We start from the raw sequence: 123282 nt of genomic DNA, 5'->3' as shown, positions 1-123282 counted from the left end.
GATGACTCTTGCAGTTGAGGCCACTTTGCCAGTTGCCTCCTTAATTGTGAGCTACACTTGCATGTTAGCTTAAAGTTACTTCTGAATGAGAACAGCCAGGGCCATTTGGCTGTCTGTATTTCTCCATTTTCACAACATCGAGTAAAGCCTCTGATTTTCTACAGACCACAGCAGCTTTTCAAACCTACACTCTTTCTGTCGTGTTCCTTATCATCCTCTTAACCTGTTTCACTCCCTTTGAGTGTACTTTGTATCCTCCTCACATCTCCCATCAGGACAATAGCAACATAGAAGCATAGAACCCCTATGGTGTAGAAGGAGGCCATTTGACCCATTGAGCATGCACTGACCAAAATGCCACCCAGGCCCTATCCCCACGTATTTACCCTGATAATTTCCCTAACACTAAGGGGCAATTTAGCATGGCCAATTCACCTAACCAGTACATCTTTGGACTGCAGGAGGAAACCTGAGCACCTGGAGGAAACCCTCGCAGACAATGTGTAAACTTGACACAGACAGTGACCTAGGGCTGGAATTGAACCCAGGTCGCTGGCGCTGTGAGGCAGCAGTGCGTACCACTGAGCCACCATGCAGCCCCTAACAGCCACAGCAGGAGATGCAATGACTTTTCTGCAGATGCTGCACAGATAGTATTCTCATAGAGATCAGAACCTGTTAAGCTGACACTGATGGCTTGCACGATATGTGCCTGATCTGTACATTCATGAATAATAGCTAACGCTTAATCATCCTCATGTGGGAATGGTCAGTGACTACAATCGTGATGGTGTGAGACAAGTGTCTCGATTGTAAGATATAATCAGAATCTAATAGGGGACAATACTTACCTGGTAGGGGTGAAACCATGATCAGGCAGGAGCCGAGGCTAGCCCATTACACTTGGGATGTGCTGATTTTTGCTATCATGCTTTGCCCAGGCTACGATAGAGTAAAGGATCGGAACAGCCAATGCGGTTAAACCGAGCCTTAACTAACACCATTTTTCAAAGTCACCTCGGCCGTTTAGCCAAGATGAAGTGTTCGAGCAAGCCCAGGAGGGGTGCAATGCTTCATCCTGTCAGCCTGGATCTTATTTTATTGAGCCCAAGATGGGATGCAATGTCTTGTCTTGTCAGCTTGGATCTTCTTTGTCCCTCATGTGGAGAACATGATTGGACTTAATTTCAATTGGTTTGTTTGATTAGAAATAAAATACTACCAAAAATTCCTGTGACAGTGAAGCAACTAGCAACAAAATGGGAATGCAGCAAGCTTCCAAACAGCGAATGAAACATATTTGCAAGTTAGAAAATTTTCCACAGTGGCTGAAAACTGTGTCATCTAAGTACTTTTAAAATGTCCTTATCTTTCTTTTTCCACCGATGAACATTTCCATATCATTAACAGGCCCAGGACTGAAGTCTGCTGGCCTGCTAGCATCCGCCCCTCCCCCCCTCATCCCCTCATCCCCGGCCAGGAATGTTTCCCTCAGCAGGATTTACAACAGCTTTCCACTAATGGGGAATGGGCAGCTTGACCCATTGGAGTGAAGAGAGGCCATTAAGGCCTCCCCAAGAGGTTGGGGGTAAGAGGGGATGGCCTCAGGGCAGTGCCAAGGGGGCAGGGCCAGAGGGAGTGTGGCCAATTAGGAGGGGGGCCATTTGGGGTGAACGGTGGGGATGGGGATGGTCCCGCTGCCACTCTGCCAGAGGGTTGCAGATAAAGAGAGGGAAGATGAGATCGGGGCTAGCCATCTGGGTAGGGGTGGGGTTGGAGCTGCTAGGGCTGCTGTGGGGGAGGGGGTCGGGACTGTGAAGTTGGGGGGAGGTTCGGGACTGTCGCAGGTGGATTAGTGGGCTGGCCAGGTGGAGGGTTGGGGAGATCAGGGCAGGCCAAGGGGGCACAAGAGGCTGGTCCAGAGAGGTCCGGGAGGTCAGCAATTGGGGGGGGCGGGGTGGTGGTATTGGAGAGGTAGCGATAGGGGGTAGTGGGGTTGGCCAGCGATCGGGCTGGCCAGTGATTGGGAGGCCAAAATTGTGGAATCACTGCACATGCATCGATCTCGGCACTGACAGATCAGCGCGTGCGCAATGGCTCGCTCAGCGCTACGCTGCCAGCCTCTCCCCAAGATATTCTGACGGAATCTCACTAGGACACTCTAGAGTGCGGGAGATTCATTCTGAAAATCCCACTGAAAAAGACTGCAGGCGTTACACCTATTTTCACACAAATTGGAGACTTAGAATGTTTGGGGGAAGAATCCCGGCCTGTATATTCCACACGGAAGGCGCGACCCCTTCACGCCACTCTTCCGCTGCAGCGAGATCAGAGAATCTGGCGGCCAGTCAATTCTCCATTCACTGCGGGGAGGGGCGGGAAAATCCCACTGGTGCGAATGATGGTAAAATTCCAGGCACAGGGTTTGGGTTTAGACGGAAGACTGTTAGGGGAAGCATCTCTGCTTTAACGTGACATAAGGAATGCTTCCGTGCATGATAAAAGATCCTGCCCACTTCATCTGAAAGGGAACAGCACCAAATCACAGAACATGTCTTTGAATGATTATCACTCGGCGGAATGTGCCCACAGTGCTTGCCCTTTGCGCTGAGTAATCAGACAATCAGCAGCAACTCACTGTTGGCATGGCAATTCCTTAGCAGCCCCGCCCACAGGGCTCCCTGACTGGTCCTTCAACATAAAAACATCAGGTGCGCAACTGAATATCTGCAGATAATTGGCTATTCCGGCTGTCCATCATCATTGTTACACTTGCATCCCGGCAGCGGAGCCAGAATGAAATTGTTTCTTTAAAAAACCTTTACTGTAAGAAAATGAGATCAACTAAAAAGGGTAAGGAAGGCAACCTTTACAAATTGTTGGAAAATGTGAATTAAAGAATAATAAGCTGCATAATAAAATGCACTAACCGTGGGCGTTATTGCAGGAATTTCATGAATCTCAGAATTCGGATCGGCAGGTTGGATACACATCGCCTAAATTGTTATTTTCACAACTAATAAGTTTGCAGACGAGCCACAATTTCCAGATTCTCACAAGTTAAAATCGCGATATGTTTACCGCCTTAGCTTTAGACTTGCTTCATGTCATCTTTACAGAAGTATAACATTGTTTTGATTTACGTTGACTGATATGTCGCATCAAGCAGTTAACTTTATAAAAGTGTATTTTATGTAATGGCATTCTTTTCCATTAATTCGGGGAAATTTCTTAAAGTGAAAGATTCTTTCAGTCCCACTGGAGTGTCTTATGTGATGTGAAGTACATCAAGTATGTTCTGGGGCTCCATGTTCTTGCAGGAAAGCACCCTTCATGTTTACAGCTCAGAGCTATTGTGTCCGTACCAGCTCTCTGCTAAAATAATTTCTCTTTTGCACCCCGAAGTGTTATATCTTTCTCTGCTAACATATTTATCGAATTTTCCCTTAGAATAAGAAATAGCCTCAGTAACTCCCTGGCAAATTATTCCATGCCCCAGCAAATTTCAATGTAAAGAATGTTTTTAACCTCTCCCTATTCGCTTAGCAACAATTTTAAATTGATGACCCCTCCCTCAACACAGTCCCCTCAAACAATATTCTGCAACTGCACCCCCATTCCACAAACTTGTATCTTCATGAAGTCTTTTACGTTCCTCCTCCCTGTTGCTTAAATCGTGTTGTAATTTAAACATATTGAGATTGTGTTCCATGCACAAGGCCAGAATGTATAATGTAAACAGAAAGAAAGTGGACCTTACACTGTCCCTGAAGTACGCCACTTGCAAGCTATCTCCAGACTGAGCAATACTCGTTTACCCCAACTCTTATTTTTTTCTGTCAATCAAACAACATTTTATTTTTCTATGCTGCTACATTTCTTCACTACAGTTGTAGCAATTTTGAAGTAAAGTTTATTTATTAGTCACAAGTAAGGCTTATATTAACACTGCAATGAAGTTACTGTGAAATTCCTCTAGTCGCCACACAGCAGCACCTGTTCAGGCCAATGCATCTAACCAGCGCGTCTTTCGGACTGTGGGAGGAAACCAGAGCATGCAGAGGAAACCCACACAGACATGGGGAGAATGTGCCATCTCTACAGAGACAGTGATCCAAGCTGGGAATCGAACAGTATTAAGAGATATAGGCCAAAGGCAGGTATATGGAGTTAGGCCACATATCAGCCATAACCTCATTAAATGACAGAACAGGCTTTGTGGGCTGAATAGCCTACTTCTGTTTCTAGGAACTCATAGGTCTGTATAATTTAAGTAAGCACCATTTAAACTAATCACCAATTAACCAAATCCACTTACTTAAATCATCTCAGTTCAGAAACATGTCTTTGAAGTTATAGTCGCAAGTTTAACTTCTTAAAATAAAACTCTTGCACATATATTACATGTGAATGCTGGTACAGTGGCATGATATAATGGTAATTCTGTTCTATTAAATAAGGAAACAATGGTGATGAATTTTTAAAGGGATTCTACTGATTGTCTGCCATAATCATGGCGGAAATGCTGCACAAACCCCAGAAAAAAGCCCATTTGGGGTGATTCTTTGAATTTGTGCTAGGACTTTTACCATGGATGGAATATTGTGGGAAGCTCAATGTACCAAGGCCAGCTTCCCACAGATTGAATGGATCAATTTATCTATTCAAGTCCTAAGAATGTTTGACACAAAGAGAAAATACTTCTGTCATTGCCACCTGCTCCTTTCTGCACAGTTTGTTCTTCAATTTCACAGTAAAATCATACAAGAAACTTAACTGGTAGCTGGGATCTCCACAATTTCCCTGCAATTCAAAATGATTTTAATTTAGTTTGTAGAATAGAATCCTCTTGAAGATAGTTAGGTGTTATATTTCTCATAGGATAAAATCCCCTTCAATGTACTTAAGTGTCCAATAAAAATGCACTGTCTTGATTACATTGTGCGTTGTGTCATGAACTATTGCACATTCATATTTCATTTTTGCATGATTACATTCCTTGTTCAGCCCATTCCAGAGAAGCAGTTCCTTTTCCATTCTAGGAATATGTTTCATCTTTATCTCACCAATAACCCCTTCCAAAAGAAATCTGGAAAAATAAAATGGCAGTCAATACATAACAGAAAACAATTTTTTTTAACTCACTGGCACAGTTTACACATTAATTCATGATTTTCTTTTTAAATTTACCTGCCGTGGTAAGTTTAGAGTATTGATTGGCGAATTAGAATAACAATATAGTACTGTGTTTTTAAGGTGAAAATAAAATTTCAGGTAGTGTGGCCTGACTGACATTTACTTTGAAACAGGCAATCTGAATTCCACTAGTACTGTTCAATTGTCTTAATCAGCTAATTGGAGGCTTGACGCACAGACCTCCTATACCTTACGCACTTGCCCACCATATTAAATTTTGCAATGAGTAATAGGCAAGAGTTCTCCACCTTTTAATCTTCCCCAGTTTTATATTTATTTCAACAATAAGTGACAATGGCCAGTTGCAGACTTACATTTTGGGGGGCCCTGCAACCCCCCACCCCCCGCCGCCCCCCCCCGATGTGACATTCCCATCTCCAGTGATATCACAGCCCATCCTCACCCACAGAATGCAAAGGTGCAAGCTCTCAAAATACACAAACTAATCACTGCTTAACTGCTTTAGTGTTTTTTAACTTATTAAAAACATGGCAGCAATTGCTGAATTGAAATCCAAGCCTACCTGTCCTCAGAATGATGTAAAGATGGTCAGTATTGCGGGTCTGTGTGACTTGAGATGAGCAACCATGGGACTGGCTAATGACCAACAAGGTGGAAAAATCAGCCGATGACATGACTGCAGCATAGACCAGTGCAGTTCAGAATGTGCCAGAAGAAGGCCAGTGCAGGAGAAAATATTCCAATCAAGTGGAGTCAAGTGAGTCCAAGCCCAATATTGGTGGTGTGGCTTTGTCTGGCAGGATTCCATTCTTTGTCATAGAAGAGAACATAATAAGAACATAAGAACATAAGAAATAGGAGCAGGAGTAGGCCATCTAGCCCTTCGAGCCTGCCCCGCCATTCAATAAGATCATGGCTGATCTGTCGCTGCTCAGTTCCACTTTCCCGCCCTCTCCCCATAACCCTTAATCCCCTCTCGTATCAAAAACCCATCAACCCGCGTCTTAAAAATATTTAGTGAGGCAGCCTCCACCACTTCAACGGGCAGAGAATTCCAGAGATTCACCACCCTTTGAGTGAAGAAGTTCCTCCTCAACTCCGTTCTAAACCGCCCCCCTTTTATCTTGAGGCTGTGCCCCCTAGTCCTACTGTCTTTTTTGAGCGGGAAGAGTCTCTCCACCTCTATCCTATCCATCCCATTCATCATCTTATACGTCTCAATGAGATCTGAGCGACGAGGAATTGCAGTTAGCACTATCTGCATGTGACCAGCAGCCATGATATCAGATCAGCAATGGTCCCTTTTGAAAACAGAATTTAAACAAGAAAATGTGAAAGACGGACTTTTATTTAAAGATTTTCTTGCTCCACCTCTCGTTGGCATGGCAACTTAGCTTTTCTTCTACAATCTTTCTTTACAAAATCATCAATTATACATAGTTAAAATCTTGTAAAAGCACACTTTCAATCAGCAACATTGCTGAACTTGTCAAATGTTCCTGATTAATCACACTTTGCAAATAATTTTTTTAACAGTTTTCAATACAGAAAACATTCACTGGAAACATTTGTGACTGATATTGTCAAAACTATTTTCAGAATGGTTCCCACATTTGGAAAGGTTGCCTGCGAATCATCATGTGCTGGTGACCCTGAAGCACAGAGCTAATTATTATTGATGAAATGAGTGAATTGTTTCCCTTCATCTGCAAAAAGATTTGTGTCCATGTCCTCTTGATGGAATTTGGTAATTTCTTGCTGCAGTTGCTTTTAGAATTCTCATCCAAACATCTGTCAAAAAGCACGCTAAATAAATCATCAGTTTTCTTCAGAGATTCATTTCTGCTCTGCAATTGCACTATTATTGTGCCACAAATAACATTGACAGTTTCAACAATGATCTTCTCTTTCCCTTCTAAACTGACCTCATTATCTCTAGTTTCATCAGAAGATAACTTCCTGCATCTTGGATGTGTCTCATTATCAGGGGGACCTATATTTTTTGCTAATGTTAGTGCTTCTACTTCCAATGAGGTATAGTCATTTTGAACTTCCATGACAAAACTTTTAATTGAGGTTAACAATTGAACAGCTTTCAATACATTTGTATCCACATTTTGCAGCATTCTGCTGATGGCGTTAATTCTTTGAAGTAAATGAACATAACATAATAAGAACGTAAGAACTAGGAGCAGAAGTAGGCCATCTGGCCCCTTGAACCTGCTCCGCCATTCAATAAGATCATGGTTAATATTTTCATGGGCTCAGCTGCATTTACTTGTCCGCCCACCATAACCCTTAATTCCTTTACTGTTCAAGAATTTATCTATCTTTGCCTTAAAAACATTCAACGAAGTAGCCTCAACTGCTTCACTTGGCAGATTCATAACCCTTTGGTTCCACAAAAAAGTAAAAACAGCAATATCATAGTTTTCAAATGTCTCTGCTAAGCATTTTGCTTCTCCTTTCACTTGCGTTTTTTCAAAATTTGACGTACCTATGACTGGTAAGGTTTCCTTTATATCAAAACTTTCAATTTTAAAGCTGAAACAGTATCTGCATAAGCGAATCACCTGGTATCACAAATTCTTTTGACTGTCAAATGCTTTCCATTTACCTGCTCCAATCATGATTGCTACATATTGCACCAATACGTAGAAACCAAAAAAAATACACATTTTGAAAAAAGTCAAAAAAATGTACAGACCGTTCACAGGATTCAGCTGCAGCATTGTCGATTAAATTCGAAGAGTGACTGGAATATGGGATGTACAATACACAGTAGGTTGCATTGTTCAGAGTTGCTTATAGAGGTGAATATTTGAGCCTATCAGCAGGCTCTGGTGCCCCCAAAGCCACCAGCCAGCATGGGCCTCCCAGATTGGTCAGGTCCCTGTGTCTAGATGCAATGTGTTTTATTGCAAGTCCATCTCTGCCTGTGGCATCACGTGAAGAAACTCTTTCCTTCAATGAATTGTTCTGGACTACATCTACCATTGTAATTCAACTTCACGATTCTGTCAGGCTAAACCCTTGAAGGTCGTTCACCTCATCCGATTATCAGCCAAAACAAGTACTTCCCAAGCATTTAAAGTGGATGGAGAAGTTAAACATGTTGTTGAAGCTAATCAGGATTCAGAGTAATTCAGATGTATTTGCTCGTGAAACAGCTGGGTATTTTCATCAAAAAAAAGCTCGCCCACATTTACATCTTCATTATTACTGGAACATTTTAACCCAGTTCTGTCAACATGTCTCTAAAATAGAATATACAAATTTTAATAAAATCTATTTCAAGCGTTTTCACTGACAAGCGTTGAGTTGAAGATGAGCGCTGGTTACCATGGAATCATCCAACACAAGAGGAGGCTGTTAAGCCCGTTGTGCCTTTGCCAGCCCTTTAAAAGAGCTTCCTAATTGATTCTACTCCCTTACGATTTCCCAATGTCACACAAATGATTCCTTTTCAAGTATATATGCCGATTCGCTTTTGGAAGTATTACTGAGTCTGCTGTCATCACCCTCGATCAGCCATGATCATATTGAACGTGGTGTAGGCTCAAAGGGCCGAGTGGGCTAGCCCTGCTCCTAAGTCCAATGTTCCTTCTGGGGCAGTATCTTCAACATCAGAGCAACATGCTCTGTAAAGAGACAAGCTGATTTCCCTTCTGATTGTTTTGGAATTAACTTAGATCTGTGCCCTCTGGTTCAAATCGTTCTCCAAATAATTAGTTTCAAAATAAGAACGTAGCATCTTATTAGATGATGTCACGATTTTCCAATAAGTTAATAATCAAAACTTTATTTGAATACCCGTTCTGAATTTCCAAAAGAAAACACTGAGGATTGCAGAAAATTCCAGAATAATGACATTTACAGCAGAAGAGCAGACTATCTGTGCCAATGCTACATCTTCAACTCGAGCAATCTACTCTAACCGCATTTTATAGTCTTTCTTTTCAAATATTAATTTAGTTCTGAATTAAGTGATATCATAGTGTCTGCCTTCATAACCACTTGTGGCAAAGCAATTTATGTTCTAATAATCCTCTTCCTTCATTCAAACCTTTGTTAAATCTAGACCTGAGTATTTTCTTATAACAAGCCCTACATCTTCAAACCTCCATCAGCTTGAATTTAGAATCATAGAATCCTACAGTGCAGAAGGAAGCCATTCAGCCCATTGAGTCTGCACCAACCACAATCCCACCCAAGCCCTATCCCCATAACCCCATGCATTTACTCTAGCTAGTCCTCCTGACATTACAGGCCAATTTAGATGGCCAGTTCACCTCACCCACACATCTTTGGACAGTGGGAGGAAACCGGAGCACTCGGAGAAAATCTACACAGACATGGGGAGAATCTGCAAACTCCACACAGATAGTCACCCAAACCGGGAATCAAACTTGGGTCCCTGGTGCTCTGAGGCAGCAGTGCTAACCACTGTGCCACTGTGCTGCCTATCTTATCCAAAATGCTGCTACCCAGGTCCTAGCTGGCACCAAGTCCCACACACCCATCACCCTTAAGCTCCCTATGGTTTGCTCCTGGTCCAGCAATGCCTCAATTTTAAAATACTCATTTTCCTTTAAAATTTCTCCATTGCCACTCCCCCTCTAGCTATCATGCCCTAAGGTGGTACTGGCAACCATAAACCTCTAGGTGTTGATCCACGATTATTTCTGGCAAGGTACTGCAGTAGTTTGCTGTTGCCTTCTGCAGGTTCTGGCTGACCAGCGAACTCTCCCACTCTTATCACCTGCCGTAGGCAAATTGGAAGGATTTGAGGTTGATAATCAATCTGTTTGGCAATGATATGAATGCACTGTCAATGGCCATCAAATTTGAGAGTGGGATTCAAAGGTGGAGCTTCTTGACGAGAAGTAGGGACACTACCACCCACTGTGCCACAAAACACACCTCCACTGCTTCATCTTTTTGCAATTTCTTCCAGCACTTTGAGAACTCTATGCTGTTCCAAGTCTAACCTTTGTGCATTCCTGATTGTAATCACTGCACTATTGACAGCAAAGTTTTTAGTTGTCTATATCCATGGGTGGGATCTTGTGCCAGTGACAGGTGTCTAGCTGCTGCCTGGAGCCAATGGAAATCATGGGGGCAATCCCGCCACTGGTTGGAGTCATTCCTAACAAAGTAAGTAGTCTTGCAACACCAGGTTAAAGTCCAACAGGTTTATTTGTTAGCACAAAGGAAGATGGTTGTGGTTGTTGGAGGTCAATCATCTCATTCCCAGGACATCGCTACAGGTATTGTTCAGAGTGTTAACCTAGGCCCAAACATTTTTAGTTGCTTCATCAATGGTCTTCTCTCCGTCATGAAGTCTGAAGTGGGGATGCAGCACCATTTCTGATTCCTCAGATCCTGAAAGAGAATGTGTCCAAATGCAGCAAGACGTGGAAAACATTCAGGCATAGGCTGATAAGTAACAAGTAATGGCTTGTATCACAAAGTGCCAGGCGATGACCAACTCAAACAAGAGAAAATCTAACCATCTCTCCTTGACAGTCAACAGCATTACCATCACTGAATCTCCCACTATTAACATCTCAGGCATTTCCATTGATCAGAAACTGAATTGGATCAGCCATTTAAATGCTGTGGCTACAAGAACATCTCAGCGGCTGGGAATTCTTCAGCCTGTCTTGACTTCACAAAGCCTGTCAGCCATCTATAAGACATACGAGTGTGATGGAACACTCTCCATTCACCTCGTTGAATATAGTTCCAAAAGATCTCAAGAAGCTTGACACCACCCAGGACAAAGCACCCCATCCACCACCTTAATCAGGCACTCTCTCCACCAATGGCACATGACACCAGTATGTACCATTTACAAGATGCACTGCAGCAAGAGTCCATCAACAGCACCTTCCAACATGGCAAACCCCAGCACCAGGAAGGACAATGACAGCAGATGCATTGGAGCACCGCCACCTGCAAGTTCCCCTCCAAGCCACACAACATTCTGACATAGCTATATTGCTGTTCCTTCACTGTCGCTGTGTTAAAATCCTGGTACTCTGTTCCACCACATGAATTGCAGTGGTTCCAGATGATAGCCTACCACCACCTTCTTGAGGGCAATTATCGAAGCCTGGCAAACTTCTGCAACCCCCCTCTCTGTGATGGCCCTAGCATACATGCCAATCAGAGATGGAAGTCCTGCCTACTGAGAGTTGCCAGAGAGGTCAGCAGCTCTTTCAGATGACAGTACCATCGGCGAGATGATGGCTGCTGCTGGAATGATACCCACCTGAGGCCCAGGCCACAGGTGATGGCAGGAGGGGGAATCATAAAATGGGGTCAAAGGACATGGGGTTAAGCAAGGGCATGGGGCTTTCAGTGTTCCCATTGCCCCCCCACCCCTCCCCCAGTTCCTGCTAGAGATGCCAGGTCCCTCAGCCAAGCACTGAGTACATTGAATAAGGGACCACCACCCCAGCCAACTCCCAGCCCCAAGCACTGGTAAACAAACACAGATGGGTTTGCTTGTTGTGCACACTGCATAGGGAGCTCCCCCACATTCGCCCCCACCGACCCCACACAACCTGGCACTGGGTTAATGCCAGCAGTGGCAGGATGAAACCCTTAAGTGTTAAAAATTGCGCTTGCGGGAGAGCAGCAAGGCCATTAAATGCCACAGATTTAATCAGAATGGAGAATCTGGGGGAGGTGTTGGGGTCCCCATCCACTACCCTCCCTGGTTAAATTACCCCCCCTTCCACAGGGATGGACACAAGATTCCATCCCCCCTTCCCCCACCATAGCTCTTGAATCCTTGCCTCAATCTCTCCACCTTTCCCTAAAACTTCCCTTTCTGACCAAAGTTTTGCTCACCTGCCCGAATATCTCTGTCTGTGGTTTGTTGTTAAATTTTGATTGATGCTTCTGCACATTAATGAGGTTAAAGTTCTGTATAAACACAAGTTGTGTGAAAGAAATTAAAGATTCCCCCTTTATTTACCTAGTAATAATTACAACTCAACTTAATTTTTCTTCTTTAGAAATGAGCTGTAGTGAATATCACAATAGCATGGGAACTCCAGGGATGATTCCGTCACCACCAATTTCCCAACCTGGAGCAGCAATAGCAGGGCAGCGTATTTTTGAAATTGAAGGATGCATCACAGAAATCCCTCACCCCATCTCATTGCTGCCCTGAAAGTAGCTGAAGTGACAAAATAGAAGAAATCTGGTTGCAGTTGATATAGTTAAAAACTGCAGTGCATAATTAATGAATTATTAAATTATTACTGCTGCAGGAAACAGCTGTAAAACAGACCAACCAATGTATAGTTCCTCATCTGCAATTGAATTGTGGAAGCTTCACCTCACTGCAGCATTGTCCAGTATAAATGGTAAAGTATCACGGCTAGCATACAAGGGTACCTTGATCCAAAAAGGTGCAAAGCTGCTATGACTAAGTAACTTGACAATTTGAACATTTTCAGTCAGTGTGGGAGCTTAGGGTAGAAACTTACTTTAGGTGTTTATTTTGTTCCCTTTCTCTAGCAGATGCCAGGACTGCTTAGTTTGAGTGTAAAATGTGTGTTTGTCACTGATTGCACCCATTATTGTTTTCTCTGTTCCTTAGGATTTCAGTCAGCTATGATTTCTAAGTATTCCCTGATGGGACCATTTAAGGGACATATGTGCACCAAGAGTAGCCGTAAGTATCAGGATGTAGTAAAACTGAAGTTCTCAGGAACCCGAGTTTGCATAATAACAAGTTTTCCCTCCAACGTGTTCTTGTTTTCCTATCACTTTTCAAACGTATCAATATCTGGGTAGCATGGTGGCACAGTGGTTAGCACTACTGCCTCACAGGTGCCAGGGACCCGAGTTCAATTCCAGCCTCAGGTCACTGGCTGTGTGGAGTCTGCATGTTCTCCTCATATCTGCGTGGGATTCCTCCGAGTGCTGTATTTTCCTCTCACAGTCTAAAGCGGGTTAGGTGGATTGGCCATGCTAAATTGACCCTTAGTGTCAGGGGGATTAGCAGGTTAAATATGTGAGGTGACGGTGTTAGGGTCTGGGTGGGATTGCTGTCAGTGCGACTCGATGGGCTAAATAGCCTCCTTCTACACAGCAGGGATTCTATGATTCCCTGATCTGTGCTATAAGTTCTAGAAACCTTGGAAGTGAAATTGGTGCCTGTTTGCCAGGAATCATTTGCGGTTACTGTGACTAAGCAGTAGTAAGTTTTCATTTAAAGTTTGATGTGATACGAAGATGAGCATGGAAAACCTACCATAGGATTTCCAAAGGCTGCTACCAGCCAGTTACCCTCACCTGCCCCTGTTCCCTCCTCCATCAGTGATTAGCACTGCTGCCTCACAGCATCAGGAACCCAGGTTCAATTCTGGCCATGGGTGATTATGTGGAGTTTGTGCATTCTCCCCATGTCAGCGTGGATTTCCTCCAGGTGCTCCGGTTTCTTCCCACATTCCAAAAATGTATGGGTTATTTTAATTGGCAATGATAAATTGTCCCTCAGTGTTGGGAGATTAGCAGGGTAACTATGTGGGGTTACGGAGATATTGTCTGGGTGGGATTGTTGTCAGTGCAGGTTCGATGGGCCAAATGGCTTCCTTCTGCATTGTAGGGATACTATGATTCTTTGATTCTGTGATCTCCCAACAACCTCTACCATTGCTGGTTAGGTACACAGCCTGAAATTCATCCTCTACAAATGGGCAGTCTGCCTCTGGAAGCATGACTGACAAGAACAAATTATTGAAATGAGGTCTAAGACCAAATTTCGTGTTATCCTCAGGTTTTTTACTTGGAGGGCATGCTAGCTGCTGATTGGGAAATAGCAGACAATAGTACCTGATTTTCCATCACTTCAAATTTACAGGGGGTCTGTAAATGGACTGACAATGTTACAGCCTGACTTGGGTGAAAGACTGATTCTCTATCATTTGTTTCAAACCTAACCAGTGAGCTGCAAAAGGACTACAGAAGGCTGCTATAAAAGCCCAGGATGCCAACTGAAAAGGAACGCTGTTTTATTCTTAAATCAACAGTTAAACTACGGCCCTGTGGTGCCCATATACGAGTCTCATTCAGGATGATAGGACACTGGACCCGCTCAGGGACCTGCCTTATCAAGGGCTCGGGACATGAGTTCCACCTGGGTAGACTATCACCTATTAACATGGGAACTAATATTCCAAAAGTTCCACAGGGAGATCAATTAAGGATTCCCCATGTAAGTCTTAGGGGTCATCACAGCTGCTGAGAAATTAGCTCAGGAGTGTTTCACGTTCGTTTTTGCAGAGTCAAAAGGCACTGAAGCGTCCTTCCAGGCTCACAAATGAACAGAGCCATTGCTATTGTATTTGACACCTCCCTTGCATCAGGCCATTCTGCAAATCCACTTTGGCTGGTTCAACATGGGAGCTGGCAGATTTCCTGCCTTATCACCATTGGTAAGCTGCGGTGGCTTGCTTACTTGGTGCTTGGAGCGCAGTGGAAGCAGTCAAATAATGCCAGAAGTGAGAGTCATTTGGGCTCCCGATGCCAGCCGTGGGAAGGCGGCACAGATATACTTTTTGCCTGGTTTGGGTGAAAGTTGAAGATCGGAGCCGGTATTTCAATTACAAAGAACAAAACGGCAGAAAATGATTCTCTCAAAATAGCTTGAATGATTTAACCGGTATGGTATCCTGATTGCTCATTCTGACTTGATTATTTACTCTCTAGTGTCTAATTGCTAAGTTTTATTTTGTTATTGTCTAACTTGATTTGTATATTTCAGTTCAGATGTGCCGATGTTTTGTTTTGAGTCAGTTTACATAATGTGATGATAAAAGCGTGACAGTGAAAGTGTGATAGCAGAAATGTGATGCAGGAAGTAATTGCTTCACAGTAGTGAGTACAGGCTATGATACTTTTATATAAATTTAGACAGACGTTGTTAAAAATGTTTTAATCATGGATGAGTATCACTGAGTTTCCATTTGATTGGGATCTGTAAATACCTGCAAATACTTGGATTTCTAAAACCTGATTCAGATGAGCATGACTGACACATGTACCTCTCTGGATCATTACAGAACATTAATATGTCTGTCTACATGGGAAAATGAAGCCAAGCTATCATGATGGTGAAGAATTAAATGCTTCACCCACTCACGCACACCAGACCACTTGAACACTAAAGAACAAAATAACAATTGTAATTACAGTCTTAGAAATATTTTTGCTGCTGAGGTTCAAGGTATAAATGATTTTCATTCACCTAAAAAGGTATTTTGATGTTGATGCAAGAATTGGTGGATTGGGAGCGGGTGTGCGGTTAAGGTGAGCAAATTCTTGATCAGGACCACAGCCCATCTTCAACATGTTTACATCTGGGCTTAATAGGAATGTGTCCGAATGCTGGCGTGAAACCTACTCAATAACCTCAAGGTTCAATTACTGCATGTAGGTGAGTTAATCTCCTGTGCAAACATTCATGAGGTCTTGGTCCCCTTATTTGCGAAAGGATATATTGGCCTTGGAAGGAGTACAGAGAAGGTTCACCAGGCTGATACTGGAGATGAGGGGGTTAGCTTATAAGGAGAGATTGAGTAGATTGGGCCTGTACTCATTGGAGTTTAGAAGGCTGAGGGGGGATCTTATAGAGACTTACAAGATAATGAAGGGGCTAGATAGGGTAGAGGTAGAGTGATTCTTTCCACTTAGAAAGGAAACCAGAACTAGAGGGCACAGCCTCAAAATAAGGTGGGGGGGGGTGCAGTTTAGAACAGAGTTAAGGAGGAACTTCTTCTCTCAGAGGGTGGTGAATCTCTGGAATTCTCTGCCCAATGAAGTGGTGGAGGATACCTCGTTGAATATGTTTAAGTCACAAGTAGATAGATTTCCAATCGAAAAGGGAATTAAGGGTTATGGGGAGCAGGCGGGTAAGTGGAACTGATCCACTTCAGATCAGCCATGATGTTATTGAATGGCGGGGCAGGCTCGAAGGCCAAGATGGCCTACTCCTGTTCCTATTTCTTATGTTCTTATGTTCTTTGTAAATTGATTTTAAGTTTTCTCTAAATTTAACATGTGCAGTCTGGAACTTGGGAAACAGAGAAGAATCTGATGCCTGCAGCAGTGCAAGAAGGCAGCTCACCACTACCTTCTCAGGGGAGACTGGCAGTAAATGCTGGCCTAGCCAGCAGTGCCCACAACCTATAAATGATTTTTCTTTTAAAAGTAGTGCAGGCAGTTTAAACTTATTATTGCCCCCATCTGAATAAAATCTCACTCATTACAGCTGGTATCTCAGTTCCCTCCGGCAAATATTTAGCAGAGATCTCTGTGTGACAAGATCGGGAAAGGCTGTACATTGGATATGTCGAACAGCATTGAATCATAGAAGCACTACAGTGTACATAAGAACATAAGAAATAGGAGCCATTTGGACCATCGAGTCTGCATCGACCACAATCCCACCCAGGCCCTATCCCTATAACCACACTTACTTATCCTGTTAAGCCCCTGACAGTAAAAGCAATTTAGCATGGCTAATTAACCTAACGTGCACATCTTTGGAGTGTGGGAGGAAATCGGAGCACCCAAGGAAACCCACGCAGATACGGAAAGAATATGCAGACTCCACAATGACAATGACTCAAGGCTGGAATTGAACCCGGGTCCCTGGCGCTGTGAGACAACAGTGCTAACCACTGTGCCACCATGCCACCCAGAAGAGAAAGAGCTTAACCAGTCACGGAAGCAACAGTATCCTGTGGTGGCCCCAGCAAATACACAGCAGAATGGGGCCAGGGTTGCATGAGGCACTATTCCCATCACAGGGTGTGCAGACAGAAGTTCAGCTTCTTAATCATCAGAAGAGCATACTTTCATGAGCTAAGGCTGTCGTGCCAATTGGTGACAGACATCTGCAGCCACTGAAAAGATGACCAGCTGGCACTGCCAGGCATGCAAACAGTGGTTGTAAAAGTCACCATCACTCTAGGTTATATGTTTCTTTGATGTAGAAATGCCGGCGTTGGACTGGGGTAGGCACAGTAAGAAGTCTCGCAACATCAGGGTAAAGTACAACAGGTTTATTTGGTAGCACAAGCTTTTGGAGCGCTGCTCCTTCATCAGATCAGTGAGTCAGTACTCACCTGATGAAGGAGCAACACGTCAAAAGCTCATGCTATCAAATAAACCTGTTGGGCTTTAACCTGGTGTTGTGAGACTTCTTACTGTAAATGTCTCTTTGTTCTTTCTCGGATGTTGCCAGCAACAGGACTGGAAATGAATTTATTAGGCAGGTGAGGATAGATTGTTTGCCTGGCTTGTGTACGGTGTAAACAATAGCCAGAATGAGCAAGCATTCTGATTCACACCCCTGGTTGGATTCCCTCAGGTACGGAATGTAAATGACAGCACACAAGTGGAAATCCAAGCATCACCAGAACAACAAAGCATTTTTGTAAATCAAAAGGGACTTCATCCATTAGTGCATAACTATTGTACAACCACAGTAACCATGACATGAAGGTCCGGCAGACTTGCTCCAAATTCCCAAGGAGCTATTCATACTGTGACTGTCCAACATTAAATTCCTTTTCATTCCAGGAAGTAGACTTAAGGTCCAATGCCTAGGAAATCAGAAATACCCTTTCTATCTTGGATTATGACCTCAGTAGGGGATGAAATGCAGCAGCATTACAATGAGAGCCACATGATCACCAGATCACAGAGCAGGCAATTAGAATGTTGAAGATACGTTTCAGGTGCCTGGTGATGTCTGCTGGAGCACCTCACTACTTGCCAGAATAATATTGACTTGCTGCGTCTTACACAACATTGCACAGCAAAGGGATGCTGATGAGGGAAGATGAAGGGGCTCATCACTCGTTCCTGAGGAGGAGAATATTGTGGAGCAAGATGAAAATGGGACAATCCTCGGCAGAGTAGCTGCTTACATTAAGATAAAAGCAAAATACTGCAGATGCTGGAATCTGAAACAAAAACAGGAAATGCTGGAAAATCTCAGCAGGTCTGACAGCATCTGTGGGGAGAGAATAGAGCCCTATTCCCCACTGGCTCTATTCTGTCCCCACAGATGCTGTTAAACCCGCTGAGATTTTGCAGCATTTTCTGCTCTTGTTGTAGCTGCTTACACTACAGAATCCTGCAGTACTGCAAAGTGTAAGCTAGTGCGAAACATAAGAAAGAACATAAGAACATAAGAAATAGGAGCAGGAGTAGGCCATCTAGCCCTTCGAGCCTGCCCCGCCATTCAATAAGATCATCGCTGATCTGTCGTGGCTCAGTTCCACATTCCCGCCCTCTCCCCATAACCCTTAATCCCCTCTCTTATCAAAAACCCATCAACCCGCGTCTTAAAAATATTTAGCGAGGCAGCCTCCACCACTTCAACGGGCAGAGAATTCCAGAGATTCACCACCCTTTGAGTGAAGAAGTTCCTCCTCAACTCCGTTCTAAACCACCCCCCCTTTATCTTGAGGCTGTGCCCCCTAGTCCTACTGTCCTTTCTGAGCAGGAAGAGCCTCTCCACCTCTATCCTATCCATCCCATTCATCATCTTATACGTCTCAATGAGATCTCCCCTCATTCTTCTAAACTCTAACGAGTACAAGCCTAGTTTATTCAGCCTCTCCTCATAGCTCAACCCCCTCAACTCCGGCATCAGCCTAGTAAACCTCCTCTGCACTCCCTCCAAGGCCAAAATATCCTTGCGTAAGTGTGGCGCCCAAAACTGCGCACACCCACATCACCCCCACCACCCCTGTCCAGCAGCCCTTCACTTGCACTAAACAGTCCTTCATCCACACAATGAGTTCTGCTATCTATTGACATTCATCATGAAATAATGAGTAAGGGCCAGTTTGCAGTCAGGGCACAATAATGTTCAAAATCTAAAATCATTAAAAAAGGAAACTTAACATTTTGTCAAATGCCCATGCGCATAACTTGTTGAATTACAATTTTCTAAATTTACTGTTTCAATGTGGTGCATCCCACATGGCTGCAATAGAGGCAGAGACAGATTTCAGATCTCTACTTTGACTACTGAAGTGTGTTTATACGTACTTTGGGTTTAGGAGTCTCTAAGGGTTCTAACAAAAGGCCTGTGCCATGGCAGAGTAAGCCATCAGTAGGCAAGGCAGTATGTTGGGTATTGGTGGCAAACCAGTCACCTTGTTTTAAGATAGCAGACAAGTTGCCATCTGAAGTCTGCATGGCCATCATCATAGCCTGCATGGACTCATTTGAGAACCATGCTGAATCTCTACAGAGGCAGGTACCCTGTCCATGACAGACATCCTCACAATTACCTCCAGCACAATCTACATGTGTTTGAGTTGGATCCCTCCATCCTTTCATATAATCCCTACAGTACAGAAGGAGGTCATTTGGCCAATGAGTCTGCACAGACTATTCTTGCTTCTCACCCCCTCGATGAGCTCCAATACCTAGGTGAGAACTGAAGATTTCTTCCTCTCATTGGTGGGAATACTTAGGTCCCTCCTGCTCTTATTGCACCTAGCAGTAATTCCACTGATGCATCATTAGGTACTATCCTTGCTCTGTGCCCATCCATCCTGAAAATTTCCAATTTCCAGCTGTTTGTGGTCCCTTTAAGTGAAGCTGAGATTGAAATAGGAAGGAATGCATTATCCCCACTGCACAGCTCGAAGGTGAGAAATCTGGAAGTCAATTTAGGGAGCCAGGATGGAAGCTAAGAGCCAGGACAAAGCATGTTTTCACCTCTGGTTTGTTGCCGGTGCCACGTGCTAGTGGGTTGAGGAACAGAGAGAGAGTGCAGATAAACATGTGGTGGCAGGGATGGTGTAGGAGAGAGGATTTCATTTACATGGGTAATTGGAGCACATTCTGGAGAAGGTGGGACCTGTAGAGACAGAACGGTTTGCACTTGGACCAGAGGGGCACCAACATCCTGGGAGGGAAATTTGGTACAGCTCTTCGGGGAGTCAAACTAATTTATTAGAGGGATAGGAAAATGAGCTGTAATCCAAAACCCAGTGTTGAGGGCCATGAGGTACTGACGAAGGTATTAAGGTCGCAGGCTGACAGGATGGTGGGTTGAAGTGTATCTACTTTAATGCAAGGAGCATCAGGAATAAGGTAGGTGAACTTGGAGTGTGGATTGGTACTTGGGACTATGATGTTGTGGCCATTGCGGAGACATGGTTAGAACAGGGACAGGAATGGTTGTTGACAGTTCCAGGGTATAGATGTCTCAGTAAGAGTAGAGAAGGCAGTAAAAGAGGTGGAGGAGTAGCATTGTTAATCAAGGATAGTTTAACGGCTGCTGAAAGGCATTTCGAGGGGGATCTGCCTACTGAGGTAATATGGGCTGAAGTTAGAAATAAGAAAGGATCAGTCACATAGTTAGGAGTTTTCTATAGGCCCTCAAATAGTAACAGAGATGTGGAGGAGGTAATGGCAAACCAGATTATGGATAGATGTGAAGATCACAGGGTAGTTATCATGGGTGACTTTAACTTTCCAGATATTGATTGGAACCTTTAATAGGTTGAATAGTTGGGATGGGACATTTTTTATACAGTGTGTGCAGGAGGGGTTCCTTATGTGGATAAGCCGACAAGAGGTGGGACCACATTGGGCTTGGTACTGGGTAATGAACCGGGCCAAGTGTTGGATTTGTTTGTGGGAGAGCACTTTGGAGATTGTGACCAGAATTTGGTGTCCTTCATTATTGCAATGGAGAGGGATAGGGTCACACAGGGCAATTATAACTATACAATATAACTATTATAATTAGGACAGGGATAATTATGATACAATTATGCAAGAACTAGGGAGCATAAGATGGGAACAGAAACTGTCAGGTATTGGCACAAACGAAAAGTGGAGCTTGTTCAAGGAACAAATATGCGTGTCCTTGGTAGGTATGTCCCTGTCAGGCAGGGAGGAAATGGCCAAGTGAGGGAGCCATAGTTCATAAAGGAGATTGAATGCCTTGTCAAGAGGGAAAAGGAAGTGTATATAAGGTTGAAAAAACAAGGTTCAATTGGGTCGCATGAGGGTTAGGAGGTAGCTAGGAATGAGTTAAAAAAAAGGGCTTAGGAGAGCTCGGAGGGGGCATAAGAAGTCTTTGGCGGGTCGGATAAAGGAAAACCCCAAAGTTTTTACTGTTATCTGAGAAATAAAAGAATGACCACAGTGAGGTTAGGGCCAGTCAAGGATAGTAGTGGGAACTTGTGCATTCAGTCAGAAGAAATAGGAGAGGCGTTGAGTGAATACTTTTCTTCGTGTTCACTAAGGAGAGGAGCCATGTTTTTGAGGATGAGAGTGTGATACAAGCTGATAGGGTGGAGGAGGTAGATGTTCTGAGGGAAGATGTATTAGCAATTTTGAAAAACCTGAGGGTGGATAAGGCCACATGGGATACATCCGAGGATATTTTGGAGGCAGGGGATGAGATTGTGCTTAGATTTTTGGGTCCTCCACGGAGATTGTGCCAGAGGACTGGAGAGTGGCAAATGTTGTTCCTCTTTTCAAGAAAGGAAATAGGAATGACCCTGGTAATTATAGGCCGGTTAGTCTTACTACTACGGTTGGTAAGTTAATGGGAAGGGTCCTGAGAGATAGGATTTATGACCGTTGGAAAGATGCAGCTTAATCTGGGATAGTCAGCACGGTTTTGTGAGGGGTCAGCCCTGCCTCACAAATTTGTTTGAATTCTTTGAGGAGGTAACTAAGTGTGTCGGCGAAGGTCGAGCAGTTGATGTTGTATACATGGATTTTAGTAAGGCGTTTGATAAGGTTCCCCATGGTAGACTCATGATGAAAGTAAGGATGTGTGGGATAGAAAGAAATTTGGTTGATTGGATAAGTAACTGGCTGTCTCATAGAAGACAGAGGGTGGTGGTGGAGGGAAAATTTTCAGACTGGAGGCCAGATACCAGTGGTGTACCACAGGGATCAGTGCTGGGTCCTCTGCTATTTGTGATTTTTATCAATGACTTGGAAGAGGGGGCTGAAGGGTAGGTTAGTAAATTTGCTGATGACACCAAGATTGGTGGAGTAGTGGATGAGGTGGACGGCTCTTGTAGGCTGCAAAGAGACATTGATAAGATGCAGAGCTGAGTAGAAAAAGGCAGATGGAGTTTAACCCTGATAAGCGTGAGGTGATTCATTTTGGTAGGACAAACTTGAATGCAGATTACAGGGTCAATGGCAGGGTTCTGAGGAATGTGGAGGAACAGAGAGACCTTGGGGTTCATATCCACAGATCTCTGAAGGTTGCCACTCAAGTGGATAGAGCTGCGAAGAAGGCTTATAGTGTGCTAACGTTTATTAACAGGGGGTTTGAGCTTAAGAGCCATGGGGTTATGCTGCAACTATACCGGACCTTGGTGAGACCACATTTGGAATATTGTGTGCAGTTCTGGTCACCTCACTATAAGAAATATTGGAAGTATTGGAGAGAGCGCAGAGGAGATTTATCAGGATGCTACCTGGTTTGGAGGGTAGGTCTTATGAGGAAAGATTGAGGGCGCTGGGGCTTTTCTCTTTAGAGCAGAGGAGGATGAAAGGCGACTTCATAGTGGCTTATAAGATGATGAGGGGGATAGATATTTCCTTGGGTTGATGTAGCTGTTACTAGGGGGCATAACTTTAAAGTTCATGGTGGGAGATATAGGAGGGATGTCCGAGGTGGATTCTTTACTCAGAGTGGTTGGGGTGTGGAATGCACTGCGTGCTATGATAGTGGAGTCAGACACTTTAGAAACTTTCAAGCTGTTATTGGATAGGCACATGGAACACACCAGAATGATAGGGAATGACATAGCTCAGCACAACATCAAGGGCCAAAGGGCCTGTACTGTGCTGTACTGTTCTACATTAATTGGTACAGTTGAGTTGAGGGTCATGGATTTTGATGAGCTTAGTTGGTTTCTGGGTTTCACTGCACACACATATGTGCGCACACGCACACACATACACATGGTAACCACCATTCAAAAACTGCCTATCAGCCTTCATATTAATATTAGGACCTACTATTTATCCAGTTATGTACTTTCCAGTTTATTTGTTACAGCATTCCATGATAAAAGGTAACCAAGCTGGCTGTAAAAGTTCAAAACAATTAACATTCCTAGTGCACTGAATACAATAAGGCACGGTAGCACAGTGGTTAGCACTGCTGCTTCACAGCTCCAGCGACCTGGGTTCGATTCCCAGCTTGGGTCACTGTCTGTGTGGAGTTTGCACATTCTCCTCGTGTCTGTGTGGGTTTCCTCTGGGTGCTCCAGTTTCCTCCCATTGTCCAAAGATGTGCAGGTTAGGTTGATTGGCCACGCTAAAATTGCCCCTTAGTGTCCTGATGGGTCAGATGGTCTCTTTCTGCACTGTAGGGATTCTATGATTCCACACCAAAATGACGCTTCGTAATGTCATATATATACACCACATTAGTGTTACTCAAGTACAGACACTTCTTCTAAGGCACCGAAATTGCTGGAGTGCAAATATTTGTTTGGTATGATGTTGAAATCTATCATGTGTGACTCCAGGCAACTGGGAATGTCAGTCTGATATACATAATGAGCATTCAGTTCCCTTCAAGTGCAGGAATCATATTTGCAATGCACAAATATGAAGTTTAAGAATCCTTTCTTAAACTATTCAGCCTCTGATATTAAATTTCTGAATGTGTTTAAATTAGAAAGAAAATTGCATTTACATAATGCCTTTCATGACCCAAAGCATTTTACAGCCACTGAAGTATTGTGAATGTTGCACAGAACAAACTTTCAATGTAACAGTGACCAGGTAATCGGTTTTGTGATTTTTGAGGAATAAATGTTGACCAAGACACTGGGGATAACTCCCCTGCTGTTATTTGGAATAATCACAGTAAGAAGTCTCACAACACCAGGTTAAAGTCCAACAAGTTTATTTGATAGTAACCCACAAGCTTTCAGGGTTTGCCCCTTCGTCAGGTGAGTGGAGAATTCTTTTGGAATGATGCCATGGGTTTTTTTTTATGGGTACATGGAGGAACAAATGGTTTAACGGTTTCACATCTCATTTGAAAGATGGCACCTCTGACAGTGCAGCAACGTCTCAGTGCTGCGCCGGACTTTCAGCCTAGAGTTTTGTGCTTATTTTGTGGAGTGGGACAATGAACCCACAAATTTCTGACCGAGAGGTGAAAGACTGAGCTCCAATAGTTCCTCAAATTAAAGCAATTGGGGGGAGCCTGTTTTTATTCCCAAGTTCAATTGAGTTATATGAAAAAATCATCAAGATTAAGTGTAGTTTGTTGTTCATACACTTAATAGAAATCAATGAGGTTACTTTGAGGTTTCAATTGAAGCAATTTTTTTAAAACGCCATCTAGGCCTTTTGGCTACAAGAAAGCCTAGATCAAGCCTAAGATGGGGTGTAATGCCTACTCCTACCAGCTTGTATCTTGTTGAACAGGCCCAAGGCAGAAATTGTGGGGCCTGTCCTGTTGCCTTGGATCTGTAATGTCTGTCATGTAGGGACTTTGATTGGACCAATTTGGTTTTTTGATTGGAAATGAATTTAAAAAATGAAAATAAATGTATCTGCTGAGCAAGATGGCGGCAGACATAACTCTATGCTAATATCTGAAACTGAACTTGCAAGCTTCTGCGCACCTTTAAGGTATGTCAATCTGTTTCACGTATTTGCACATTCATTAAAATTGTAATTTAATTTCGGGTTGATTATGTGAGCATTCATTCAAAACGGATTATTTCCATGAGCAGTTTTAACTTATTCAAGGATCTTAATAATCACTGCTGGAGTGAAAGGGGCCAAACTGAAATGAATAATAGATCGGTGTTCAACATTGTGCACATTGACAAATTACTGGCAGCTCTTCCGTTCATTCCCCTGGAAGTGGCAATCCCCCACCCCCCATCCCCCCACCCGGTAGACCACACCCTCATGGCCCGCTTCAATCGCTGCCATCCCCCTAACCCAGAACGATCACCATGCAGAGTGGCAACGGGACTTCCCACCCCCACCGATCATCTCTAAGCCCTACTTACAATAGCCCCCAGCCCCTCTGGCATTGCCTGATGTCGGATGGGCAGTGCCAAGATGCCCCCTAGGCATGGGCATTTTGCTCTTTGGGCAGTGCTGTGGTCACAGGCTGGTATTGCCATTGTGCCCACGCCCAGGGGGCAACCCCACACCGCCCGACCTCCTGGGGGGGGGGGGCCCGATTGCCCCACTTCATTCCGGCAGGATCTCGTGCTAGTTCCCCAAATGTGGGGAGCTACTCTAAACCCCACCGGAATGAAGTGTTCCTGGCTGAGTGGGAGATTCAATCAGGACTGACAAGTTCCTGATAATGACATTTAAAATACATTTAAAATATATTTTAAAAAGATTAAAATTACTTAACTCTCTTCCCATCGCTTTCCAACGTGGTCTGGTCTCTGACTGTTCTCCAGCACTGGGAGATGTGCATGCATTCCCGGCGCATACACAAATCCCGAAACAAGGCCGACGGCCGAATCTCCCACCCCGATCCACCAGAAAAGAGCCTCCATCTCTGCTGCAGTTGTCGGGATGCACCAAGGTGCAGTGGTAAGGTTAAAATCATAGAATCCTACAGCATAGAAGGAGGCCATCCAGCCCATCGAGTCTGCACTGACCACAATCCCACCCAGGCCCTATCCTCATAACTCCATGCCATTATCCTAGCTCGTCTCCCTGACAACTAAGGGGAAATCTAGCATGGCCTAACCACCTAACCCGCACATCTTTTGAATGTGGGAGGAAACTGGAGCACCCAGAGGAAACCCACGTAGACAAGGGGAGAATGTGCAAACTCCCACAGGCAATGACCCAAGCTGGGAATTGAACCCGAGTCTCTGGCGCTGTGAGGCAGCAGTGCTAACCACTGTGAGCTATACTGAGATCACTATGGGGGCATGGATGGATATATAATATATATTCTATATATTTATATAAAATGCACCCTTGCAAATACATCCTGTTCATGACAAGGTTTCATGATTTGAATGTGTTGTTTGTATGCATGTATGTTCCCTCTTATCACAAGAATGGCGTAAGCTCTAGTCTGAGATTGTCTCCCTTTGTGAGCCTCAGATTTATGTGATTTGAGAGGACTGCAGGTAATTACTCGTCCCATGTTTAATATCAGAAAGCTGTGTCAGGCTCTTTTCTGAAAGTGTTTGCACCTTGAATTTGGAACCTTTTGGCCTTAATGTACCATTGAGTTATATATGGTCATGTGTCTTGAAGAGTTGCAAGTTGTATTGTTTAATCAACACTGAGCTTTCTTCATGGTTGGTGTGAAAGCCCAGGTTCAGTAGCCATTATGGTTTCCACAACCATTTGTGCATTTTTGTGGCCATACAAAGTTTCTCATAGAGTTGGCCATGTGCATTTGATGCAGGGTTTCCACTGGCGTGCTGGCATTCACTTTCCACAGCAGCTTTGGCAGCTGCCCTTTCCAAAGATAAGGCTGCTGTGATTCCTGAGGGTTGCAGGTCCAAGGTCGATTGCTTACCCTGCTTGCAATGTCTCTAGTTGTAAAGACCTCACGTAGAAGGTGACCATTTTCGACCACTTCAGCTTTCTGCCCTTCCAGGCCTTCATCATCCAAAGAGTTATCAGTCTCTTCCATGTCTCCATCCAGCAAGTGATCACTTCTGTGAAGTGCCAGGCTATGAAGGGTGCAACAAGCCACATGATGTGGGACACCCTGTGTGGGGAGTACTGCAGAGCCTCATGTGAATGGTCCAAAAATTGTAAGCGCATCTTCAGTATGCCAGTAGTTTGTTCAGTGATGGACCTCATCACAGAGTGCACCATGTTGTATCTCTCCTCTGAGGCACATTGAAGACGAAGCAAGGGTGTCATGAGCAACCTTCAACAGGTATCCATAATCACCCAGCAGCCAACCCTGGAAACGCTAAGCCCTTTGAATATCTGCAGCACTTGGGAGTAACTTGAGACATAGGAGTCATGGGAGCTCCCAGGTTACCTGCCACAAATGCGCATGATGTGCTTCTGATGATTGCACACAAGCTTGTTGAAGGAGTGGAACCGTTTCCTGTTAATGAAGATCAGGAGCTGTTGCCGGAGAGCAGTTAAAGCCACCTGGGCATTTGGAGGCACCCTGGAGCTCACTGCAAACCCCAGAAATCTAGAAGCCTGGCTTGAGTCATCCATTGTGAATTTTCTATAACAATGTACCATACTGCAGAGGGCAGCTGTCATTTTTATACATTTATGTACAGAAGACAGAGAGAGATTTATGTGTGGGGACTGCACAGATGGCATAGTGGTCAGCCTCACAGTGCCAGAGACCTGGGTTCAGTTTCCAGCTTGGGTCACTGTCTATGTGAAGTCTGCACGTTCTCCCCATGTCTGCGTGGCTTTCTCCAGGTGCTCCAGTTTCCATCCACAGCCTGAAAGACGTGCTGGTTAGGTGCATTGGCCATGCTAAATTCTCCCTCAGTGTACCCAAACAGACGCCAGAGTGTGATGACTAGGAGACTTTCACAGTAACTTAATTGCAGTGTTAATGCAAGCCTACTTGTGACACTAATAAATAAATAGATGGCACACAGGTTACCTGTGGATCCCTGGAACATTCCAGTTGCAAAACATTTGATTTGATTTGAATTATTTTTGTCACATGTATTGGGATACAATGAAAAATATTGTTTTTTGTGAGCTGTACAGACAAAATATACCATGCATAGAGTACATAGGAAAGAAGGGAAGGAGAGAGTGCAGAATATAGGGTTACGCTCATAGCTAGGATATAGAGAAAGACCAATTTAATATATGGCAATTCAATATATATATCAATTCAAAAGTCTGATGGCAATAGGGAAGAAGCTATTTTTGAGTCGCTTGTTAAGTGATCTCAGACTTTTATGTCCTTTCCCGATGGAAGAAAGTGGAAGAAAGAATGTCTGGAATGCTTGGGGTTCTTGATTATGCTGAGTTGAGTGCAATAGTGACTTTCAGGGGCATTGTCAGAGTATGGCCCCCTAGTACATGCAGTGTCAGATCCTCATCTGACAAAATATTGCTGCACTGTCTCTTGTTCATATTCAAATAGGAAAAGTGTCTTTAGTAGAACCTTGCTTGTCACAGCCATCTCCATGAGATGGGTCTGATCACCTCAGGCTCAGGCTTTTCCTGGGGCTCCCCCCAGACCCTCAGGTTGCGGATTCTGTCTAAGCTGCGCAAGAAGGAACTGGGCCTTTCTTCTTCCCCTCAATCCCTGAGCACTGACATTAAGTAGGAAGCATTGAGCACACTTTCCGTTCTGAAATCATGCTCCTGTATGTGGACAGATAGATCCAACAGATGAATTTAGATTGACCAATATCTTGGACTTGGACTCTCAGCCAGAAAGCCGCTGTCATGCCGCAGTACTGTGTCTGCACTACTCACTTTCCCCATAGTAACTTTGTGGCTGAGGTACTCCTTCATAGATTATAGGTACCGAAGAAGCCATCCCAACAACCTGACATCTCAGGTCCTTAGAGGATGGCAGAGACTTGAGCACAACTATGTTCTGTAAGGTAAGCCTTCATCTCCATGTTGAAAATTTAATAAGTACGAGGCTGCCGCTTGAAAAGGTCCCTGAGTCCAGTCGTGAGCTCCTCCCACACTGCCTCAGACCCCTCCTACGGAGATTTCTTTGCAGGATTATTATTGAACTGCATCATTGAATCAAAGTCTCAAGATGGTGGTGCATCTCTGCTTCCAGACCAACTTTGACTCTCCCCTGTCTGTGTTCACATCCCTCCAATCATCCTGGAATCCCATGTTGTGCAGGTAGATCTCCCTCCTGTAATTCTCCAGTCTCCCGCATGTAAACCTGGAGCCCATAGTTATTGCTGTGGACATTCCTGCCCTCCCCTCTGAACCCATCACTATGAATGCCCCCATATCCGATGTGAACCTCACACCTTTCCATCTTGAGGCTGTGCGCATGGTCACTTGCAGCGGCATGTACCGACCCTCTGCCGTCCCCTGAGAGTGCTTTGAGAATCCCCGCCTTTATTATGTTTTCCCCATTTACAAACTGCAGATGCTTCCCTGACAATGGCCATCCCAGCTGCAGCCCAATACTGAGACAGCCAACCTCAGCACCACCAAGTTTGTGAGACAATGACCAAGCCCTGCACACTTGCGCCTGACCCTCTTTGAGTACACAGGCCTTGCCCCCTGGAGCAAATCCATGACATGGGTGCCATGTGTCACCCTATAGCATGGCCGGCAGAATTACTTGAATTAGATGAGGGCAGTGTAGTTGATGTAGTTTCAGCAAAGCCTTTGACAAAGTCCCACATGGGAGACGTATTAAGAAGGCTGATGCACATGGGATACAGGGTTATCTGGCAAGATGGATTCATAATTGGCTTAGTGGCAGGAGACAGAGAGTGGTGACAGATGGCTGCTTTAGTGACTGGAGGCCAATGACCAGTGGCGTACCACAGGGATCTGTGCCAGGTCCTCTATTGTTTGCCATTTATATAAATGACATAGATGACTACGTGGGAGGTAGAATCAGCAAGTTTGCCAATGACACACAGATTGGCCATTTGGTTAACATTGAGATTGAGTGTCTTGGTTATGGGAAGAGAAAGATGAGATGGTCAAATGACCAGATAAATGGCAGTTAGAATTTAACCTGAAAAGTGTGAGATGATGCACTTTGGAAGGAGTAATTTGACGAGGAAGTATACTATGAAAGGTCTGATACTGGGAAGTTCCGAAGAACAAAGGGACCTTGGTGTGTTTGTCCATAGATCTCTAAAGGCGGGAAGGCAGGTAAATAGGGTGGTGAAAAAGGCATATGGCACTCAAGCCTTTATCAGTCAGGCTATAGATTACAAAAGCAAAGAGGTCATGATGGAGCATGGGCAGGATGGTAGCACAGTGGTTAGCTCTGCTGCTTCATAGCGCCACGGACCCAGGTTCGATTCCCAGCTTGGGTCACTGTCTGTGTGGAGTTTACACATTCTCCCCACGTCTATGTGGGTTTCCTCCGGGTGCTCCTGTTTCATCTTACAGTCCAAAGATGTATGGGTTAGGTGGATTATCCCTAAGTGTCAGGGGGACCGGCGAGATATAGTTGCATCGAACTATGGTGACGCCACAGCGGGAGTACTGTGCAGTTTGGGTTGCCACGTTATAGGAAGGACGTGAATCTACAGGAGGGATGCAGAGGAGGTCACGAGGATGTTGCCTGGGATGGAACATTTAAGTTATAACGAAAGATTGGATTGGCTTGGGTTGTTTTCTCTGGAGCAGAGAAAACTGAGGGTCGACCAGACAGAGGTGTTCAAGATTATGAGGGGCATGGATAGGGTGGACAGGGAGCAGTTCTTCCCCTTAGTTGAAGGGTCAGTTAGGGAGCATAGGTTAAAAGTGAGGGGTGGGAGGTTTAGGGGGGATTTGGGGAAAAAACGATTTTACTCAGAGAGTGGTGACGGTCTGGAATGCACTGCCTGGGAGGATGGTGGAGGCAGGTTGCCTTACATCCTTTGAAAAGTACCTGGATGAGTACTTGGCACATCATAACATTCAAGCTATGGGCCAAGTGCTGGTAAGTGAAATTAGGTGGGCAGGTCAGGGCCTTTCATGCGTCGATGCAGACCCAATGGGCCAAATGGCCTCTTCTGCATTGTAGGATTTTGTGATTCTGATTATTCTTAATCTCCTAATATGACGATGAAGTCCACAATGTACTAGAACAAACCGCCTCTAATCTTCCAACCCAACCTTTCAGCCTCAGAGCAGGGATGATGACAGTTTGTCATTTGGCTCTCCTGTTCCATCAGGACTGACCACATCATTTCTCTCCTCCTCCTCTATGAGTGTCTGTGCAGCCCTTCCCTCTTATGCAAGCCTTAACTGCACCAACCCCCATCATGAACGTGTGCACAACCCTTTCCTCTTGTCCCACACGAAACCCCGATTTCCTATGGGAAAGTCTATGGCTGGAATTTTACCATCCTGCCCACCACTGGAATCGGAGCGGACAAAGAGTGGACCATGAAAAGGGCTGTTGACCTCAGGGGGAATTTTGTGGTTTCAGGATGAACGAGGCCGTAAAATCACACCCTGTGGACCCAATTTTACCAAAAATTCGCACCCGTTTTCGGGCACGAAATCGCGGTAAATTCGGGCGTCAGTCTGTAATGTGATCTGCACCCGAATCCGATTGCGCCTTTACCGACACCCAATTTGGGTGAGGAGGGGGGCGGGCTCAGATGGATCTCTGGTTCGGAGGGGGATGGGGGGGAAGGATGGCGGGGAGGATGGACTTGGGAGAATCTCCACCACCCCTCCCCCCAGCCAGACATCCATCTGAGCCCGCCCCCCCACTCCTCCAGCTGACGCCAGTGGAAGACCTGGAAGGTGCTGCAGGCTGTCCAACGAGTGCAATAAGAAGTGTCACAACACCAGATTAAAGTGTAACAGGACTTTAACCTGGTGTTGTGAGACTTTTTGCCGTGCTCACCCCAGTCCAAAGCTGGCATCTCCACATCAATGAGTGCAGGTCAGAAGGATGGTGGAGGGAGAACGGCAATCGAGGTAGGTTGGGGTGTGCTCTGCCAAGGGGGGTCTGCCTCCCGGGGGGGGGGGGGGGGGGGAGGGATGGCAGGGACTGCCACCTCCCAGGGGGATCCAATCGCGGCTCATTCCCCCCCCCGCCCGCTGTCTCTGCTGGTTTTGTTTTTCGTGCCTGGGTGTGCTGTTTCAGATTTTTTTTAGAACTGCGCATGCACAGTTCATAGCTCCGATCGTTCTAGCAGCGCTAAGCCCCGCCCACAGCATGGACTGGACTGCAGCCGGCAAGAAGCATCTGGGCGCGCTGGAACGAGGATTCCGAGCTCAGCTCCATTTTACTTTGATTCAAAGAAAACTGTTGGATTAAAAAAAAGTTAGCCAAGGCTCAGCGATTGTATTCATGGGTGGCACAGTGGTTAGCACTGCTGCCTCGCAAGTGCCAGGGACCCAGATTCGATTCCAGCCTTGGGTGACTGTCTGTGTGGAGTTTGAACATTCTCCCCATGTCTGTGTGGGTTTCCTCTGGGTCCGGTTTCCTGCCACAGTCCAAAGATGTGCAGGTTAGGTGGATTGACTATGCTAAATTGAACCTAGTGTCAGCAGGATTATCAAGGTAAATATGGGAATGTGACCTGGGTGGGATTGTGGTCAGTGCAGACTCAATGGGCCGAATGGCTTCTTTCTGCACCATAGGGATTCTATGTTGTGAGTCTAAAAGCTGTGGTTCCACCTAAAACTTGAGTACATAATCTAATTTGACATTTCAATGTGGCACTGAGTGAGATATTAAATGAGATATTAAATTGAGCGCTTGTAAGTATAAAAAATTTAATGACACAATTTGAGAAAGGGCAGGGTGCTCTACCTTGCCCTGGTTAGCATTCACCCTGATACAGCACTTCAAAGAACAGATTGGTCATTTTAATACTGTTGTTTTCCAGACTTTGCGGGGCTCACATTGCTGACTGTGTTTGCCCAGACGTGTTATGCCTCAAAATTAATTCAATGATTGGGAAGCATTTTGAAATGCCCTGCAGGAATAGAAGGCATGAGATGTATTGTTTAATTTTAAAAGATGGAAAACAATAATTACATGAATTATTTTCTTAACTTTGCTAAAGGTTTTCTGGAATGAATGCCAACTACTATTTGGCAAATAACCTGTGAGTGCTTCAATTGATAAGTTAATGCTGTTCTATCTAACAATGGCTCAGCTATATTAATCTCTGCATCAATTCAACTTACAATGTCGCAGCAAACTATAGTATAAAGTAGGTAGTGATTTGATGCTGCCCTTGGGAAAGCAATGTTAAATCCCATAAAGGTACTAATTTGCACCATTTAACAACACGTCAGTAAAGTTCTTTTAAACCCATTTCGTACTCATGAAAGTTGATTATTCCCAACAATGAAAAGCTTCATCATCGGTATTAGAGCATCAGTGAGTGGAGTTCCATGTACGTGAACATTATCTGCATTCATTCATTATGATTTAAATAAGTAATAGTTTTGTGCATATCCTCCACATGCTGTTCTCCCTGTGATGAGTTGCCAATCTGCGCTATGCCATTGCAGTGAGGAGCCAAGTGAGGGTCAAATATGTCTCCCTGGGGAAGGAGGAAAAGTGTCAAGGGGATCAATCACCATAAGGATTTCATGCAAAGCCCTCAGTTGTGAAGGAGAACTTATGGAGGCCTTCAAATAATGTGGCATGTTTAGAATTAGAGCAGGGTTTGAGAAAAAAAGACCATTTAGTCCATCCTGTTTGTGCCATGTCTCGGCAAGAAGATCAGAGATAGCTCTGTTATCCCTGTGCCCTCGTAGCTCTGCATTCTTATTTCAGGTAATTATCCAATTCCCTTTTGAAAGTCACAACTCAATCTGTTTCCACTACACTCTCAGGCAGCATATTCCACTCATTGTGTAAAGAGGTTTTTTCTTATCCACTTCTCACAAGTAGTTTAATTCCTTGCTAATACTTCCTGACCTTTCTGAAAAACATTTAACCTGGCTCTCATGGTGTATAATCTCACTTTGGTGCTTCCATTTATCTATTTCTCTTGTGTTATACGACTTTGGCAAATCGAATGCCATGTGTAACTGAATTTTTACCATGTGTGATGTCAGAGAAATTTGGGTTGTCAACTGTGTCATATTCCTGTAAGTCATCAGAAATTAGTTTAGTGGTTTAGACAATGATCCTTCAATGAATGCTTCATGATCTGAATAAACCTTTCAGCCAGCCCATTTGTGGCAGATAGACAAAAAGTGCACTGGATGAGTTGGATTCCGTGTTCCTTTAGATAATTTGTGAATTCTTGATGATGGCCAACGGTTTTGGGTGAGAAGTGTCCCTGCAATATCTCCTCAGTCTTGTTATAGGTTTCTGAGCCTAGCTTTTCTATATGAGCTCCACCGCTCGGTGGTCCCACGACGCCAAAAACTCCTGCCATTTCTACTATGGGAAGAGCTTGCGGAAGCACAATGTGCTACAAAGATTTTAGCACTAACTTGTTATTTTTTCTTTCAAACAAGGTAACCTTGAACTCAGCCTGTTTCCATCTGAATTTTACAATACCCCAAGCTCTAAATTATTGTAGCAGGGTAGTCTTTTTTTTTACTCACAATGCTCCCTATAGTGCTCCAGATCTATCCAGGCAAAGCACATGGCGAATATCTTTTTGATGTTGCTTTCTTCAAAATCTTCATTTAAATTCAGTAGCTGCTACCGAAATTTGGCACCCCTCCATGACCAGCTTTGGTGAAGCGATGTTTTTATCTTCATAATCCAATCTAGATATCTGTAGCATGGATCAAGGGATTTTCTATTTATTTCACTTGGGAGTCTGCCAGCCTGGTTCCGATCTCTTTGTAGCTGGTTTTCATTATGTTTGGATATAAACATAGACTATCTATGCACTATAAAGGATGTGCAGACCAGGAAGGTATAAACAAATACAAGTTTTATTCGAAAGGTGTTTACCCTACAGGCTGTTAGGATAGACTGCTCATTTGCCCGCGCAAACAGGTGATTACATCATCATTACATCACGGGATTGGACTTTGTAAAGCAACCTTGCTCTAAGCCAGAACAAACAGGATGATAGCTGTCAGTATGCATCTTAAAAAGGAGTAGATAGCATAATGCAAACATTTTTGAGATGAGGGGACTGGAAAGTTGTAAATGCAGCACACTTCTTCAGAACGAGGGAAATAAATCAGTCAGAAAATTGCTGACCGTCTCATTTACCTTGCATGTGGTATGCTCCCTAAGCCCATAATTAGGGATGAAATTAGAGCACACGCCCAGAAAGAATAATAATGGGCTGTCAACTTGATGCATTTAATTGGTTTTTTAGTAAAACGGAATGGACATAGATAAATACAATACGATGGGTTTGTATAGATATTTTCAGAAGATGTTTGGAATGCCTACTACAAATTTTAGATTTTTCATTCGATATTCCTTGTTTGTTGTGTCAGCGGTAGGTAGAATAAATGGAACTCGCATTCTATATGATACAGTGTGTACCATTACTGTCCAATATCAAGGTAAAGGGCAGTGTGACCTAGGGCTGGTAAAAAAGGACATTTGTTGTATATTTCAGCTATTCTAATGTCACAGCAGTCACTTTACGTATTCTCCCATCTTCGATGAAATCAGACTGCAAATAATTCTGTAGGATGAGACACAATTTAAAACCAACAACCTGGTTTATATTTAACAATCTGGCCTATTTTGCATGAAATATGCAAATGAACAAAATATAGATTTCTCTTACCATAAATTAATAGACCAATACTGCTCTTCTATATGAAAGCTCACTTTGGCAGAAGGTGGAATGATTCACAATGGCACATAAAGGCGCAATAGATAATTACTTTACAATTTTGATGACATATTTTAAAATCCTATTTAAACAAAATAGCTTGCACGCATATGAATTTAATTAGTATTCTATAGTTTATAGAAGTGTTCACTCTATGTGAATTTCTTTTGTTAGCTGAGATTGTGTCATGCCAATGACAAGTGCCCATGTCATCAGCTGTGATATAATCTTATCTACAATATAAAGAAAATAAAACACATAAGGACGGCATGGTGGTTAGCACTGCGGACTCACAGCACCAGGGACCTCAATTCGATTCCTGCTTGGATCACTGTCTGGGTGGAGTCTGCATGTTCTCTCCATGTCTGCATGGGTTTCCTCCGGGTACTCCATCCACAGTGTGAAAGGTATGCTGGTTGGGTGCATAGGCCGTGCTAAATTCTCGCTCAGTGTACCCAAACAGATGCCGGAGTATGGCGACTATGGGAATTTTGCAGTAACTTCATTGCAGTGTTAATGTACATCTGCTTGTGACATTAATAAATATTTTTATTTCAACTTGTATTCAATAGGGTTGAAAAATAGATTGCGTAAGATGACTTTCAATCAATAGGTTGATTATCCTGCAGGTGAAGGACAATAATCAACATGTAGAATTCTTTTTTTCAGTATTTTGTTTGGGATCATCTTGCAAGCTATCCACACAATTTATCATTCAAGATCATATGGCAGTGCACTACAAGAATCTATTGTCAACCAAAGGTACCATACATAAAATGCAGATATCTGTGTTTGATTGTCAATCGCGGCTACACATTAGGTTAACAACAGACAAGAATGTCTGGCGTGAAAAATTTGTACATTTTTAATTTTGTTAATATTGTACAGATATCGATTATACTTGATAATGTAAGGCCACAATATTTGCTGAAAAGACACAAAACTTGTTAAAAATTAATTATTTGAGGCATCTCAGGAAGTACTTCTGTAACTCACTAAACTTAATTTAAATTTGTACATGAAAATTTGCAAGAACAGGACTGAATGTAACTTTAATCAATAGTTTAAAACAAGTGCTGGAGGTTAGCAATCTTGTGGCCATGTGGTAATGTCACTGTCTCTAAGCCAGAAGCTTAGAAGTCAGAAGTCCCACTGTGGGATTTGATGGCCATGCAGAATACATTCACAATGTAACCAAACATGGTGATTATCACCCTGCAAATCTTTCCATTAGGCCAATGGCTGTTCAAACTGAAGTTACAGACTGTAACGGCAAACCATCGTCGCCCTTTATCAGCTATACCATGGTTGCCAATGCCCTCTTCAGCCATGATAACTGAGAAGTGAGTGGAGGTTAGCTGTCAATTATGCATCTGGCCCGTTTTTGTTTCCATTGAGAGTGTGTGTAGCAAGGTGGCTATTCTGCCAGTTTCCAGCTGCCACTGAATTTTAAGATCACCCCTGATATTTGTTGTAGAATGACAATCAACCATAATCATGTGTGAGGCAAAAGAGTTACCTTAATGAGACAATCAAAGAAAAAGAGAAAAGGACAGATTTTCTCACTGACAGTTTGGACAGACATGCTGGCTAGATGCATTGACCATGCTAAATTCTCCCTCAGTGTAGCCGAATGGGCACTGAAGTGTGGTGATTGGGATTTTCACAGTAACTTCGTTGCAGTGTTAATGTAAGCCTACTTGTGACCAATAAGTAAACTTAACTTAGTATCATTAAGGATACACTCATAAATAATAAGAATACAGGCAAATTAGAAATTATTTTAAGAACTCAGAGCATCACTATTCGTACGTAGCTCAGTGCTGAATTATGACATTCATTTGAACCTGGAGATACCAAGATTGCTATCAGTATCAGAGCAGCTACTACACCCAGCGTACATGTTTAGTGTAGACTTGTTCCACCCGCATTCTAGCTAGCTAACTATGATATATTTGACTAAAGGATTCATTTCTACCAGTTAAAAGTTATAGAGTATTTCCATGATATTGTGACATTTTTACACTAATTTGATTTACACGCGTCAGATGAACTGTAGCAAGTGTACTGGTCTAATAGACCATTTCTCCAGTTCTGGACCATCCCTTTGGATTGAGTCAACAAAATTAGATTCACCTTTAATGCAATGACCTGTACTTGGACTATTCTGCCATGTTTTGTAGCATTACGAGTTGCTGCTGGTTATTGAATTCTTGAGTGTGAAATGTTTCTCTAGCTCCAAATACATGAATACAATACATCAACATTGGTTTACTCAGGCCTTCCTTTTCCAAATATGTGGAAAATCCTATACTCAAGTTTTTACTTTGAAAAGTCTTTAATACTTTGTGAGGCAGTTGCAAGCTGTTTAGAAATCACTCAAGTTGTGTGCGTGTGCGCTTTCTTTGAACGTTTACTATTATAGACAAAATGCCATCCAGGTAAAGTAATTCATGCAATTTTCATTGTCTTCCTATTCATGCATATTTCAGCCGCTGTTGATTCGTCAATGCCAAGGAGCATGTTTACCAGTATTAAATGTAAGTACTTCATTCATCAGATATCCCAAGATCAATTACAGCAGGCAGAGTTTTTCTTCAGGCATTAGGAAAATAGCAGACCTTGTACCTAACAATCCTGCTGCTATCTTAGATGGCCCTGAAATACATAGAATATACAGCACTGGAACAGGCCATCCAACCCATCTACCCTTCTCTGGTGTCGATTCTCTAAGCGAGCTTCCTCCTATGCCCTCTTCTCATTCTTTTTTCTACCCTTCTATTTTCCTGTTGTTTAGGTTTCTTGTCTTCTGTTTTCCTACCTTCAGTTTCATTTGGTTTCTTCATGTGCTTATCCAGCTTCTCTTTAAACGTGTCTATGCAATCTTTCTTAAAACCCATCTTCAGCCACCAAAGGCATACAGGGTCCATCCGTGGCACTTCAGGGCCTACACCACATCCATGCTGTCATCTTTTTATGCTCTGATGAGAAAATGACAATTAAGTTTTTAAATATAGTACATTTTTGCATAGCTTGTCAGATTGGGATGTGTACAGCCTGTCATTTTATTAAATTATGGTTTGCAATTATAGACTGTGTATTATGGTTAAACAGATATTGATACAATTTTACATGGCTCATGGCAAAATATTAACAGTTCCTCATGGTCATTGATCGGTTTGGTGACTTTTTCCAGGAAAGCCGAAAGGACCCCGCAGACCTCTTCATAGGTCAACCCAAAGATGCGCTTGACACCACCACAACAAGCCAGGTGGCGAATGGCCAGCTTAGTAATGCCCAGCATGTTGTTTCAGAGCCCTTGAGGCACAGCTTGGCTCTGCCTTTTCCCAGTCCCTTACTGCCTTTCTCTCTACCCAACATGATCTGCACTGGAAGCCTCACTGAGTATGCAGAGCAGGCTGGATCTAGAATCCCATTGCTGACTGGACTAGCACTGCTGGGACAGAGAGAGGTTGAAGTTAGTTACAACAGGTTCCTGCCAAGCAGATAAAAAAAGAGAGCGAGATGGAGCTAACTGGAAGGCAAAATAACAATTGTAAAAGAAATTCCTACAATCTTGGTCAGCAACTTCACACTATCTCCATTCTATTGCTCCAGCCTGTAGGTCTTGCCCACATTATTATAAATATAACATCCAAACCAAATCCATACCGGAAAATAATTGATCCAATAACTCAATTCTATCTGCATCAAATATATAAAAGTAATATGTAGATCACCCTCATGATACCATTTTTGCTTCTACTGTGTGTTGTTGTAGTGGTGTAATGGTACGGTCACCAGTTAATCCAGAGATCCAGAGTAATACTCTGGGGACCTGGGTTCAAATCCCACCACAAGTGGTGAAATTTGAATTGAATAAAAATTTAAGTCTAAGGATAATCACGAAACTGTTGTTGATTGTTGTAAAAACCTATCTGGTTCACCAATGTCCTTTAGGGAAGGAAATCTGATGTTCTTACCCGGTCTGGCCCATATGTGACCCTAGACCCACAGCAATGTGGCTAACTATCAGCAGCAGCAATTAGGAATGGGCAATAAATGCTGCACCAGCCAACAAAGCCCACATACTATGACAGTATTTAAAAAAACACTATTTTAGTGCTTCTATGAGGTATATCTCCAGTGACTGCAACTTGGGAGGTGGAAGGCTGTTGAAAAGACTTCAGATGGCCTGGCAGGCATCCTTGAGCAGCTCTGGGTCTCGAGGATCCAACTGCAGATTGCAGCATCTCAGCACTGATCAGGGTAGTTGGCACCGACAAGAGCGCTGGGAGCACGGGTAACAAAGGAGCAGCCTTCCTTCCTCCCGAGAGGAAACAGCAGATGCCTCTCCAAGAAGCCGAGGCTACGGCTACAACTTGTACAAGATCAGAGTGCAGGAGTTATATGATACTCTGGATGTCCCTGCCAATACTGGCCTCTCGAACCAAACAACAGCTGTTTAGGTTTCTATGACAACTGTGCGAGTTTCCATAACAGCTGTTAGCAGAGGTTCCGTCTTACTAAGGTGTTCATGATGCTGACCTTTCTCTCCATATTAAGCAGCATAGATTAAGCTCTGCATAAAGCACTTGTCACAAGTTGGAGCTGGATTGTTCTCCGCTCTGAACAATTACAAGCAAGCTCATTCGTCAGGTCCCAGCATGCATTTTATTACATGCCCATAACCAATCTGTGGAAGCCAGTCCCTTGAAGTCAGCGTTAGAGTTCTTTACCGGAAAACTAGTATGCAATATCGCCTAATGTGATTAGCTCCTGCCTACTTAGATCCCACTCCTTCAATCCTGTGCTAACCTTTCCTCTGGGCCCCTTAGGAAATCCTTCAATTTTCCCTTCCCCAGACTTCTCTCCATGAGGGTGGCACAGTGGCACAGTGTCAGGGACCCCAGGTTCAATTCCCAGCTTGAGTCACTGTCTGTATGAAGTCTGCACCTTCTCCCCAAGTCTGCATGTGTTTCCTTTGGGTGCACCAGTTTCCTGGCACAGTTCTAAAGATGTGCTGGTTAAGTACATTGGCCATGCTAAATTCTCCCTCAGAGTAATCGAAAAGGTGCCGGAGTTCACAGTAACTTCACTGCAGTATTAATTGAGACACTAATAAATAAACATTATACTTCTTTAAAAGTGTTTTCCAAACCAGGAATTTTCTTTATTTATGAGATGCATTCTGATGTTTATTTGGATTAAAGGTTCCACATTATATTAAGATGTTGTTAATATTGCCAGGTTATTGTGCTGACATTTTCATGTTTGCTGGACCTCAGCAGTGCTGATGCTGTTGCTAGTCCCACATAATGCAGTAATGGTTGTTTCATGGCTTAATGTTGAGGCATGGCATGCATTATACTTCAATGAACATACACTATAGTTCCACAGAATGGAATATTTCCACTAACTGGTAAATGAATTACAAATGACTCATGGCAAAACACTAATTTAATGCACATGGAAACTAATTTTTAAGTTATTAAAATTTAGGTTCTAGCTAATCCCACTAGAACTTACACAAATTAGTAAAAAAATTTCCAGAGCTGTTGCTGTAGCCATGGAATTGTTGCCGGTTAAATCCTCACTCAGTGGACAACCACCTCTACCAGAGGTCTCTAGACCTCTACAAGGTCTTTACTTGATTTGATGATTTCAATCAGGAACCATTAAAGTAGCCATTAAATCTACTTCCATCAACATTTTTCAGTAAAGTATTACTGATGTTAATGTCATTCATGTTTCTTGTTAAAGATGTTATCCATGAAGAAGCAGGACGTATGGAAAAGATATTTGAAATGATAGAACATTTGGGCAAAATTTCATTGCCCTTCCCAATAACAAGTTTGGTGATGGAAGGCATTTAATCTCAGGGTGACAGGATCCTGCTGGTTACCTGCCTCCACCCCAATTAAGTGGATTTTCTTTGTGCCCCGCTGCCAATTAAAGCCCTAAGTTGGCAATTAATACTCACCTAAGGGCCTCATCCTGCTGCCACTTGTGTTAATGAGAAACAGAACAAACAAACCAGTGCAGGGTTGCTTGCATGCTCCTGGGTGGGATATCTCATTCAAAGTCACTTGGTGCATGATTGAGGGATCCAGCATTTGGAAGAAGGGAAACCCACTGAGAGCCAGTCCTCTGCCCTTGCTACTGACCTCCCCCACGCATGACCACCACCCTGTGACCCACCTCTCTCCATCACTCTTCTATGGCCTAGGATCCAGAGATGATCCTAAGCCTCAGGTGGGTACCCAGCAGATTTTGGTGGACAGGACATCCACCCTGGGGTGATTGATCCCAGTGAAGACCTGCTCCAATCCAGTTAAATTCCATTCTCTAAAAGCGGTGGTGTGGCTTTTGCCAGCTCTCCAGAAGGCAGGTGTAGGACCCCTGCTGTTTGGAAAACTGCCCTGTGCACTGCTGCTTTTTTGTGTACTGCAGCTTGCCATAGTCATGTGACCTCTGAGCAACCATATGCGCGCAACTGGAGAAGCTGCTTTTTCACAGCAGGCAGCTGATGAGGAAGAGTTGATTTTGCCAACTGAACAAGGAATGGAATAGCGATCAGTCCCAGAGATCAGCTGCTCCCCAACAAATGGAACAGATCAGCAACAACACTGACCACAGCAAAGGCTAGCTTTAAACAGTGCCAGTGCAGGATAGCTTTAAGCAGTGCCAGTGCAGGCTATCTTGAAACACTGGTAGTGCAGGCTAGCTTTAAGCAGTGCAAGTGCAGACAAACTGGTAGTGCAGGCTTGCATTAAGCAGTGCCAGTACAGTGTAGCTTTAAGTAGTGACAGTGCAAGTTAGCTTTAAGCAGTGCCAGTGCAGGCAAGCTTTAAGCAGTGCCAATGCAGGCTAGCTTTAAGCAGTGCCCATGCAGGCTACCTTTAAGCAGTGCCAGTGTAGGCTAGCTTTAAGCAGTGGCAGTGCAGGCTAGTTTTAAGCAGTGCCAGTTCAGGCGAGCTTTAAGCTGTGGCAGTGCAGGCTAGCTTTAAGCAGTGCCAGTGCAGGCTAGCTTTAAGCAGTGTGTCAGTGCAGGTGAGATTTAAGCTGTGCCAGTGCAGGCTAGCTTTAAGCTTTGCCAGTGCAGGCTAGCTTTAAGTAGTGCCTGTGCAGGCGAGCTTTAAGCTGTGGCAGTGCAGGCTAGCTTTAAGCAGTGTGTCAGTGCAGGTGAGATTTAAGCTGTGCCAGTGCAGGCTAGCTTTAAGCTTTGCCAGTGCAGGCTAGCTTTAAGCAGTGCCAGTGCAGGCGAGCTTTAAGCTTTGCCAGTGCAGGCTAGCTTTAAGTGGTACTAGCCATGCCATGTAATGGTCACCTGCTCAGACAGTCAGCCAGTCAACAGCATGCTAAGCAATGGCTGGATGCTGGAAATATTTTAACTGGCAGGCAGCACAGAGTTTGCATGCTCCCCGTGCTGCAATCAATGGACATAGATTGATTCCCCATGCCCGATTTTGGAGTTTAACGTATCCCCACTTTAACTGCAACAAATCAACGTGTCAACAGGCTACATAATAAAAAGGCTTTTTTTTTCGTTTTTATACAGTTCTTAATTGTTTGGTCTCCAGATACTACTGGGCTCAATAGTTAGATGCTCGAAATTAGCTACCTTCTGGACTGGCATCATTGGGTAACATTTCTTACCTGGCTGTTGGCTCAGATTTGAGAGTGAACCTAATTCTAATTGCCTTCCATCTCCTTTCAAAGGGATGGAAATCTCCACTGCTCCTGCTCTATGAAGTATTGGAATACTGTCAAAATCCATCCATTAAGGGAAGCTGTGTTCGGCATTTCAAAGCAGAGATCTAAGCCAGTGATTCTGTTCACTGCATTGGAGTTGTCTCCTTCTGCAATCACCCATGTTGCTGTCGGACATACAGGGTGGAATTTTATGAGTTTTTTTCTAAGCGTCCAGCTGGCTTAAAAACGGGAAAGTTCCAGGTCCGTTTTTCGGGTGAATTTTCACACACAATCTCATCCACTTAGTCTCTGCAAATATGGGCTAGACCATTTCTAGTCACTAGAGGCAGTAGACGGGGCCTAATCCACCATACAGCCAGCAGCCCAGATTGGAGCGACAATCTGTGCATGCGCAGGAAAAACAAAATAAAAAGTTCTGCAGACAGAAACCCTGCAGGCCAGATACAGCTTCCCTCTCCGCCCCATGGACATTGAAGACCACCCAAAATTACTGGCCCCGTTACCACCGCCCCCCAACCCCTTGGACTCCCTGGGATATGTCTCTCTCATCACCCCCACTCCCCTCTGGCCCCAATGGCTGACTGACATGACCCTCTCTCCCTTGCCCCCACAATTTGTGCCCCTTGAGGCACAAATTCTCCACTCCCCTCCATCAGCACACCTGCAAGTGCTGACTTGGCTTCCCCTCCATGGTAACAATGCAAACTGCTTAAACTTAGAGAATCTGATAAACTGGTGCAGGAACAGTAATCTCTCCCTCAACAAAATGAAGGAGATTGTCATCAACTTCAGGAAACATAAAGGAGAACATGCCCCTGTCTACATCGATGGGGACGAAGTAGAAAGGATCAAGAGCTTCGGGATTTTAGGTGTTCAGATCACCAACAACCAGTCCTGGTCCCCCGATGCCGACATTATAGTTAAGAAGGCCCACCAACATCTCTACTTTCTCATAAAACTAAGGAAATTTGGCTTGTCAACTACGACACTCACCAACTTTTACAGATGCATCATAATAAGCATTCTTTCTGGTTGTATCACAGCTTGATATGGCTCCTGCTCTGCCCAAGACCGCAAGGAACTACAAAAAGTCTTGAATGCAGCCCAATCCATCACGCAAACCAGCCTCCCATTCATTGATTCTGTCTACACTTCCCGCTGCCTCAGCAAAGCAGCCAGCATAATTAAGGACCCCATGCACCTCGGACGTTCTCCCTTCCACCTTCTTCCTTTGGGAAAACAATACAAAAGTCTGAAGTCACGTACCAACCGACTCAAGAACAGCTTCTTCCCTGCTGCTGTCAGACTTTTGAATGGACTTACCTTGCATTAAGTTGATCTTTCTGCACACCCTAGCTATGACTGTAACACTACATTCTGCACTCTCTCATTTCTTTCTCTATGAACGGTGTGCTTTTTCTGTATAGCACGCAAGAAACAATACTTTTTACTATATACTAGCACATGTGACAATAATGAATCAAATCAAATCAAAAACTCACTAGAAAGCTCTAACGGGCACTTGACTTGCCCAAACTGCCCATAACTGATCTGCCCTAACAAGGGAGAGCCCCATAAAAGTCCAAGGATGGACAGGCAGGCAGGAAGTGCAGGAGGAAATGGCCTCCAGGAAGAAAGCTCCACGTTTTTCAGATGCTGACCTGGCCAGCTTGCTGGAGGCAGTGGAAGCAAGGCAGGACACCTTTTACCCCTCAGCAGGACACCATCTCAGAGGAAAGGATGGAACGCATCCTGGGAGGTGGTGGCAGCATGCGTTACTGCCAGAGCACTGACCAGGAGAACTGGGAAGCAGTGCAGCAAAAAACTGGATGAACTAATCCAGGCAGCAAGGGTGAGTATTTTAGCGATGGAACAACAATATATTCCCAAATCGGGATGGTGAGTGTTCGAGGAGAACATCCAGGTGATGGTGTTCCCAGGTCTCTTGTGCTCTCATCCTTCTAGATGGTAGTGGTTGTGGATTTGGAAGGTGCTACAAAAGGAACCTTGGTGAGTTTCTGCAGTGCATCTTCTAGGTGGTAACATTGCTGCCACTGTTCATTGGTGGCTGTGGGATTGAATATTTGTGGGAAGGGTTAGCAATCAAGTGGGCTTTGGCCTGGATGGTGTTGAGCTTATTGAGTGTTGTTGGAGCTTCACTCATCCAGGCAAGTATTCCATCACATTCCTGACTTGGGCCTTGTAGATGGTGGACAGGTTTTGGGGGTCAGCAGGTGAATTACTTGCCACAGCGTTCCTAGCCTTTGACTTGCTCTGATAATATTTACATGGCTAATCCAGTTCAGTTTCTGGTCAATGGTAACCCCCCAGGATGTTGATAGTGGGGGATTCAGTGATGCTAATGCCATTAAATGTCTCAGGATGATGGTTAAATCCTCTCTTGTTGGAGGTGGTCATTGCCTGGCACCTGTGTGGCATGAGTATTACTTGTTACTTGTCAGCTCAAGCCTGGATATTGTCCAGGTCTTGCTATATTTGGACATAAATCTGCTTCAGTATCTGAGGAGCTGTGAATGGTGCTGAACATTGTGCAATCATTAGAGAACATCCCAACTTCTGATCTTACGATGGAAGGGAAGTCTTTAACCTGTTCTTAACCCTCTCTCCACTCACATTGCATGTAACTTTAAGACTTGATTACCTGTAAAGACTGGCATTCCAATCATTATTTTATAAATTGTGTTTGTGTCTTTATACGCCCTGTTTGTGAATAAAACCCCCACTTACCTGATGAAGGAGCAGCGCTCCGAAAGCTAGTGGCTTGTGCTACCAAATAAACCTGTTGGACTTTTAACCTGGTGTTGTGAGACTTCTTACTGTGATTCCTTCTGATGCAGACAGTCTGTAAAAATTTGGACTGCCTGCTTATTTAAATGTTACTGGAGTGCAGCCAGTGCTAAATACAGTGAGTGGCTGTGAACGTCATCAGGGAGTACAAGTTCATGCGAGGCTAATATCAATCATAGTTAACTTATTTCACGTATAATCAGCCTTTAGAATCTTAAGTGGGAGGTGCATTCTGGCTGCAGCTGGCACTGAAGCTAGTTGCAGAATACGGAGTAATGTAAAATTATTAGGTTACTAAGAATATTATTTGTTGAAATCTATTTTTATTAGAATAAACTAACATTGAAACTACTAAGACCTGACTTTATTAGATACATAGAATCACTACAGTGCAGAAGGAGGCCATTCAGCCCATCAGGCCTGCACAGCAACAAACCCACCCAGGCTCTATCCCCATAACCCCAGGTATTTACCTTGCGATTAACATCTTTGGAGTATGGGAGGAAACCGGAGCACCAAAAGGAAAACTATGCAGGGAGAATGTGCAAACTCCTCACAGAGTCACCCGAAGCTGGAATTGAACCCAGGTCTGTGGAGCTGTGAGGCAGCATTGCTAACCATTGTGCCATCGTGCCACCCATACCCTTCTTTGTAGGATAGTAAGATGAGAAAACTTGATAGGGCACTGTATAAAAAAATTGCCAAGGGATTCTGGGAAGGGGTGTCAAGATTTAAAAGAGTTCTTTTTTTCAGTTTATTTATTAGTGTCATAAGTAGGCTTACATTAACACTGCAAATGAAGTTACTGCGAAAATCCCCTAGTCGCCACACTCCGGCACCTGTTTGGATACACTGAGGGAAAATTTAGCAAGGCCAATGCACCGAACCAATGTATCCTTTGGACTGTGGGAGGAAACCAGAGCACACAGAGGAAACCCACAAAGACGTGGGCAGAGTCACCCTAGTTCGGAATCAAATCCAGATTCTCTAGCGCTGTGAGACAGCAGTGCTGGCCACTGTGCCACCATCCTGCCCCTTGTTTTGTTGCAAAATGGACAAGATCTTGAAAGCTGTCTGTGAAAAACTGCCCAACTCAATTAAATAAAGAAACCATGGCATGTAAAAACATTGAGATACAATGGAAGTTACTTGTGTAAACATATAAGATTAGCAACAGACATACAAACTATTCCTTGTAGAACAAAGTAAGTGTCCTCACATTTTAACCATCTCAAGAGCACCTTACCTCTCCTAAATGGAAAATGATTGGATTGTTGGAGTGGGTAATTTGTTAACACAGTAAGAAGTCTCATAACACCAGGTAAAAGTCCAATAGGTTTATCTGGCAGCACAAGCTTTCGGAGTCTCACTCCTTTATCAGGTGAATGAGGAGTTGTGTTCACAAACAGGACATATACAGACAGAAATTCAATTTACAAGATGATGGTTGGAATGTGAGTCTTTACAGGTAATCAATTCTTAAAAGTATAGACAAGGTGAGTGGAGAGAGGGCCAAGCACAGGTTAAAGAGGTGTTTATTGGCTCCAGCCAGGACAGTTAGTGAGATTTTGCAAGCCCAGACAAGTCACAAGATTTATAGATAATGTGACATGAACCCAAGATCCCGGTTGAGGCCATCCTCATGTGTGTGGAACTTGGCTATCAGTTTCTGCTCAGCAATTCCGCGTTGTGTGTTGTGAAGGACGCCTTGGACAATGCTTACCCAAAGATCAGAGACTGAATGCCCATGACTGCTGAAGTACTTCCCACTGGAAGGGAACACTCCTACCTGGTGATTGTCGAGCAGCATCCATTCATTCATTGTCATAGCATCTGCATGGTCTCCCCACTGTACCATGCCTCAGGACATCCTTTCCTGCAGTGTACCGGGTAGACAGCATTGGCTGAGTCACAAAAGTATGTACCATGTACTTGGTGGATAGTGTTCTCACGTGAGATGATGGCATCTGTTTCAATGATCCAGCACATCTTGCAGAGGTTGCTGTGGCAGGGTTGTGTGGTGTTGTGGTCACTGTCCTCCTGAAGGCTGGGTAGTTTGCTGTGGACAATGGTCTGAGGATGTGCGGTTGTTTGAAGGCAAGAAGTGGGGGTGTGGGGATGGTCTTGGCGAGATGTTCATCTTCATCGATGGCACAGGTGTCAGGTCCTTGCAGGATGAGGTCACATATCAGTTCTACTAAGGCAAGAACTCCAATGTGGCATCCTACAAAAGCTATCCGCTGGCCACATACCTGATTACTCTCATGCATAGCACATAATTGATGTGTATGCACACTGAAATATTTGATGCACTGGTAGCACTGCTAAGATTGCCTCGGTCAATGACAATGAGACTCAAGCAATCCAGCATCAACGCGTCACAGGACTTTGGAGCCCATCTTCAGTGTGAAAGTAATGGACAGTCCTATGTGGACACTTGTGGATCCATCCATAATGGAGAGTCTAATAATGCCGCAGCTTCCACTGCAGTGCAAGAAGAAGCTACCCGAAATTTCGCTATTGCAATGCAAGCTCAGGCTAAAGATCAAATTTCTGCCATCATAGCTATAGGTACTGTGCACAAATAGTTTTAAAGTTTATTTATTAGTATCACATTAACACTGCAGTAAAATTACTGTGAAAATCCCCTAGTCCCCACACTTCGGTACCTGTTCAGGTACACTGAGGGAGAGTTTAGCACTGTCAATACAGCTAACCAGCACACATTTTGGACAGTGGGAAGAAACCAGAGCACCCGAAGGAAATCCATGCAGACACGGGGAGAACAGGCAAACAAACAGTGACCCAAGTCAGGGTCCCTGGCACTGCGAGGCAGTAGTGCATTAGGGTGTCACAGCAGTTCAATAAACTCTCCTCCAACACATTCTTGAATTCCTGTGGCAACATGCAAGGTGAATGACAGTGGCACAACATAGCACTGACATACTTTTTGTTTCAGGATCACCTTCTGGGTCATTTATCCTCGCTCCCCTGCAACTCCTCCAGTTTCCTTGCTGTTGCCTGCAATCCATCTGGCTCAAGCTATTGGCATTCATTCCAAGAAGGTGCAGTGCGAAGTTAGGCCTTCTAGGATCATACGCATTTACAGGAGCCGGATGCAAATGATCTTTTGACAATGGTTCAGTGGCCACCTTCACAGTCACTGATAATGCTCTCCTGGGGGCTGATTCTCCCAGCCCCCTGCTGCTTTAGCAGTGCAGCAGGGAGACTCAAGTGGCGGCCGTTGAGCAGGCTCCCTGCTGAGCACTGTGGCCTCCATGAGTCTCTGGCACCGGATTTCCAGCGCCATACGCTCCACGCCAGAAACCGGCATTGAGCTGAATAAATCATGGAAATGAGGATTTGCATGTAATTAGCAGGCCCAGGACTGAAGTCTCTGGGCCCGCTAGGCCCTCCTCCCCCGCTCAGAATGTTTCACTCCAACAATGTTTACAATAGTCCCCACTTGCAGGAAGCTGGCGGCTTGACCCTGTTGGAGTGAAGGGGGCCATCGAGACCCTCAAAGGAGGTCAGGAATAAGGTGAGGTGCCCAGTGGGCATTGCCAGCTTGGCAGTGCTGGCCTGGCACCCTGGCACTGCCCAAGGGGCAAAGTGGCAATGCCGAGGGGACCACAGTGACTGCCCACCAAGCATCAGGCAGTGCCAAAGGAGCAGGGCCAGAGATGCAGGGCCTAATTGGGACAGGGCCTCTGATGGTGAGATTGGTAGTGTGGGGAAGATCCTGCTGCCAGTCTGCACTCAGCAGTATCAGAGGGAGGGAGGCCAGCGATTGGGGCTGGCCATCAGGGTGGGAGGAAGGCCTGCCAGGGGAGTCAGGGCTGCAGAGGGGGAGCAGGACTGCAGGAGGAGAGGTCGGCAGACAGGGGTCACTGCACATGCGCTGATCTCGGCACTGACAAATTGGCGCTATGCTGCCGGCCTCTCCAGCGGGAATAGGCCCCACTCAATGATATTTGGAGTGATTTATGCTCATGCACTCTGCGGTGCTCAGGGTATGGGAAATTCATTTCGAAAATCCTCTGAAAAAACCAATGGGATTTATTCCATTTTTAATGCAAATTTGACATTTAGAATTTTTTTGGGAAAATCCCACCCCTCGTCTTTCTCTGAGGATACTGCAGTAGGTTTCAGATTTCCTGAGGAACGCTGAAATATTGCAACATCTGAGTATTGTCTTACAGTGCTCTCTCTGCTGCCCTCTCTGTTGGGGAGGTATAAATTCAGTTTGTTCAATCTTGGCTGTCTGCAATTGGGTTTCTATGTTGTCTTACTCAGTGCAAATGGGCATTTGGCATACGGTTCCTCAGTGAAACTAAAGAAGGTTTCTGAACACACTGGATAGATATGGCCTCCTGCCAAGAGCGCAGATCTCTCCTTCCCTCTTCCAGTAGTTTTCCTCCTCTATGGCACCTCTGTCTATTTTCTCTGTCATGCTGTGGTCCAAGGAACATGCAAATTACTGCACCCATGTCTGGGAATAAATGTTTTGTATAAAATCCTTGAAGTTAGAACCATGACTTTCAGCATGCATCATCGCACCACTCAGCAACCCTAAATAAACAATGCAAACAACTAAACATATCTACACGTTCATCACCAGTCAGTAGAAATCAATAGGCAACTATCCTGATTCTCCCTTAAAATAGTACTGGTGGCAGCTAGGTTGGTTCCTTCCTGCTGCATAGCACAAGAACAGCTGTATGAGTTTAAGGGAAGACATTAGCTGCAACGTAGAGTACCAAAATGGCTTGGCTGGCATGCAGCTGATTGACATCACAGTCTACAACTTTGAATTCTTGCAGTGTGCATCGTATCCAAAATGATGTCCGGTGTGGCCTTTACCAGAATTATGCACATGCCACAGTCACCATTTTGAAACCAAAACACTGAAGAACCGGGCAATATAACATGGTAGAAAGGGCCATTATACACACTACCCAACCTCAAATGTATTCCCTTCCTCCCTCTAGGTCTGTGCTTGTGTGTGATGAGGTGGGGCTGAGATTGAGGGGGTAAGGGGACTGTAGAATGGTCTTGAAAATTTTGAAAAGTTAACTTTTTTCCCAGCAGAAATAGAATAGAAAAAGTTTGAGGGAAAATGGAGGGGTAAGATAAAAGAACAACTACCAGAAGTGATTACTTATTTACCAAACTTTGGCTCCAAACTCGCACTTGTTTAATTATTTATGTATTATGTTCAGTGTGGTGGAATTATTTATAAATAACAGTCACGAAAGATTGTTTAGCAACAAAGATGCTGAAGCACAATTGTAACTAAATGATATCTGGAAATGTTCAAAAGCATCATGGTTGACTTCTGCTATTGCAGAATGCTGAAACTGTTTTCTTTCTGTTTATCAGTTCAAGTTGTTGTGTAACCATAGTTCATGTTACCAGGTTCGTTTTGTTTATTTAGTCCCAACCAGAACATTCTGTTCACTTGCTTTTTCAATTGTACATAAATCACAGATGATACTGTTTTGCTCCCACCTATTAATCAAAGTCTATCATCAATGATTTTATTAATAGCAAGATGAAATAGACCTTGCACAAAGTGTTTTTGTTTTTGAGTCCTCAGTACACAGAAATTATGTGCGGGATTTTACGGCCTCACTTGTCCCGAAACCATAAAATCCTGCCCAAGGTCAAAGGACCTTTCCGAGATCCACTCCAATTCCTGTGGCAGGTGGTAAAATTCCGGCCTATTTTTCTGACCATGTTTGCAGTTATCATTTAATATGCTAATCATCTCAACATGAAAGCTCAACTTCTTCCTTTGTTTTTGAAATTATGCACAGTGTTTTTGACTCATGTATTCTTTTCTGTTGGGTAATCTTTCATTTCTTTTTCATTTTATTCTTTCTTACCGATACTTTGTTATTCTTGGTTGCTGCAGCTATTTTAATTAGTGAGGATTGGAATTCCTTTGGGGGGGCTTTCTAGTAATGCTGCGTGGTTACAACGAGGAAATGTGACACAAGAGGAGACAGCTGAGGTTAATGCAGCAAAACCTGAGTGTTACGTTGATGCATGATTCTAATGCAGAACCCAGATTTATAGCAGCCGCACTCACACCTTAGCATTTGTGAGGAAACCTGTCTTTGCCACCTCCATTTCAGAAAGCAGACTGTCACTGATGTGCCATTGCTGCACAGTGACTTTACATTAACATCAGAAATAAAAGTGCCTCTTCCAGCACTGAGGTTACATAGCAATCAGCTTGTGTGCCAGAAGGTCCTCCCAAACCATTGCAAGACTAAATCACACTGACAGTACACATTTATCAAACAAATGACAAATGCTACTATTTTTAAAGGCCTCACCTTGATTACCTTCTCTGTGGAATGGAGACATCAGCTAGATAAGGAAAGCAACTTTTACAGGATGGCAGGATCCTTTCAAATCAAAGACATCAGAGATGACACAGATAGGGAAGTTGCAGCACATCACATTAACCCTTGGCTTACTTGAGGGAAATGGCTGACACTCACCTCAGTATTATTATTCAAATGAATTGTGCAGCAATTGCTAGTAGTTGTGCCTTCAATATGTGACAGTCACAATGCCAACATCGGATGGAATCTTAACACCTTTGAGCATTTTCTGGGATCGGAATCAAAATGGTGTCCCAACCCTGTTGGTGATACCTGGCAACAACGCCGGCATACCCACATCGTGATACCTGGCCACATACTTCTGAAATCTTGCCATTGTTTTTGGCAAATCAAGTGAATTAAATTGAATAAACTAAGGGGCAAGGCAGGAAGGGCAGCCCCTTAAAGAGGAACCGCCCAAAACAGGAACACCTGTGCAATCTTGCCAGAGGCAAAAACATGCGTGCAAGAAACAATACTTTTCCCTGTATACTAATACATGTGACAATAATAAATCAAATTAAATCAAATCAAATCAAATAAAAGCACAGTACCTTCACAGCCAACCCCTGGAGATATTTTAGGTGTGATTAAAATGTTCAACGTTCTGAAGTAATTTTATGTGTTCCAACAGATGACAAGTCCTTGATTTTAATTGGGGGACATTTTTGGTGAATGAGTTTTGATGTTGGTGGTATATTTTAACTTCCTAGTCTTATTTAGCTTCTACCAGTCAGCTTCCAATGCATTCCAGGCAGAAGAAATCTAAATGTGCACAGCCCTGAGGTTGCCTTGTAAGTAGTTGTGTCATGCCATTGGGTGCTGGGCCGTATTATAAAGGCCTCCTTCTTCAAATCAGTGTACATTGATTTGTTATGTCTGTGAAGCATCTTGGAATACTTTAAAGAACTTCATAAATGCTAGTTGTTGTAGTAGGTCAATGCAAGTGTAAAATGCCATAGTACCATTTAAAAACAGCAAATCAAATAACATGTTTGTTTTAATTATTTAGACACAGATCAGCAGAAAAGAGAGAAGCTTAAGAAAGTCGTGAAAAAACATCAGCAGGAAATTCCACTCCATCCTTCAACATCTCAAATGAATTACCGATCTGTTTCCCTGACAACAACCAGAGTGAGTAAATTCTATCATGGCTTCCAAAGGAGAATTGGATCATTGTCTGAAGGGAAATCCATTGCAGGGCTATGAGGAAATGGCAGGGGAGAGGGAATAGCCATGAACATGACAGCCCACAAATGGCTTCCTATCCTGTTACCATTCCGTAATTCTATCATTCTATAAATAAATCAGTTTCTATAACTGAACCAGATTTCGAACCACTGTTAAGAAAGTTAATGTGGTTAGATTACATTTTTTGGTGGCATCTTAACAAAAATGGCAAAATGTCAGGGTCTGACTGCAAACCAGTGTGTTTCCCTCCAGAGAAACAGACAGGATTTCTCTCCAGATGTTACAGCACTTTATCAAGAAAAACCAGGAGGTGTGTTTCACACTGAGGGGCGGGGCCGAAACACACCAGCAAAGCACGGCTTAAAATGTGCGCCCCGATCAGAGGAAAAATTAACCAAACCCAGACACAGCATCTCGGGGTTCTCCACGCGATCAAAGCTGGCATTCCCCTCCCATCCCAGCGATCATAGCCAACATCTCTTCTCCCACCCGACATCACCCTCTCCCCCACCAAAAGTCATCACCACCATCTGCTCTGTCCCACGACAAGGTTTGAAAATTCGCCAAAGGGTCAATATATGGCCTGTTAATGATACTAATATTTATTACAATACATTTAAATGAGGTTCTCCCCCTTTGTGGACGTAAATCTCACGATGTCACCAGCAAGGGTTGGGAAAAATCATGGAACGCGATCTCTCCGGAAAACATTGCGTTTCCAGATTCTGTCAGGATTTTCAGCCCTTCTTTCTAACAGGGGCGTGGGCTGAAAATCATTCCCACATTCTTTGTATGTGTGTCCTTAGGAACTGCTACTATTGTGGTGCCTGTCCCTCCAAACAGCCACAGTACTGTCATTGGTGATCTCCTGCATTTCATAAAATATAACAGTGGAATGAATCCAGGCGACCGTGTTTCTCTGCTGTTACTGTTCAGTCTGGGAAAAGATGAAAGGACTGACCTTGCTGATCAGTGCATTAGTGGCTTGCTTGATCCATGCGTGGGCAGTACATTAGCTGATATTGCAAACAGTCCTCATGCTTAGCTTGAAGGGAGACACAGATGTAACTATTGAGGGGTCGGAGGTCATCTTCACTGTAATGGAAATCCCATATCTATGATGGAGGTTGGTTGTAACTGTCCTGACTTTCATCAGATCTCCTGCTGCTGAGCACTCATTATCCTTTATATTAAAAATCTTATATTTATCAAACTTTTAAATGTCACGCGTTTTTGCTTGGCTCAGAATTCTCAATGGGCAATAAAAATGCTTTTTTTTCAACATTTCGACAAATCTGTTGGTTCGGCCAACCAAGAGACATTCAACACAATCCATTTCCTTCAGCCTCACTCTGTCTCTCAGAAATGCCAGAGGAGAGAAAATAGTTTTGGTTAGTCATTATAGCCTGTGATGAAAATTGCTGAATCAGTATTCACTGATACTTCCACCATTAATCTAATGTTCGTATTGTGTATGCATTCCTATCAAGGAAGAAAGGCTTGCATTTATATAGTATCTTTCATAACCTCAGGGCATATCAAAGTGCTTAAAAACCCATTAAATATTTTTGAACTGTCCTCATTTGTAACGGAGAGAAATGCAGCAACAAACTTGTGCGCAGCTCAGTCTCAAAAGCAGCAATGTGATAATGACAATCTAATAGTGGTTAATTTGGCTGAGATCAGAAAATGGATGTGGGGACTGCAGAACGTGATTAACCCACACCAATTTATTGTGTACTGTTATGCGTGTAATTGTAGATGATTTTTTTTATAATTCATTCGTGGGACATGGGCAGCGCTGGCTAGCCAGCATTTATTGTCCATCCTTAGTTGCCCTCGAGAAGCTGGTAGTGAAATGCCTTTTTGAAACTCTACAACCCGTGTGCTGTGCGTTGGACCACAATGCCATTCGGGAAGGTATTCCAAGATTTTGACCCTGTGATGGAATGGCAATATATTGCCAAGCCAGGATGGTGAGTGGCTTGGAGGGGAACTTGCAAGTGGTGGAGCTCCCATGTATCTGCTGCCATTGTCTTTCTAAATTGAAGTAGTTGTGGGTTTGGAAAGTGCTGTCTAAGGACCCTTGGTGATTTTTTTTGTGCAACTTACTGTACCCCAGCTTTCCATAGTCTGCTCACACCAGATATTGTGAGTGGCTAGCACTACTTAAAGACAGTCTGGATTCCTTAATGGAGAGTTTCATATTGGCTGCAAAAAGTGATGGGTTTCATTTGAAAACTGATTCTGTGTCCTAACATTTTGAGCAATGGCTAAATAAGGGTGGCTAAGAGGAGCGAGTGATGTCCTGTGTCCACAAGTGGGCAGGCAGCCCTCCAGACAGATAGTCAAGTTGGAGTCGGAAGAAGTAGCAGAGAGAGTATTTTTCCAAAAATATGGATGCAGTACAAGAAGAAGTTTAGAATCTCAAACATACTGTCAGATTGAGCGAGTTCATCTTCCAGTGGAATGTTCTAGCAGCTGAAACACTGGGTTCATCTATTGCTCAATTCACAACGCACACATCTCCAATCTCTATCAATCAATTAATTCACTATTCACATGTCACCCATCCACCAACAATCTCTATCAAGCAGAACTCAACCCTAACATTCAAAAACACACACTCACACATCCACAATTCACATCTGCAACACACTGACAGTAGCTCAACCTTGACTGCCACATCACCGAAGCATATTGTAGGATACGCATTGGCTCACCTTTGCTCTTATTGCAGGGAAAGATGGTGCATAACGGCATGGAGCAGCAAAGCGCTGAAAAAGAGCAAGTACATGTGTATGCTTTAAGCCCAATTTTGGAAAATTCTGGCCATCATGGGCAGGGGCATTGCTGAAGCTGTGGTCACTGGCAGGAATGAAGCTACTGGGGATAAGAGGATCTACTCTTATCCCATTTCACCATCAAACTACAAACCACAACCTGTTTGACTCACAAATTACAGATGGTGCAAGCAAACACCTCTTACGTCGTCCGCTCCCCTCCCAACGACTCAACCCTTGTCCTCCTTTCATTTCAGGTCATCAAGAATTGAAGGATTTCCAATCAGCGGGAGAAGAGAAAAAAGAGAGTGAAGATGAAGAAACTCCATCACTGGAGCTAACAATTACAGTCACCAGCTCAGAGACTGACAACTTGCATATTGTAGAGGCTTAGGATTTAAGAGGGGCCTCCTCATAGTAGACATCAGGCACAAGTGTGCAGGAGCCAGGGTGAGGGTAAAGAATGAAACAGCTGTTTACTTACTGGAAGGTGTGACCACACACTCACTCTGTTGTAGGAACTCAATGTGAACTTCAATGTACCAGGCTACAGAAGAATGTTGACGGTCATACATAGCTAAGTACTTGGGGCAGTGGAAAGCCTGCCAGACAGTCTCTTCAACTGGAGGTCAGCAGCCTTCCATCATCCATGCAGCAGCTACTGGAGAAGCACCCTGTAGGAACATTAGTAGAGGTAAAGGCTTGTGGAAGACAGTTACTGTCATAAACACTGGTGATTTTATTTTTGTATGCATTGCATTGCGCGTGAATTTAGATTGGAATGTGGTAATTAATGGATTAATCTGATTAATTTTGTGTTGTTGGAAAGAAGACAATGTAAAGATCAGTGATAGATGAAAGGCAAAGAGTGGAGTAGTTTTTGGTGAATAGGAAGATGGAGAGGTTATCATTTATTAACTATTTCATCACAGACCTGAGTAGAAAGTGGTTATCTGCATTCTAGCCTCCTTTCTTCTTCCTGTTGCTCATCTTCATATTGAACTTCCCCTTCCTCCTCTATGTCTACCTTCTGCTCCTTACTCTACAGCTTCTCAGTTGATAGATGATGGGAAGAGTCTATTCCCTCATCAAAGCCTGCTGTGCATCATGCAGCACGCTATCATAAATCTTGATAACTGCTCAGCTGAGTATTGCAGGGCTCTTCCAGAGTGGTTTAAGCAGTGGGAGTGTTACCTGAAGACACCGATGCTGAGTTTAATATTAATCCTGTGGTATGCCTACAGTGTCTGTGAGTATGGGTTCTCAATGGGAATCATGAGCCACATTATGAGTGGATGACCCTTGTCACACTAGCCAGCTTTTGGTGTCCCTTAGTGCTTCTAATACAGGTGGCACAGAGGATTGCTGAAGAATGAAGATAATGTGCATTCACTAGCTTGATTGTATCTGGTGATATGTCGATTGCAGTTTGAGGGAAGAGAACCTGTTTTTGAAGCCGTGTTCAGATGGATCAAACAGCAAATCAATCTGCATATGGTTAATGGCACTCTGCACGATGGGGAAATCTGAAATCTGAAGTCTGAAATCATACAAACTCTCCTACTCTCTGCAGACACTTGTTTCTGCCAAATGGAATGAGATGAAATTGTTTACTTGTATAGAAAGCTTCAATTGCCTCCTTCATGCAGCAGTGCACTACAAACTGCGAGTTGTTTCTTTTATATCTAACCTGAAAGAAGCCAAACATATAAGAGCCACAGTCACCGTGACAACTGCAAGGAACATTGTCCTTTGCTTATTTTGAGGCTGCAGTTGTGACTGCAGCAGTTAGCAGATTTCAATCATATACTCTTTAGGGAAGTTAAGATATCTTAAGCCTGGGATCTCATTAAAGTTGAGATGAAAGACTTGTCCGCTAAAAGTCCTGAGGGGATATGAACTTGTGCTGATAGCCCTTCACTCCCCCTCCTCCTCTTCCCTTCTCCTGCAGCTTGTCCTGTTGTACGTGATTTCTCTTAATTCTCCCAATCGTGCTTGATTCCGAGAAGCCCTGCAGGTCATCCATGTCTGGAGCAATTTGTTGTAGCACAAGCTTTTAAATCTGCACCAGCCAGACCACTTCCTGTGGACCATTCAAACTTCAGCCAAGTATTGAAAAACTGCAAAAACAATTGCACCAGCAGCCAGAAGACAAAATCTAACAGCTACACTGTGGGCTGTAACTACTTCATGATTCTTTTAAATATCGCTAGTTGGGTTGGGGTAGGGTGGTTGGAAGAGTGGGAGGGGTTGGTTGGGAGGGGATGTTGCCATGCTGTGCCATGCTGTGAGACTTTCACAGTATTTTAATGTTGTATTCAGTTAACCCTTTACTCAGGGTTAAGGCAGAATGTAAATGGAGCATGGCATTTGACACTGGCATTAAATTATGCTGCCCACGGATTGAATTCATGATTTGCCTGATATTCTGTGTGCTGTTGGCACCAACTAGTCACATGTACACATTTAGTCTGTGTCCCCAGCATACCCTCTAATTTAATCTTTTACTTCTGTTCCATGTTTTTGCAACTGTACTCTAACCCTTTCCACTATATTCTGCACCCTCTCCTTTCCTTCTCCCGTATATACTACATGAATGGTATGCTTTGTCTGTGTAACATGCAGGAAACAATACTTTTCACTGTATCTCAATACATGTGACAATAATAAATCAAATCAAATCAAAAAACAAGCCCCTTTCCAGAAGTGATATCCACCACACTTCAGAGGTCTGGTAAATCCCAGATCCTATCTCTTAGTGTTAAGAAATAAGACCAAAGAATGTGCTTTCTAAAACCCAATTTCTCTCCCGAACTGCTTCTGAGATGATGTGGAAATGCTGGCGTTGGATTGGGGTGGGCATAGTAAGAAGTCTCACAAGACCAGGTTAAAGCCCAACTAGTTTATTTGGTACCACAAGCTTTCGGCATGCTGCTCCTTCAGATGAAGTGCTGTGAAAGCTCATGATACCAAATAAACCTGCTGGACTTTAACTTGGTGCTGTGAGACTTTTTACTGTGTTTTAGTGATATCAGCTGAAGTATAAATGTTGGATTGGACTCCAAAGTGGGGGCATGTAATCTTCTGCGTCCATGTAAGAGGGCAGTTGGGTTTCAGGTTAGTGTCTCAACCAAAAGTTGGCACCTATGACAATGCAACACTTCCTCAATACTGCATTGTGATTGTCAGTATCCATAGAAGCTAGATTATGTGCTCAGGTCACTGGAATGACACTTGAGCTCATGATATTTGGTCTGGTATCTAGGGATGAAGATAGTGTCTGATCCAATTTTGGCAATGATCAGCACCTTCTCTCAGCTATTTGCATTCTGCCTCTTGACTCACTGTAAAATCATAGAATCCATACAGTGCAGAAGGAGGCCATTCAGCCCATCGAGCCTACATTGACAACAATCCCATCCAGGCCCTGTCCACATAACCTCATGTATGTACCCTGCTAATCCCCCTGACACTGGGGTCAATTTAGCATAGCCAGTCAACCTAACCCACACATCTTTGGAATGTGGAAGGAAACTAGAGCACTTGGAGGAAATCCACGTAGACACAGGGAGAATGTGCAAACTCCACACAGACAGTCACCCGAGGCCGGAATTGAACCTGGGTCTGTGGCATTGTGAGGCAGCAGGGCTAACCACTGTGCCACGGTGCCACCCAAACTCTTCACGATCATCCTACATTTGCTGACGTTATTAATCCATGACTGGTGACTAGTGGAGTGCCCCAGGGGTCGGTGCTGGGGCCTCAGCTATTTACCATTTATATAGATGATCTGGAGGAGGGAACCGAGTGTAGGGTGTCGAAATTTGCTGATGACACCAAAATTGGTGGAAAGGCAAATTGTGCGGAGGGTGGGGAGAGTCTACAGAAGGATCTAGATAGGCTGGGCGAATGGGCCAGGAAATGGCAAATGGAATTTAATGTTGGCAAGTGCAAGGTGGTCCACTTTGGTAGGAATAATGGTAGGAAGAATTATTACTTATGTGGAGAAAAACTGCAGCAGGCGACGGTGCAGAGGGACCTTGGGGTCCTTGTGCATGAGTCGCAAAAACCCAGCTTGCAGGTGCAGCAGGTGGTCAGGAAGGCGAATGGGATGCTGGCCTTCATAGCGAGGGGGATTGAATATAAAAGTAGGGAGGTCTTGCTGCGGCTGTATAGGGCATTGGTGAGGCCGCAGCTGGAGTACTGTGTGCAGTTTTGGGCGCCGTACTTATGCAAGGATATTTTGGCCTTGGAGGGAGTGCAGAGGAGGTTTACTAGGCTGATGCCAGAGTTGAGGGGGTTGAGCTATGAGGAGAAGCTGAATAGATTAGGCTTGTACTCGTTAGAGTTTAGAAGAATGAGGGGAGATCTCATTGAGACGTATAAGATGATGAATGGGATGGATAGGATAGAGGTGGAGAGACTCTTCCCGCTCAGAAAGGATAGTAGGACTAGGGGGCACAGCCTCAAGATAAAGGGGGGGCTGTTTAGAACAGAGTTGAGGAGGAACTTCTTCACTCAAAGGGTGGTGAATCTCTGGAATTCTCTGCCCGTTGAGGTGGTGGAGGCTGCCTCGCTGAATATTTTTAAGACGCGGGTTGATGGGTTTTTGATAAGAGAGGGGATTAAGGGTTATGGGGAGAGGGCGGGAATGTGGAACTGAGCCACGACAGATCAGCCATGATCTTATTGAATGGCGGGGCAGGCTCGAAGGGCTAGTTGGCCTACTCCTGCTCCTATTTCTTATGTTCTTATGTTCTATCCTCCAGCGCTTTCCTACTTCTTCAAAATCGTCATTACTGGTTCTTAAAAAAACACACCCTCATCATTCCACGTTTTTCCCAATTGCTCCCATATCTCCTTGCTTGCATTTCTCTGCAAAGTTTTGAGGTATGTTGTTGCTTTGCGCCACACTCCTACTCCCTGTTCAAGATTGGAATCAGATAATAAATAACATCAACCATGCTCATGGGCTGAAGGGTATTTAGAAACTGATCCCAGTAAGCCCTGTTTTTATTTTTTCCATCAACACCATTTAATTATCTTCACATCATTTCCCTCAGTCTTTCTCTTCTGAAAAAAAACATGACATTGCTACTTAAAGGCATTTATGATACCCACATCAGTTCTATCACCTTTTGTATAAAAGGATTTAAACTGATTATTCTTCCTAATTCTTAACTTGTTTGTTCATCATGGTTAACAATTTTGTTAACTCCCTTCATGTTCTTCGGACATGTAACCTCAGGGTATCCTTTCCACTGACAATGGGATAAATTTGTTTTCACGTAGTATTATAACTTCATTGTTTCATCATCATATATACAGTGTAGAGGAGGCTATTTGGCCCATCGAGTCTGCACCAACCACAATCCCACCCAGGCCCTATCCCCATAACCCCATTTACCCTACCTAGTCCCCCTGACACTAAGGAACAATTTAGCATGGCCAATCCACCTAATCTGCACATCTTCGGACTGTGATAGGAAACTGGAGCACCCAGAAGAAACCCATGTAGACAACTCCACACAGACTGTGACCCAAGCCAGGAATTGAACCCAGGTCCCTGGCACTGTGAGGCAGCAGTGCTAACCACTGTTCCACTGTGCTGCCCCAATGTGCACTGTTCACCAGGTCCAACTCAGGTCCAAGAAGGCGTAATTAACCAATCCTGAATTTGCATTCAGGAATTACACTTTAAGGGAGCATTGAATCAACAACATCCTACATTTGCCAACATTATTAATCTATGACTATCCTCCAGAGCTTTCCTACTTCTATCAAAATCATCATTATTGGTTCTTAAAAAAACACACTCTCGTCATTCCACTTTTTTCCCAATTGCTCCCATATCTCCTTTCTTTCATTTCTATGTGGAAGGCACAATTCTGTTAGCTGCACTACTTGTACATGCAGTTCTTCAGTGGATATGTTAGATCAGTAAATTTAACCCCATCACATCTTTAGAACTACATGTGTAAAGTATATCCTTTGAGAACACTCCTTAGGATTATTGAAGAGCCTCTTTGGTGCTGTAACCATTTGATGGGCAAGATTTTCCCAAAAATCAGCAACGGTCGATGATGGGTGGGAAAAGCAATGTTGATGCTGTCCACGGCTGTAGCAGTTTTTCCTGCCATATGATGCAGCATTCAGTGCCTAGAATTCTCATCCGCATATTCCAAACTGTATCACTGGTGGAACAGCCTCCGATCCATCAGCTCAGCACTGCAACCATTGGGCCGGCACATTTAAAGGTCATCCCAGCACTGGGAAGTGATGGCTCCCAAGGAATGTGTCCCAAAATTCTCCAACGTATCCCTGGAGAGACTATTCAATGTTGTAAAGGTCCAAAGTGATATAATCTACCCATGCTCAGGCTGCAAAGCTAGCAGCAAGGTCACAAACCCAGCATGGGAGCCGGTGGCAGCAGTCGTGAGCGCCAGTGCCCTGAAGAAGAGGACTGTCATCCAGAACCGCAAGAGGATAAATTATCCCCCCTATTCTCGTGCATTCTCACGCCCATGACACATCTGACGGATCTCACTCACTCTCACACATTGTCACCTCCATTGTGGATCGTGTACTCCTTGCTAGTCTCACTCACCATCTACACATGCCAGGCATCCTTATCATCTGTCCCGGCACACAGCCTGATTACACACTCTATCTGTTTTCACGCAGGACAAACTCGCACACAACAAAAGGAGGGATTCCAGATGGGCGGAGGGGTACCAGAACTCAACGTCCTCGAGGACAGAGCCATCTGGCTGGGGAGAACGTTGAATACTACTGTGCTGATGGTGAGGTCAGCAGCGATAAACCAAGTGAGGATCCAGCACTGCATCATCCATCAGACACCAATGCTGTGAGGCAAGCCTCCTGTTTCTCAGGCCCCTACCATGCACCTCTCCTTTCTTTCACAGTGACATCTGGGAAGATGTCCGGGAGGCTCACCAGGCAAGTCCTTGACTCCATCCCTGACAACAGCACAGAGGAAGGTTTCACAGACCCCAAAACACAATAATCATCACTGTGCTCAGCCACACACTCCACCAGTGCAGACACATACACACACACACAAACACACACACACACACCTCAGTGGGACCTAGTTCCAGAGAAGTCCCAGGGTCACAATCTGGTGAGCACATCATGGTCTCTGACCTACAGCAGGCAGAGACAGGGATGTCCCAGGGTGCAAACACACAGAGGGTTGCTGGAGGCCAGAAATCTGCTAAGTCCCAGTTAGATGATCAAGTCTCTGGACTTTGTCATGCCTGAATTGCTGGAGCTGCAAAAGCAAACTCAGGAAAATCGGGAAGGTATATCCCTCATATTGAAAAGCTGTATGGAGGTGGAGTCCATCCACCATATATTTAAGATTATTGGGCCAACACTGTAATCCAACAAGGTGAACATAGCCAAGGTGGTGGCTGCCATGGGTTGAGACATTAGTCCTGCATTGCTGCAGGACATGTACTCCATATTGCAGGACATGTACTCTATGGTGCAGGACATGTACTGTATGGTGCAGGACATGTACTCCATGGTGCAGAACATGCACTCTATGCTGTAGGACATGCACTCCATGGTGTAGGACATGACATGCACTTCATGTGCAGGACATGCACTTCATGTTGCAGGACATGTACTCCTTGTTGCAGGACATGTACTCCACGTTGCAGGACATGTACTCCATGTTGCAGGACATTCACTCCATGTTGCAGGACATGCACTCCATGGCTCAGGACATGCACTTCATGTTGCAGGACATGTACTCCTTGTTGCAGGACATGTACTTCATGTTGCAGGACATGTACTCCATGTTGCAGGATATTCACTCCATGTTGCAGGACATGCACTCCATGGCGCAGGACATGCTCTCCATGCTGCAGGACACGGACTCCATGCTGCAGGACATGGTCTCCATGCTATAGGGCGTGCACTCCATGCTGCAGGACATGCTCTCCATGCTGCAGGACACGGACTCCATGCTGCAGGACATGCTCTCCATGCTGCAGGACACGGACTCCATGCTGTTGGGCGTGCACTCCATGCTGCAGGACATGCTCTCCATGCTGCAGGACATGCACTCCATGCTGCAGGACATGCACTCCATGCTGCAGGACATGCACTTCGTGCTGCAGGACACAGACTCCATGCTGCAGGACACAGACTCCATGCTGCAGGACATGCACTCCATGCTGCAGGATATGCCCTCCATGCTGCAGGACACGGACTCCATGCTGCAGGGCTTGCACTCCATGCTGTAGGACATGCACTCCATGCTGCAGGACACGGACTCCGTGCTGCAGGACATGCACTCCATGCTGCAGGACTTGCACTCCATGCTGCAGGACATGGACTCCATGCTGCAGGACTTGCACTCCATGCTGTAGGACATGCACTCCATGCTGCAGGACACAGACTCCGTGCTGCAGGACATGCACTCAATGCTGCAGGACATGCACTCCATGCTGCAGGACTTGCACTCCATGCTGCAGGACTTGCACTCCATGCTGCAGGACTTGCACTCCATGCTGCAGGACACGGACTCCGTGCTGCAGGACTTGCACTCCATGCTGCAGGACACGGACTCCGTGCTGCAGGACATGCACTCCATGCTGCAGGACATGCACTCCATGCTGCAGGACATGCACTCCATGCTGCAGGACTTGCACTCCATGCTGCAGGACTTGCACTCCATGCTGCAGGACACGGACTCCGTGCTGCAGGACTTGCACTCCATGCTGCAGGACACGGACTCCGTGCTGCAGGACATGTACTCCATGCTGCAGGACATGCTCTCCATGCTGCAGGACACGGAATCCATGCTGTAGGACATGCACTCCATGCTGCAGGACACGGAATCCATGCTTCAGGACTTGCACTCCATGCTGTAGGACATGCTCTCCATGCTGCAGGACACGGAATCCATGCTGTAGGACATGCACTCCATGCTGCAGGACACGGAATCCATGCTGCAGGACTTGCACTCCATGCTGTAGGACATGCACTCCATGCTGCAGGACATGCTCTCCATGCTGCAGGACACGGAATCCATGCTGTAGGACATGCACTCCATGCTGCAGGACATGCTCTCCATGCTGCAGGACACGGAATCCATGCTGTAGGACATGCACTCCATGCTGCAGGACACGGAATCCATGCTGCAGGACTTGCACTCCATGCTGTAGGACATGCACTCCATGCTGCAGGACATGCACTCCATGCTGCAGGACTTGCACTCCATGCTGTAGGACATGCACTCCATGCTGCAGGACATGCACTCCATGCTGCAGGACTTGCACTCCATGCTGCAGGACACGGAATCCATGCTGTAGGACATGCACTCCATGCTGCAGGACTTGCACTCCATGCTGCAGGACACGGAATCCATGCTGTAGGACATGCACTCCATGCTGCAGGACTTGCACTCCATGCTGCAGGACACGGAATCCATGCTGTAGGACATGCACTCCATGCTGCAGGATATGCACTCCATGCTGCAGGACACGGAATCCATGCTGCAGGACACGGACTCCATGCTGCAGGACTTGCACTCCATGCTGTAGGACATGCACTCCATGCTGTAGGACATGCGCTCCATGCTGCAGGATATGCACTCCATGCTGCAGGACACGGACTCCATGCTGTAGGACACGGACTCCATGCTGCAGGACACGGACTCCATGCTGCAGGACTTGCACTCCATGCTGTAGGACATGCACTCCATGCTGCAGGACACGGAATCCATGCTGCAGGACATGCACTCCATGCTGCAGGACATGCACTCCATGCTGCAGGACACGGAATCCATGCTGCAGGACATGCACTCCATGCTGCAGGACATGCACTCCATGCTGCAGGACACGGAATCCATGCTGCAGGACATGCACTCCATGCTGCAGGACACGGAATCCATGCTGCAGGACATGCACTCCATGCTGCAGGACATGCACTCCATGCTGCAGGACTTGCACTCCATGCTGAAGGACATGCACCCCATGCTGTAGGACATGCACTCCATGCTGTAGGACATGCACTCCATGCTGCAGGACTTGCACTCCATGCTGTAGGACATGCACTCCATGCTGCAGGACTTGCACTCCATGCTGTAGGACATGCACTCCATGCTGCAGGACTTGCACTCCATGCTGCAGGACTTGCACTCCATGCTGCAGGACATGCTCTCCATGCTGTAGGACTTGCACTCCATGTTGCAGGACTTGCACTCCATGCTGCAGGACTTGCACTCCATGCTGAAGGACATGCACTCCATGCTGCAGGACGCCAACTCCATGCTGCAGGATACGGACTCCATGCTGCAGGACATGCACTCCATGATGGAGGACATACACTCCATGACGGAGGACATACACGCCATGGTGCAGGACATGCATTCCGTGTTGCAGGATATGTACTCCATGGTGCAGAACTTGCTGGGATATTTTAATGATATTTCTGATTGTGACTTCTGCATTGCACAGAGTGGGGAGATTCATGTCTGAAGTTGCACTGAAAAAACAATTGTGAATTATAACAGTTTCCCGCGAATTCAGCACTAAGAACTCTTTTGGGAGAATCGCCCCCTCATGTCTATTCTTTGCAACTTTGAGGTGCAGCTGCAGCATCACCTGCCCCGTCCCATCTGCATCAGCCTGCAGTGATACTGAACCTCAAGGTAAAGCTCATGAAAGCTGCCATAAGATCACGAGGGGTGAAACGTTCCCCGCTGCATCACCATTATACGACCCTGGACATTGGCAGCAAGCAAGCTGCCATCAGCCAGATAGGAGTCAGACATTCACAGAAGCTCAAAGAGGATCAATGCAGTGTACCCACTGCAATCATCAGCATCCTCCCTTGGGCAACTGCTGAATCCCCATGACAGGGGCCTTATCACCGAGGGTGTAAGCTGCCATCAGTTAAACAGGAGAGCAATGCTCATAGAAGCTACGTGAAAATAAGGGGATTTCTTTGTTGGATGTCCTCATCACCCTTCATGAATCTAGCAGCAGTGGGCATGTCCGAGTTCCTGTACCTCGTCTGGACATTGCCTTATTGCTGATAATTACCCCTCAAGGAGCTCCTTAGCCCCATCCCCTTTGATGGCCTCCTGATTGGAAGAAATGTGCCATTCCCTCATCTCCTCCATCAATTCCTAGCCCAGTTGCAGCACCAGGCAGGACACAACATTGGTATGGCATACCAGGGCAGTCATCGATTTTGGAAGGAAGTCAGTGCGCCAAGGGTTAAATCCTGAGCAGCAATCAGTGGCACTCACACACATGTGCATGACACTGTATGGCATCCTGAACTCACATCTTAGGCATTGGCATTGTCCCAAACCTCACCCCAAAGGCTTGCGCCCAACTTGGTCTATGGTGGGGAGCATGGGGTGAGGGGCACTTATCAATATGCACGTCAGCACCTAGCCAAGTATTAGGAGCACTCTCCTTAGTGTGCCATTGCCAACTTTGTAAGGGCATATAGTTTCTTGCCCAGTCACCCATAGGCACAGGCATACCATGACAGTCAGCAATTTTGGAAGTCAGTGCACCAAGGGTTAAATGCTGAGCAGCAATCAGTGGCACTCATACACATAAGTAGTGCTTGACTGGGTGTAATTGCATGGCTAGTTAGACTCCAAGCATGTCAATTGAGTTAAACTGAGCAATCTCAGCTACAGTGCGATAATGATCACTGTCTTTCCAGTAGCCTTGCCCTTATCAACATTCCACTTCCCAAAGTCCCCTACCCTCCATATTTGAATAGAACTGTCAATCCAGTGTTAACCACTGCAATGCCCAGATTCCTTTCTTCTGCAAAGCCTTCCATGAAGCCCTTGGCCCAGCAGCAGAAGGCATCCTCGGGAATGGTGCTTCTCACGCTTGACAATCTTCGAGACTGGTCCCACTAAATCAATCCCCTGATAGCGTCCTAGTCAACCTTCCAGTAGCCCCCCCAAGTCAAAATCCCCAGTCTCACACAACTAGGCCTCCAGTCCCCTAGTGTCTTCCTCCCTGATCTCCCTCCACTAGGCTCCCAGTACCCTGGAGTCTTACCCCCCCCTTTACCCTGGAGTCAACCCCTTGGGGTCCCTCGAGTGTTACCCTGGTCTCCCTTGAATGAAACCCCAGTCACACTTGAGTCAACCCGCTTAATATGTGCAGCCATTTCATGAACGTTACGCTCACCTCAGAGGTGTCCTCACCAGGTGGACGTGTGTCGAAGCCAGTTGTGATCCCCACTGTGAAGACAGCACACCACCATGGATAGATATTTTGATGGCGGGGGTATGATTCTGGCATATGGCCTCAATAATGAGATGCAAATGTATTATAATGATGCTCTTGACATTGAATGGTGGGAAATGGAGTCTATCACTGATAGGGGAGGGGACCATTGTAGCAAACTGATGTAAAACCCGACTTTGGACTTCTTGCGATACTTCCCGCTCCCATTGCTGAAGCTATCTAATGCAAACGGGAGCAGAAAATCCCAGCCTATGACTCTAAGATTCTAAGTTTACAGGAAACTGTTTAGCCCATCATTTATAATGCAGTCCTTTGCTAGAGAAGTCCACAAATGTTAGGATTCCACCCCTCTCCCTCGCCTCAGAACCTGTAACTTCATTCATTATTTTAATTAAAAGATGTATTGTTGAGGTAAAACATTCCAAGCTCCAACAAGTCTCTTCTACCCTTCCTCCTCATTCCTTTCCTAGCGATTTTAAATTGATGTCTCCTCAACACCCCTCTCCAACGTGGAGGACATCATTTTCTTTCTATCCACCATTTCAATTGTTCATTAAGGAAAAGACAGTTTTAAAATCTCTTCTTAGTTTTCTCTGGTCCAATGGAACAGGGATTTTCAGAGTAACTTCACTGCAGTGTTAATGCAAGCCTACTTGTGATATTGTTATATTAACTTTTAAACTTTAAAATTTTTTAACATTTAAAAACTTTTTAATGCTTTTATAGCTTCAAATAGCTTCAAATTCCTCTTTCAATGTAATGCCTATTCTTGTGAATCTGCACTGTGCTGCTGCTGGCTATAATGTACTCCCTTTGAAAAGTCATGATAGATTTGTGTAAGTAATAATTCAGCCTCAGTTCTCCAATTGTAGCCTAACCATTGTCTTGCACAAATTTAATACTATTTTAATTAGTCATATTCAATAGCCCATTTATAAAACCCAGACAGAATGTTCTTTTGGCCGTTACATGCCTTTATCTATGTGCACTTGCATTCTCACGGAATTATTTATTTGACATTCATGTCTCTTTAGTCATCAATACGTTAAATTTTGTATGCTTTATTCCTTGCTTTTCCTCTCAAATGCAACCTCGGGCTGACCTCTGTGATGCACCACTTCCAACACTTCTTACAGCTTTCCAGTTTTGTCTTCTATTCGTCAACCTATTTAATTTAGTTGTTGCATATCTTTTCACCACATGAATGATTTTCCTTGTGGAAAATTTCCTGTGTAACACCTTATTGAATGCTTTCTGAAACTTCACATCCACTTCATCTATCGGATTCTTTTGCCACATTCTCAATAAACGCTATAAAATGTGACAGTGGTAAAATTGGACCATGTGGAGAAAGCTGTTTTTCAGGTGCGCTACAGCCTTCTAAGATCACAAAATGGTTGGAAATGGGACCTGTATTTTTGTTGGCAGAAGAGGACTGCGTTTTAGGCCCAAAGACCTTACTATTTCTGTCCTCAAATTGTATTGGTCTCTGGCCACAAATGAAACAGAATTAAGTAAGACTTGCATCTTCCATGAACTCAGGCCATGCCAAAGTGCCTTACCACCAGTGAAGGGTAGCTTTTAATACAGGCAATGGCTGGAGAACTGATAAGAGCCCCATGCCACTGCCTTTGAGGAAGGCCCACAGTATTTATGCTGATCAGGCACTTAAATAGCCAGCAGCGGGATTTCCTCAAGGTGAAGGAACTCAGGATGGTAATAGTGGCGGCCAATCAGAGATTGGTGGCCACCCACTGCAGACAGTGCCAATGGGAGCAGTGGCAACTGCTGGCAATGCATCAGAGATTGAGGGTCAAAGAGGTACCCAGGCTGTAAGTGGGTGAGGATTGGATGGAGATTTTGGTTGGGGGAGGGGTTAGTGGAAGAGGAGGGGGTGGTAGAGGGTTGGCAGCAGGGATAGCCATGTGACTTTCAGCAGCCCCTGCTTCCTGATGCCAGGTCTCTCAATCAAGCAGAGAGCCTGACAACAAATGAACCACCCCACCCCATCGCCCACCTGCAGGAAGTCCATAAACAAACCTGACGGGGTTTTACTATTCAGGTTTTCCACTGTGCGAGTCCCCCCTTTGAATACCAGCAACAGAGACCCTGGTGAGTGACTTCTCTTCGTGGCCTGCGTTTGGCACACATTGAGCTGAAGGTTGACATGGTGGAAGATGTCCAAAAACGGGAGGGAAATGCTCCCATTGTGTTGGATTCACCAAACATTCCCACCTTCCCAGTATTCTTAGGCATTGGGTTAACAGCAGGAATGGCTATCTGTCCAGCCCTGGTAGGTAACCAAATAAGCCTGACAGGACTTAACAAAAGGCATTTTCCTGATGTTGACTGGATTTTCAAGCTGGTATATAGGTGCCCATTGCTTCAGAAGGTGATCCATGGAACCTGCCTGCAGCAGGCCATGTGGACAATGGAGCTGGGGATACCATTCAATGTGAAAGGCCAAAGCTTGGCCACATCCATGGTCGTGTCCAGTGCTATGGGGGTGCTTTCCCCTTCATGCTCGACACCCCCATTCTTCAGTCACTCTTATTTATCCCATTTGTGACTTGTGATCAGGAATGGAGGTGCCCTTGTATCCCTCCACACACTTCAGCACCACCAACCTCTGACAGTGGGGCTGTGGGTCTTTCACAGCTAGACAGTTTCCTATTGACACCAGTGCTGCCCCCTTCCCCCATCCCCCCACCCCATCACCATCATCACCAGTGGATCAATTGGACAGAATTCCTGGGATATTTTGCCTCAGGATCCCTCCATCAGCATTGGTGCATTTCTGACCTGTATTTCACTTTGACTGTGGGTCTGGGACCCAGGGAAGCAAATTCTGCCCATTGGTTTTATTTTATCACATTTCCACCACTGAAGCAGTGTGATTGAAATTTTGGGCCCCATTTCCTGCTGAAGGTTTAAAGAGGGCTTTTGCAACACAGCAGGAGACTCAGGAACACTTTGTCAAGACTTCCCCAAGTTCAATCTGCTTGATCACAAGCCTTTCTGTGACCTTCACCTAATAAGAACAAGTGTTGTGCTCCCCTGCCTTATCTGATACCTTATGAGAGTTACCAGGAGAAAGGCAGTGTTTGGCCATTTGTATTGTGCTTTGTTTGAAGAGGAGATGGAAGGAGGACATTAGGCCAGGTAAAGCAGCACCAGGTTTTCCAGGAGAGAGAGACGGTAAGGAAAGGTAAGCTCCTTCCCGGAGAGCAGTGCCAAGGGGCAGTGCCCAGATCAGAATCTCACCTCCAGAGTGATGCACTCACCTGAATTCCTCTAGCATCTTCTACACCGAGTTGCCACATACTGGGAGATCTGTCATGTTTCGTGCATCCCAACGTGAATGGACAATCCAGTGGGGGTGAATTATCAAGTGTAAAAGCCTGATAGTGAGATTTAAATGTATTCAAATTGGATCCTGCGCTCAATGTTTGAATTCCCTTTGCCTAGTTAGCATGGGTGGGGGGTTGGGGAGGGTGGTGAAGGCAGGAAGTCTCACCAGCCTGAAACGTGTTTTGGGACTCCCATGGGATTTCTCATTCCTGCTACCGATCATGCCCCAGAGAATGGGAGCGGAAATTCTCCCTCCACCTTTGGTGGAAATGGGTGACTGAACCCACACCTGTCACTTCCTGAAAGTTGCATCTAATAGGTGCTTCAGTGATAAACCTGTTGGTGTTTTAGCAGCAGAAATTCTCCCACCTCACCCACTGCGAGAATCATAGCGAGACAGAAAATTTGGCAGACCATTTAGAGGTCAGTTGAGCTCAGGTGGGAATTTCCGCTCTTGGGGTACGCAGGGTGATAACGAACAGTAATAAGTAATTAGGACCGTAGTTTCATGCTGGAGCCAGACTTCCAAACAGGCATTTCTTATTGGTACAGCAACCATTTAGTACCTGTTTACACCCTTCCATCTAAATCCATCTGATTGAATGAGAGCCCCTGTCAACATTCGTCCCACTTATGTTTTATAAATTTAGTCTGCCAAGTGTGCAGCCGCCATTGAGTTGTGATTCTGCTCTTACACAGTAATCAGATCCTGTTTATGCTGAAGTAGTTTGCAACAAAACAGGAAATCAACATGACTAACTGCAGAAGCGGTAATAAATCAAATGCTGACCTTTCAGAAAAGCAGGTGAAAAGTCAATTGACAAACATGCGGTCTGCTGAGGGGAACTGCAAAGGAGGCAGTAATGTCAGGTCTTAAATGGAAATCTATCCAGAAGAAATATCTTTAAATCAATATCTCAGGCTCCGGCTATGAAGAAACTGCATTGCAACTTGACTGGATTAATCTTGTAATCAACTAAAGGTTAGCTATCATGACAAGTTTGTTTTAGTAATGTTCAAAGTAAATTTACTTAGATGAATTGTTGTCCCAATGTTAAATACATAAGTATAGGAGCAAGAATAGGCCATTGTTATGGACAGAACCAGAAGGGAACTGAAACCCTAGCACTCTATCCATTAAGGGTTATAATTAGTGTGTTTTTTTGAAAAAGATGTGTTTTATAGTGCCCTCAAGTGTATGCGGTTAATTTAATTAAAAGCAGTCAGCTTTTGTGGGTTTAAATAAAGAGGATTATTTATTCATGCATTTACCCTGAAAGTCTAAATACTATGGTACTCGTGTACACACACATGCACGCACATAAACACGCATGCACATACATGAGAGAGATACAGCTCAAGAGAATAGCACACTACAAGTTACAAACGAAAGAATAATTCATTGTTCAGATGTTTGGTCACCGTATGAAGACAGTCGATGCATTGAAGGCGGCGTTTTCACTTCAAAAGGATAGTTTATATAAGTTTAATAGCTGGAATTGTATATCAGGATCATTGCAGGATTTCCTTAAAGGGATGGATGTTTAGCTGATCGCAAAGTTAGTGACTTATAGTTTCACTTGCCAGAAGGTCAAGTTTCTTTACAGGTGGACTTGAAATAGGAATTGGTTCAGGAGGCTTTTATGATATAGCAGTCTCCAAGTCAAAAAGGGAATAAGTGTTATTGCCCTGTTCTGCAGCTAGAATTCTGCAGTGGGTGTTCTTTGCAGACTGCCCACGTTCTCTCTGGTTCTTGGGGCTTGTAATCTACAGGCCGTTTTGATCACATGATGGTAAGTTTCAGTGCGTTCCATTGTCCACATTATGGGTAGGAGCCAATGTGATTGATACACAGTGGAGGAATGAGTGATAACCCATCAACATACCAGCTGCCATGAGCTCACTAGAAGATCTTAATCGATATTCCATCCTCATGGCTCCGATCTGTTTGTTAGATATCTTCCACTGAGCTGTTGAGAATGATCTCTTTTCGTTGGAGAAACCCATTAACATTACACAACTTGCCAGAGGCAATTTCAGAGATGAGTTAATCTTTGCAAATATAAAAATCACCTGACTCTTGGCAGCCATCTTGGTAGACTGTTAAGCATCCATTTTTAAAAGAAATACAGTTCCAGAAATGTTTATGTTGAAAGCAGTCTACATTTAAAGCTATGAACAGGACATATCTTCGTTGGCCATGACATCCATATGGCCCTTTGAGTCTATACCACAAATCAATAAAATTGCGACGAATCTGTGGTAGAGTCACTTTCCCACCATATCCCTATATCCATTTATTTCTTAGTACCTAAAATCTATTAACCTGAGTTTTGAATGTACTCAATTGCTGGAATTTTACTGTCTCGCCCGCCCAAAGCTTGTAACATCCTGCCCGAGGCCATGGAGAATGGCATTCAGTGAGCATTGGGGCGGGCGTGCTGGTAAAATTCCAGCAAATGATTTTAAAAACAAAATCATTCATAGGGTGTGGGTGTTGTTGGCAAAGTCAGCATTTATTGTCCAATGCTAATTGCTCTGAACCCAGAGACTTACTAGGGTGGTTTAGAAGGCAGTTAAGAGTCAACCATACTGCTGAGCATCTGGAGTCACATGTAGGCCAGACTGGACCTACAATATTTTTTAAGTCAATCTGGTAGTTATATGGTTACCATTATAGTTACTAGTTATAGCAACAACAACAATGTTTATACAGTTCATTTAACGTTAAAATAAAATTCCAAGGCTCATCACAAGAGCATTATGTTATATCCCAGTATATTATGAACTTTCAGTCAAAATGTTTAAACTGGACACAAACAGACAACTAAAAATGGCTGCTGTTAATCATGTGACCTTTGGCATTTGAGCTTCAGACAGTCCTCAGTCTAAAGTGAATACTTAATCAAACATGGACATTCACAGTCATCCAGAGCATTCACACATTCTTTTGTTGAAGGATGGGTCAACTCCAAAAGAGTTGAAATTCAGCCTGTTACATGCTGCACAAAAGTGGATATTGAAACATAATGAGGGGAATTTTCCCATCCTGCCCGCCACGAGAATCGAAGCGGGTGGGGGGGGGAACCAGGCAAAGGTCCATTGAGATCAGAAGGGATTTTACGGTTTTGGGGTGAGAGTGACCCGAAAATCCCGTCCAATGAGTGGAATTTTCCATGCAACCCACCGAATGTTACAGCATTGGCCGGCAGCATGATCTTTTGGTCCCTCAGTTGTCAATGGGGTTTTCCGTTGAATGCACTCCTCCCCGTTGGGAATCCCACAGGAGAGGTGTGCGTCAGCAGGGCTGGATGATCCCACCAGCATGAACAGCTCGAAAATTCCAGCTGGTGTGAATGGATCCTATGGACCCTCCACTGTATTATGAGAATTTCCCTCGCGTAAACGAGACTGGGTGAATCTGAAATTTTCAAACGACAATAGTTGATTGGAAATAACATGCACATCATCCTTTGTTGAGGGAACCATTTTGTTGATTTTAAAACTAGCAAGAAGTTTTTGCAGAGAATTCCAACAAAGGCCATCAAATTAGCTGCAAGTCAGCAAGCAGCCCTGCCTCCATGACGTTGCCCTCCCCCCACACCCTGTAATGCCCATCTGGCAGTACCAGAGTTCCAATTGACATGCCAGGTTGACATCAGTAGACAGGCACTGCCCAGCCATATCCCCAATCATCCAGGAGCTCCAATGTTATCTGCGAACCACTCCCCCACACCCCTCCCCAGCCTGCAGTGTGGCCAGCATGCCTGGCCTCTGTTCTCTCTGGAGACCAGTAGTGCTTTGTGCCAGGCTCCTGCTGTACTCAAGGGCTGGAAGATCCCAGGAGCAGGGACGATCCTGCCTCAAATGGATTCTTAATGGGCAGAAACCAGAGCAGTGGCTGGGACAATTCTAACAAGGTTTCAAGCCAGCGCCAAGTGCTCTGGAGTATTCACCAGTCATTGCTTGGCCCTGCTCAGCTCTAATGCAATCAGCGCCGGGCACAACATGGCTGGAAAATCATAGCCAATGTCTCCCAAACTGTAGCACTTTCTCACAAACCTTAGCACTATTGCAGATATAGAAATATAGAAACTAGAAGCAACAGTAAGCCATTTGGCTCTTTGTGCCTGCTCCACCATTCATCTTGATCATGGCTGATCATCGAATTTAATATCCTGATCCCCCTCTTCCTCCCATATCCCTTGACAGAAACATCAAAACTGAAGGTAAAGTCATCACAGTCCACATGACCATCGGCTGCTCTCCTCTTTGAGGGTGAGGGCTGGCTGGTGGTGATTTAACATGAGGATCACCACACCTCACATGAGGACTTTATGAAGAACTTCAGCCAGTATGGAAACGTAACCCGTGCTGCAGGCATCACTGTGCAACATGAATCAGCCGTCCAGCCAACTGAGCTAAACTGAGCTCCTGTATCTTTCTGGCCTCTCATGACTTTTCAACTCTCAGTGACTTGACTGAATAGCAATCAGTTCTGGTTTCCAGTTTCCTCTGCTCCATTAACTCCAGACTTCTTGGAAATTTCTCTTCATTTCTCTAGTTTCCTTAACTAGCTGAACATTAGACTTCTGGCATCTGTTTTCTTAACCATTACTCCATTGCATGTCTTTTCTTTTCTACTAGCAAGAGATGGTCCCGCTTCAGCCTTCTGAATCTAACTGCTTCTAGCAGAGCTGTGAGAGCTGCCTTCTCTCTCATTACCTATCTCCAAATTAGATAAACTAAAACTTAAAAGTTTCTGCACCTCACAAGGCCCCAGTTGACAAGCAACCACAACTGTTATTTTAATCTTTTCACTGTAGCCCTCTTTAACCACAATAGAAACACAGTTGGAACAGAACCAACTCCCACACATACAAACACCTTTGTCCAGAATGAATAATTACAGATTTTACCCTTCTGGGCACAGAAACATTAAATTAAACCCATTTAAAATTATACCTTATTTCAAATGTTTATCAATGCAATTATAAATTCCTTAAAGCTACCATTATTTTCCTAACAGCAGTATATTACCATCATCTGTAGCTAATCGTTGTATGTGTAACAGTTTATTTGAGATGATTGGATGAAATGTTAAATTCCAGATAAAAATGTGACAATAAATAACTTCTGGTTTTAAATTCACAAAATGTGCTTGCTGTTGGTTTTACTTAATTTGGGCACTCACTCTGAGGTTAAGAAAATACTCAGTTCCCACACAGAAATATATTGATCATAGCAATGAAAGGAAAATGTTAAACTCTGTCTGTGTTTATTATAAAGAAATTGAGCCACATAAGATGATATTAAGGAGATTACTAAAAGCCTCATCAGGGTTTAAGGAGTGTTTCAAAGGAAGAAAGTGGTTATAAGGCAGAGAGGTATGGAAAGGAAATTCCAGAGATTAATGGGCTGACAACAAGCTCATTAACAGGTTTAATTGGTCATTTCACCTCAGAATCAGCCATTTTTTCTGGGTCCCAACTTATCACCCCCCAAACTCCCCCACAACATCCGCCCCCCCCCCCTTCATCGCCAAAACCATTTGCCATCAGAATAGTGTCGGTAATGTGGCATGCTAGGCTGCATCAGGAAATTATGCACTCACCCACCTCATTTCCTGCCCTTATTTAGCCAACAAAATCCTGCCCACGGCTTCCTTCCCTGAAGAGAACAGTGAGGAATGAAAGGATTGTGAAACCTTCTAGCTATTTTGCATTGATATATCTGGTCTTTGCATATTTTTATGCAAAATCTGTGCATTGAGGACTGTAGGTGCCGGTGAGATCCAAGCTAGGGAGCTTCTGTTTTGCTCAGTAAGAAGTCTCACAAAACCAGGTTAAACTCCAACAAGTTCATTTGGTATCACGAGCTTTCAGAGCACTGCTCCTTCATCTGGTGAGTGGAGAGTCGGGTTCACAAACACGGCATATATAGACAAAGGCACAGTTGCGAGATAAGGGTTGGAATGCCAGTATTAACAAATATTCAAGTCTCTACAGGTACAGACAATGCGAGTGGAGAGAGGGATAATCACAGATTAAAGAAGTGTGAATTGTCTCAAGCCAGGACAATTAGTGAGATTTTGCAAGTCCAGGCCAAATGGTGGGGGTTACATGTAGTGTGACATGATCCAGGTTGAGGCCGTCCTCATGCGCGCAAAACTTGGCTATCAGTTTCTGCTTGGTGATTTTGTGTTGTTGTGTGTCCTGAAGGCCTCCTTGGAGAATGTTTACCTGAAGATTGGAGGCTGAATGCCCTTAATCGACAGGCAAGGAACACTCCTGCCTGGTCATTGTTGCACAGTGTCCATTCATTCGTTGTCGTAGCATTTGCATGATCTCGCCGATGTACCATGCCTTGAGACATGCTTCCCTGCAGCATTTTGCTGACATTAAGCCATGGCATGACAACCTTTCCTGTTAAGTTACTTGAGGAATTTTTTATTGGAACTCACAAAACAATGTGGGCACACTGGAGCTTACAGAAGGTAGCAAACTTGCAACACTTTCTGTTTTGCTTTGACTTTGTTTTATCGATGCATTCCTCAGCTGTCCTTAAGAGAAGAAAGACTTGAATATTGCTGAAAAGAGAGACATGTTGCTGAAGCTTTTTGTCCTGCACTCATCAGGACACACACAAGAATGTCAAATTTCAAATAATCTCAACAATTTATGCTACAGGGAAAAGAGGGTTGATGGGTTGGCAAGTCAACGCTGATTGGCTAAGGTGTTGCCATGGAGAAAGCATTGGGGAACTATTGACATCCCCAAGCGTCCGAGTAATCCAAAGGAGGCGCAAGGCTTGAACATATTACTTTTGTTACAGAAACATGCCCCTGGGTATGGATGTATATCACTTCTAACAAACGTAAATAAGTCATGTTACATGTTTAATTGCTTACCTTAAATTGCTTCTTAGTGTAGCCATTAGCACACTCAGGGTTGTTTAGCAAGTGCTGCCAATCGCTTGCAAACCCAAAACAAATGTCTATTGTTAAATGTGATTCCGTGATCAGCAATATTAAGTTCTGCACTACTAAAAGAACAACTTTAATTTATATATCATCTCCCATGAACCCAGCACATTCCAAAGTGCTTTACAGCCAATTGAATTGTAGACATTGCTGTAGGACATTATATGGCACAAGTGTTGCCCCCTGATGAACACAGAGCCAAGCTGCACTTGGGCTAATATCACATTAATCCCTTGTGGTTGTTTGAGATAAGCCTGTGATATAAATGATGAGTGCTGTCAGCACCTTCATAGCTACAAGTAGGATCAGTACCTGATCAGTAGGATCAGATGATCATTAACTGCAGGTTCTGATAAATTAGGTGACAATACTACCACATTGCCCTCATCTTCTACACATCATCCCATTAAGGTCTTCAAATAACACATATTCCCTATACATTCTATGGGATAATTGGGGGGCGGGGGAAATACGTATTTTCTATTGGAGTACATCTTTTCTAAAAAGCCACACCCATATGTCATGTTGAGAAAGGAGTGAAGGTTGGGTGTGGTGTGAGGGAGAGGTGTGAGAGGTGCAGGTCATAAATCTGGTCAGCTCATCAGCGGGTACAGCTCTTCTAATTCAGAAGGTTGCAGGTTCATGCCCCTCTCCAGAGGCCTGGCTGTGATTTAGTCGAGTCTGTGCTCTGAAACTGTAGCTGCCCCGCACCAAAGCAGATCAGAGTAACCATTGAGAAAGCCTCCTTGGCACAGTGGTGGGCAGTCGGCAGTCACATGTGGCTTAGCTGGGTTCTAAGTGCGGTCTCATGAGACATTTGGGGCAGCACAGTGGCACAGTGGTTAGCACCGCAGCCTCACAGCGCCAGGGACGTGATTCGATTCCCGGCTTGGATCACTGTGCAGAGTCTGCACGTTCTCCTCGTGTCCACATGGGTTTCCTCCAGCTGTTCTGGTTTCCTCCCACAGTCTGAAGACATGCTGGTTAGGTGCATTGGACATGCTGAATTCTCCCTCAGTATGCCAGAGTGTGGAGACTAGGGGATTTTCACAGTAACTTCATTGCAATGTTAATCTAAGTTTAGTTGTGACACTAATAAATTTACTTTAAATCTCCCAGTGGTGTTACTCCATCAGAAGTAGTGAGGAATAAGTCCAGATCAATGTAGGCAGAATGACAAAAAAAAACACCAAAAAGTGGTTCCCAGCTGCAGAGTTTGTTACAGAAATTCTGAACTCTTCAAATACATACACTCCGACTGACTCAGCAAATACTGGCAATAACCGTGCTTCATAATTCTCAGTCTAAATTATTCTAAATGCCTTGTGTGTGTAAAACCATGAAATTTAGTGCTGCTCTGTCATTAATCCTCATTGCAATATATGTTAATTAACTTATAATAATATGTAAATTGGTTAAAGGCTAAATCTTGGCCAGGATAACCTTCCTGCTCTTTTGCAAATCATGCCATGGGATCTCTGACATCTCCCTGAAAAACCAGATGGAGCCTTGATTTATCATATCTAATCAACAGCTCATCCTGCAGTGCCACGCTCCTTTATTAATACTCAAAATGTTCCAAATGAGACTTAACTGCTAGATTGGAGAAGGCTTCCTCTTCTAATTGAACTGTTGGCATATAAGCATATAGTATCCAGAGGACTGTGCTGAATTCGTCATAACTGTTAGGCCTGTTTCAGGACAGATCAGTGGCCGTAGTATATCAATGTCCTGTATCTGTTGTATGATAAGGATGCGCATGTAATGTTGCTATTCAGCTGGTGTGGAGGGGCCCAGGGAGGGAGCAGGGCCCTCTTATAAGGCTACCTCTGGGCCTGGCCAAGGTGGCCATTAACATGTCCAGAAAGCGAATAGCCAAAGGAGTCATCTGACCCAACTATTTGCTCCTCCACTACATCTACATTTGTGCTAAGTGGCTTTTGGGAGAGAGGGTATGATGTCCACTGGCATGTGTCCGACCTTCCTCAACCAGTGGGTGGTCTCCATGGGAGCCTGGGTGCACCATTGCCTTGGGAATTAAATTTTGGTTAAATTTCCTTCAGATGTTAGCTACAATGCTCCACCTGGGGCTGTCACCCCTGCCATTTTTGTTTAATTTTGCTATTCCTGATTGCTTCGCTCCCATGATTACGTTCACGTCCGGGTGTCTCTGGCGAAGTAGCACACAGTGTCCACTCAAAGTCTCCCACGGCCAATGGTTACCGGAGGGACTGGGCCACATCATTGGTCCTGGCAAAGTTATTTTAATTTGATACATTTTCTTTGCAGTTTTTGTTTCAATTGCAGTACCCCTGGAAGGAGTTGGTAATTAGTTAATTCGGTCATTTGTTTTAGTTTACCCAAACTGTAAACAATGCCCTGTCTCAAAAATGGTAGCCTTCAGTGAGACCAAGAGCAGCTCCATTCACCCCACATTCAAGGGGATGATTTTTTTTAACGAACTTACTTTGTTGGTGTGGGTCCCATTGGTCTCCTTAAGAACCATTGGTTAGACCATGTATGGGGACTTGGTGGAATAACTGTAATTTTATTGGACTAGTAATTCAGACACCCAGGCTAAAATTCAATTAATTAATGAGAAAAGCCTGGAATTGAAAAATAGTCTCAATAAAAATGGCATTTTCATTAAAAAACCATCAAGTTAACTGGTATCCTTTAGGGAAGGAAATTTTCAAATTCAAAGTATTGAGGAACCAACAGAAGAGATTGGGATAAATTATTTCTGCTGGTTGGAGAGTCTACGACAAGTGGACAAATTTTCAATCATGTCTCACAACAGGTCCCGCCATGGAAGAGAGCAGAGAATCCTGTCCAGGATCGAGTATGAGTTGTTTGGAAATGAAGAGAGGTAGAGACATAATAGATTCTATGCTGTTGAAAAAGGGGAGGATGGTCAGATAGAACAACGGAGAAGATCAGGGATAGGTTAGAGGATGGGGGAGATTATAATTCAAAGTATCACATGACAAAGGACAAAGAGAGTGGTAACAGAGATGATGTTTTGAACTTGTTGAACTCAATGTTGAGAAGGCTGCTAAGTGCCTAAACAGAAGATGAGGGGCTTTCCTCACGCTTTCTTCAATTCTCTTCCTACAGCATTTTCCAAAGCAATTGCTGCAGGTGTAACAGGTGCCCTTTTATCTTCTCAATCCTCAGTGTTCAAGGCCCCAAACACTCCTTTCAGGTGAAGCAGCACTATCTATAATTATACTTCCTTCAATTCAGTAGACTGAATTCAATGCTCACAACGCAATCTCCTCTACACTGGGGAGATCAAACGCTCAGTCCATAAGCATGACCTACTGGTTGTTTGCTATTTTAGTTCGCCTCCTTGCTCCAGGTTCACATATCTGTCATCGGCCTGCTACAATGTTCCAGCAAAGCCCAGTGCAACCTTGACAAACAGCACCTCATCTACTGATTAGGCACATTAAAGCTTCTTGGACTCAATGCGTTCAACAATTTCACACAGTGACTCTTCTCCACTTTGATTTTTATTTACCAAGTTCCAATCTGGACCTTGTTTTCATGATTTTATTTTCAGACAGAGCTAGCCATTATCCTATCATTAATACTTACTCTGGGCTAATGCTTTGTTTTTTCACTTTAACAATTACCACTCCCTTTCCCTTTTGTTTTATGATACCCTTGTTATTTAATGTAATATTTGTACATGGGATGTGGGTGTCATTGGCTAGACCAGTCTTTGTTGCCTGACTTATTTATTTGTTACTTTATTTATTTATGACTTTATTATTATACGACTCTCACCAACTTTTACAGATGCACCATAGAAAGCATTCTCTCTGGTTGTATCACAGCTTGGTACAACTCCTGCCCTGCCCAACACTGCAAGAAATTACAAAAGGTCGTGAATGTGGCCCAATCCATCACGCAAACCAGCCTCCCATCTATCTACAATTCCCACTGCCTCGGCAAGGCAGCCGGCATAATTAAGGACCCCACACATCCCGAATATTCTGTTTTCCATCTTCTTCCGTTAGGAAAAATATACCAAAGTCTGAGGTCACGTACCCCAACCAACTCAAGAACAGCTTCTTCCCTGCTGCTGTCAGGCTTTTGAATGGACTTACCTTGCATTAAGTTGATCTTTCTCTACACCCTAGCTACGATAGCAACACTACATTCTACACTCTGTTGTTTCCTTCTCTATGAATGGTATGCTTTGTATAGCGCGCAAGAAACAATACTTTTCACTGTATGCTAATACATGTAACAATAATAAATCAAATATAATTTCCCTAGAGAACAAAGAACAACACAGCACGGGAAACAGGCCCTTCGGCCCAACGAGCCCGCGATGCCATCTTAACAATGTGTTTTTCCTACTCCACCCTTGACCCATGTCAAGAAGTGGCAGTGCACTGCTTTCTTGAATTGCTACAATACGTGTATTATAGGACCTACATTTACATAGAACATAGAACACTACAGCACAAACAGGCCCTTCGGCCCACAAGTTGCGCCGATCACATCATCACCTACCAACCTACAGACCTATCTATAACCCTCAATCTCATTAAACCCCATATACTCATCCAGAAGTCTTTTAAAAGACCCCAGCAAGTTCGCCTCCACCACCACTGACGGCAGCCGATTCCATTCACTCACCACCCTCTGAGTGAAAAACTTACCCCTAACATCACTTCTGAACCTCCCTCCCCGCACCTTAAATCTGTGTCCTCTCGTAGCGACCATTTCAAACCGGGGAAATAGCCTCTGAGAGTCCACCCTATCTATTCCTCTCAACATTTTGTAAACTTCTATCAGGTCGCCTCTCAAACTTCGTCTCTCCAGGGAAAAGAGTCCCAGCTCCCTCAACCTAACTTCATAAGGCATGCCTCCCAGTCCAGGCAACATCCTTGTAAATCTCCTCTGCACCCTTTCAATAGCTTCTACATCCTTCCTATAGTGAGGCGACCAGAACTGCGCACAATACTCCAAATGAGGCCTGACAAGGGTCTTATAAAGTTGCAGCATTACCTCCCGACTCCTAAACTCAATCCCTCGATTAATGAAGGCCAGTACACCATACGCCTTCTTGACCACCTCCTCCCCCTGCGAGGCCAATTTAAGAGTCCTGTGGACCCGGACCCCAAGATCCTTCTGCTCCTCAACACTACTCAGACTTCTGCCCTTGATAGTGTACTCGTTCATCCCGTTGGTTCTGCCAAAATGGACGACTACACATTTATCCGCGTTGAAGTCCATCTGCCACTTCTCCGCCCAGTCCTGCATCCTATCTATGTCCTGCTGCAACTTTTGCCATCCTTCCAGATCATCCACAACACCACCGACCTTCGTGTCATCAGCGAACTTACTTACCCATCCCTCCACTTCCTCATCCAGGTCATTTATGAAAATGACAAACAACAAGGGTCCCAGAACAGATCCTTGAGGCACTCCGCTGGTGACTGACCTTCTGCTAGAAAAGAAGCTCCAGGATTTTGACAGTGAAAAAATGGAGATATAGTTCCAGGTCAGGATGATGGGTGGCTTGGACGACTGGTAGAGATTATGGGTTTGAAAGTTTTTGAAGGAGGTTTGGCAAGTTGCTGCAGTGTACCTTGAGATAATACACACTGCTTCCACTGTATGTTTGGGGTGGACAGAATGAATGTTGAAGGTGATGGATGAGGTGCCAACTTTTTTCTGGATAGCATTGAATTTCTTGAGTGCTGCTGGAGTTGCACTCATCTAGGCAAGTGGAGAGCATTCCATCACACTCTTGACTTGTGTCTTGTAGATGGTGGACAGGCTTTGGGAAGTGGATTATTCTCCACAGAATTCTCAGCCTTTGACCTACTCGTGTAACCACAGAATTTACATGGCTAGTCTAGTTCAGTTTCTGGTCATTGGTAAACCACCCCTGTATATTGAGAGTGGGAATTTAGATGTGGTAATGCCATTGAACATCAAGGTGAAAGAATTAGATTCTCATTTTTTTGGAAATTGTCATTGCCTGACAATGTGTAGCACAAATTTTATTCACCACTTTTCAGCCCAGGACTGATAATTGTCCATGTCTTGCTGGACGTGGATACAGAATGAGTCAGTCTCTCTCTTTAGTCTCTCCTTCCCTCTGATCTCTCTGACCTTCCCTTTTATTCTACCTGGCACTCGGGTTCAGTTCCAGCCTTGGGTGACTTTCTGTGTGGAATTTGCACAATCCCCCCATGTCTACGTGGGTTTCCTTCAGGTGCTCTGGTTTCCTCCCACACTACAAAGATGTTGATTGGCCATGCTAAATTGCCCCTTGGTGTCGGGGGGGTTGGGGGGGGGGGGGGGGGGGCGGGGGGCGGTGGGGGGGGCGGGAGGTGGAGGTTAGCAGGATAAATATGTGGGGTTATGGGGAAGGCTCAATGGGCCAAACGGCCTCCTTCTGAACTGTAGGGATTCTATTGTATTTTCCTAAAATCCATGCTAACTATTCATTGTATCTTTGGATCAATCAGTTCATGGACAAACATTTGATGAAGAAACCTTTTCAAGACCCTCAAAAGAAAACATTCAGTGGAGACATCCTTGAAAAGCATTCCGATTGGTTTACAGAAAAAATACAACCTTTTACTCCAAGAACTTTGAAGAAAAGAGCAAAGTCGTTCCTTTCAAAGTACAGATATTACAACGCACCTAAAAAGATGCAAGACTATCCAAGTGTAACCAGGATGTGCAACCGGAGCAGCAGTGAAACTCACATTAAGAGGTACTTTTCATAGGCTTACAAAATAAGAAAAAAGTCCAGGGCGAAGATTTATTGATGACAACTATGATTTGTGCCATAATTCTGCTCAACAGAAAGTTAACCAGTACAAAAAATCTTACCCTGTTTGTAATTTTAATTTTTCTGATGGCTTCAGTTACCTCATCCTAATGCTTAGCTTCTATCTTTAGGCTTGAACGAATCTTACACAAGTGTGTCCAGCCAATTAAATCTTTTTCAAAGATATATCTCTCTGGTATATAAAAAAAATCCCAATAATATTTTTGAGGAATTCAGAAACTGTCTTAAGTTCTGCAAATTAATTAGGTACAAGACAAGGCATTCCCCCCAACAACGATTGCTTCCCAATTCCATTCATGGGCTATAGGTTTATGCCCCCCCACCAGAAAGGGGCTGGCAGGCAGTGGGGGGCATAAAATTGAGTAGCATGACAGGAGTGCCATGCCCATGAGCCACTTAATGGTCACTCATGGACCTTTCCCATCGCTTCTGATATTTTACCAGTCGTGTGATGGGGCTGCTCATGCCATGTAGCAAGGCTGCCAGGTACAGTATATAATAGCTATCAGCTCAGGTGAGGGAATACTTCCTGTTTGACCACACAGTGCCCAATGGAGGACTCCCTGCCTCTCAAGGACCACCCTGCTTGTCCCCCTTCCCAGCTGCCAACCCACAGTCCTTTTCAGAGCCTGCCCAAATGTCCCCAGTGAGGCTACTCTATTTACCTGGTTATCCGGCCTCCATTGCTGTTCCTTCTCGGGGACAGACTGCTGTCCCAGAAGCCATTATTCTGCCATTAACATTTATCCTGAACCAATGTTTTGTTTCTTTACTATAACAATCACCACTCTTTTTCCATTTTGTTTCATGATACCTTTGTTATTTAATATAATATTTGCAAATGAGATGTGGGTGTCATTGGCTAGACTGGTCTTTATTGCCCATCCCTAATTCCCTAATTTGAGAAGCGGTAGAGTGCTACCACCAATGGCCGCTGCTCCTGGTGATGCTGATGAGCCTGGTGTGTGTGTGTGTGTGTGTGTGTGTGTGTGTGTGTGTGTGTGTGTGTGTGTGTGTGTGTGTGTGTGTGTGTGTGTGTGTGTGTGTGTGTGGGTGAGGGGTGGTGGTAGTAGTTAACTCTTTGGTTTCTTGAGCCAGTGAAGACAGCTTGCCCCGACGTTTTGGGTGGGGTGAGCATCTCCATGTAAAATTCCTGCCCTGGTTTCTATACATAATCAGCTGACTTTCTTGCCCATATACTGAGGAATGCGCTAACAATAGTGAGTCAGGGAACAAATTGGCGATAGAGCACATGCAAAAACAGCCTTTTTATAAGAACATAAGAACATAAGAAATAGGAGCAGGAGTAGGCCATCTAGCCCTTCGAGCCTGCCCCGCCATTCAATAAGATCATGGCTGATCTGTCGTGGCTCAGTTCCACATTCCCGCCCTATCCCCATAACCCTTAATCCCCTCTCTTATCAAAAACCCATCAACCCACGTCTTAAAAATATTTAGCGAGGTAGCCTCCACCACTTCAACGGGCAGAGAATTCCAGAGATTCACCACCCTTTGAGTGAAGAAGTTCCTCCTCAACTCCGTTCTAAACCTCCCCCACTTTATCCTGAGGCTGTGCCCCCTAGTCCTACTATCCTTTCTGAGCGGGAAGTGTCTCTCCACCTCTATCCTATCCATCCCATTCATCATCTTATACGTCTCAATGAGATCTCCCCTCATTCTTCTAAACTCTAACGAGTACAAGCCTAGTTTATTCAGCCTCTCCTCATAGCTCAACCCCCTCAACTCCGGCATCAGCCTAGTAAACCTCCTCTGCACTCCCTCCAAGGCCAAAATATCCTTGCGTAAGTACGGCGCCCAAAACTGCACACAGTACTCCAGCTGCGGCCTCACCAATGCCCTATACAGCCGCAGCAAGACCTCCCTACTTTTATATTCAATCCCCCTCGCTGTGAAGGCCAGCATCCCATTAGCCTTCCTGACCACCTGCTGCACCTGCAAGCTGGGTTTTTGCGACTCATGCACAAGGACCCCAAGGTCCCTCTGCACCGTCGCCTGCTGCAGTTTTTCGCCACGTAAGTAATAGTCCTTCCTACCATTATTCCTACCAAAGTGGACCACCTCGCACTTGCCAACATTAAATTCCATTTGCCATTTCCTGGCCCATTCGCCCAGCCTATCTAGATCCTTCTGCAGACTCTCCACACCCTCCACACAATTTGCCGTTCCACCAATCTTGGTGTCATCAGCAAATTTCGACACCCTACACTCAGTTCCCTCCTCCAGATCATCTATATAAATGGTAAATAGCTGAGGCCCCAGCGCCGACCCCTGGGGCACTCCACTAGTCACCAACCGCCAATCCGAATAGCACCCATTAACCCCCACTCTCTGCCTCCTATTTGACAACCAGTCCTCTATCCACGCTAACACCCTACCCCCAACTCCATGTCCCCTGACCTTCTGCAATAACCTCTTGTGAGGTACCTTGTCAAACGCCTTCTGAAAATCAAGAAAGACCACATCCACCGGCTCTCCTCTATCCACCGCCCAAGACACATCCTCATAGAACTCCAGTAAATAGTAAATTTGTCAGACATGAAATTTAATTCAAGTGGGATGGCGAGGCTAGTTTTCCCAGTGTGTGACCTATGCAATGTATATATTACAATGGATCAGAACAAGAGAACCTTTATCTATATATTATTGGTGTACACCAGAACAATTTTCAGTAGCGCTGAATTGGAAAATTGTGTACTAACTGCTCTAGAACCCAATTTTTCATCATGGAGACAAAAATAGGTGGGGTTTGAAACTTTGAACACTCAACAAGGTTGTTTCATGAGCCACAATGACCCTGTTCTTCTGCCTGTGTGCTACTAGACAATTTAGCTTGTGCAATAGTGAAGACATATTGCTGATTGGTTTTGTGCAGTGTACACAACACTGAACCAAGAGCAGAACTAAAAGGCATAATAACTTTGAGTAATGGTCAACATAGGGGAAAGTCTATTAGAGCTCTGGTGCAACGCTGTGAACAATTGCAGCACATACTTTATAGAATTAAATTTTCAGTTAGAAATGCAGCCGGTGGGATTTGAATGAGTTAACTCTTTGCTAGTAAAACTATAACATTAGAGCATGAGGCAATTTAACAGAAATATGTTAGTCATTGCCCACTAAGCTATGAGGAGGTAAGATAATTAGGTAATTTGACAAGACTTTAACAGAGAAGGTAGTGCAGAAGAAGAGGCACTTAGTATTGAAATTTAGAATGCTGTGGATATGTAAATGTAACAAATTCACTGACAAAATTGAAAAAGAATGAGAAAATGTCAACAATTCAAGGGGTTCTCAGTAGGGTACCTTGAAGGGTTAGGTGCCAATGCCCAGTCCACATCAGGTCCCAAACCCGCGTCGGTGAGCAGCAAGACACAGGCAGCAAAAGCTGTGCTGCCCGAAAACAGGCCAGAGTCCTCAATGTCCAGGAGAAACTCACCATGGTCACTTCAGACAACAGGACATGGAAGTCAAAAAGCCTCAGATGAGGATCCTAGGGAGCCATCTAGATGTAGTGAGAGGGTGAGATAGATTACCATTATCCCAACAAAATTCATCTGCGAACTCCATGGCCTAGGACTTGGTTCGTCCACCTACGACTGGATCCTAGACTTCCTCACCCACAGACCTGCAATCATTAAGGATAGGCAACAACACCTTCTCCACAATTATCCTCAACACCAGTGCCCACAAGGGTGTGTCCTCAGCCCCCTACTACACTCATTATGCACCTACGACTGTGTGGCCAAATTCCCCTCCAAATGCATTTTTAAGTTTGATGGTGATACCACTGTAGTGGATCGGATCTCAAACAACGATGAGACAGAGTACAAAAAAGTGATAGAGAATCTGGTCAAATGATGCAACGACAATAATCTCTCCCTCAATGTCAATTCAACAAAGGAGCTAGTCATTGATTTCAGGAAGTGTAGTGGAGCACATGTCCCTGTTTACATCAACAGTGATGAAGTAGAAATGATCAAGAGGTTCAAGTTTCTAGGAGTCCAGATCACCAACAACTTCTCCTGGCTCCTCCTCACCAACGCTATAGTTAAGAAAGCCCTCCAACATCTTTACTCTCTTAAGGAAGCTAAGGAACTTCAGCATATCTGCTATCACTTTCACCAAATTTCACAGATATATCATAGACAGCATCCTTCCCAGATGTATCACAGCATGCTATGGCTCCTGCTCTGACCAAGACTGCAAGAAACTACAAAGCATTGTGAACATAGCCCAGTCGATCACACAAGCCAGTCTCCCATCCATTGACTCCATCTATACTTCCCACTGCCTCAGAAAAGCAGCTAGCATAATCAAGGACCACACGCAATCCGGACAAACTCTCTTCCACCTTCTTCCATCAAGAAAAAGATACAAATGTCTGAGGATATGTACCAACCAACTCAAGAACAGCTTCTTCCCTGCTGCCATTAGTCTTTTGAATGGACCTACCATATATTAAGCTGATCTTCCTCTACACCTTAGCTATGACTGTAACACTATATCCTGCACTCTCCTCTTTCCTTCTCCTCCATGTACCCTATGAATGGTATACTTTGTCTGTATAGCATGCAAGAAACAACATTTTTCACTGTTTCCCAATATATGTGACAATAATAAATCAAATCAAATCAATGATTAAGAAATGATAAGCACCTGGTTGGCATGGATGAAAGAAGGCACAAGTGTACAAAAGTCAGTGTATACGGTTACAAATAATAAATCACACCATTCATTCACAGAGTCTCCACCATACCATTTCATGCCACCAAGCTCTATGAACCCATGAACACACCCAGCACTTCATTCCTGTAGAGTGTGAGAATGACTGTGCTATGTCTCTCCTGCACTGAGAATAGAGTAAAGAAGTTCTGTTGCAGGAAACACAGCATCCCCCCGCCTTCCTCAAACTCTCCTCCCTTCCCAACACCCCATTCATGGAAGGAGCAAGCTCCCCCCCCCACTCCCTCACTCCCACTCATCCATCCAGACTACAGCAGTTCAATTTTTCATCTCATCACCTAAGCGGAAGAGGCCAAGGGGCAGTCAAGGTGCTGATTGGCCACCCACCTCGGATGTCAGATGAAAGTGAAAACCTGGCCACACACAAAGGGGCCTGCAGTGCCTGAGGCTGTTATTCCAGCTTTGATGATCCCCGTGATGTGCCCATTCATTGGCATGGCACACGTAGCTCTCTGTTGGGCAGAAGTCAGTAAGAATTACTGACTCCTGCCCAACAGATTACTGTAAACTGCCTGTGCTGTTATATGGTCTGTCTGAGGCCAGAACTCTCCATTCACCTTACGAAGGGCAAACCCCAAAAGCTTGTGTGTTTACTATCAAATAAATTGGTTGGACTTAAACCTGGTGGTGTCAGACTTCTTACTGTGTTTACCCTAGTCCAACGCCGGCATCTCCACATCATGACTACTAGGGCAGAAGTCAGACATGTCACTGAGAATGAGGGAAGCATTGCTTTGTCTTCACTGCAAGTCATCATCATTCTCCTGCAGAGTCAGGCCAATGGCTACAGCCCTCTGCCATTGAAAATGTGTTACCAAATGACTAGATAATGCTGGCATAATATCATTGGTTTGACCTTGCCCCCTTTGTGGGAGACCTTCTTCAACCGCTTGGCCTCAAAATGAGAGGCTATCAGGGCTTCACTTGTTCAATGGCCAATTCTGGCCCTGTCCACAGTCCAGCGTTCTTCTCCCTCTTCCTCAGCATAGTCAGGCCCATCACCCACCTCAGCATCCTCTTTGTATCTCCAGTGTTCTCCCTCATGCCCCCTTAAGTCTTGGATTCCCCAAAGTAATGTCCACCTGAGCGCTCACCTTTGATATTCCCCTTGGAGGTGACAGTGCCATGTTCACATTTATGTACACCTGTCAGAAATTATGTCAACATGACATCATGCCAGCGCCAGCTAATATTTGGTGTGGCCTCTGTATCCAGAGGCCAGACATCCACCACATTCCCTCCCATCAACCTTCTCTGTTTCTTCATCACAAATTAAATTAGTTTGGTCAAGCACAATCTGCCTTTCACAAATCCACACTGAATATCCTGAATTAATGCACACCTCTCCAAGCAGCTGTTGATTTTTCCCCCCGACTATTGTTTCTAAAACCTTATCCACTACATGTGATAAACTAACTGGTCTGTAATTGTTAGGACTGTCCTCACATCCTTTCTTGAACAAAGGTTTCACATTTGCCATTCTCCAATCTGCTGTCACCTCCCCCATAACAAGAGACGTTTAGGAGATTATGCCTTCTGCTATCACCACCCCCGCTTCCATTAGTAACATGGGGTGCAGCCTTCCAGACCAGGTGACTTACTGTCCGGGATTTTACACCTTCACTCAGACCAGGAAATTCTTGCCCGAGGTCAACAGACATTACCAGTGTCAGACCCTCGCCCACGCCGATTCTGTGGCAGGCAAGGTGGTCGATTTCCAGCCACTGACTCTAAGCTCAACCAACTTCTCCAGTACTTGCTCCCTTTCAACCTTTACCCACAGAATCACAGGATTGTTACAGCTCTCCAAATGAACAATTCGCTTTGTGCCACCATGGACAGCATGGTGGCACATTTATTAACACTGCTGCCTCACAGTGCCAGGGACCCGGGTTCAATTCCCAGCTTGGGTCACTGTGTGGAGTTTGCACGTTCTCCCCATGTCTGCATGGGTTTCCTCCGGGTGCTCAGGTGGCGTCCCACAGTCCAAGATGTGTGGGTTAAGTGTTTAGGCCATCTCAATTGCCCCTTAATGTCAGGGGGACTAGCTAGAGTAAATGCATGAGGTTATGGGGATGGGGCCTGGGTGGGATTGTGGTCAGTACAGACTCGATGGGCTGAATGGCCTCCTTCTGCATTATAGGATTCTATGATTCCCCTTACCTTCTCCCAGTAACCCAGCATATTTTTTTCTGTTGGCAGTTGATTGAACCTTTGTCTGCCATACTCTCAGGTAGTGTATTCCAGATCTTGATCCTCAAGTGTGAAAATGTTTTTCCTCATATCTCTTTTGTTGCTTTTGTCAATTACTTTAAAAACACATGCTTTTAAATCCTGGGGCAGATATAGTTCTGGAAGAGGAGTATAGGATGAAGAGGGATTGTGCACATAAGGAATTACTACTGAGGGAGATGGATAGCAGGCCGTAAGATTCCAAGAACATTCTGAGGGATTAGCCGCACAATAGTCACCTTCAGAGGCAGAAGGGTGCCAGTGGTCACAATGGCCAATGAAGAATGAGAGAGGCACTATTGAGACTCTCTTACAGGGTGAACTGTTCACCCTGATCATTGTGACAATCCTTCCAAGGCCTCACGCAACTTCAGATCTCCAGCAGCAAAAAAAAAGTTATTAATGGGAAGAGTTTGACAATTGTATTGGTAAATTGATTTTGTTTTTTACAGAGCTGTGCACCTTTTTTATGCTTGTTACATTTTAAATATTGAGTTGAAATATTCTTCACCTCGCAGCCCTTGTTGTTAGCAGGTCAGATAATCCGATGCTGCAATTTCAGATAATTAAGCTATATATAGCCAGCTAACAACACTTTCTGAACTATTTTGAGCAATTTCATTAAGTTGCATTATCAACGATAATAAACCTACCAAAAAAAAACTAAATATGCTGTTGAATTTCTGGGACATGAGAAAAAAATCCAACACCATGGCTGGTATTTTAATACCTTGCTTGGGCAAGGTTAATAAAATCCTACCTGAGACCAAGAGGGAATTCCATTCTGTGAACTGCACCTGCCCCTATTCCAGGGCGAGCATGGTGGAAAATTTCAGACATATGTTCAAAACTTTATCCCTATTGTTATTTTTAACATAACATAAGAACATAAGAAATAGGAGCAGGAGTAGGCCATCCAGCCCTTCAAGCCTGCCCCGCCATTCAGTAAGATCATGGCTGATCTGTCGCTGCTCAGTTACACTTTCCCGCCCTCTCCCCATAACCCTTAATCCCCTGTCCTATCAAAAACCCATCAACCCGCGTCTTAAAAATATTTAGCGAGGCAGCCTCCACCACTTCAATGGGCAGAGAATTCCAGAGATTCACCACCCTTTGAGTGAAGAAGTTCCTCCTCAACTCTGTTCTAAACCACCCCCCCTTTATCTTGAGGCTGTGCCCCCTAGTCCTACTATCCTTTCTGAGCGGGAAGAGTCTCTCCACCTCTATCCTATCCATCCCATTCATCATCTTATACGTCTCAATGAGATCTCCCCTCATTCTTCTAAACTCTAACGAGTACAAGCCTAATTTATTCAGCCTCTCCTCATAGCTCAACCCCCTCAACTCCGGCATCAGCCTAGTAAACCTCCTCTGCACTCCCTCCAAGGCCAAAATATCCTTGTGTAAGTACGGCGCCCAAAACTGCACACAGTACTCCAGCTGCGGCCTCACCAATGCCCTATACAGCCGCAGCAAGACCTACCTACTTTTATATTCAATCCCCCTCGCGATGAAGGCCAGCATCCCATTCGCCTTCCTGACCACCTGCTGCACCTGCAAGCTGGGTTTTTGCGACTCATGCACAAGGACCCCGAGGTCCCTCTGCACCGTCGCCTGCTGCAGTTTTTCTCCACGTAAGTAATAATCCTTCCTACCATTATTCCTACCAAAGTGGACCACCAAAGTGGACCACCTCGCACTTGCTCCTACCAAAGTGGAATGGATTTGATGCTGAACTAAAAGATGGCTGCTATACGTCACCTGACTACAGGGTTGTCTGAGAGATACCCCCAGCTGTTTCAAGAACAAAAGAATTATTTTCTCACCTTCTGCAATCTCGCACCTCATTGTTCAGTCCCCTAGTATTCATGAAACCAGAAGGCCCACCTGTCAAATTCGGTGTGCCTGCAGATTTGTGAACAGATTCACACCACACGGACTATCCAGACTCATTTCAAAAGGGAACCAAAGAGGCATAATTTTCATCTGATAAGCTTACCTTGCTGGTAGAGTGAGTCTGCCTGAATAATAGCTTCCCAACACCAGACCTTCGATATGGATGGTAACTTTTTCAACAACTAATGACTGGAACATTATCAGTCCTGAAATCAAAGCCAGTTCCACACATTGGATAAATATTCCTTCTGAAGTCATCATGAAGAAGGAAGGTTGCATGACTCAAGCAACCATTTTGAAATCACTATTACCCTTTGAGAATTGAGAAATAGTCAGTCTACTGTGTTAATCTCCAAACAGCAGCCCCTCAGACAGGAAAACAGTCTGTACCTTGAAACCTGTCTCTACTGGAAGATTGTCTACCGTTGCCTGCAGAATCTACCTAGTCTCTGCATCCCTCCACTCTATCTTGTGATCAGCACCAACTTAAAACTGAATGCTACAACTCTGGTTTTCAGGCAGCTGAATTTGAACTCCTAAGTGAAAGAATTCCTCATTCAACTCTGACTTGGGACTCCATAAATCAAGTGGACTAATATTCATTTCGGTAGTTCTAGAACTTTGAAACTCTTTTTCTTTCCTATCCCCTCCTGCATGTGCATGTGCATGTGCTGCAGGTTGTAAATCACTTTAACCACAAAAACCAAGGGATGGGAAAACACGTCAGCACATATTAAAAAAGATAGTTCAAAATACCTTCTGCTTACAGACAGATGGTAAGAGGAAATAATTACAGTTTGCTTGCCTCTCTCCTATTGTATTGTCCGTAACAGTACTTCCTGTCCCAGTGTGGCACTAGATCAATTGCTAATAGAAAATGGCTTTAACAATGTGGAAAATTGCATTTTAAAAAAATTTGATCCAATTGTGTCATTTCACTAACCGATCCGCAAGGTAACTTCGAGAACTCTTGACATTTTATGATGCAGATATCCAGGGTGTCTCACAAATGATATGGTATACCTAACCTTTATATAAATGATCATGTCTTAGAATTAGGGACCAGGTGAAGGTCCAGGAACACCTTTGGTCAGAAGTTACAGTAACCACAGCCAGAATTTTCCAGCTGTTCCTGCCGGCAGGATCATCTGGTCTGCCAATGGCTAACACCCAGTGGCAGTCGGGTGGCACATGCAACAGGAGTCCTCATAGACAGCAGCAGGACCAGAAGATCCCATCACTAGCCAATGGTGGCTCATCTCCACCACCGCAAAACATGCCGCAGAGGTGCGTGGAAAATCCCACCCAATACGTATAATGCTGGAGGAGTGCTCCAGGAATTCCTGGCCCACATGTTGAATTTTCAGAACTAATGACCAAAATCTTGCTGCCGTTAATGCTGGCAGGATCCTACGGTCCCACCAATAGCGCATCCCTGCCGCAGGTTTCCCAGCAGTGAGGGGTGTGCTCAACAGGAAACCCTGGTGACAATGGTAGGACGGTAAGGTTCCCCCACCTCCAAGTGGCACACTGCCACAAAACATGTCACAGAGAGGAAGAAAAATCCCACCCATTGTTTGTTGGAATTAAATGTCCGTCTTTTACTTATAATTCTGTTCTTTAGATTTACAGAAACATTTCCTATTTCTGTTCATCTGGACACAGACCATGCAATACAGTGTCAAACACAGGTACAGACATTTTGATAGTTTGATTTGTACAAAAAATTGTTCATCTTAAACAGCATGGTCGGCGATTAAACACACCACAGTCGTTAAATTCTATGTACTTACACAGAGAGAAAGATAAGGAGAGGAGATTTACTGAAAATAAATGGCTCGGTGATAATTGAACATAAATAACCCATGGTCCCAAAGGCTGTATTGATTACTTTATTTCTGGAATTATTTTATTTTAAAGGCTAAATTACTGATCTCTAATTTGTTCAGGCTGGTTCACACTGCAAAATTAAACCGTCTAAATTAATACAAAGTAATAGAGACATTTGTGGATCAACTTAATGTCAAATAAGATAAAGAAATTACAATTGGTTGGAAAATAAACAATGTAAAATGTACAATTGGCACTGAGCCTAATATTTTGCAGTAGATATGTGTGAAATGTCATGGCCTGGTTTTCTCTGGGAAAGAAAGACCATGATATCCGTTTGAATCCAGAGTTAGTATTTCTCAAAGTAGGTAGCTTCATGTAAAATTTGTTTCGAATGACAATAGAAAACACCCTTAATTCAGCAGCAAATAGTCACTGGAGCAAAGATTATCCTTTTAACATGGTCAATATTTTTAATGTCATATCCACATGCAGGCCAGAGGATCCATGAGAAGGAAATATATCCCTAAGAAAGGTATGTCCGTGTAATGTTAGCAATCTCAACACTTGTTGATTTCCAAGGGCTAGATTTTACCAGCCCTTAAGGCCTGGGTTTGGAGATGGAGAGAGGGTCCAAAAAATGGCGAAGGAAGAAAACAGGAGTGCCCTCACCGTCTGTTAGTGGCCAGAATGTGGCAGATGGCCCTTCGGCCCCAAGGCGAATTGTACTACTTAAGTGGGCACCACAGTGGCACGGTTGTTAGCACTGCTGCCTCACAACGCCAGGGATCCGAGTTCAATTCCAGCCTCGGATCAGTGTCTGTGTGGAGTTTGCACGTTCTCCCCATAGCTGCATGGGTTTCCTCTGGGTGCTTTGGATTCCTTCTGCAATCCAAAGATGTGCGGGTTAGGTTGATTGGCTATGCTAAATTGACCCCAGTATCAGGGAAATTAGCAGTGTAAATCTGAGGGATGACGGGAATAGGGCCTGGATAGGATTGTGGTCAGCGCAGACTCGATGAGCTGAATGGCCTCTTTCTGCACAGTAAGGATTCTGTGATGATAATGGCCTCTTCCCGCCACTGGCATTTTGTCTGGTAACCTCTCTGTGGACTCGGGGATTGTGGGGGAGCTTCAAATCAGGCACTCTGTGGCCCATAGAGGACCAGCAGCAGCAATGGACATACCTGTAGCAACACTACACCCCTGGCTGAGGACTGCCTGGCCCCAAGAACACCTGTGGTAGCGTCCATTGCTTTGTCTCTCAGGAGTCTTAGTAGTGTTGAAGAGCAGAAGGATCTTGGGGTCCAGGTCCACAGGACTCTTAAATCGGCCTCGCAGGTGGAGGATGTGGTCAAGAAGGCGTATGGTGTACTGGCCTTCATTAATCGAGGGATTGAGTTTAGGAATCGGGAGGTAATGCTGCAACTTTATAAGACCCTTGTCAGGCCTCATTTGGAGTACTGTGCGCAGTTCTGGTCGCCTCACTATAGGAAGGATGTAGAAGCTATTGAAAGGGTACAGAGGAGATTTACAAGGATGTTGCCTGGACTGGGAGGCATGCCTTATGAAGTTAGGTTGAGGGAGCTGGGACTCTTTTCCCTGGAGAGACGAAGGTTGAGAGGCGACCTGATAGAAGTTTATAAAATGTTGAGTGGAATGGATAGGGTGGATTCTCGGAGGCTATTTCCCCGGGTTGAAATGGTCGCTACGAGAGGACACAGATTGAAGGTGCGGGGAGGCAAGTACAGAAGTGATGTTAGGGGTAAGTTTTTCACTCAGAGGGTGGTGAGTGAATGGAATCGGCTGCCGTCGGTGGTGGTGGAGGCAAACTCGCTGGGGTCTTTTAAAAGACTTCTGGATGAGTATATGGAATTTAATGGGATTGGGGGTTATAGATAGGTCTATGGATTGGTAGGTGTTGATGTGATCGGCGCAACTCGTGAGCCGAAGGGCCTGTTTGTGCTGTAGTGTTCTATGTTCTATGTTCTATGTTCTACTGTGCCGTCCCAGCTGTGGCCATTGCTTCCGGTGGCACTGCTCAGACTAAAGAGTTAATGAGCTTCCAATTGACCAGCAGCTCTTGGGGACTTCCTATTGTCTTTAAAAGGTTAAGAAAATGGGGAACTACAAAGCTGTTAGCTTGTCATCGATAGTATGGAAAATACTAGAATATATTATAAAGGATGTGATAACTGAGCACTTTGAAAATAAAAATAGGATATTTATTCTTCCTGCCAGCCTAAAGTTTGAAGCTGAGTGGAAAATTACTCTTATGGTTTCAATTGGGGCTCAACCAGGGCACAGTCAGGCTTCCCCTCAGAAGCCTTGCCCAGCCCAATGTAAAATGATTGTGTGGTTATGGCAGGCAGGCACTTGCAGGGAGTCCCAACTCTTCAATTTCATGCTTCCCCCACCTCACCGCTGCCTGAAACCCACCAGAAAAGGAGCATAAAATTTTGGCCACTGTTGATGCCTTTATGGAGGCAAAGCAGCTCCATGAATCAAGGTACCAAGTAGCCAGATTTTGTAGCGTAGGATGTTATGATTCTGTGTTGGAATATAGAAGCCCATTGTACATCTTAATTTGATGAGTGTTTCCCCTTAATTGGGCTCTAATTGTAACATCTGCAAGATTGGCATTCAGAACAATCCTTGCATATTCACTCAGTTATTCTAGTTTCCTAGTTTTAGCTGTAGAATGTGACAATATCTTTCCTTTATACTCTTGATAGCTGTTACTACAGCTCCTACAGAGAGCTTGACAAGCCTAATTTTGCTTTGCTTTGGTGCTATGCCTTGCAGTGTCTGGAAATGATATGCTTCTTCCTGATGCTGCTGTCCCACTGATCCAACCCTTTGGATATAGTTTTGAATGAATTAGAGTTAATTAACTATCTTTAGTTAATGATGAAATGCCACATGTTTGCACAATGATCTAATACAACACTGCAGCCGTGTATATGTACACCATCACCTACCTACCATCTGACAAGGGATTCAGCATATGGTTTATCCACAAGCTAAGACAGACACCTACCAATCATTTTTACCAGACCTTTAGCCTGCTTCCAAACTGCTCACTCAAACGGACACCAATTTTCTGCAATGTAAAAGCATTTGATTTTTAAAGTGCATTAGATTTATTCCTGCTTTCTTTGTTGAAAATATAGGAGCAGAATCCTGGAACATTGACCAGAAAAGTGTGCAGAGCCAGTACAGTGAAAGCGAAGTTAATGGCAAGGTAATGTATGACTCATACACCTAGACATAATTAGGTAAGCTCAGTATTGGACAAAATAAGTTCCAGTTTGGGCACTTTTGTTCAAGTATTTAATAAATAATATTTTTTGTTGTGGTTAAGCTGAAGTTTGAGCACACATTACTTAATTTAAAATCTGTAAATGAGTTTAACTAGTAAATTGTACTGCTGATTTCCACACTGGATATTTCCAGTGTAGAATGGTACTCAGAGGAAAGAGGCACTTGTCAGGTAATCATAAACCTCAAGTGCCTGACTTTCTGTCCATTTATAATAGTGGGTAAAAAAAATCAGGCACTGCAGCCGCATGATTTCTCAACCTATGCTCCCTATGAGCACCATGAGAAGTGCTCGATTGATGAACTAGCCTCTATACTTCTGTCTTAGATGTAGCCACACAAGACAACATTTGAAAAGAGATCACCATCATAAAACCAACACAGGCTAGACTTCTTTCTATGCAGGTTTATCATCATAGGTGGACCTAAGACTCCTCTTTTCCTCTTCAGAGTGATCCTGCCTTGACTCATTTATTTTACTGTTACACTTCCCTTTAGCACTTTCCTGCCTCCATATTGAGTCCACCAACTGCTCTTGATGTTTCCATCATAATGTTATGACTTTGTAAAGAGACGAAAAAGTGGTTAGTTAACTGGTTTATTGACAAGAGTGCCCTGTGAGATGGACAGCGCAAAGAATGTAAAAGGTCAATCTTATTTTGTTCCAACTACAACAGAGATCAAAATGTTAAATGAAAATGCATAACTCTTTTGGTCTTTGGACAAAGTTTTGGAACTGCCATAGACATCACATTTTACACATACAAATATTTAAGCATTCAAATAATGCAATATCAGTAGTTGTATTTAATTAATGTGAATATTACATTGTGTTGCGAACAGAGTAGCTAGTATCAGAATCAGATTTTCCAGATTACCATAGTAAATAATTGACAAACATAGGAACAGAAACATAGAAGCACAGAAGGAGGAGGCCATTTGGCCCTTCAAGCCTGCTCCTGCTCTGTAAGCTATTTAATCCTCAAGTCTGCCTACAATTCAGTTGTATCATGGCTGATCTATGCCCATCTCCATCTACCCATTTTGGTGCCATACTCCTTAATCGCACAACCTAACAAATCTATCAGTTTCAGTTTTAATATTTTCAGTTGGTTTGATCTTAGCAATCTATTACAGGAGAGAGTTCCAGACTCCCTGGGACTACCATCTCGTGTGAGAAAAGGCTTTCCTGATATCACCCTTGACTGGTCAAATGCTAATTTTAAGGGTTTGGCCTCTTGCTTTGCATCTCCTACCAGGGGAAATTATTTCTTTCTATCTTACCATATTAACACCATTCATAATTTTAAATACTGCAGATGTTGGTTTATAAGCCCTTCTTTGAAGCCTTATTCCAAAATCATTCTAAAAACGATGGTGGACTAGTGTGATGAGTATAAAATGTAAATCCTGCTGAGGTGGGTGTGGGTGGTCACCATTTCAAGATGTGAAGAAAACCTTAACATTGATCATTCATTTTGAAATAATATGGCACGGTTTATTGAATTAATTATTTACACAAAGATACTTTGAATCACAATGGAAGCATTTGAAAACCTTTCAAATTCGTAACCTTCAACATCCAAAGAGTTCATCAAATTACTGGAGTACTGTGTGCAGTTTTGGGCGCCGCACCTGCGCAAGGATATTTTGGCCCTGGAGGGAGTGCAGAGGAGGTTTACTAGGCTGATACCGGAGTTGAGGGGATTGAGCTATGAGGAGAGGCTGAATAAACTAGGCTTGTACTCGTTAGAGTTTAGAAGAATGAGGGGAGATCTCATTGAGACGTATAAGATGATGAATGGGATGGATAGGATAGAGGTGGAGAGACTCTTCCCGCTCAAAAAAGACAGTAGGACTAGGGGGCACAGCCTCAAGATAAAGGGGAGGCGGTTTAGAACGGAGTTGAGGAGGAACTTCTTCACTCAAAGGGTGGTGAATCTCTGGAGTTCTCTGCCCGTTGAAGTGGTGGAGGCTGCCTCGCTAAATATTTTTAAGAAGCGGGTTGATGGGTTCTTGATAAGAGAGGGGATTAAGGGTTATGGGGAGAGGACGGGAATGTGGAACTGAGCCACAACAGATCAGCCATGATCTTATTGAATGGTGGGGCAGGCTCGAAGGGCTAGATGGCCTACTCCTGCTCCTATTTCTTATGTTCTTATGTTCTTATGTTCTTACACCTGAGTCAGTTAGGTCGTGGCATCGTTTTAAGGATCCCACTGTGGATCAGCTGTGCCACTTTTTAATTTCAGAACCATCCCTCTACAACTAATCACCTTTCTGTCCATCCTTGAATTGGATACTCTGCATTTTTTGAACAATCTAATGAATGTGCATGAGTAACATCCCACAATGTGGTGACAAAACCATGCAGAACAACAAGTGTGGCAGCACACATATTTCCATTTTTCATGATGGATATTCACAATCAACCATCACCTGTTCTATTCAATGTGAACATGATCCTTGAATGTTTTGTTGAGGCACCCATCTGAATGTTGAGCTATGGACATTAGATCCCCTGGTATAACTGCAATGTGGACATTTTTATTTCTTTGCAGGTGCCTCTGATCCTATCAGTTATATGGGATCTGAACATGTCCCATACTAATAAACTGTGTTATTTATGTAGGCCACTGGTACACATATTCAACACATTACCAATCCCCAACTTCACTCCATCCTCATCCATCCGACCATTGTCAAGGGCATATACAAAAACTCAAGCAGAGAACTTGACTTTTGACATGGCTTTGCAACTGAAAATTATCATAGCCTTTAATTCTGGTCAGTTAGCCATTTGCAGGCAAGTATCACCGTGAATCTGGTCTTATCTTGCCTGTCATTGCATTAGAACGGTTTTGGAAACTTTCTACTCGACAATTTAGTTGCTTGGCGTGTTAAATTCCATGAACATTTCACCCATGCTGCCAATCTGGCATGTAATGGATATTTGTGTTTTGCCTCTGTCTTATGATGAATCACTGAAAATGGTCATTTTAGCATCGAGGGGTGAGATTTTCCAGCCCCGCCTGCTACTGGGGTTTTCCAGTCCCACCAAAGTCAGTGGGCGTTTGGCTTACTCACTATATCCACCATGACAGGAGTCACTGCACCAGGGCCAGAAAATTTCAGCCAAGACTCTCTGGTAGACCCTGAGCGATCCTGGTCTTATGCTGCCATACTAGACATTTTTGTTCCATAAAGCAGCTTCACCAACTAGCTATTGCTCTGAAATCTTTGCTGGGCTCAGTGTTTGATTTTGGCCCAGCTATATGCATTGTATTTCTGGTGACGATGAAACCATTCTGACCATTTTTGAGGACCCATTCCAATACATGCTTCTGAAGATTAAGTGGCTGGTCCCTGGTCTGATGGTGCCTTTCATCTTGGGCCTCTTCTTCAGGGTAAATTCCTTCTCCCCCTATTCTTGCATTGATTTTTCACTGGCTCTGAATTCCCTCGCTTCAGCAGTTATTTGATGAGTTAGAAAATGTTACAATTTGTTGCTTGAAACCAGCTTCCTACTTCATGCACTTTGTTGAAAGACTCAATTCTCTTGTCATTTGCCAAGCGCGGTCTGCTCTGTTTGGGTATGTCTTAAACTCCCAGGTATCTTGACAACACAGCCAACATTGTCTGTTTGTGCCACTTTGCATTTTTGGGGTGAAAAATTGAAACTGACTACAGGTATAACATGCCATGGCTGAAAAGAGGGTGTTACCTTATACGCTGTGTACGTGCAAAGACACAACTCTTGAGTTCATAAAACTGGGATCGACTTATACACCAGGCCAATTTATACGCTGGGATCCATGGTACCTCAATTAACTCATCCCAATCTTCTCTAGATAAGGAAAACACACATGTAGTCTATGCAATCTGTCCTCATAATGTACTTGTTTTAGCCCTGGTAACACTCTGGTTAAAGCACAGTAGAACCCCCCCCCCCTCCACAGCCAATGTATGCTCCCTGACATGCAAAGCCCAGAACTGAATGCAGTCCTCTAAATGGCAGCATGGTAGCACAGTGATTAGCACCAAGGACCCAGGTTCGATTCCAGCCCTGGCGACTCTACATGTGGAGTTTACACATTCTCCCTATGTCTGCATGGGTTTTCTTCAGGTGCTCTGGTTTCCTTCCACAGTCCAAAGATGTGCAGGTTGGGTGGATTGGCCATGCTAAGCTGCCTTTTAGTGTTCCAGGATATGTAGGTTAGAGGGTTTGGTGAGGTAAATACATGGGGTTACAGACATGCTCTGTCAGAAAGTCGGTGCAGACTAGATGGCCAAGTGGCCTCCTTCTGCACTGTAGGGATTCTATTATAAATAGGGCTAATTAGTGTTTTATCAATCTGATCAATTTTTGTGGAGAGTGATAATAATGCCATTTTATATTATGTTCCTGTTCAGGGAAAATGAACTGAAATATTTACAGTTTCTCAAAGAAGTAACAGATGATATATTGATCAGAGGTTACTATTCCAACAAGTAAGTTAAAGTAAATAGAACGTTTCACTGACGCGTTACAATTTATGAATGTATTTATTAATTGTAAATATGTTCCAGAGGGGTCATTTTCATATTGAAGCTACAGACTATACCCCATCAAGAGCAAATATGACAACTTTGGGTGCGCACAGCACATACCCAACATCTAACGATTGTGTAGCCCTAGGCATTCCCTGCTGGCATCAAAAATCATAAAATAACCATGTGATTCTAAAACCCTGCCTGTTCCTGTTAAAATGAGTATTTCTGTGTTCATGGTAATGTTGAGTTTTGATGATGAAGTGAAATGTGTGACATTGGTTCAAACACTCAAATCCAATTTTTCTTTCTGTCGATTTACCTGTATGGGAGTATAGGCTATGGTTCGATATACACTCAAGCTCCTCCAGTACTTCACCAAGTGACCATCCTTTATCTGTAAGCCTTGATGTTCAGTGTCGATGAGCTATATATTACCCAGTGAGGATCAACACTGCTGTACCCAATACTATCTTCAACAGATGTTTATATGTTTTAATAGAGTAAGTGGACAAATTGAGACTTACGTGGATACTTTACTGATGCCTGAACTCTGAAGTGGCCCGAATTCTAATTGCCCCAATGAGTAATACCATAGATAGTACCAAAGCCATGCACAATCCAGTGTTCATCAAATATCCACACATGTATCCTTTACTGTAAATAATTAAGAATGGAAACCCTGGTCAAGTCCAGTTGTAGTACTGCTTCTAAAACGCAGCTAACGTAGAGTAGACCAGAGATTGAACATGGAACCTGACTTTCTCAGTACCATACAAAGCTATGAATTTGCCCACTGAGCTCTGAGACAGCTGTATATACAGAACGTCTGTCTTTGTACAACCAAAATTATCTCAATGATAAAAACAGAAATTGCTGGAAAAACTCGGCATATCTGGTAGCATGAGTGAAGAGAGAGATACAGAGTTAATGTTTTGAGTCCAATAAGACTCTTCTTCAGAACGCCGAAGAAATCACATTGGACTCAAAATGTAACTTCTGGGCGGAATTTTCTCATCCTACCCGCCACGGAAGTCATAGTGGGCAGGACACGGATCATGCAAACGTCCGTTGATCTTGGGCAGTACTTTCCAGTTTTTGGGCGAGCGCGGTGAGAAAATGCCACCCTCTATTTCTCTATCTTCAGACCAGCTGAGTTTTTCTGGCATTTCCAGTTTTTATTTCAGATTTTCAGCGTCAACAGTATTTTGCATTTAGAATCATCTTAATATTCTTGATATATAAGAAAATACATCATCATTAAAAAATGAATTCATTCTGCTGAATTTGTTCTCCACATCTTTTACAGGATCCTGGAAAATGTTTTTCAAGCACACATCAATAGAAGCAAACATCATCTTAGTGAGGTAAACCAATCCATGCTTGCTGAAACACAAACACAGTGCTAGGATACATGCCTATGACATGAGCGTACATGCCAGCTGCCTGAGTTTGATACTGGCAGTCACTATTTGTGGGTTTTTTTTCCCACACCTAAATGCCAGCTGACAAATTTTAGCATCTACAACTACCCAACCAGTCCTCTGAGGTTGCTCCATCATTCCCTTCTACATGAATGCAGACCGGAGTGTATGCGTGTATCAAAATGTAGATCCCTGCTGCCTGATCCATCATCTGAACATAGACCATAAAGTCCTGCCAATTTCTTTTATGTTCATAGCTGTACGGATCTCATGAATATCTGGAGTTGGATGGTTTAAGATTATGCAAACATTCAGCATCAGGCAAGAATGTAACCCACAATGTTAGTCTCCAAGTACAAGGTTATATGATCTCAAAACACATCCAGTTAATAAGCAGTTGCACAGTAATATTTAAAGGCAGCTTTGCTAAACAGAAAATAAATTTCCTGAATGAGGACTTTGTTATTGACAGGTCAGTTTAAAAATAACAATTTCAAAGCCTATTGGTAAGATAAACATTCCTTTTAATCTTTAGTCCAATTCATTTTGCTCCTGGATTTCCCTCTATTGACATAAGGCTCCAGGGAAGGATGTGCAGCCATGCAGTTCTCTGCCGGTTTACACCTGCTTTCTCCAATCATGCACCATCTTTTCTTGCAAGAGAAAGGAAGGTGTGTCATTAAGTGTGGTGCAATGTGATTGAATAATGTTGCTGTCGTGATTTTCCAGCCGACAGCGTGTGGAAACTGTGAAATGTTAGTCTGAGGCTTGCAGCAGTGCTAAATGTGTGAGAGTGAGGTGGAACTATGAATGGTAGGTATGAGTCCTGATAGATAAAGCTTGTTGGTAAGTAAATGTTGAGCAGATTAGGAAGTTTGTGATATAATTGTTGAGATATGGCATTTGATGAAGATTCGTTCATTGAACCTTTTTGCAACACTGCATCCAGGTCATTGGGGTTTGACTCATGCCATTAACTGCTATGGCTATCAAAACCCACTGAATTTTGGTCAGCCTCCTGCCCCTCTGTGGAAAAAGTACATCTCTCCTCCTCTGCATCTCTGCGACAATGGCCTTCAGTACAGGCTCAGAAAACCATGGAGTCCACCTTCTCCCATGTTGTACTATTTCTAAGATCAGAAGAATGGTGAAATAACTACCAGCACCTGCTTCAGCCTCAATGTACCTCCCCTTTTCAGTACAGGTTGGCCCTAATGTCTTAGCATGCCATAATTTTGGACTCCTGATTCATGTGTGAAGCTCAACAGTGCGGTTAACGCTGGGCGTATGTTGCAATCATATTAATTGGCAGGCAGCATGAAATTGACATGCTGCCTGCATCGGAAATGATGCAGGTGATTGCAGAATACTTGGGTAGTATGGAAATTAGCAATTAGAAATGGTTGACTTGATGGGAGGCAGGAGCAGAGAATGGCCGTCACATGTGCAGTGTAGTGTAGTTTGGGCTTGCTGTATCACCTTGGAATGGAGTGCGCATGATGGAACTCAGAGAGCAGCAAGAAGATCACCAGGTAGACCTTCAGTTGTTAACTCTAGTGGCAGATCCAAGTGAGCTCAATCCAATTCAAGAGAGGTGAATTACTTAAGCTTGAAGACAGGGTGCAAAAATACAAGTTCACACAGATATCATGAGTTAATTTATAGTTTAATTAGTTGGAGTCTCTTTGTTTACAAATCCATTTAAGAATCACTGTTTTAAGGATAGATCACATTTACACCAACACACAAAATCTATTTCTGGAATAAAATTGCTCTATAAATAGGGCCACAAGCTGTTGCAACTATATTTTACCCTTTGTTTAATCAATGTGTTCACACTCGCATCCTGTGAGCGTGTCGATTTTGTCTTATTGACGAATGGGCTGAGAACTGTATGCAGTGGAATTAAAAGTTAATTCATTACTTCGATTTCAATAGAGATGTGTTTTCTAACTACAACTGATGCAAATGAAATGTGTGGTTTTCTCTGTGGTGGGATGCCCCATCTGCTGGTGTGGCTAAGAACTAAGAAAACTCATAAATACAAAGCAAGATTCAGTATTTCTTTTGAGTGTGTTAGGTAGCCCTACATCAAGGTATAGCTGAAGGTATATGAGATAGAGGGCTTGTGCGACGACAATAATCTCTCCCTCAATGTCAACAAAATGAAAGAAATTGTCATCGACTTCAGGAAACATAGTGGAGAACATGCCCCTGTCTCCATCAACTGGGACAGGTAGAAATGGTTGAAAGCTTCAAGGTTTTAGGTGTCCAGATCACCAACAACCTGTCCTGGTCCCGCCGTGCCAACACTGGTTAATAAAGCCCACCAATGCCTCTACTTTCTCAGAAGATTAAGGAGCTACAACTCTCACCAATCTTTACAGATGCACCATAGGAAGCATTCTTGTTGTATCACAGCTTGGTATAGCTCCTGCTCTGCCCAATACTTCAAAAAACTACATGGTCATGAATGTAGCCCAATCCATCATGCAAACCAGCCTCCCATCCATTTACTCTGTCTACACTTATGCTGCCTAGGCAAAGTAGCCAGCATAATTAAGAACCCTATGCACTCCAAACATTCTCTCTTCCACCTTCTTCCGTCAGGAAAAAGGTAAAAAAAATCTGAGAACAACTCCTTCCCTGCTGCCACCATCTTTTGAATGGACCTACTTTGCGTTAAGTTGATCTTTTTCTATGCCCTATGACTGTAACATTACATTTTGCACTCTCTCATGTCCTTTATGAACAATATGCTTTGTCTATATAGTGCACAAGAAACAATACTCTTCATTGTACACTAATACGTGTGACAATAATAAATCAAATCAAATCAAATTGAAAGGTATATGCAAAGAAGTCAGATATATTGACTAAATTGTTCATTTGCTGTGTTATGGTTCAGGTCAGAAACTCCAAAGTATTGTATGGATCCTGAATCATAAATTTTGCATCTTGGCTTGGCTAGGATAAGCGTGATAGATTTCGCTTTAGGTATGATTCAATTGACTATTAAAGAGTTTTTGTCAAACAAAATTTATTTAAGAATATAGTCAACATGTATAGTAAGAAAATTAGCAAGGATCTTTATCAATTACAAACCAGAAACAAAACAACTATAATGTATAACCTTTAATGAATGTTCCAATCAAAGCCAAAACCTTCCACAGACAACGCCTTTTTAACAAGTTCAATACAGCATTATTATGAGAAACGATTTTAAACCATGTTTTTGGGATGGGAATTTGGAAATTCTCATGTAATCATCATTTGGGAGATTCTCAGGAATAATCCACAGATGCTGTCCATAGAATCATAGAACACTACACCACAGAAACAGGCTTTTTGGCCCTTCTTGCCTGTGCCGAACCATTTTTCTGCCTAGTCCCACTGACTTGCACCTGGACCATCTCCCTCCCCACCCCTCATCCATGTGCCTGTCCAAGTTTTTCTTGAATGTTAAAAGTGACCCCACATTTACCATTTCATCTGGCAGCTCATTCCACACTCCCATTACTCTCTGTGTGATGAACCCTCCCTTAATATTCCCCGTAAACTTTTCCCCCTTCACCCTTAACTGATGTCCTCTAGTTTTTTTCTCCCCTATCCTCAGTGGAAAAAACCTGCTTGCATTCACTCTATCAATACCCATCATAATTTTATACACCTCTATCAAATCCCCCCTCATTCTTCTACGCTCAATGGAATAAAGTCCTTACCCATTCAACCTTTCTCTGTAACTCAGTTCCTCAAGTCCCGGCAACATCCTTGCAAACCTTCTCTGCACTCTTTAAACCTTACTAATATCCTTCCTGAAATTAGGTGACCAAGTTTCAACACTAGTCTCCTTCAACGTCCGAGGGAATATCCTGTCTGGTCCTGAGGATTAATCTGCTCTGATTTGCCTCGAGACAGCAAACACCTCCTCCTCTTTAATCTGTATAGGTTCCATGACCTCCCTACTTGTTTGCCTTAGTTCCATAGACTCCATGCCAGTTTCCTTAGTAAATACGGATTTAAAAAATCCATTTAATATCTCCCTCATTTCTTTTGTTCCTTACAAAGCCGACCATTCTGATCTTCGTGAGGACCAATTTTACCCCTTACTATCCTTTTGCTCTTAATATACCCATAGAAGCTCTTAGGATTATCCTTCACCTTGACTGCCAAAACAGCCTCATGTCTTCTTTTAGCCCTCCTGATTTCCTTCTTAAGTCGTTTCTTGCACTTTTTATACTCCTCAAGCATCTTATTTGTTCCCTGTTGCCTATACATGTCGTACATCTGTCTCTTCATCAGAGTTGCAATATCCCTCGAGAACCAAGGTTCCTTATTTTTCACTTTGACTTTAATCCTGACAGGAACATACAAACTCTGCACTGTTAAAATGTCTCTTTTGAAGGCCTCCCACTTACAAATCACATCCTTGCCAGAGAACAGCAAGTCCCAATCCATGCTTTTTAGATCCTTTCTCATTTCTTCAAATTTGGCCTTTTTCCAGTTTAGAACCTCAACCCAAGGACCAGATCTATTTTTATCCATGATCAAGTTGAAACTAATGGCATTATGATTACTGGAACCAAAGTGTTCCCCTACACACACTTCCTTCACTTGCCCTAACTCATTTCCTAAAAGGAGATCTAATATTGCATCCTCTCTAGTTAGTACCTCTATATATTGATTTAGAAAATTTTCCTGAACACATTTTACAAATTCCATCCCATTTAGACCTTTAACAGTGTGGGAGTCCCAATCTATATGTGGAAGTTAAAATCCCTGTCAGATCTGATGAAATTTTTCTACAGGAATAGTGTGTGTCTTTGACCACAGTCATCTTGTGTGATTAAAGGGGACTTTTTGTGTTAATACAACCATTGTACCTTAAAATGTACCTTGTGATCCATGTTAATCTTTAAATCTCTGTGTATTTGGTAAGATATGGTGGGAGTATTATTATCCAATTTTTCCATTTTTTCTGTTGGAACTAATTAGCGGTCCTATGACTCTACTCCTCCATGTTTTAAAAAAAAGTCAAAGTTATGGCCTTTTGAGCCAATGTTCCATTCTGGCATCTTTCCATCCAGTTATAACATCAAATGGGATTGTAAAAATCTGTCATCTCTTTTTTTCCTCTCTCTCCATTTTTCAATCTAAGCCAGTGTGAAGTTATTAATTTTGGATCAAAAAAGGATAGATCAGAGTATTTTCTAGAAAATGGTACGAAGTTAAATACAGTTATTGTCCAAAAAGACTTGGGGGGTTCAGGAATATAGATCTTTAAAATGTCCTGAACAGATGCACAAAATTATCAAGAAGGCTAATGGAATGCTGGCCTTTGTATCAAGAGGACTGGAGTATAAGGATGCAGAAGTTATGCTGCAGCTAAACAAAACCTTGGTTAGACCCCACTGGAGCACTGTGGATACCACATCTTAGGAAAGATATATTGGCCTTGGAGGGAGTGCAGCATAGGATTACAAAAATGATACCTGGATTTCATGGGTTTAATAATGAGATATTATAAAGATTATTTCTGTTTTCTCTAGACTTTAGAAGAGTAAGGGGTGATCTGATCAAAGTCTTCAAGATGCTAACAGGAAACTCACAGCACCAGGGACCCAGGTTCAATTCCAACCTCAGGTCCATTGTGTGGACATTCTCCCCGTATCTGTGTAGGTTTCCTCTGGGTGCTCCAGTTTCCTCCCACAGCTCAAAGATGTGCGGGTTAGGTTGATTGGCCATGCTAAATCAGCCCTAGAGTCAGGGGGGTTAGCAAGGTAAATATGAGGGAGGTTACAGGAATAGGGCCTGGATGGGATTGTGATCAGTGCAGGCCGAATGGGCCAAATAGCCTCCTTTTGCACTATAGATTCTATGATTCTAAAAAACAGAGTAGCTAAAGATCAACTATTTCCACTTGGCTGAAGATTCTAGAATTCGGGGATATAGTCTAAAAGTTAGGACCAGACTCTTCAGGAGAGATGTTAGGAAACAATTCTACAAAAAGGATGGTGGATGTTTGGAACTCTCTTCCACAAACAACATTTGATGCTAGATCAGTTGCTATCTTTAAATCTGAGATAGCTACGTTTTTGATAAGTAAAGGCATTAAGGGATATGGGCCAAAGGTAAGTATATGGAGTTAGGCCACAGATCAGCCGTGATCGCACTGAATGGCAGAGCAGGCTTAATGGACTGAATGGCCTACTCCTGTTCCTACATACCTGTCAATTTTCTCCTCCAAAAATTGTCTCTGTTAACCATCTGCTCTACTGATGTGACTGAAGTATTGATCTTTCTCTCTTTGAAGTTTAACACTGATTTCCGAATCTGACCCTAGTAGGACATTAAAAATAACTGTAACCGTTGTGCTGGAGAGCAAATTAACAAGACACAGATAATGTAGATCATACTCCAGTACCCTGGGTTGCTGAGAACCCAATCTTATGCTCCCTCAGCCCTATTCCCATAAGGCTGCTGACCAGCCAGCTTCCCTACCGGGCTCTCATATTAGCTGATATTGTTAGCGATTCTCTCTTTTCTGGCATTTTCTTGTGCTCCTTCAAATCTGCCACCATCCTTCCTGCCCTCAAAAAATCAATTCTTGTTTGCCATGCCCATCCCCCAATAATTACCATCCCATCCCCACCCATTTTCTTCTCCAAAATCCTTAACTGCACCGTGGTATCACAAATCTGTGCCCATTTTCCTGGGAACACTATTTGAATTGGGGTGGATTTCCAATGAGGCACACTGTGCTGAGGCACAGGGCCCCCAAACAACAATGGGCCCTCAAAATGAATGAGTTCCTATCCTCCTATCATCCATGTGACGATATTTGTTTTCTTTACAAATCTGTGCTTTGAATGTTTTGGAAGCAATAAGTTGTATTGCAAAGGTGGGGACACAATATCAGTAGAGCAGTTCAAATTCATGGAGGTCTCCGTTCTGATAAACTCTCCCAAAGCGTTCATTGGAACAGTTGCTTTGAAGGTCATTCTTGCATTTAAGAGGCGACCCATTGTCACCTGGAGTTCTGATAATGAAAGACCAAAACCTACTGTACAGGGTCCGCAGAGAATAGAGGAGAAAAGAGGAAACGAAAGAGGAGAGAAGAGGAAAGGTGAGGAGAGGAAAGGCGGGGAGGAAAAGAGAGGAAAGGAGAGAAGAGGAAAGGAGAGGAGAGGAAAGGAAGAGAGGAGAGGAAAGGTGAGGAGCGGAGAGAAAAGAAGACGAAAAGAAAAGAGGAGAGAAAAAGAGAGAGGAGGAGAGGAAAGGACGACACCTTACGCCTCTAGTGGCTACTAATGAGGAAAACGTCATTTAGTGATGCCACCTTTCGGCAACGAACCTTTCACTGTTCATCTCCTAGAAACAGTAAAAAGTCTGACAACACCAGGTTTTAGTCCAACCTATTTATTTGATAATATACTCACAAGCTTACGGGGTTAGTCCCTTCGTCACCTGACGAAGGGACTAACCCCAAAAGCTTGTGAGTATATTATCAAATAAATAGGTTGGACTAAAACCTGGTGTTGTCAGACTTTTTACTGTGTTTACGCCAGTCCAACGCCGGCATATCCACATCATCTCCTAGAAGTCATGAGTTTGTTGCTTAGCTGTAGATTGTCAATTTGCTGAATGATTTTAATCAGCACAATGATAAAAATTGAAAGAACCACAAAGAATGTTTTAGTTGTCAGCTTCGGGTTTTTGTTCCTACTTAATGTTTTTGGAGGATTTCAAAATATCAGCATAATAAACGGAACATTTCAATTTAGAGTTGGGAACATCAGGAGGACTCATATTCTGTGTTTATATTGCTGTAAAATTGTCACTTTGATCTGATGGTTCTGCCCAAGATGCATTTACATTGTTAAACAGGTTTAAACCAAAGATCCAATTTCAATGCCAATGGCAGAGCCCAGACTTCCACCTGGTTATATTTTCCCACCATAAAGTAGTTTGATAACTTATTCTGGGGCATGCATTGTTTCAGCTGTTGATACTTGCAACAGTGGGCACTAATCAAACAGTAACTTCCTCTTCAAAGACTCATGAGGAATCACCTATGTGGCACCCTGATCTGTCAATATGTTAATATACTTTGCAACGTAGAACCAGATATATTTCAATTGAGATTTCTTGTCCACATTGATTGAGGTTCTCTCAAGGTAACAGACGATCAATTGGTTTTGATGCCCTGAGGAGTGTGGGATGGAATGAGCAAGGGTGGCTGTTCCTGACTCCCTGTTTCTGGACAATTTAATGTCCCTCATAATATTTCAGTTGAAAAATTACCTCCTGGGCAAAGAACTAGAGGATTGTTTGTACCCTGGCCATGATGATATGTCAGCAGAAGAAAATGGGAAAGGCTTTGGTAAGCAAAATACTGAGGAGTGAAAGGGATATCGAATCATAGAATCCTACAGTGTAGAAGGAGGCCATTCAGCTTATCAAGTTTGCACCGACCACAATCCCACCCAGGCCCTACCCCCCTAATCCCATGCATTTATCCTAGCTAGCCCCCCTGACACTAAGAGGCAATTTAGCACAGCCAGTCCATCTAACCAGCACACCTTTGGACTGTGGGAGGAAACTGGAACACCCAGCAGAAACCCAGGCAGACATGGGGAGAATGTGCACACTCCATACAGGCAGTGACCCAAGCTGCAGATTGAACCCGGATCCTTGGCGCTGTGAGGTAGCAGTGCTAACCACTGCGCCACCATGCCGCCATTTCAATGCACACATGTTAATCAGTAAACTTTGTATTAAAAATCCTACTGCTACTTCAGCTTTTGATTTTCATGCATTATGTTTTGATTGATGCCACAAGCTCTGTTCTTGATTTGAAAGGATTCTTCGATCGATGTAGAAAATCTAATGAAAATCTAACAGGCAGAAATGGGGGAATGTATAATAGGGGACAAAAAAATGGCCAAACAACTGAATACATACATCGGTTCTGTCTTCACAAAAGAGGACACAAATCAAATGCCACAAATGTTGGAGAATGCAAGATTTACTGAGAGGGAGATCAATTTACTGAGGGACAATTAGTAGAGAAATGGTACGAGGAAAGTTGATGGGATTGAAGGTGGATAAATTCCCAGGGCCTGATAATCCACATTCCAGAGTACTTCAGGAAGTGGCTCTAGAAATAGTAGATGCATTGGTGGTCATCTTCCAGGATTCTATAGATGCTGGAACAGTCCCTGCAGATTGGAGGTAGTGAATATCACTCCAATATTCAAAGAGGGAGGTAAACTGAAAACATGAAATGAGAGACCAGTAAACTTAACATCAGTGGTGGGGAAAATTCTCAAATCCATTATCAAGGACTTTATAGCAGAATATTTAGAAGGCAGTGACAGGGTCAGACAGTCAGCGTGGATTTATGAAGGGGAAATCATGTTTGACAAATCTGTTGAAATTTTTGAAGATGTAACTAGCAGAGTTGGCAAGGGGGAACCCGTACATGTGATATATTTGCACTTCCAGAAAACTTTTGACAAAGTCCTGAACAAGAGACTATTATGCAAGATTAAAGAGCATGGGTTTGAAGGAAGTGTATTTAGATGCATAGAAAACTGGCTGACAGAGAGGAAACAAAGGGTAGGAATTAATGGGTGCTTTTCAAATTGGCAGGCAGTAACTAGTGGGATGCCACAGGGATCGGTGCTGGCATTCCAGCTATTCATAATATATACTAATGATTTGGATGAGGCTACACAACATTAACATCTCAAAGTTACCAAGTAGGGTGGGAGGGCGAACTGTGATGAGGATGCAGAGATCCTTCAGAATGTTCTGGACAGGTCGGGTGAATGAGCTTATGAATGGCAGATCTGGATAAATGTGAAGTTATTCACTTTGGAAGCAAAAACAAGAAAGCAGCTTACTACCTGAATGGCTGTGAATTGGGAGAGGGGAGTGTGCAGCGGGATCTGGGTGTCCTTGTGCACCAATCACTAAAGGTAAGCATACAGGTGCAGCAGGCGGTAAAGAAGACAAATGGCATGTTGGCCTTCATTGCGAGACCTTTCAAGTACAAGAGCAGGGATGTATTTTTGCAATTATACAGAGCCTCCGTGAGGCCACATCTAGAGTATTGTGTGCAGTTTTGGTCTCTTCTTCTGAGGAAGGATATTCTGGCTCTCGAGGGAGTGCAGCAAAGGTTTACCAGGCTGATTCTGGTGGGACTGATGTACGAGGAGAGATTGATTAGGTTAGGATTGTTTTAGTTGGAATTCAGATGAATGAAGGAGGATCTCATAGAGACTTATAAAATTCAACAAGTCTGGTCAAGATAGATGCAGGTTCCCGATGGTGGGAGCATCCAGAACCAGGGGTCACAGTCTGAGGATTCAGGGTAGACCATTTAGGACGGAGATGAGAAATTTCTTCACCCAAAGAGTGGTGAGCCTGTGGAATTCATTACCACAGGAAGTAGTTGATACCAAAACATTGAATGCATTCAAGAGATGGCTGGATATAGCACTTGGGGCAAATGGGATCAAAGATTATTGAGAAAAAGCAGGATTAGCTTATTGAGTTGGATGATCAGCCATGATCGTAATGAATGCCAAAGCAGGCTCGAAGGGACAAATTGCCTCCTCCTGCTCCTATCTTTTATGTTTCTGTTTCTATGTTACTTTCCTCATTAAAAACTCTGCTCAAATTCCATTCTGTCCTTGAGTTCTTATCCCACCTATTATCAATACTCCCCTCTTCTTGCTCCTTTGAGAGAGAGGGGAGAAGAGAAATGAACATTGTTACTGAAAATAGAATACCTTAACCTCAGCTGCATTCTCAAATCAGTTATTCCTAGTGTGGTAGTGTGGCCCTTTGAAATGGCGTTTGTTTGCGGATCATGTAACCCGCTCAGGGCCTATTGCTTGGAAGGGGGGCCAAGGCAACAAAGCGCGTGGGTCTGGTGAGCAAGCAGGCTCTCAGTGTGAATTTGGGAGCCAAGGAGTAAAGACCTGTATTGTAGTTGTTATGTCTGTATATGGTTTTCCCTGGTTGTTGTCCAAATAGATCACTTTGTGATTAAAGTTGCCTCCTTGTTGACACGTCATGTTATTTAATTTGCAGTAGCACATGTGGGAATGCATAGTGGCATTTTATAATGTAGAATAAACTAGGATGAATGTGCCTTGAGTAATACTTTCAACTTTTGTGACAAAAGGATAAGAAACTGCGAGGATTTATATTATCCAACTGGGAGGGCAAGATTGTATCAAATGCTGTCAGTGGCTTTTAAAATTACAACAAATAGATTTCATTTTGAAATTGAACACAAAAATTCGCAGTGAACAGACAAGGACTGTTTTGACGTTAAAGTTTATTTATTAGTGTCGCAAGTAGACTTACGTTAACACTTCAATGAAGTTACTGTGAAAATCCCCTAGTCGCCACACTCCGGCGCCTGTTCGGGTACACTGAGGGAGAATTTATCATGCTTAATGCACCTAACCAGCACATCTTTTGGACTGTGGGAGGAAACCAGAGCACCCATAGGAAACCCACGTAGACATGGGGAGAATGCGCAGACTCCATACAGATAGTGATTCAAGCCAGTAACCGGGTCCCTGGTGCTGTGAAGCAGCATAGTGTGGCTAGTTGATAGCTCTAGCAGAATTGAATTGAATGAGGATACCCTCACTCCTTCCTTGGCAACAAAAGTAATAATGATTTTGATAGTTATGTTTTGGCAGAAGGTTTGGTCAAGGTGACTACAATAAACCAGCGCTCATGAATGACTGAGCAGAAAGAGATTAGCCATGAGTTATACAAAAAATCCCAAATGACAGAAAATATGTGAGAGGAAACCAGCTCCAATCTCTCTGGATTTACCTGGCACCAAGATGATGAGAGAAGTGATTCAATTGTCTTCAAAACAATGGAAATGGAGAGACAATGGGAGACTATTCTGTGAAGATTTGATTCAGGAGAGTATCATGAACTGGTAGAAATTAAAGATGCGTCTATACTGCCAGATTATTATATGCAGAAGTTGTCACCTATATGGACAGCCTGATCGCAACTGTCGAGTAAATGAAACATAACATGACTTTTAACTGAAAGGTGCCAAAGCCAGTCGGAAAAACCTTTCAGTTCAATTTTGTGCACTTGAAATAGGAACATTTGCCAGGATGTGCGACATTGTCTTTGAAGAATAAATAAAAATAACTTGGTGAAAAGGCTGGCGTTGTTTCAGTGCTGTGAGGAAACATGTGGCATTCTGATCTGGGCATTTCAGAACAGTTCACGTAGTTGCATGTGTAACCACCCGATTATATGAACTCATTTGCGTATTTTCTTGGCTTTGGCCTTCTGGTCCCAGGGAAGTGGGTGCCCAGAATGAGCGGGGGTTTGCGGGGCGGTGTGGGGGGGCCATAAATGAAGCTGAGCAGAGGGCCCCACTAACTGTAAGTCCACCACAGATCTGACTCCCTCCATCAAGTTATTGGCACAGTACCAAAATGACTCTTATCAAAGTCATAAATCACATCCATCCTATGTGACTGTGACGAAGGAAAACAATCCCCCCATATCCTCCTCAACTTGACGGAAGCCTTTGAAAAGGTTAACAATGGCATCCTCCTCTAACTCCTCCTCATCATCATCCAGCTGGATGGAACTGTTCTTGCCTTTGTTCCATTCTTATATCTATCCAGCCATAACCAAAAAAACACCTGCAATATAAAATTATGAAGGGAACAGGTCAAATAGAAGCAGGGAGGTTGTTTCTACTGGTGGGTGAAACTAAAACTAGGGGAGATGGCTTCAAAATAAGGGGAGCAGATTTAGGACTGAGTTGAGGAGGAACTTCTTCACTCAAAGGGTTGTGAATCTGTGGAATTCTCTGCCCAGTGAAGCAGTCGAGGCTACCTCATTGAATGTTTTTAAGGCAAGGGTAGATAGATTTTTGAACAGTAATTAGGGGTTATGATGAGTGGGTGAGTAAGTGGACCTGAGTCAATGAAAAGATCAACCGTGACCTTATTGAATGGCGGAGCAGGCTCGAGGGGCCAGGTGGCCTACTCCTGTTCCTAGTTTTTATGTTCTTATGTTCAGTGGTTTCTGTTGTGTCAGGTGTAGCTGGGTTGGTAACACACTCCCTTATAAGTCAGAAGGTATGGACTCAAGTGCCATTTTAGGACTTGAGGACAAAAATGAAGACTGACACTCCAGTGCCAAAGTGAGGACATTAACCTGTCTACCCTCTCAGATGGATGTGGAAAAAAACCATGGCACTATTTTAAAGAGTAAGAGACATACCCTTGGTGTTCTGAGCAATATTTATTCCTCAATTAATATCACAAATAAAGATTTGTGCCATTAGAGATTGCTGTTTGTGGGATCTTGCATGTGCAAATTGGCTGCTGTGTTTCCTACATTACAACAATGAGGATACTTCAAAAGCTACTTAATTGGCCATAAAGTGTTTCAAGGTATCCTGTGTACAGAAAAGATGCTTTATAAATTCAAGTCCTTTCTTCTTTCCTCTTCTACACCAGTATCTCTGATCTCTATTAAGAACTATCCTGCCCTGCTCCTGTTTTTCATCTACATGCTACCCCTTGGTGACATCATCCAAAAACAAATCAGTTTCCACATGGTTCACAAATGCCCTTTAGGAAGGAAGTCTGCCGTCCTTACCTGGTCTGGCCTACCTGTGACTTCAGACCCACAGCAATGTGGTTAACTCTCAACTGCCCTCTTAAATGGCCTAGCAAGCCACACAGTTAGAGGGTGACAAGGGATGGGCAATAAATGCTGGCCAGCCGGCGACATCCATGTCACACAAATGAATTTTTAAAAATGTGTGTCATCTGTGTTGCTCTAATTCTGATCTCTCATGCATCTGAGTTGAATCATTCTACATTTGGTAGCTTTGCCTTCAGTTACCAAGGCTATACCTGTAGAATTTCCTCCACATGTCGAACTCTCTTCCTTCCTTTTGAAATAATCCTTGAAACCTATCTCTGGTCAAGTTTTTAGTAGTTTGGTGTTGAATTCTGTTTGATAATTCTCCTCGGAAGCGCCTTGGGATGTTTTACAATTAAAACAAAACTATATAAATTCAAGTCATTGCTGAATATTGATGGTAACTCTGTATTACAGCTGGTGAATTTCTGTGTGAAGATATATTACACAATTTTTGCAACGATCAAGATTTGCAAGTTGCAGCTTCAATAGATCTGCATTTCCTGGCATAACTATGAAATGTTATGCCGGGAGCACCAGGAATTCTTGTGATTTCAGTCCAGACGTTATCTTGTAGATAATTATTAAAGGATTTGTAAAGAATATGTCCTGGTAAGGACTAAGCCAATCCAATCAAGTCCATTAGACTGCAGACAATATAGACATGAGAAATTAGTTTTCTCAGCAAACTGTCAAACAAACAGAACTAATTCCCTGTAATGCAAGTAAAAAGTGTCTTCTCTGCAGCCTTGTCTTTCACTAACCACTGGCTTCCGTCTGCTCAATTTGGCAAGATCATTAATTTGTGCAATTTTCGCTAAGCATTCTCATATTCTTGTCTGTAGGAGTGTTCCAGCTGGGTGGGCAGGGGACGAAGAAGAACAAGCTCTCTCTTAAGATAAAAGCAAATTACTGCAGATGCTGAGATCTGAAATGGAAGCAGAAAATACTGGAAAATCCCAGCAGGTCTGATAGCAACTGTGAAGAGAGAAACAGAGCTAAACATTTCAGGTCTGGGTGACTCTTCATCAGGGCCCCACCTAAGCGCACTTGGAGGAACACGGGGCTTGGAGGGAGGCAGGTTGTTCATGATCGATTCATCCGACTACAATACCAGTGAACCCAACCCCAACTCCACTTTTGTCAGCTGTTCCACAACTCACAATCCTTTCGTTATTGACCATCAAAGTACCCTCTTGGCCACAATGCTGAAATAAATAACAATGCAAAACAAGTGTTAAAACCAACCTCATTCACTACATATTCTCTCCGAAACTTAACTAACCATCCTGTGCATTCCCTTAGTGCCTGTATTCCCTGTGTTTTTGCCCATCATAATGCTCCTACACACTGCTGCTCTGGTGGTTACAGAATGGCTGGTGGAAGGCTGCTGACTTTCAGTTGGGGGAGCTGCAGATGGACTTGCAGGATGACCTTGAACAATCGAAGGCCCAACTTTGGTCTGCACCAACTCAGCATGGGGAACAGAAAATGGGCTGGCTGGCTGGGCATGCCTGAGAATAAGCTATACTTGCATGACTGAGCTTCCACCATGTCAGAGAGACATTGGGTGACTTCTACTGCAATGTTAGTCGGCGCTGTCAAGTTCATCTGCCTGAGGCAGAGAATCTAGTTCCCAGGCTGATTGACGATAGGGCCCAAGTTTAGGAGACCCAATGAGACTCCTCACATCCAGTTGCTGGAGGAATACCCAAAGACAGATTCTTCACTGACCACCTCTTTACTGACCCTCCAATTAAAGATGGCAGGCGGGTTGCTGCTGCTGCCAACACTATCAGAGAATCTGGAGCGTTGGAACCTCAACACCCTACTGGAAAAGGTAGGTACTGCTGAGACAGGTCAGGGATGGTGAGGGCGGCACGGTGGCACAGTGATTAGCATTGCAGCCTCACAGCACCAGGGACCTGAATTCAATTCCCAGTTTGGGTGATTGTGTGTAGTTTGCACATTCTCCCCATACCTGCATGGGTTTCCTCCAGGTGTTCCAGTTTTCTCCCACAGTTCCAAAATTGTGTGGCTTAGGTTGATTGACCTTAGTGTTAGGGGGATGTCAAGGGGATTAGTAGGGTGGATATGTGGGGTTCTGGTGATAGGTTCAGGGTGGGATTGTTGTCGTTGCAGGCTCAATGGGCCAAATGTTCTCCTTCTGCATTGTGGGTATTCTATGATTCTATAGGGCATATCAACATGGCATCAACATGGAGTTCTAAAAATAGATAATTATTTTAGAGGGGGCAATGATAAGGCCTTCTACTTGCACCATTAAGGCCATGGGGAGACATTTGATGCCCATGGTCCTTCTTGGGGGTCTAAGTATCCAGTATCAGTTGCCCCCAAGAATGCCACAGGGAGCACATCACCATTCAGTTGGCAGTCTCCACATCTCCACCAATGATAAAATGTTTTCGAAGCCAGATATTTGCTCCTAACTGATGCTTTAGTTATGTAGTGCAAGGAGCTGATGCACATTCCTACCCCTATCCGGGGGAAAATCTTCCCAAGCAGTCAGAATTCATCGGGACACCATCCCAGTGCAGCTCACTTGTATTTTCCTGCTGCACCCACCCATAGCCCACTCAAAAATCATCGCAGCATAGGCTGAGGGCTGGGAAAATTCTGTCCCAGATCTCTACAATGCAAGCAAACCTACCTCTATTGGGTGACACGGTGGCACAGTGGTTAGCACTGCTGCCTCACAGCACCAGGGACCCGCGTTTGATTCGCAGCTTGGGTCACTGTCTGTGTGGAGTTTGCATATTCTCTCTGTGTCTGTGTGGGTTTCCTCCAGGTGCTCTGGTTTCCTCCCACAGTTCTAAAATGTGCAGGTTAGGTAGATTGGCCATGCTAAATTCTCCCTCAGTGTACCAAACAGGCATTGGAGTGTGGTGACGAGGTAACTTCACGGTAACTTCATTGCGGTGTGAATGTAAGCCTATTTGTGACTAATAACTAAACTTTACTTTTACTCATATACCCATAGCTCTTCCAAATCCAAGACTGCCAATGGACTGCCAGCATAAAACAATATGATCTGAGCTAAGCTCATTTGATTAGTGTGTTTGGAGCCACGTGCAAAAGGCCCTGAATTGCAAATGGAAAATCTAGTGGATTAAATATAATGCAAAAGTAAAAGTGCGGTTAGTTTAAAAACAATGCCAGAAAATAACCTTCCAAAAACAGAGCAGTGAGTGCTCCAGAAATAAATCGTTTTGAAGGTTGATCAATGCCTATTTTAAACTGGAAAGCATCATTCAGAGAGATGACAGGCACTTGAACACAGGAATCCACCTTGGGTCGAATTTGGAATAATGTAAGCACGTTTTGACACTTGTAACAATGGTTTCAAAAACTGTTCAGAAAATGAAATAATTGATTTTTGAGAAAACATTGTTCAAGAAGAATTGAATGCATCTAAATTATTAGAAGCCAACAAATGACAATCAATCCCCTCAGTCAGCAGGTTGATTGATGTACTGTCATCTTTGAGTTTTACATGGAAGTGGCAGACAGACAGCCTGCCCTCTGGTTTGATGTGCTGATCTGAAGACAGCAATGAGTCTTCAGGAAGTTATCTGCCATTCCATCTCTTCTGCGCATCCTTTTCTCTTTTTCTTTTTGCTATATTTCATGTGT

At 43.9% G+C, this 123282-nt stretch overlaps 2 long non-coding RNA genes across 2 annotated transcripts; both read left to right on the top strand.

Annotated features, from left to right (window-relative positions):
* The first annotated feature begins 2758 nt into the window (after positions 1 to 2758).
* On the top strand, positions 2759 to 36356 carry LOC145350604 (uncharacterized). The gene is made up of 3 exons (XR_013888232.1): positions 2759 to 2853; positions 12776 to 12850; positions 36264 to 36356. It is a non-coding gene; the product is annotated as an uncharacterized LOC145350604 (long non-coding RNA).
* Positions 36357 to 38084: 1728 nt separating this feature from the next.
* Positions 38085 to 85800, top strand: LOC145350603 (uncharacterized). The gene is made up of 3 exons (XR_013888231.1): positions 38085 to 38134; positions 53526 to 53647; positions 85581 to 85800. It is a non-coding gene; the product is annotated as an uncharacterized LOC145350603 (long non-coding RNA).
* Positions 85801 to 123282: the final 37482 nt, after the last annotated feature.

Source organism: Carcharhinus amblyrhynchos, chromosome 12 (genome assembly GCF_965287045.1).
Source record: "Carcharhinus amblyrhynchos chromosome 12, sCarAmb.v2.hapA, whole genome shotgun sequence".
NCBI lineage: Eukaryota > Metazoa > Chordata > Chondrichthyes > Carcharhiniformes > Carcharhinidae > Carcharhinus > Carcharhinus amblyrhynchos.
This window is presented reverse-complemented; position numbering and strand designations above follow the sequence as displayed.